The sequence below is a fragment of the Lytechinus pictus genome, chromosome 4, assembly GCF_037042905.1.
Source record: "Lytechinus pictus isolate F3 Inbred chromosome 4, Lp3.0, whole genome shotgun sequence".
Classification (NCBI taxonomy): domain Eukaryota; kingdom Metazoa; phylum Echinodermata; class Echinoidea; order Temnopleuroida; family Toxopneustidae; genus Lytechinus; species Lytechinus pictus.
In genome coordinates this window covers 22,921,243-23,065,421 of record NC_087248.1, presented here as the reverse complement: position 1 = coordinate 23,065,421, position 144,179 = coordinate 22,921,243, and the positions used below count along the sequence as shown (strand labels likewise).

Sequence of the window (144,179 nt, the reverse complement as noted above, 5' to 3'; positions counted from 1 at the left end):
GTCGCAGAGAGCTTGTGACAATAGGATACGCAGCAGAATTAGACGACAGCTAGGCTTTCGTCAGAAACTAGTAATGTAAAATGAGTTCCAAAAGAAACTGATCAAACTTTACAAAGGCACTGCAAAAATTGCACTCGAAATAACATTATTTTTACGCAGGCAAGCTTCAATAACTTCATTAGGCACATGTGAATAATTAAGAGAATGGTTCAATCGCAGAGAGGCTAAATGATGGCCCTCTCATCTACTGGTTTCAGAAACCAAAGTCAGATGGGATTACAAAATTGCCAGATTTTTACATGTCCTTCACGGGCATGTTTTAATGATTGGCTCAATCACAAAGAAGCTACAGGAAATTAACATAAAAATTCTAAATGACTGGAACAACCGAACAGCCACTCGCAGATCCTCCGGGGATATCCTGGTAAGTGGGGGATAGTCTGAACATGGTGTTTATCTGTGTGTGACTGAGTAAGATCAAGAGGTTTCTCATTTTGAACCTCCTCGGTAAGTTACACGCAGACCCACATTTTTCATGGACAGGCGACAGTCCCAACAGTAGTAGGCCTTACATGCGCTTTTCAGACAAATTATCATTCTTTCCAATGAACAACATCTCAGACTCCAAAATTTTATTTGCGCAGCGACACTTTCACTGGTTTGGGTTTACCTCAGAACATCGCCTATCACACCCTCCCCCCTCTCCTTTTATTTTCCTTGTATCCTCTTTTTCTTTGCCCCTTTCTTCCCTTTTTTCCCTTTTTTTCTTTTGTTTCTCCTTTCTCTTTTCCTTCCCCCTATTTTCCCCTCTCGCTTCTTTCTCAATTTTTCCCCACGCGACGGGAGCGCAGATTTACCGACAATATCCAAATAAAAGTAGTGGGGGTGGGTGTCGTACCCTTCCCCCTTTTAGCGACGACCCTGGTGTAGATCTTGGTCACGTACATGAAACTCTTATTCCAGTGAGAAAATCTGGCACCACAGTATTGTCATGTTGCCCCTAGAATATACCCTCGTGACACTCTAGCTGGAAGGAATATTTTTTTCTCTCTCGGCAGAGGACCTCGAATATTTTGAGAAGGAACGCATTCAATTCATGTCAACTAATAGAACTGCTTAGCCTAAAAGAAAGAGCATCTCTAAAACAGAACTCCGTAACTTTACTTAGATTTCTTGTCAGTTTTTATTTTGTCAAAGCTTCATCTGTGAACAATATACACCTCTTTAAGTTCTATTCACTAAAGAGCTGGCAGTTCAAATGTATTTTAGGATGACAATATGACAAACAAAAGATCATTTTGTTTTAATTTCACCAGAACAGTGTTAGTATTGTTGTTCCTGTTATAACCAGGGGAGCGTTTCATCAATATTTTCATCCGACAAGTTGTCAGATCTGACATCTTTCCATGATTTTGATTGGCTGATAGGCACTGTTCCTATGGTAACTGTCGGATAAAATGGGACTCGTCGGATAAAACGTCCGACAATTCCTTTCATGAAACGCCCCCCTGGTGTGTGTTTCATAGAGCTGATCGTAAGTTAAAGGAGAATGAAACTCTTGGAGCAAGTTAGCTTTTGTGAAAGCAGAAAAATCAAAGAATAAGATCAACAAAACTTTGAGTAAAATAGGACTAGCAATAAAAGAGTTATGAGCATTTGAATGTCGAGATCACTAATGCTATGGAGATCCTCCCATTGGCAATGCGACCAAGATCTGTGATGTCACACACGTACAACTCTCCCATTCGGACACTGAAAATATACCCCAAAACATATCTTTTTGCTCATTCTAATCATATGACAAACGATTCATCAATGATATAATGTTGTGAAACCTCTGTACTTGTCATCTCATAAAGAAAACACCTAACCTTGTGATAGACTCTATAAAAGTGAGAATATAAGTGAAATAAGTACTAAAGTAATGAGGGAGTTGTACGTGTGTGATATCACAGATCTTGGTCGCATTGCCGATGGGAGGATCTACATGGCACTAGTGATCTCAATATTCAAATGCTCATAACTTTCTTATTATTCATTCAATCTTCCTGAAACTTTCAACAATATGTTTCTTTGATTTTTCTCTTTGATATGGATTCAGCTAGTTTCAAGGGTTTCATTCTCCTTTAAGAGCGGCTTTAAGAACGACTGGTGATCCTTTCTTGTGGTAAATGGTATATCCATTGGCGATGGTTAAGTGCATAAGAAAGGTTCACCAGTCGTTCTTAAAGTTGCTCTTAACTTACGAACAGCTTTATGAAACGGCCCCTGGTCATAATGAAACTCTCAGTGCAGGAATACACTGAAGTGGACCATAATTATGTAATTAAAAAGATATAGATCTACCGGTATTATAATCTTGAAGCCTTTATTAAGTCGTTTGGAGTCTCTATAGTACAATGATTAATTGGTGACACGACATTTGCTCAGGCGATAATTGCACGAGCTTTATTTCGTCTAGGGTTAGGGTTACAATATAGGGTTTATGGGAGGATTAGGGTAGGATATAGTTAAATCCAAGGTTGAAGTTGGTCATCCCAATATTGGGTGGAATTCACACCGGAGCAAATGTCAAAGAGCCGATTTTTTCATTGAAATAATTATAACCAATATGAGTGCAATTTCGTAATCTTTTTAATATTGAAGGGGACTCGACAAATCAAGATCAAGATAATGAAATAAAAAATTAAAACGGCAATATGTATAATTTTAAAGAAAAATAAATACCTTTTAAATGTGCTTTTTCATTGACCCTAAAGACGTTCGGAGAAATGAGTGCATTTTGTTTATATTTTCATTCAAAATCATAATCATTTCAATATAAGGACAATACCATACTTCATTTCCAGGTTATGGAGACACATTGGTATTAAATGTATAGTTCTGCATTAAACAAGTATCCTTAATAATATGGGTATTTTAATTGACCCTAGATTTTAGTCGTTCGGAATCGTAAGTAAAGTGAGTGAAATAGTCATATCAATATAAGGGTGATATCGTATCTCTGCGTACATTTTAAGAAGACACATAGTACAGGAATTAAACCAAGAGGACTACATTAACAAAATAGATATCCATAATGAATGAAATATAATGAAATAATTAAAGCAGGTCTACATTTGAAGAAAAATGTAATAATAAAATCAATTGATAATGGTTAGTTTTTTATACATCCCATAGAGGTCAAGATTGGATTGAAGATCATATTCATTGATATAATATCGAGTGCAATCCCGTACACACTTAAAATGTTGGGCAACATACTGTCCACTGTGTTGGGTAATGTATGTTGGTAAAATACATTCGATTTGATTTATTTCTTTACCAACAATATTTAAATGTTTACAGGTTATGAAAGTAATTGCATAATAGTTACACATGTATAAAAAATACCATGGTAAATGGAACCAGAAAATAGCACAAGTGCTAATCGAGCCTGGCCCCCAAATATTATGCACATTTAAGAAGGAAAAACAAAACAAAACAAACATTTAAATTGCAATATATTCCTTGTAAAGGGTTATCATAATTTTTTAGTATATTAATTATCTACTGGAGACTTACATGTTGATGGTGTGAATTTATGAAAACAAATAAATTTTTAGAGAATTCCGAAAACTTTTTCTTGATTTCTTCAATTTTATTGCAACTGGTACTTTATTCCAGAAATTGCTACCTAGAAAATTATAATCCAGTTGAGCAAATTTATTACCCAATCATTAGTTCTTATTACCCAATTTGGGCATATTTTAACCGATAGTTGTGTGGACAGTATGCTGCCCAGGGTTGGGTAAAATTTGGCATTTTTTGCCCAACTGGTTCAAGAGTGTACTCTCTTTCTAGGTCAAAGGATATTCACGTATGAATTAACTCAAGTGGCCATTATTCAAAAAAAATGTATTTTGTAAAGACTCTTTCACTCACCTAAAAGATACTCATTCTGGGTTGTGAGTACAGTAACAAAAAAAAATCCTCACTTTGGTAGCCCATGTTTACCATCCCGCCCATTAATACTGCTAACCACATCGTAGAAACTTAGCACAAAGTCGACTGGCCTCGGTGTTCGTCAGTATGTAGAGAATCGGGCGTTATCCAGGTGCTACTAATTGCGAATTCATCAAGAATAAAAAGATACTTGGGATGGATGTCGAATGAGTATTAGATAATACGGGGAGTCCAGAGGAGATCAAGAGAAGCAGACACTATAAGAGTAAGGTATCCTTTCATTCGCCATGAAGACTGCCTTTTAACCAGGTGACCTTTCAGGACTTGGTGAGTACGCATATGCCTTGCTTGCTTGTGTCTTTGTCCCGCATCAAAGTGAGCTGTGTTTTCTGCAAGGATGAAGGTGCCTTGGACCGTCTCGAAGTTGGCAACGGCTTTGGTCTTTTGCCGCATGATGACCAGTAACCTGATGTTGAATGCTGACGTTAAGGCGAATGTGGCACAAAATTGGCAAAATCTGAAAGATCGTGTGCACCGTCAATGTCCAGTTTGGTTTCGCATTCATTTTCTTGATGCCATGCAACGTTGTATTAGAAGCTTCATGAATCTGCTGACAGGAATAGGCAAATAGACGCAACAGATCAGACTAATCGTTATGATCGAGCCTATTACGGTGAGGCGAAACCGTTTTCTGGTTACCAGTGTGTAATATCGTAATGGCCTCGTAATGAGAATGCAGACGTTTGAGCTATAATACCACAGACCGATGCCATTGTACTCAGAAACGAGAGTTGATAGACAAATGGAAAAATCATGCTTATAATCTTGCAGCATTCTTTGCTTTCTACTTAGAACCACAGAAAGTGCCACGCACTCCAGCTTGTGCAGAGAGCCATTTCCGATACGGCCATGATGTTGCATAAGACCCACAGGTGATCTTAAAGTTGTTTTTGGCGCCACAGTACCGCGAGAATGACAGTATTCAAAATCAGGCAGAGAATTATTGTAACAATGTACGCAATATTAGAAGGGTCCATGCTGAAATGCACCCTAGCAATATCAAGACGCTTGGGTAAATACTTGACTGTTAGAGGTGGTTTGGAGATCGTGGCGACAATCCCGATCAATGATGCCCTTTACCACGAGGCTCTCTTGCGGTGATGTGATCTTGCTTCATTTCGAGAAAACGCTTATAAAAAATATGTTATTCCACAAATATGGATGTAAGCTTACACGTATGAGGTGCAAATTAAACATTTAGGAGCAGTTGGAAGCATATTCTCCTGTTTTAATGAGAAATTGATGGATGAGGTTATTTACTTTTAATATTGACAGTGGCTGTAAATTGATTTTTTTCCCATGCCATTGTCGTAAGTCATGGCCCTTGGAAGCGGGGGGTGCTGTCGCCAATCGGTAATCAGAATTCATGTTTTTATTGTGCAACGTATGTTTATCAAGCCGTAAGAAATGTCACATTCCCACGAATGTCGCAAGACTATATCTTAATGCCAGATAAAAATCAGCCTTCATCGACGAAGAAATCTAAAAATCATCCACGACAAACAATCTCAATAGGTTTCCCGAAGACTTAAAAAGAGGGGAGAAATTAATTTTTATATTTTTGTTTGGCAGACTTCTCCAAATTGAATTGTAAGGTGCCTCGATATCCTTTTGACCATGCCCATGTTTATTTGTGAATTCAATCTTCCTCGATTTCATTTGAATGTTTTCTTGAACAGATGAAACCTATTTCTAAGAACGCGTGTTATTCCTATTATTTTCAGTGCGATAAGCAGTGTCATATTTTGTTCTCTTCAATCTAATGTGCAAATAGTTCCAAACGATTTCCTTATGTACGTATATCTCAGAAAAGTCTTATAATAATAATGATAATATTAATAATAATACTACTAATAATAATAATCCGATTTTATATATACAAAAAGAGTAAGAACAGGCAGAAATGAAAAAGAAGATTATCAAAAAGAGATAATTATCAGGGTCGTGTAATTATATACCACTATTATTAAATTGGTAAAACCATGTCACCTTTTGGTCGTCTTACACCCCCTCACCCACCCCTGACACAACGCGGTCTTTATCCCCCACTCTCTCTCTCCTATTAAAGTTGAATCATTTCAAGTAATGAACGCCATTAGTATTTCGACAACTCATGGTGATGATTTGTATGCTTTTTTTATTTTGCAATAGAGAGATAAAAGTGTATGCCAAATCAAACTCTCTACATTAGGTAAATGCGTGCCGTACACTCAATTGATTCTGTTGGTGAGTGACACCTGTCATTGGCCGGAATTATGTGTTTGAGTTGAGTACAATTCAAATAAGAACGTTTTTAGTGATCCATGCACAGCAAACTACTAGATGATTTTAGACATCGTGAACCTCTAGTGTTCGAAACTGGTGTCACAATTTGTTATCCATAGTTTGAACACAACATCAGGGCTCCGTAACACAAAGGTTTGCAATCAATCGCTAAATACCAATGACCAATCAAGATCATCGTTGCATGCGCACTCTGTTTAAAATATTGACTGGGAGCCAATGAGTGCGGTTCTTTCATATTTGCAATTCATCGCAAACCTTTGTGTTACGGAGCCCAGACCATAGTTTTAACTTAAACCCGAGTTCAGAATACAGGCAAATGTGCAAGTGTCACACAGGGGAGCGTTTTATGAAAAGACTTGTCGGACGTTTTATCCGACAAGTACTGTTTTATCCGACAGCTACAATAGTAACTGTGCCTCTCAGCCAATCATTATCAAGGAAAGTTGTCAGATCTGACAACTTGTCGGACGAAAATGTTGATGAAACGCTCCCCAGATGTACAGAAAAACATCTCGTCATGTCAGCATCATGTAGAAATGAATAGGGGCCCGTTGCAGAAAGAGGTGCGATCTAACGCAACTCAAAAAATCTTGCGCAACTTGATTTTCAGCCAATGAAGCACCCGTATTCGGGACTTGCCCTCAATGGCGGCGGCGGAAGTGGGGGGTCCTGTCGCCCCCTAAATTTGAGGTGGGGGCGTTCCCCCCTGATTTTTTTGTTGATAATTTTTTTTTTTCTTGTTAACAAATTTTGGTGGTCCCCCTAAAATATTGGTTAACCTTTTTTTATTTATTTGTTTTTCTTGTCAATTTTGTTTCCTTCGCCCCCCCCCCCAATTCAGGTGGACCCCCTAAAATTGTTGTGGCCCCCCTAAAATATTGGATGATAACCTTTTCTTTTTCTTTTTTGGCTTGTCAACAAAAATTTGTGGTCCCCCCTAAAATTTTGGTTGATAACCTATTTTTTTTTGCTTGTCAAATTTTTTACCTGTGTCCATCCCAAAATTTCAGGTGAACCCCCCTAAATTGTTTGGCTCCCGCCGCCAATGCTTGTCCTTGATATTTTTATTTACGTTTAAACGCAACTCATTCTGCAACAGGCCCCTGATGACTCAATCACGGATCTTCTCATGTTAACATCCTGTATAAGAGATGAAAATATAACGCAGAACGAATCCTACAACGCAGCAAATACATTGAATATTCAAGTCAAATTACAATGAAGTCTTTGTCGAGGGTCGGTGAATCGAAACAACAGTTTTGTCCGACGTTCCAGAGCTGACAAAATTTTCATGTATGTCGTTTTTCTAGAGTCACGGATGAAACTGCTATTTTGATTCACCTACCCTCAACAAAGACTTCACTGTCATGAAGGGCATTTGACAATAGATTATCTACGTTCCATAAAGCGTCTGCGTTGCGCTTGCGAACCCCCCCCCTATTGTCCGTCTCGGTTTTTAAAAATATATTAGTGTTTGGTGTCGCAAACTATTTTTGCACGCGTTTGCCAACCTCCGTTTGAAAAGCTGGCGAATCCCAATCAAATGATTTAGTTGTTGTATTAATCAATTGAGGGGACCATGAGGCAGCCAAGACGGAAGTCACAGAAACGAAAGAGCACCTCTTTCCTCTTATTTTAGTATTTTACTTACATTTAAAATAAAGACTTGATACCATGCAGCCTTGCAGGGTTTCTGCTTGATACTTCAAATGAACTGGCAAAGAGACTGTTTAAGGTGAGCTTTAAGCGTACAAAGTGAAAACATTGATTGCATTAAAAACTGAAGACTTTGGAAACTAAACACAGCTGATTGCTTCAGTGGTGGATGGGGGAGGCAAGTTGATTTGCGAATTGAATTACTAAAACAGAAAAGACATTGCCCCTCCTGATATCGATATAACCGACTTTTTTTTAATGCCCTCCTAGCATGTTTATGGTGATAAACTTTTGTTTAACATGTCAGTTTGTGCGATGTTGCATAATTCTTCCCAACAATTAACTTGTCATTTTACAAATTTTACAAATTGGGGCTATCCTGCATTGATGAAATCATATGGATTCAAGCCCCATGCGCCAAACGCTGCATGCATGCAGGAGTATCGAATAAACTTACAAAACGAACTCATTACAGGTGTAAACATGATTTCAATGTATTTATTCTTCGGGGAGAGAAATTTTGACTCTAAACAATTTCAATATGAAATGCAATACCTCAGTATTCAGTAATATGTAAAGAGCGTATAAAAATCTTCCTTTTGGGGACTTGTTGATAAGATGGTCTAGAGAACTGATCATTCGTTATTGAGAACTTCTGCCTGGGAACAATCTAAAAATGTATTTTGGAGAAATCTGAAGAAAATCACATAATTTTGGTCTTCCGCAATTCATTTGTCAGCTGTAATGAACCTCTTGAGCATAATAGATAGGATCTAAGTGAGAAGGATGCTAAGGTTATGGTCAGTCAAATAAATGAGGTAGATAGTAACGTGATTGAAGAGCACATGATCGGAGAAGGATCCCTTGGGTACTCCACATTTGTGTAACAAGAAACACAGACAGTCCAGAACCTGGATGATAACCTCCATCAGTCGCCTCTAGTGCATAATACATCTTCCAGCGAGTTAGCATGTCTTTCTAGAAAATGAAAATATCGCTGGCAAGAACACTTTCCCTTGAAACGAATTCTCCATATCATTCTCCATTTCTGCAACAACGTGTGTGTTTTAAGAACCTCCAGCTCAATCGTCTAGCCTCCGAGTTTGTTAGCAAATAAAGGATAGGCTGTACCCATGTATTGCTTGCGGAAAATTTGTCCAGAACTACAACGTAATAGTCATCAATATCCATAGCATAGTAGATAACATGAGGCGTCCATAAGACGCAAAAGGTTGCGGACATGATTATGACCGTAAGGTACCCTTTGTAACGTCTTCTAGAAATCCTTTTATCGATGACTGCTTTGAGTTTCCGATCGGGCTTATTCTGCACCTTTACGGGTGGATCTTCAAAGACATTGGAATTATTGTTAACTTCCGTGTCCTTGGGAAGGTTTAGTGTTGCCTCTACCGCTTTTGTTTTTTGACGAACAATGAGCAGTAATCTGATATTGATGATGGAGGTGAGTATCAGCGTCGCACAAGCTGGAAATATCTGATAAAATGTATGTATCGCCGATGGCCAGTTGGATTTCGCGCTGAGATCTTTGTTGAAGCAACGATCTTCGAGGAGAGTCATGAACGGACTGCCGGGGATTGGAAAATAGATGCCGCACGAAAAGAAGATGGTGAAAACAGTCAACGTCACCGCTAAGGATAATCGTTTTCTGGTGACAATATTGTAATACCGCAATGGTTTTGTGATGAGTACATAGAGATTTAAACTGATCCCACAGCGTGACGCCATTGCGATCGAGTTTGAGACTTGGTAGGCAAAAGAGAACGTCAAACTTATGACCTCGCAGGCTTCTTTACTCTCGACTGTAAACCAGAGAAGATGCCAAATACTCCAACTGATTCCAAAACTCATGTCCGATGCAGCCATTATGTTGTGAAGAACCCTCATGTGGTCTTGGAGTTCGGTTTGGTTCCGAATTACAATGAGTACCACTGTGTTCAAAATCACGCAAAGGACAATAGTAATGATGTATACAATACTTTCTGGTGCCAGTTGTCCCGTCGTGGTTGTAACGTTCCCTGTCGCTGAGCCATCCATTTCTTTCCCCTCGATGTTTAAAATTACAGAGATACAATCGGGCTTAGAAGTGATCAAGTTACCACGAGTGGGATGGGAGCGCTAATGAACCAAAGACCACAAGGGGACACTGTTTAATGAAACTGTTCCGCCTCCTCTCGCCAATTAGCGCGCTTTTAGGAAGATTGGTATGCTTTTAGCGAGCGATTGCATAAGGTTGGGGGTAAAATGTTTGGTTTGCTTCAATCGAGACGAGCGTTATAGGTTGAATGTATTTCCGAAGTGTACATGGCAACTATTCATTCGAGCCGCTAATTAAGCGAAGTATTGATAGTAGGTGGGACTAATGGATACGCCAAAGCGACTGATGAGGTATTTGGTCGCTCGTATAGGATGTTAGTTCGGGTCTGTTGATTAAATTGAGGGATGCGGGAGGGGTGCGTTTCCCCTATTATTGTCGGGGGAGGGGTAATGCTGCGAAAAGGTATCGTCTTACATTCCTAATGCTCTTGTGATTTTGTCTAACTGCGCCTCTCTTACAATTCCGACAGACTTTGATTCTAACGGCCGCAAATTCAATTTAGATTATGCCCAAGATTTTAAACAAGTAGCACCGTATTTTCGTCTACATTTACCTTAACACCAGCTGAAGAACGAATGAGAAACAAATGAAATAGGTATACACATTTATTTCTCAGAAGGGTATATGGCTTACAGAACGGTGTGAAGGGGACAGGGTCGTCATTAAATCATTTTTTTGTTCTGTCTGTGCACATTGTTCTTGTTTATTATCAGTTATTGCGGTAACCCGTACCCTTTTTATGCCGATTCGAAAATACTGTACCCGTTTTATTCCTGAAATCGATGTACTAGATTGGAAATATTCATCTGGTTTCCCCACGTCACTAGCCCGAACGAGTCTTCTGCTGGGTTTGACATTCATATTTGAAATTAAAAGTTCTTATCTGAACCTCTCTCAACTTCCTCTTCACGTCTATGTCCATTGGCGGCGGAAGCCAACAAATTTAGGGGGGACGACCAAAAAATTTTGACAAGCAAAAAAAAAATTAAAAAAATTAAAAAATAAGGTTATCAACAAAAAATTTAGGGGGGACCTGTCCCCCCCCCCCCGCTTCTACTGCCTATGTCTATGTCTCTCTGGCTCTACCTCTCTCCTCTCGACTGTCCCGACCCCCTCTCCCCTATCTCTTTCGCTTTCGTTTAATCTCAATCTCTCCTTATTTCAGCTCCACTTGCTCCACCCCCTTTACCCATTCTCCTCCTCTCTATGCACCTCTTACCTTTCTTCATCTTATCACCTACCTTTCACCCCTTTCACGCGTGTCACCTGAAACAAGTATTATGGCAATATTGTAATTGATATATGCTTGTTATTGTCAATTAATACGTCTTTCATCTCATTGGATCAATTTCCATAAACAGCCATGCCTCATGAAAGTCCTCCCAAAAGTGCAATTATAGCAATTGATCATTATTTTCACTACACATGCGAACATAACGAACATGCAATGAATGACATGGAATACAATTTTATGTTTAAAATATTCGCAATATTGTATACCTTATCAATCATTCACACAAGACAGCGACATTTACAACAAATAAAAATAATTGTAAACATTGCGACAAGTGAAGATACAGAGATAGAAAATATCACATTTGATTGATTTGGTGCTTGACAACGGTTCTTATCCATATTGAACTGCATGTTATTGATTTTAAAATTATTGGATTCTACCGTGTGAGTTAAAAAAAACTTTGATACCTCACAAATCTCCAATAAAGGTCTAAATAAATCTTAAACAAGCGCATGCATGTTTATTGAGATACGCAGCTTGTTCTTTATTCAAAACGTGCTTAAAATAATCCAGTGTCAGATCAGAATATATATTTTTTATTTCATTCATTTCATTAATTCATTTCATGATTTACAAAACACGAATAGAGTGCCCTATTTTAAGGTCTAAAATTCACATGTCTATCATGTTCATGATTACAAAAAGTGCTTAAAGAATGTACAGTTTTAGGTCGGAATTTCAATTTCGGCTCGCGTTTCGCGCTCGCATATTTTGATTATTGAAATATTTATCGTCTTCATGGCTATAACTGCAAACAGTCCATACATGTCCCGCTACGATCACACCAAAACGTATGTTAGAAATTTCTGTTCGTGCTTCGAACTCGCAGTAATTATTTAGTTACTTACGCACTTTGTTCAGGACAACCGCATTGCCAGGATTTAATTTTGGAGGGGGCGGTAAGTGCACGCGAAGCGTGCCAACACTTACAGAGCGCGCGAAGCGCGCTCCCTAGGGGGGAATGTGCAGATCTCTCGCGCCAAGCGCGAAGTTTTTGATATCTCATCAAATTTGAATCAAAAGGAGACGTCTCTTGCGTTTCTAATACCCTTATCAACTCGAATTCATTTGACTTGCTGTGATTAAAAACAAAACCTGTTTTCAAAAGAAAAGATGAGCGCCCCAAAAATGGGAAAGATTGAGGAATTCAAAATAATTCCTCTTACCGCGCGAAGCGCGAAAGCTAAGACGTTTTATAAAAAGAAATTTAAGAACAGAAGTGGTATAAAATGCCTACCTTAGTCACATCAGAGTTGATTGTAAAAACTTTAGCCACATTAGATTTATTTAACTCGCAAAACAGAGTAGATGCGGGTATATTCAGGGAGGAAATATTTATTCCCGCGAATGGCGTTGAAGCTCTGAATTTTAGAAATTTCTCTGAGACTTTAACCTGCTCTAATTTTGATATTTCTATAAATAATACGAAGAAAAATGTAGCTCAAAATGTGAAAGGAATGATGCCCGGATGATGCAGGCTTGAAGAGGGACTTTTCCTTTCCCACGCACGCGAAGCACGGAAACTTATGTGAGTTATTTTGGAAGAATTTTTTTTTTTAATTTCGCTCATAATATTAAGCGCTTCCTTTTGTATGATTAAGAAACTGCTGTATGATTAAGAAACTTCTGTGATATTACAAAAATCAAATCAATGTCGCAAAACAGGACAGGAGATGGATGTGCAGCGATATAAATTTAGAAAAAAAGTTTCATCGTACCAACGTTTGCATATAGCACGGCACGAATTCAGTGCTCTCCCCTTTGAGCAGATACTTTAATTGCCAAAAAAATGCTTGCTGAAAAGCGAAAGAAATAGCATTTGGGGACTTCGGGATCGAGTGATGGTATAAAAGTTTACCCGCTCTGAACAGAAGAACCGATAGTTTGTGTCAGTGCAATTTAAAAAAATACTTCTCATACTCTTTACACCCATGTATACTTTATAATTTCTGGCAAGAATGCGATTCCCATGGCCGGGAAGGGGAAAAACGGAGTAGAAAAAAGGTGTGGGAAACAAAGGGGAAAGGCAATTTTGATATTTTCCTGCGCGGAAGCAAAATTTTGTATGAAGAGATAGAAGAACATCTCGTTTAGGTTTTTATTCTTTTGACAAAAAAGAAAGAAAAAAAAAACAATAAAGCTACCATTCTTCCCTTTCATCCCTTCGCTTTTTCTTATTCTCCCTTTTCCCATTCTTTTTTTTTTCATTTGGGGGCTTTTTTTTGGCTACGCGCCTGGTTCAGGATCACAAACATTGCCAAGAATGTTCAATTTTCGGGACAAAATACATGAAGGTTTTATAAGATTGTTATATATTTATTGTTGTTTTCTAAGAATAAAGCTAAGAAATGACTGTTAGGACTACCCCTTCAAAGAAACGAACAAAAATCAACTTTAAGCGGCCGATCGGGCAAAATATGAGTGCAGTTGGTATTTGAATATTCAGAGTAATGTTAAATAAGAGTGGTCCGGAGAGTAATATTCATCATGTAATGTTGCTGTTTCATAAACCTGTTCGTAAGTTATACAATGTTTTACACACAACTTTACGACCGACTTCAGCATGTTCTTAGGGGCTACATATAGGGTTATATAATTTATCCAAAGTTCAAAGAACAGGAGAGCGTTTCATGAAACAAAAACTTTTTTTTCACAGTATTTGATATAAGTTATTGAAATCTGCATCTGATTGACTCAGAGCAAATTTCTATCTAGAAATAATTGACAAGATGCATCATAAACATAATAAAACACCCCATGTTGCTAGTCGCAACTTACGAAACACTTTTTCGAAACGGCTCTCTTGATTAAAAAAAGTATTATGGAATGTAAGACTGTTGTTAAACTTAGTACACATCTTCATTAGATCATGTTTGTCTTGATTAATAAAAAATATGATTTTGATAAGGATTATGATGACGAACTGCATTTGTAAAGCGCCGTTTTTATCTGTAAAAAAAAACACATTCAAATGCGCCGGCTCCCCAATATGTCACATATTATTTACACTGATCTATATTTATTCATATATGTACACACACCCAGACACACATGCACACACACACACACATATATATATATATACATATATATATATATATATATATATATATGTGTGTGTGTGTGTGTGCGTGTGTAGGTGTGTGCAAATCAAGTAACACCCATGTGACCATTAATGCATAGAGAAATACGAACAGCTTCACGAAACGATTCTCTTGATGGAAACAAAAAAAATTATGGGATTGGAATGTCAAAACTATGTTCACATCTTCATTAGATAGTTTTTGTTCATCAATATATATGTGTGTGTGAGATGGTGTGTGTGTGTGTGTTTGTGTAATGTACGTTATATAAACAATGCGGAAACAACATGTTATATAAACAGTGATTATACATGTATATATACATGTATATATATATATATATATATGTATATATATATACAATATATATATATGTATATATATTATGATTTTATATATAGTTTTTTCTCGCATTGTTGGGCCCATATCATCGTTTAAATCGAATGATGAAATGAATATTCTCAATATTTTTGGCAAACTGTTGACGGAAGATATGTGTTTTCCTTTGTCACCTCCAGTGCGGCAGCCACTAAAAACTATGTTGCACTTATGCGCCAAAAAATACGCCTCTTTTCAAGGCGCAATCTTGAACCTGCGTGAGCTAGAGGCTGTTAGTAGCTTCCTGCTACGTTTTTGCATGCATGCCGTGGAATCTTTTCTAACGACCAGCAACGCGTTATTTTTATGTTTTTTTTTTAATAAATCGCATTTTGCATTGAATGTGAAAGTGCCATGAAGAAAAATTATTTCATCATTAGTTTGGCATAACGTTAAGAATAATAAAATCATAATTTTGCTTTGCGGCAAGCCCTTTGGTCGGAGTATAAGTCAAAATCTGCTTCAAGTCGCAGCTGATGATGACGTCATTACGATTTTGATTTGAATTATCTTTTATTCCTACAGGAAGGCTCGAACTAGACTGAATTTCGATTTCAGTAGTCCTACCACTATTGTGACTCTGATCGCTAAGATTTTATTGGTTGGAAATAAATGTTCATATCAAATTTCATTGCATTTTTTTGGACTTCGGATCGCAACGAATCGCATAGTGTGCGCCGGGCCTCACACTGCCATAATGCGTAATCTTGCAGCTTCATTTTCCATTTAAGATCCTCTCGTAACAAAGCTGAGCCCAAGCTCCTTTTTTTTTTGGGGGGGGGGGGGGAGAGCCACCTTGTCAAAAAAAAAATCGACAAAAACGGTCGTCCATTAGTGTAGAATGGCTCGATAATTGTCTCCTCATGAATTTGACAAGCGAATCAAATGTTTAAAAGGATCTCAAGTCCAGACGCGGTCGACATCTTGCTATTTCTTGGTTGCTACTTTTGTAGGAGGGCGAGTACATACTTTGTAGGCCTACGGCCCTGCACAAATTGACGTTTTAAAAGCTTAATTCTTTTAATTATACCAATTTGAGGAAACCTCCTTTTAGAATGATTGTCCTTGGTGATGGCCGAGGAGGCGAAAACGAAAGCATTTCTCCCAATGTTAGCGTAATAGCCCAGTTGGTAATTAGCTCATATGAACTGGAATTTTTCTCGGTCAAATGCATTTCCAAGTGAGGCCAGGGAAGAATATACAGCGTGTTCCATAAAAATGCTAATGTCACTCAAGATGGATATAATATTTAGATTACAGCATTGTATTGTTTCTATATTTTGCAGCCGTAGACCGCAATTTATTTTCCACATCTGGATGAAATTTTATATGAAATGGTCCAATGATCACAAAGATGTGAGCAATTTTTGTCATTACATGCACATTCAGTAGACCTCGGTCTCCATCCAAGTTTTGTAGTAATGTGTGTAGTAAGGTTCAGCAAACAAGATTCTATTCAAGTGATGCAAATTATATCTATTCACGTTTGATTTGATTTTATTTGATTTCAATTCAGCATTCAAGATGAATCTGCACTATAATATCTACAAAGGTGATACATTTAAGTTTTACAAAACAATGGTCATGCTAAAGCAACAAATATTTACAAGAAGCATTATTTTAATTGAAAGAAAATATCAGTTTAAAAGAACGCAGGAGACCGCCATCGTGAGCGATTAAGCTTGGAAATGATGGCGGCCTCGTTCAGTCACGGGCTCAAATCTGCATGATGAATAGATATTCTCGCATATTTATCATTCCACATATAACAAATCAAACTAGCTGAACTTGACTACACATGGTATTTAATACAACATTTGGATTGAAAGGTTTTTCTGATGAGCTCTGGAAGAAAGGCTCATATCTCTGTGTTCAACCATATCGCTAACAATGTAAGCCAGTTGTAAAAAAAAATACAGCCTATAGTTTATGATTTTGAAATGATATACAATTTGATTTGGTAATTTTCGCATTATACTCATAAGATTGCATTTAGCATTTTTATGGGACACGCTGTATGGATAGGTGACCATGAAAGCTCCCAGTCACACATGCGATACCGACTCCAGACCGATTACAAAGTTATTACCTTTCTTTCAATGGCAAACCATCGGTCGGAAGGGAGTATGTTTCTTTGATGTGACTGTACGTAGTATTGTACTGCGCGTCCCCCCAAAAAGAATTTCCCTCTGACATAGGGCCGAATTAATTCCAAAATTTGGTATACTCATTAAATGTTGAGTAGAAAGCTCATTTCATGTTCTAACTTCTTTGAAAATTTCATTGGTCGCGCTTCAGCGGCGGCATGCATGCAAACTTGGAATGGGCTGAAAAGCACCGCTGTTACATAATAGACTGTGTATTCAAAACTACTGAAGCGAGACCAATGAATTTTTATTGAAGTGAAAACATGAGATAAGCTTCCTCTATCCTTACATTTATAACTGAGAATAATTTTGGAAGTAATTCGGCCTTGTATCAGAGGGACATTATTTTGGGACGCGCTGTATATTCACAAAACGAGATTAACTCTGGCAATATAAATTATATTCCCTATTTCGATATTTATTCCTCTTTCCTTCTTTCCATCGCAAATATCTTCAAGAAAAACTTTAATCCATTTCAATAACCTTGTTGATTTTTATACTGTGCACTGACCAGGGCCCCGTAACACAAAGGTTAGCGATCGTATGCTTGATTTTACGCTTGATTGTACATTGTATTCAATGCAATCAATCGTAGAAAAATGTTCTACGATCATTGCTAAGCTTTGTGTTACGGGCCCCCGGTGTGTGAAAATGTTTTGCTATAGGCCTATCAGTCACATTTGCTCTTCGGCGGCCATACGGCGAGTCGAAAACAGCCGCTTTATTCATTTTTATTCAAACAACCTGTATGTAGCTGGTACAAAAAATGTTAAAACGGCTGTTTTTGACTCGCCGTACGGTCGCCGTAGAGCAAATGTGACTGATGTATTAGACAGGGCCCTAGGAACGAGTTTTTTTTTCTACGGGGGTTGCTGATGTAAATTTGAAAAGCAAAAAAAAAAAATCACTACAAAATGGAGGGAGATCATTTTGGTTTCATTGTTTTTTCAATTTGCATACATCTTCCAGCAGAATACCTTGGGGTGATGCCTTTGGAGAATAATACACGCGCAGCACCCCCAATTGATTTTTTTTTTTTGGGGGGGGGGGGTGCTTCAGCACATGGTATTAGGGCACCGACACGACGATTTGTAATATTCAACATATTCAATGACTGCATGTGCTCTATCTCTTAAACATGCGCAAGGAACACATTGACGAAGCTTGATCCCCCGATAACATAAATTGGCAATATAATTTGTGATTAAGTGGGTAATTAGGAGTCAACTACCGAAACCCTATTAATTTGGTCGCTATAATGCATCAAGTGTCATTTAAAGAAAAAAAAAGAAACAAGAGAATACTTCAACCTAAATTAAAACAGAGACACTTGGTGATGATAATATCGCAGATTGTTATCAAACTGGTGAGCGAGGGTAGACACTTTGTTGACGTTTCTATCGGAAATATTATTAAATTTGATTAGGGGCGACGTCAGTTTTTTTTAAGGGCGATCAAGACGGTTTATTTTGGCAGTCTGTATGTTGGTCAGAAAGCAGTTACTCTGTAGGCCTCCTTATCGGATAGTCTAATATCACATGGACTAAAACGCATTCTTGTCTACCATGTCTGCTAGCTAAGCTCCTATAAAATTTGGTCTACAATACACTAAGTCTTGGTCTAATACCCACTTAGTCTAGCTCTTATTTATGCTGATGCCTAATCGGTTTTTTTTTCTCCGCCTATCTATCTTTTTTTTTTACTTTGTTGAACAAAAAATTGGTTTATTAACAGTCCATCTAACTACATATGTGTTAAACCAAGTGCATATTAGACGAAATAGGTAATGAAAATTAGACAAAAATATATGGGTTAAAGGACAATTAGACCAAATGGTAAGTAGACCAACTGGTTGTAGACGAACTAGGAGTAGACCAAGTGGGATAAGACGAAACGGAATGTAGACGAAGTGGGTGTAGACCAACGGATTTTTTTGACTTTTTATATCATTTCATTTCATTTATTGTTTCTGCAACTTTTCATAAATAATACAAAATGACAAAGAAAATACATAATACATAACAAAATATTTTACCATAAAATTAAGAACTTGGTTGGTTTTTTCTTTAACATAAATATTTGAAAAGGTCCCCATTTTCTTCAAGACGCCCTATTATGTGACGTCATATTATATTAACAAATACTCGCAGGCTATAGAGTAAAAAACCCTATTTTTCACAATCTTCTTTCTTCTACCTTTATTTTCCGCCTTTTTTTTTCATGTTTCACTAAAAAAAGTATTAAAAAAAACATGGGGACGGTTGCCCCCTCCCCCATCCCCCGTGATACGGCCCATGGGATTTGACATCGACAAAGGATGAGATGTGATGGAGATAGAAGCGACTGATTTACCGCTTCCTCCCCCCTCTCTCTCTCCCTCTCTTTTCTCTCTCTCCCTCAATTAATTTCAATTTCCTCTCCCTCGCCCCTCTCTCTGTCGTTCATACAAGTTGTATAGAACCATCATTCTTGGAGTACATGGACAAACCAATAGGCGAGGTTCGACGCCCCTGCATGCCTCTTTCCAATCTCAAGTGCTTGCCAATAAAATGCTCTCATTCATTTCACAATTTTATTATCATCTACGCGAAAGTGTATTCTGTGTGCACTCGAGTTCAATTAAGGCTTGGAATTGTCATGAGCATCAGAGCTTTAATAGGTAGTGGCGTAATGAGCCGAAAATTTGAGGGGATCGAAGCGACGAGCAAATAAAATTGATTATTTTTCGTAACAAAAATCTAACTTTGTGAGAGATTTTTACGAAATATTTAGAAAATATCATATTTCACCATTCTCTCTTGCCTTTTCATTCCTTATCTCCTTTTTTTTCTCGGTCGTGAAATATTTGGGGGCTCCATGTCCCCAAGCCCCCCCCCCCCCCCCCCTGTACGCCAGTGATCATGGTTCTGATGAACCATGGGCGGTGATTCCAGATATAGGGACCGGGGACGTTTCTCCCCCATCCAATCCGTACATAAGCCTATTTAAAGGACAAGTCCACCCCAACAAAATGATTTGATTAAAAAGAGAAATATCCAACAAGCATAACACTGAACATTTCATCAAAATCTGATTTAAAATGAGAAAGTTATGACATTTTAAAGTTTCGCTTAATTTCACAAAACAGTTATATGCACATCCTGTTTGCTATGCAAATGAGGAGACTGATGACGTCATCCCCTCACTATTTCTTTTGTATTTTATTAAATGAAATATGAAATATCCTAATCTTCTCCTCATGGTCAAGTGAAACAGTGATTGATTCCTCCCTGAACATGTGATATTAGCATTGCTTAATACTATATGGTTCAGTCAAGTCGGTCCATATGGTCATATCTGTAAACAATGAAATATTGTACAATTCAAACAAAAACAAAAAAAAAGAAATAGTGCGTGATGGACATCATCGACTGACTCATTTGCATGTCACTGAGTTGTGAAAAATAAGCGAAACTTTAAAATGCCATAACTTTCTTATTTTACATCCGATTTTGATGAAATTTTCAGTGTTATGCTAGTTTGAATTTTCTCTATTTATTCAAATCAACATTTTGTTGGGGTGGACTTGAACTTTAATATCGAGATTCATCTTGGTCCCAAAGTGTGACCAAACATCTAGCAATTAACATTGACTTGTCCGAGTCAGAGAGTTTAACAGGGGCCGCGGAAGCGGGGGGGGGGGGAGCTTCAGCCCCCCCCCCCCCACTTTTTTTCCAAAAACCGTGTACAAAAACGTAAAAATGACCATAATTATGATTGTGATTTTTTGCATGGTCAGCCCCCCACTTTGAAAACCGTTCCGCAGCCCCTGTTTAATACTGTTTTCAGTTAGCCCATGGACCTACTACTCTGAGTAGTGGGTCCATGGTAGGCTAGCATGTAATCTAGGCGGAGGCTGCAGTTATTGTCTTTGGGGAATATTCCATTTTCAACATTATTCACTTTTCAGTTCTTCAATGAAATTGGCGGCATCACAGGTCACCATCATCACATGTCGCTACCAAAAGCTACAGTATCCCTTCGTATTCTTATGTACTTCTTTAGGTAGTGGAAGCTCAGAATGAATATGCATTTCTTTGTTACTTCATTCTTTTTACCTCCATTCAGAGATTGATTCAATCACAGAAGTGCTATAGCCCCTAATAGTCGATTAGACATTTTTCGAACCTAGAAATGTTCTTTCCGATGAAGTTTTTTTCTTGATTCGTGTTCGCATGGGGTCCTAGAACAAATTCAGCTTGGTTGCCTAAACGGCAACTTTGGGCAACTTTGCTAATTTGCATAAATCCAAAATGGCCGCCAGATACCAACTTAAAAAACTGAACTTTTGAATCCCTTGCAGCAGGATGATGAGGAATACCTCTTTTTAGGGGTTTTGGTGTGCGTAGAATCCATTTCTAATATCAATTTTGCCACATAAGAAGATCTTCAGGCTAACTCCAAGATGGCCGCCAGACGCCATGTTGAAAAATTAGATTTGAACCCCTTGCCCCAGAATGATGAATAATACCTCTTTTTTGGCGTTTTGGGGTGTGTAGAATCCATTTCTGTTATCTATTTTGCAAAATAAGGTCATCTTCAGGTTAATTCCAATATGGCCGCCAGGTCGACGCCATTTTGAGAAATTAACTTTTGAACCCTTTGCCCCAGAATGATCATCAGTACCTCTTTTTAGGTGTTTTGGTGTGTGTAGAATCCATTAATGTTATTAATTTTAGATAATAGGATCATCTTCAGGTTTAATTCAAGATGGCCACCAGATGTCATCTTGGAAACTAGAGCTTTGAATCACTAATCCCAGAGTACTATAAAGCAACTTATAATAAGGGGTTTAGGTTGTGTTTCTGTAAGTTTTCTCTTTTTCAATAGATGGTCTGCTTCAGGGTAAATGGCCTATAACGTATAGTAAGATGGCTGACAGGCCTAAGCTAAAAAAATATATTACTGAAACCACTTTTCGGAGACTGATAGGACCTCTTTGGAAGGGTTCAAGCAGCGGTAAACACTTTCTCTTCACTTTGTGTCTCTCACAATTTGTTTAACATCTGTCATGAAATTACATATTTGTACAGCCTTTGAGCAAAAACATAACATATTTCTAATTTTAACAAGTTCGGGAAGCTAACTTGATCAGTCTTAATCCAACTCGCCCATAAGGCATTCAGGGACATCCTCTAAGCTTCCTCGCGGTCTTCACCATCCTGATCTAAACAAGGCTCAAAACCTCTTCCTAGACTTCCTCCATCTCGAAACTTTCGTCATTTCCAGTTTTGACATTGTGAACGATAGTGTATGGATTGCAGCATTCCACCTGAACTGTTATAGAAGGTCGTACATGACAAATGCTCTTTGTGGCATCCACATATCTCAGTGCTGCAGTTCTTACCCTGTGACCTACATTGACAGCGAATTACATCAATCAGTTCAGGTGGAGTAGGGACACCTTGAGCAATGACAGGAACGGGGATTTCATCTCGGATCTCCCATCCAAAGTGAGCTATATCCCCGGGCTCATCGGGGCTGGTACTGATCTACAGCTATCAAAAGGGCTCGAAGCCCATGCAGCAACAGATTATTAGATGTTGGAGGCAGGGCCATTACTTCAGGATTATCTTTCTTCTTGATGAAGAGGAAGAAGCGAGCTGACTCCATAGACACATCTGGTTGATGGCCATACATAGCAAGACAGAAGGGTTTTGCTGCTTCCATCAGAACTGTGAGAGTGGTCCCTACCTTTCCAAGTATATTAGCCAAACCTTGACAATCCCTGGCAAGTATAGTGTGTTGAGTGCACTTAGCTTGCCCTTGCCGTATGTGTGATTTCGTGTCGCATCCACTGAGGGCATGAACATCAAGCAATTGCAAACATTTGATCCCAGGTCAACACAGATTGTATTGATATCCAGTATTATACCATCTCACCGTTCCATTTGTACCTTGCACTATAGCTCCGCCTGATTAACCCAATAGTCAAGCAAGACAAAAATGTCTGTGTCATCGTTATAAGCACACGAATCACCTTCTGACCACAGCTTGCTGCAAGATATAAGAGATCAAGGTGATATCTACCTCATCATGAGTTAACACACCATCAGCAAGTGTCTCCATTGTCGTATGCTACCCTAGACCATTGACCTACTACTAGATCCATGCCTAGACTGAAGGTAGGCATACTCGACACGCTTGCCAGCCTCCGTCTGTTGTTCTTGCTCCTCGTGATATCTCTCGTAGGCAGATTACTGGTGATGGAGATTTTATGGTCTATGATAACTTCACCAGCTCTTAGCATTCTCTCATAATCCTTGACAGAAATGTGATTGTACACGTCGAAAAGTGCACTCTTCTTTCTTCCATCTGTATGGTGACTCAAATGTCATGGGGAAGGTGAGGTGAGATCTAAGGAAGTGCTACCATGGGGAAATAATGGAAGTGTCGAGATGGAGAATATCAAGGGAGATGTCTTTGAGCATTGTTTAGATCAGGATGGTAAAGACAACGAGGAAGAGGAGATCCCTGAATACCTTGAGGTTGAGTGGAAATCGAGTAAACTTCTCGAACTTGCTCAAACTTATTCGAGAGGAACACTACACACCACTGAAACATCTTATAATAAGCTGTTATATATTAGTCTGGTATGAGTGGTCATGAGCTCAAGCTTTCCAGATGACATCTGGTAGCCATTTTGTATTAGACCTGTAGATGATCCTATATTGTAAAAGTTATAACATAAATGGATTCTACACACCCCAAAACCTCTAAAAAGAGGTATTGCTCATCATTCTGGGGCAAAGGGTTCATAAGTTAATTTCTTAAAATGGCGTCGATCTGGCGGCCATCTTGGATTTGACTTTAAGATGACCTTATATGGCAAAATTAATAATAGAAATGGATTCTTCACACCACAAAACCCCTAAATAGAGGTATTACTCATCATTCTGGGGCAAGGGGTTCAAAATTTAATTGTTCAAGATTGCGTCTGGCGGCGGCCATCTTGAATTTGACCTGAAGATGTTCTTATTTGGCAAAATTGATAATAGAAATGGATTCTCCACACCACAAAACCCCTAAAAAGAGGTATTCCTCATCATTTTTGTGCAAGGGGCTCAAAAGTTAAGTTTTTAAGTTGGTATCTGGCGGCCATTTTGGATTTATGCAAATTAGCAAAATTGCCCAAAGTTGCCGTTTGGGCAACCAAGCTGAATTTGTTCTAGGACCCCATAGGAACATGAATCAAGAAAAAAACTTCATCGGAAAGAACATTTCTAGGTTGGTGTACTGAGACTATGGGACTGTCAAATCGACTATAATCCAAAGTCACAAAATGGCAAAAGAACAGTGGAAATGAGATGGAATTAAACAAGCTTCCAAGTTCATTACAAATGTCCTACGGCTACACGGGCACGTTAGGGTGATTGGCTCTGTGTGTCTCTCATACAGCCTCGCGCAGACACACACACCGTTTTCAGATTATCCACTGTACTGCTTCTTCCTTCCGGGACATCCCCGGATCTGTGTGTTGCTGTGTGATTGTTCCAGTCCTTCAAAAGTTTGTTGTTGACTGCCTGTAACTTCTTTGTGATTGAGCCAATCACTGACACGACCCTGATATCCCTTTTTTTAATCTTCGTTATCATTTCTGCCCGTTCTTACTGCTTTTCTTTTTTTCTCTCTCTTCTCATTGTTTGCTATACTTTTAGTGCGTCTTATGAGTTGCATGTACATAAGGGAATCTTTTGGAACTATTTGCACTTTAGAGTGAAGAGAATAAATTTGTCACTTAGCTTGTTCCACTGAATTTGATAATAATAATAATAATATGTTCCGTTTGTATAGCGCAGCTACTATAATTACATATACTCCACTGTGCTTGATTTTTGGTATTATTACCCCGGCTGTAGCTGAGCCGCCGTATAGGCGCTAAGGCATTCAAGGAAGAAATCCTACCATTCACCTCACCTGGGTCGAGTGCAGCACAGTGTGGGTAAATTTCTTGCTGAAGGAAAACACGCCATGGCTGGAATTCGAACCCACGTCTCTCTGATTGAAAGACGAGAGTCGTAACCACAGGAACACTAGTAACCACTAGACCACGATGCCCCCACATTTGTGTAAATAAAAACCTTCTTAGAAATAAGTTACATCGTTTCAAGAAAACATTCAAATAAAATCGAGGAAGATTGAAGTCACAAATAAACATGGGCATCGACCGCATCGTCAAACGGCTAGAGACATCTTTCAATTCAATTTGGAGAAGTCTGCCGAACGAGAATGTAAAAATCAATTTCTTCCCTCCTTTTAAGTCTTCAGGGCCCCGTCTTACAAAGAGTTATGATTGATCCAATCAATCGTTACTCTTTGGAAATCCATCAGTGTCATTATTTTTGTCTACATGCAGGAAATTTGCAAATTGTCAAGAAATCAATAAATTTATTGATATACATTCATATCTAGAATTTTTTTAACAAATATGCATACTGGATGTTGCCGTTGCTCACTTTCCATATAGTTGAGATTGATCAGATCAATTGCAACTCTTTGTAAGACGGGCCCCAGGTAACCTTTTAAGATTTTTTTCTTTTGTCGTGAAATTATTTTCAGATTCTCTTCATCGATAAAGGCGGATAGCGGGCGATGAGCGGGAATGTTTGACACTTCTAACGGCTTGATAAACATAAGTTGTACAATGTTAACTTGAATAGTGATTACTGACTGCCTGACGCCAATGGATTGAACATGATTCAATTTACGGCCTCTGTCAATATCGTATGTAAATACTATCATCCATCAGTTTCTCATTAAAATTCGATTGGAGAATAGTCATGCTACCTACTCGTAAATGTTTAATTTGTTCCCCTTGGGCGTGATCTTGCATCCATATAAAGAATAAAATGTCTCTTTTTGTAAACGTTTGCTCGAAATGAAGCAAGATCACATCACCCGTGGAGAGCCTTGTGGCATACGGCATCATCAATCGGGATTGTCACAACGATCTTTGAAACACCTCTGACGCCACGGGCAAGTCTTTATTCAAGCGTCTTGATATTGCTAGGATTTAATATGCATCTCATCATGGACTCTTCAAATATTGCGTACATTGCTACAATGATTCTCTGCTTGATTTTAAATACTGTCATCCTCGCGGTACTATGGCGCCAAAAACAGCTTCAAGATCACATGCGGGTTCTGTACATCATCATGGCCACATCCGAAATGGCTCTCTGCGCAAGCTGGAGTACGTGGCACTTTCTGTGGTTCTCAGTAGATAGCAAAGACTCCTGCAAAATTATAAGTATGGTATTTCCGTTTGTCTATCAAGTTTCATTTTTGACCGCAATGGCATCGGTCTGTGGCATTAGCTTGAACCTCTACATTCTCGTCACGAGGCCGTTACGATATTACACACTGGTAACCAGAAAACGGTTTCGCCTCACCGTAATAGGCACGATCATAACAATTAGTCTGATATGTTGCGTCTATTTACCTATTCCTGACAGCATATTCATGAATCTTCTAATACAGCGTTGCATCGCCAAGGAAATGAATGCTAAACCAAACTGGACATCGACGGTGCACACTATCTTTCAGATTTTCCCCATTTGTGTCACATTCGCCTTAACGTCAGCAATCAACATCCGGTTACTGGTCATCGTGCGGCAAAAGACCAAAGCCGTTGCCAACTTCGAGACGGTCCAAGGCGCCTTTATCCTTGCAGACAACACAACCAACTTTGATGCGGGACAAAGACACGAAAAGGCAAGGCATATGCGTACTCACCAAGCCCTGAAAGGTCACCTGGTTAAAAAGCAGTCTTCATGGCGGATGAAAGGATACCTGACTTTTATAGTTCTCTCTGCATCTTTCTGTGTCCTCTGGACTCCCCATATCATCTACTACTCCTTCGACATCCATCACACGTATCTTGCTGTTCTTGATAAATTCGCGATTAGTAGTACTTGGATAGTGCCTATTCTGTACATATCAACGAACTCCGAGGCCAGACGACTTTGTGCCAAGTTTTTACGATGCAGTTAGCAATAATGGGCGGGATATAAACATAGGCTACCAAAAGTGACTGGTTTTTATTCATTGATTGTACTCACGACTCAGAACGAGTAACTTTGAGATAGGGAGAGTCGTTATAGAATACGTTGAGGTGTAGCTCAGTGGATAAGAGTAGTCTCCGGACTTTGAACCACAAGGTCCGAGGTTTACATCCCATAGCAGCACTCGCGTCCTTTGGCAAGGCATTTATCTACGTTTGCCACTCTCCACCCAGGTGTAGTAAATGGGTACCTGGTTGGAAGGAATTCCTTAGATGCTCAAGCACCCGATCAGGGTAGCCATGCTAAAGCCGGTGTAATATTTTATGCACCACTTAGAAACATTGTATTATGCGCTATATAAATGTTGCATATTATTATTAGTATTAATAATAATACATTTTTCTTAAATGATGGCCACTTGATTTCGTTAACGTGAATCTCCTTTAACTTAAGATACTACGAGATTGCACTGTTATCGATATAATTATGTCAATGACTTGACTCCGGTCTTGACTTCTATCGGATGAATGAAAAATAACTATTATTATTAATGCGATTATATATTTTTTCTTAACATGCAAGCCTTCTGAATTAATTATTTCATTATGTTTCACTTATTATGAATATTTATTTTTAAATACAGTCCTCTTGATTTATTTCCTGTACCTCTATGTGTCTCCTTAAAGAGGAATATACGATATCACCATCACATCAATATGAATATTTTAATGGAAATATGAGCAATGACTATACCTATGATTCCGAACGAATAAATCTAGGGTCAATTAGAATACTCACATAATTAAGAATACTTTCAAATGTAGAACTCTAGATTTAATTCCTGTGTAAATGTGTCTCCATAACTTGGTAACATAGTATGATATTGTCCAGATATCGATGTGATTATTTGAACGAAAATATAAACAAAATGCACTCATTTCTCCGAACGTCTTTATGGTCAATGAAAAAGCTAATTTATAGGGTATTTATTTGTCTTTAAAAATATACAAATTGCCCTTTTGAATTTTTATTTTATTATCTTGATTTTGTTGAGTCCCCTTCAACCTTAAAATTTTTACGAATTTTCACTCATATTGGTATAATTATATCAATGAAAAAAATCATTGTACTAGAGACTTCAAACGACTTACTTTAGGGTCTTAAGATTATAAGGTATTATGTCGCTAAAGGGGGGGGGGGGGGGGGTGAGACACCCTCCCCCACTACTTTGGATATCGTCGGTAAATCTGAGCACCAGTCAGAAAAAATGAAGAAAGGGGGCGAGAGGGAAGAGAGTAGGGAAAAGGAAGAAAGAAAAAGGGGGAGGAGAGAAAAAGAGAAAATAAGAAAAAGAAAAAGAAAAAAATGAAAAAGGCGAAGAAAGGGGCAAAGAATAAGAGGATAAAAAGGGAAAACAAAAGGAAGGATTAAAAATGAGAGAAAGGTGGCGTGATAATCGAGGTTTTGATGTAAACCCGGGAAAGTGTAGTGTTGCAAATAAAGATGCGGAGGCTGAAATGTTGTTCATTGGAAAGGATGATAATTGGAAGTTGTGCAGTCGCATGTACTGTTAGACTGTCTCCTGTTGGAAAAAAAACCCGATAAAATCACGCAGGACTGTTAAAAAAATAGTGAGTGAGGGACATCATCGACTGTCTCATGTGCATGCCAGATATATTCGAACATTGGAAATCTCAATTGTGCTCCCCCCCCCCTCTCGCCATATTTGAGGAGAGATTTTCGCCCATGATGATTACAAACACTGATCAGAATATTCAAATTCCTGGTCTAAACACACAAAACGTTAAAAAAAAAAAAAAAAAAAAAAAAAAAATGAGCTCGCGCTTCGCGGTCGCGTCATTAGGCTTCATGAGACATCATATCTTGTTTGTAAGAATGAAGTTAAGATTTTGGCGGCGGATCGGGAAAATGTGAATAAAATTATGTTTCGCTCTCTCAAAGCTATTTAATTAATTTTGCCCTTTACTCGTAAAGGCACTGCCCCCCCCCCAAAAAAAAATAGAAGACAAAAATCCTTCACAGAGAACAATTGTGTCAGTCACCCCCCCCCCCCCACCATGAATACCAATCGTCACCCATGGTTAGCCTATGGAGGACAATGATGGCGACTGTGAATGATTAAAAAATTAAAAATAGGGTCCATGGATAATTAATTAGTTTGAGAGTCACAGCAGTCCAGTAATCAATACGTCTATAGCAGAATAAACATTTCTTCATTCTTCCCTTCATCTTCCCACTCATACTCATTTAAAGAATATCATTAAAAGAATTGGTAATTTCGTCCAACCCTTATTCCTTGTCCGTATTTTGTTTCATGTATGAATAGCAAGATCTTGAGAGTATATCAATAATCCTTAGCCATGCAAAGGCAAAAGGTAATAGAATATTGCCATTATGTGTGATAATGAATTGATGCCTAACTCCAATGTAATCATTTATGCAAACATTCAGAGCAAAAATAGAGGAAGTAATCTGTTTGATGGGTGTGTGTGTGTGTGTGTGTGGGGGGGGGGGTACTCGATTCCAACTGCTGTTGTCAGGGGCGGTGCCACGATATTTTCTTGGTGGGGGGAGGGGGCAAGATGACTTCACGATGACATCACATCTTGTGGAGGTATTATAACATGGCGCATGTATCTTCGTTTTATATTTTTCTTCCTTTTTTCCCACCCTACCGCCCCCTTTCACTACTCGAAAAAAAAATCATATAGGCGGTCACCCCCCCCCTCCTGGCGACTGTCATTTACACATTTTATCTATTTTGGATCAAAGACATAAAATGCACTCCGGGCAAACGTGGTCAATGTTGGCTTAACCCTAAAAGGACTGGGCTATTTGAGATGTATAGACTTTCTGATCTCGGCCGCCGTTCACGCGATCGCGCCGACATTTGGCACGCACATCCTTTACCACATAAACTTCAAGCTAGTATAAACAAAAAATTCTGAAAATGATTTTTTTTTATTCATTATGAATAAAATATGCAAATTTATTCATGAAAAACATTATTTGCACATTTAACACCCAATATCACTTCAAATTTTCTTCTTTTTTTTGCAGAGAAGTAATTTTTGTAATCTAATTTAAAGGTTTCCACAAAGAAAGATTGCGAAAGCCAATTTTTTTCTTATATGTATTTTTTTGTTTTGAGAATTTCTTATGTATTTCTTTGTTTTTTGTTCATCTTTTGTTTTTCATTGTTTTTTTTTTCAATGGAAATTATTACTGACCATTTAAAAACTAAATTAAACCCTAAATTAATTAAGCAGACCAATTAGAACGAAAAATAATCACCCTTTTATGAATTTCATCTCCCATAGACTTTGTACACAAAGTATAAAAATGAGCCATTTTCGGCATGACATTGTCTCGTAAAAAGTCACATGACGTCCGATGCTATACCCGTACGTCACGAATTTGGTCTCAAAAGTTGCACAAGACTTCACAGAAAGGCCCCAAAAGGCCCCCAGTCCTTTTAGGGTTAAGCATGAATAAATACACCTTAACCGATCTTAGCGATGGAGACAAATTTGTGTAGGCCTACATAATGAAACTTGATAGTGAAAACATAATTGATAATTTCTGTAAGTTCATCAAAGCAATAATGAATATGAGGGGAGTTCTAACATTAATTATTTTTTTCTTTCATTAAGACTATTTAAAATCAATGTATACCAAAGATATATCTCTACCATAATTATAGATATATATGTATTTTAATGTTAATTTCTTATCTGTGTTCGATAACTAGATAAACATATATGTTTCTTTATATTGTATTATGTTATACTTTCATCATGTTAAATTTCAATACGTTATTTTCTCTTTATTTATAGATGTATATCAATATTTTCCCGTCAATTAATTGGAAATCTATCGAAATTGTATTATGCGATAAAATTAACTGATGTATTACTGCTGTATAAGATATACTATTGCAATTACTTTTCTTATTTGTAAAGCAAAATGACCATGCCAAATGAATGAAGTTTATTAATAATTAATTCAAATTCATGTATTTGTCTTTTGGTGTTATCCAATAAAAGCGACTTTAGAGAATTTCTCAACACTATTATATTTCTATCCAAATTTTGACATATAATTTCCAAAGTGTAACATTTTCAAAAATCCGAAATAAAAGTTAAGTTGACAACTATACTGCGAAAAAAATAAAAGAGAAATCGACAGATTATACTAAAGAAATCATGAATGGGTAAGTTTGTTATTGAATAATGATACCTAATTCTAAACATTAAGTACTGCGTCCTGTTCCTTGAAAACGAAAACAAATAATAATCCCTCGCCAGTCTCGTTTATGATCCTTCCTTTTAAAGAATATTTAATAGAATTTCGACCAATATCTTTCTTCTTCTTCTCTCTTCTTCAAAATTCGACCCACCCCTTAATCTAATGAGCAACTCTTCACGGGTGCACCGAATGTCCCTTTTAATTATCCCCCGATAATTTCGCCTTTAAAATGTGCATCTTTTCTTATGTGATTGATGTAAAGTGCAATTATAGCTTCTAGCAAGCTTTCCCGTTTCCCTTTTCCCATAATATACCCCTTTAGTAGTAACCAAGTGCAATTTCGAATTGATTTTTCTCAAAATTGATGAAAACGTGTGACTTATTAAATTTGTTGTCAGTCTTTCATCGTCACGGTGGCACCCACGTGTTTTCTAGCTTTATCAGAAAGCGATTTTATTGAAGCCTTTACGAAGAGACAATTTGCAGGTCTATAAGGAATGCATTCAAAATAATGACAAATACTTTTGCTGCATCATGTTATGTCGTACAATACGAGCAGACGTTTTGCTTACCTTTCCTGGGCCAATCAAATATAAAAACTACAACAAAAAAACTGCGTTATTTCCTGAAATATAATTTCAAATTACTCACGTGCCGCATGTGGTCGTAGCTGTGACACATAACTATAACATCAAAAACATATATAAAATATAATATATTCCAAGAACTTTTGTAGGTTGGCTGTTTGTGAAAATTTGTAAAATGCCGATTTAATATTTGTCGAATTTTTAGGGTTTTTCAGACCTTGAAACTTTGATCAAACAATATCGCCTGATTTCAGGACACAATACGGCTCTGATATATACTTCGTCACGTATTCAAGGCGATATTTCGTGATGGCAAATGACAATAAGAAATATTCCTAATCATCTATTTTCAACACAAATCACTTTTCGGGTTTCCCATGAAACTGGTGGCACTACAGCTAGGTCGACACCAAAGCTACGGTGCACATGTGTCTTCATTTTTACTTCTTGATCAGAAATGGGTACAGCATGAAATAATTTACCGTTTTTTATGTGTGACTCCATTCTTGGAAAATTCTTGGTCTAGCTCACTCACACAAGCATGCCGCGGTCTAGCTAGGTGACATCAACTACCCTATGCAATAGTATCATTATACGCACTCACACGTATTGCGAGGTTAGTATTAGTATACTAACATCGCACCACGAACCGCGTTTGGCAGTGGATTTCTAACTAGTGGGTCGCGCGTGCTGGGATCTCACTTCTTGGGTCCACAACACACGACCTCTATGGCTTGATTTTTCTGTGCGCGGCGGCATGTTACCATGGACCTATTACGAATAGGTCCATGATCATACGAACGTTTAATTCTTTTCTATACAATGATGTGCTATGAATTGACCTAAAGTAATCAAGCAAACATCAAATCTTTTGAGCAAATTAAAAGATAACCTTACCTTAGACCTTAGCTCGTTCCATCCACGTGTGGAAATTGATCCGCAAGGGTTCGCCACTGGCGCCGATCTTGGGCGAGCTGCTTCGTTCCAAGATAACACATCACATCAAATAAAATGGAGACTTTGGTCAGAAAACAATGCATTTTTGCAAAATTTCAATTCTGACATGGCACTATATTTAGGGTAACTGCTCATTCCACGATCAGACAATCACAGCAAGGCCCCATTTCATGAAAATAAGATCGAAACTTTTTCTTGAATGTCAACTTTCATTAATAGACCAGTTCGTACGTAGTTACTTCATGGACAATTATGGTCAAATAAGTACCTTTTATTACTTTCATTACGATAGGCAGATTTCAAAGCAAGATATTACGTAAGCACGCCTTACATTGCATAAAGTAATTGAATAGACCAGGTGACTAGAATAGCACACCAATGAACACTCCGTGAAGGAATTTCTTGCATTTCTACTTTGGATGCATAATATAGCATACTGTACAATGTATACTGGGCAAACTGTGAAATACCAGTCGTTCGTGGACGCATTGTTGAACTTTGTGGATGTTAATGAAAAACACAGTTCAAAGGAATATATGAATAATTAAGAAATCAAAGTTGGTGCTTATCTCATTGAATTTTAAACCACCATTTTACTTCAGTACCAATGACCTTCCTCTGATCATGCGCAGAATGGAACTACGAACTGGATTATTGGAAGAGCCGACCTGGAAGCACCGTTTTCACTGTTGACATTCCAGCAAGACTTGTTATTACATCATTTTTTTGTGAAATGGGGTCCAGATGGATGTTAAATAAAGCTGTTCGTAAGTTAAGAGCGACTTTAAGAACAACTGGTGATCCTTCCTTTCACGCTTAAAAATCACCAACGAACATTTAATGGTGAATATCGTTTACCACAAGAAAGTCGTTCCTTAAAGACACTCTTAACCGCTCTAAGCTTACGAACAGCTTTATGAAACGGCCCCAAGATGGCGCAACATTGTAAAGAAAAGTCATGGACACGAACCTTTCCAAAAACAACATCATTTTTCATATTGTTGCAGTTCAGAAACAAGAAATATATCCTCAGAGTTGCAGACCCTTTTTGAGGGTTTTGCCGGGGGGGGCAGTCAGATATATTGCTGTATAGGCCTACATGCGTGACCAAAAAAAAAACGCGTTTAAATTAAGGGGTCTTTTTCAGTTTTGGACGCGGGCCGCGTGTGCACTCGTTAAGGGTATCAAAAACAACGATTTTAAAGAAAAGGTGGTTTTGAAATACTTGTCAATGATCAAACGTATTTAGTATTTTTTCCACAGCTTTTTTTTTTTAAAGACTAGCCAAACGTGTCCAGGGAATATTTTTTCCCGTGGTCATTTTGGCGACAATTTGTTTAGGGGCCAAAATATGTAAATAAAGCCCGCAAAAAACTTGTTTAGGGGGTTATATTTTTGCACAAAGAGAAAACTCGTTTAGGGAGTGTTTGGAAATAACTTGGTCACGCATGTGTACAGCAATACATTTGACTGGGGGTTACATGTAGATGAAGTATGCAGGTCATCTTTAAAGTGTTCCACGACATTTGCTCCAGTGACAATTGCTCCAGCGACAACTGCTCCTATGGAAAATCTGCACGTTAAGCCAAATATAAAACCTAACCTGCAAACTAAATAAACCCTAATCTTTATCCTTATATGATTCTGAACAAAAAAACTCAAGTTACAATCCTAACCAGGGTTGGGCTGAATTACTTTCTTCAATTTCAATTATGTAATTGAAGAAATGTTCAATTACAATTACTTTTCAATTAAAGTACTTTTTTTCAATTATAATTACCAATTGCTTTTGTTGATTACAATTACTTTTTAGAAAAGTAAAGAATGAAACAAATTCTTATTCTGTACATAGCACCACCTATTTCAACATAATTCTAAGTTACAGAGAAACTGACAAGATGAAGGTTTAGGTCAGGTAGGTTAAAGAGCACAGATTCTGCATGTTACTCTCATTGATGCTGAAGCAGTTGACATGAAAAAGGTCATGAAATTAAATCATAAATTAAGTAAGTTAATTGTTAAAAGACAAGTCCACCCCCAACAAAAAGTTGATTTGAATAAAAAGAGAAAAATCCAACAAGCATAACGCTGAAAATTTCATCAAAATCTGAGGTAAAATAAGAAAGTTATGACATTTTAAAGTTTCGCTGAATTTCACAAAACAGTTATATGCACATCCTGGTGGGTATGCAAATGAGGAGACTGATGACATCATCCACTCACTATTTCTTTTGTATTTTATTATATGAAATAGAAAATATTCTATTTTTTCCTCATTGTTAAGTGAAACAACGATTCATTCCTCCCTAAACATGTGAAATTAGCATTGTTTTATACTATATGATTCAGTCAAGTTGGTCCTTCTTGTCAAATTTATAAAAAATGAAATATTGTATAATACAAACAATGAAAAACAACAAAAGAAATAGTGAGTGAAGGACATCATCGACCGTCTCATTTGTATTGTGCATATCACTGTTTTGTGAAAAATAAGCAATATTTTAAAATGTCATAAATTTCTTATTTTACATTTTCTCTATTTATTCAAATCAACTTTTTTCTGGGGTGGACTTGACCTGTAAGTCATTGAATGTAATTAAAGTAATTGACAGTAATTTAAGTCAATTACATTTTTTCAATTACAGTTACAATTACTTTCCCTTTCAACATTACAGTAACAATTACTCCAAAAGGTGTAATTACTTACATAATTGATCAATTACCTTGTAATTGAGCCCAACCCGATCCTCACCCTATAACCCTATGCCCTCTGAGAGCAAATGTCGTAGGAGCATATGTCGTGTCACCCATCTAAGGGATTGATTCCCATTAACTTGAAACTCGGAATGCAACAAATAACAACGCAACCAATCTCAATTCCCATTACAATTTACAGTTGTAAGCATTTAATTGTCTTACATAGGCCTACATAAATATAAATAATAACTGATAAATCAACATTCTGTCATGTTATTCCACAAAACATAAAATCACCTGTTATTGTTAATATAACAAAAACAAACAAAATACATCAATGTACATACATAATGTATATATGTATGTAAAGTATATATGCATACAATATATGAATACATTACAGAAATAAAAATGGAAACATATATCAAGGATTATTTGTAAAAGGTTGGCAACAAAATAAGTAACATTTGAGTGCAGATTTAATTCATATCATAATACATATTTTTCCGCGATAAAAAAAACGATATTATAAAGGGCTTGAAATTACTAATACATGCAGGTACACAGCAATACTATCAATCCCTGTTATGCATTGAAAAATAATTCTCTAAAGACAGTGTTTTACATTTGAAATATAAAACTGGTACAAAATAAAAGAGTTTCATTAAGAATTTCAATTCAATCAAATAAAAACTTCCATTTTTTTCCTACTGCATGATGACAAAGTGATAATCATCAAGACATTGTACAATACTCTACAGAATATTGAAATTAAAATTTTGTTTTTATTCATAATTTCTTTGTATAATTGATACCTGGAAATAAAATAGATATATAATATGCAAACAGAATAGGCTTTTGTTTTATAATGTATTCTGGAAAATAAAAAGGCTTTTCAAATGCAGCAAGTAAAAACTATGATATAAACATATATAATGAAAAAGGGAAATTGGAGAAAAGGAAAAAAGAGAAGAAATAAGATTTTTTTTAAATGACATGTCTAGCCAATTTACCTATGATACTCCCATATGGTAGGATTTGCTTTCTAAATCTAAACGAAATGATCTATGACTTGAATTACAGTAAATTTTCATTAAATATGGAGTAGCTGGAAATTAACATCGAGAATCCAAACATGCAGTTAAAGGCACCAGAAAGCTGTTACAACGGATAAATATGGAGACTTGTAAATCTTACATTCGTATACTGGGAACAAGTAGTGAAAGCCTAAAGGATCAGATTGAATTACCCATGATGCAAATCGTGGCAAAATGATATCCTTCACTCTGAAAATGGTTGTATTTTGTCAATTTACATGAAATATGGAGTAGCTGGAAATCAAGTTCGAGATCCAAACATGCAGTTAAAGGCACCAGAAAGCTGTTACAATGGATAAATATTGAGACTTGTAAAAAAATCTTACATTCATATTCTGGGAACAAGTAATCAAGCAAAAGGAATGGATCTGATTGAATTACCCATGATGCAAATCAGTGGCAAAATGACGACATTTACTATGAAAATGGTTGTATTCGTCCATTTTGGATGGAGTCAGGCATTGTAAATGTGCATTCAATAATGTAATACTGGTAAAGTAGATGCATTCTACCAATTAACAATTAATCATTAAGAATTGAAACTATGGTAACATTGTCGTTATGGTAACCTACCATGGTAACAGGGCTCAGCAGCCGATCACAATCAAGGTTTCCATGGTAGCTAACATAATGGTAAAGTTACAATAGTTGTACGTCTGTATGAAACAGGCCCCAGGGCCCCAGTTTCATAAATACTTGTTATAATAACAAATGCATAATATCTATAACAAGTTCTCTATCAGCCAATCAGATCAAACGATTTCAGTAGCTTAAAACTGTTTCTGCAAATTTGTTATAATAACAAATTTTATGAAACTGGCCCCAAATCTCTACAAAATGTTATTTTAATACTGTAATATATTATGAAAACATGCAGTATCTGTATAAAAACTGAAGTATATTTTCATATTTTTTTCCTTCAAGATGATCTTTCTTTTTTCAAATTGTTCTTAACATGTTGTTCACATTTCATTATAAAATACAAAAAAAAAGGAAGTGGGCTTTAAATGTTTACACAAATAAAAATCTTGTGTTTTCCTACTTTTCACTCCTGCGAAAATTCAAATATTTCCGCAATTTGCGACTTTTGAATGAAAGACAGATGTAAAGCAGCAAAAGATGGAATTTCATTATTTCCTTTTTCAAAAGGAAAGCTAGAATAAAGCACACTTAAACTGGTGTTAAATAAATGTACATTCCTCTTAACTGCATGCGACTGTAGGGCAAACTTGTTTATTATTATGAAAATTATGGGCTTGGAATCTCTTGCTGGAATGGTCCCAAGGGAGGTGAAAAAGTGCATTTATTATAAGCTGGCAAGTTAGAATTTGACGACAGTGGTAAGATTAACTGTGAAAAGAGACATCTCCCCAGTGTATTAATGGATAAATAAATAAAAGGGGAATAACATATCATCATCATCATTATGCATGGACGTCTGGAAATACATGTATACAAAAAAAGAAACACATCGATATATAAATACACATATAGGCCTATATTCAGTACCCTTGAAATAAATTTCATATCTCAAAATATTGATTTAAATCAAGGATTGTAGAATGTGATATACACTATACTCCAATTTTCAGATTTGAAATAAATCCAGGGTTCGGAACACAAAACTTGGTGATTAATCGTACGCTTGATTTTCACGATAGATTGTACATTGTATTCAATGCAATCAGTCGTAAGATATTTTTCGACGATCATTGCTAATCTTTGTGTTAAAGGCCTCAGATCAGCTGAGAATAGTGACAAGCCAAACCTTGGACATATTTTTTTATTCTGACAAATAACTAAGTTTTTTTTAGTTTTGGATTTACTTTAGATCCTTGATCTGAAAGAGAATAGACCAGTCCTGAATACTTTGAAAAATCAAGCTATATGTATTGGACTATGATTTGGTCATGTGGAAAGGAAAATAATTTAAATCAAACAGGAAACATAATAACTTAAAATTATGTCCTTCCCCAATAGCAAATTAATAATAATATAAAGTCAAATAACATATAATATTTAACCATGCACATTCATCATAAAATAAAGATTCTATAGGAAAATTCACTCTGATTTTGATCCCCGGTTATATCGTATTCCACCTTTTAAGGCTAAACATAATGCATTTCACCTCATTTTCTTACACAATATACCGAGCCTCAGGGAGAAACAATGTATCAAGATAATTAGTTGGGATTAATATGGATCGTTGCGGCGCAGTGGATAAGCCTCCGGACTTTGAAACAGCCGCTCGTGGGTTCGAATCCCAGCCATGGCGTATTTCCTTCAGCAAGAAACTGATCCAAGTTGTGCTGCACTCGACCCAGGTGAGGTGAATGGATAAACAGTATAATTTATTTCTTGAATGCTTTTGAAAGCACCTATATGGCAGCTCAGCTACAGCCAGGTTAATAATGTGATACCAAGTATCAAGCGCAGTTGAGTATATAGTAATAGCGCTATATAAAGGACATACTATCATCATTATATCATTTTAAGTAATATATCTTTATAAAATCAAAAAGCACATTGTATCTCTGAGCATTAAAGACCAATTCCTCTCCAAAATCAAGCCGACATGCATAAACAGAAAAATACTGAAAACATGTAAGTGGAACTGAGAATAATAAGAATCGCATGCATCATATTGATAATAACTATATTCTGCAACTTTATCAAACTTCGATTAGACTTTTTTTAAGTTTTATTTTCTCTTATTCATGAAATTAATAAATGCTGTGGTGGATTTGGCCTTTAATGTGTTTTGGTAAGGCTTCAGGCACAATGAGCAATGCTAGTACATTATTTCCAATGACATACCATTGATCGGATTGGAATCAGTTACATAAGTGTGACTAGAGCTTGAAGTTACATACACACCGTATTAACCAATACCACAATGAGCAATGCTAGTACATTATTTCCAATGACATACCATTGATCGGATTGAAATCGGTTTCATAAGTGTGACTAGAGCTTGAAGTTACAGACACATCATATTAACCAATACCACACTGAGCAATGCTAGTACATTATTTCCAATGACATACCATCGATCGGATTGGAATCGGTTTCATAAGTGTGACTGGGGCTTTATGGATGTCTGAAGAACGCTTAGCTACCTTGCCTGACATGTCATCCGAGTATGTACATAGTACGTTGTAACATCATAAAAGTTACTGGCATACACTTTGTTCTGTCTTAGATTCTCACATGACAGATTGAAACTCAACAGCCCAAAGTCACCAAAGTGGTTTGAAAAATCATTGTTTTTGAACAACAGCTCACAAATGCAGATTTTGGGAATTAAATCATGGTCTTACATGTATGTAAAGAACAGACATCTAAGAAGTGTGCATTTTGGTCAAAGACTGCTAAAACTTGTGACTTTTGCCATGGTGTATCTCTACATGGACTATCAAGTCTTTCAATAGGTACCAAAGTAGTAGAAGAGGAATAAGAAGGAGAAGGAGAAAAAGGAAGAGGGGAAGGAGAAGAAGTAGAAGAATAAGAATAATAAGAAGAACAACAATAATAAGAAGAATAAGGGGAAGAAGGAGAAGAAGAAGAAATTAAGAAGATGAAAAAGAAGAACTGTCAGTTATGCTGCAGTCACATTTCCCCTACAGTGTCCGCCGTGTGACTCGCAAACAGCAGTTTTACAGATTTTTAAACGAACCACCTACAGGAAGCTGGTACAAAAATGATAAAAAACGGCCGTTTTTGACTCGCCGTACGGTCATCGTAGGCGAAGTGTGACTGCGCCATTAAACATTCTAATGAATTTGAATTAACTTCTCAATAGAAGCACCAGGTATATATATTCAACGACTTGAAAAGAAAGCTGCACTCAGTGGAGCATGTCACTCACAACGGTTTAAAGCTACTGAAATCCTTGCATCTGATTGGCTAAGAGCAAAACGAACTGTGAAAATCACCGACACTTTGTTTCATGAAACACTCTCAGTTCAATCACACAAAAAAACAGGTTCAATCAAGTGCATTCAATAATAAAATCTGCAAGTGTATCTATACAATGAAACCATCTTTGCGACTTTGGGCCAATCATTTCCATTTTATAAGTGTGTGTAATACCATTATCGTCAGTCTCAACATACAAACACTCTTCATAGTGTTCATGCCTTTTCACTATTGACGGGACAATAATTAAAAAAAACATAAAATTTCTCTTTCAAAGAGATTTGCACAAGAAATAAGCTAATATAAGGGATCAATGGAGGGTCATGGGTTCAAATCCTACCCAAGACATCACTTTCTTCAAGCAAGAAATTTATCCATATTGTGCTGCACTCAACCCAGGTGCGGTAATCAGGGACCTCGCAGAAATTTCTTCCTTGAAACACAGAGCACATACGTGTTTCATACGCTCTATATCTATCAAGCATCCGTCCATTGTTCGCTCATTTTGTCTATTGTCTTGAGCGGATGCAAACGGATGGAGCCACCCCGAAATTTTGCTTGTCCGCTGTATCTGTTATGAATATGTTTTGTGTCCGTCGGCCAGTGGGGCCACTCGGGCCAGGCATAATTAATTGCTAAACGAAATGGCCTATCAAAATCATTGTTGCATGAGCATTTTGCTGAATAGACTGACTAGGAACCAATCAGAACTCTTCTCTCAAAATAGTGATTAATGCTAATCTATGTGTTAAGGGGGCTGATGAAGTAGTACATCTAAGTGTAATTTTTATTTCTTTATTATTATCAAATTATGTGGGAGTCATTTCTGGAAAAGCTTTCCTTTACGAAAAGTTGTCCTGTTTCTGCTTTAATTACAATCAATTTTCCATTAATCAATTGTGAGGGTGTATTAATATTACAACAAAGTCCATTCACAATGATTCTTGTATTATGTTAAAATATTAAGTAGGGACCATTGTTATGACCATATACATGTCAGTTTCCGTGCACCACATAATATCCAAATAAAAATGACTAATTTTGAATTTATTTTCATTTTCATACAAATAAATAGGATTAGTTAAAAGAGAATCAAACTGTATAAGAATGTGTGTGAAAGTAATAAAAATAATGGTGAAAGTTTGAAAGAAATTGCGCAGGGAATAAGAATTTTGTGGAAGATTTGGACAATAAGATATCTAAATATGTAGATAAATTTAAAATTGGCAATTTGTATAATAGAGTCTGAATGTAGAGTCCCACACATGGAAGGCCCAAGTTTTTTTTTTCCTGGGTTTTTTTATTTTTATATTTTTTTTACTGAAACGTAATTAATAAATACAAAATTTTCTAAAGGGCATTTTCGTTTGTGTTAGTAATATAAAGTGTGTTGTTGTGGGTTTGTAAAATAAACAATATAAATTCTGAGTAGAATTTTACTTCAGATGAAATTTTACCCATTTTTTTTTATTTAGAGTAAACAATGAGTAAATACAATTTTTTTTTCAAAATTCATAAGAGTCATATTGTTTGACAAATTTTATTCAAACTTTCATCAATCCGCTTTGCTGATTAAGTTTCTCTTCTTTCCTCTTCATAGAAGTTGTTCTTCATGTTGGATTTCCCTTAACACACACAGGAAAAATAAAATAAATTAACATGCATTTTTAGTGAGCTATATGATACTCAATAGCAATTTAAGTGACCCTTCATATATATTTATATTTCATTCTATTCAAAATTACATCTAAACACATACTTGCACAAACACCGTCCATTCACTTTTGAGTTCTGTGAAAAACTTTCATGAAATACAAAAAAACTTTACATTCTAATAATAATAATCTATCGTATAAATGTTCATTTCATTATTAAAATCTTGTGTAGAATGGAATTCAGACCTCTCTGCCAGGACCGAGAATACGACGCAAGCCGGGATCAAAGGTTACCGATCAGAAGATTATCTTGCGAATTGGGGAGGAAGAAAGAATCCTTGGACTCGGATTTCAGTAATGTATCTCGGTCCTTGTTCGTTCCGGAGAAGTGCACGATCACGTCTGCATCAAACGGAGATCGCTTGACGTTGATGTCCAGGAGTCCGGGGTTCGATCGACTTTCAGCCAATCTGTTTGAAATAGTCAAAACACAAAAAAAAACATCGAAATCATTGTTTAAACAAATTTGTGAAACATTGATTTCTACATTCTGTCACACATATCAAATGTGTGACAGAAAACATCAAGCAAGATGAAAAGTCAATAATTATGAACTGAATATGAACTTATAAAGTGGATGGATACATTACATCATTATCTTTGCTTCACATACATATATAAGATTGGGAATTTGTTTTGAATCAATGGATACAATGGCCAACAAAATTTTAATCAGCAATGTAAAGACATTTCTGGTTTACAATCAGTATAAAAGTTTTCATTACAGTAATTCATATGAAAATAAGAAATAAAAAGTCTAGCTCATCAGGACTGTGCTATACTCACTTTGAGAAACAGTCATCCAAATCTCCATCATCGTCTTCTAGGCCCTAATTGGGGATAACAAATAGTAAAAAAAATTATTATCATGTCTATTATTTATCACACATATTTCAAATATTTGAGTTGCAGTAGTAGTGGTAGTTGTTGTTGTAGCAGCAGCAGCAGTAGTAGTAGTAGTAGTAGTAGTAGTAGTAGTAGTAGTAGTAGTAGTAGTATTAGTAATAGTAGTAGTAGTAGTAGTAGTGGTAGTAGTAGTAGTAGTGGTAGTAGTAACTACAGGGAATAATTTTCCTGGTATCGCATCAAAATTTGCTTCACATTTTTAAAAGACTGCTATGCATAAAGTCTTTTGTATAGCATAATTTTACATAGAACTGTACAGTTGAGAGCTTTTCTCTTATGACCAAAAATGTTATTCAAATTTGTAAAGCAAAATTATTCCCTGTAGTAATAGTAGTACATGTAATAATAGGAGTAGAAGTAGTAAGTAGAAGTAGTAGTAGTAGTAGTAGTAGTGGTGTCGTAGTAGTGGTGTCGTAGTAGTGGTGTCGTAGTAGTGGTGTAGTGGTGTCGTAGTAGTGGTGTAGTAGTAGTAGTAGTAGTAGTAGTAGTAGTAGTAGTAGTAGTAGTAGTAGTAGTAGTAGTAGTAGTAGTAGTAGTAGTAGTAGTAGTAGTAGTAGTAGAAGTAGTGGTAGTAGTAACTACAGGGAATAATTTTCCTGGTATCGCATCACAATTTGTTTCACATTTTTGAAAGACTGCTATGCATAAAGTCTTTTGTATAGCATAATTTTACATAGAACTGTACAGTTGAGAGCTTTCCTCTTATGACCAAAAATGCTATTCAAATTTGTAAAGCAAAATTATTCCCTGTAGTAATAGTAGTACATGTAGTAATAGTAGTGAAGTAGTAGTAGTAGAAGTAGTAGTAGTAGTAGGAGTAGTAGTAGTAGCAGCAGTAGTAGTAGTATTAGTAGTAGTAATAGTAGTAGTATTAGTAGTATTAGTAGTAGTAATAGTAGTAGTATTAGTAGTAGTAGTAGTAGTAGTAGTAGCATTAGCAGTGGTAGCAGTAGTTAGTCCGGGTTATAATTGAGCAAGGTGCCACAAGAAAAAGGAGAAATTTTCATATAGTGCTTCTAGACCAGTTTTTTACGCTGAATATGAATATATGAGGTAACCAGGCTGTATCCTGAAAATTAACCAGTGAGGGCGCTTTTTTCAAAATGGCCGCCAAATTTTCAGAACATTTGAATTTTCGTACATAGATTTTGACATAAATATTCCATTGCCACAAAATTAGTGTCATATGAAAGACAAATAAATTTTCTACAATTTGGTACTATTTATAGGGGATAAGTAGGTCATTTGGCTGAGATTTTAAGTAGAAAACTGCATTTTTTGTCATTTTTTCCCAAAAATTGAAAATTTTGCAAATACATGATTTTACATAATTCTGAGAAAAATGAATGAATTACCTTGAAATGTTCCAGAAAACTTTACTGATATACTATTATCATGTGGATGAAATTCCAACTCTGTATCATTCTTCTTAGCAAATTTATAAGGTATCAAACTTGAATACTTCAATTTCAAAAATGTCGCTTTTTGTATGCATTTCCATAGACTAATACGTATAACATGTACTGTACATGTATAATATGTATAATGTATAGTTTAATAAAATTTAAATGCAATTATCTCCGCTATTTAACCACTTGGAGAGTTAAGAGTAGGCTTTTCTCTATCAGCTACATAAAACAAAATGTTGGCACATCAAGGCCTGACCCTCTCATGGGGTGGGGGTGTCGAAGTCACCCCCCCCCCCTTGCCCTTGGCTACATCATGTTGTTGTATATTGCCTATTTGTTGGAAAAATCTCTGTTTTTTGGAGCACCCATTGAAGCAAAAACAGGCATTTCTGCTATACAGTACAGTCACTTTGATTGCTTTGAAACCACTTGGAGAGGAAAGAGTATATAGGCTTTGTTCTACCAGCTACATACAAAGTGGCACATCGAAGCCTACCACTCTCGGGGGGGGGGGGGGGGTGGTTTGCTTAATATTGCCAATTTATTTGAAAATTCACAATTTTGGACCCAACATTGAGGCCAAAAATCGTTTGTGCTTTGTTGTACACCCCATTTTATTGATTTGAAACCACTTAGAGAGGAAAGAGTAGAGTTTGTTCTACCAGCTACATATAAATAAGCACTGGCACATTGAACCCTAGCCCTCTCATGGGCTGTCTAAGTCACCCCCCCCCCCTCTATATCATGTATATTGCCGATTTATTGGATATTTCTCAATTTTGGATCACCCATTCAGGCAAAAGCGCGTTCCTACTATATAGTACAGCCAATTTTATTTTCTTGCAATGAATTGGAGAGGAAAGATTAGGCTTTGCTCTATCAGCTACATATCAAGAAGTGTTGGCAAATCAAAGCCTATCCCCTTCAGAATGTTCAGGGGGCTGTAGAATTTACCCCACCAATTTTCGGTAATTGACTATCTATTGGACAGTCACAATTTGCATCACCCATTGAGGCAAAGGGCGTTTCTACTACATAGTACAGCACATTTCTTTTCTAGCAATGACTTGGAGAGGAAAGAGTAGGCTTTGCTCTATAAGCTACATATAAAGAAGTGTTGGCAAATCAAAGCGTATCTCCTTCAAGCGGCTGTAGAAGTTACCCCACTAATTTTCGGTTTTTGGCTATTTGTTGAAAAGTCACCATTTTGGAGCCCCCATTGAAGCAAAAAGGCGTCTCTGATATATAGTTCTGCCACTTTAATTGCCTTGAAACCACTTAGAGAGGAAAGAATAGGCTTTGCTCTATCAGCTACATAATTTTGTGCTGGCAAATAAAAGCCTACCCCCTTCTGGGGGCTGTCGAAATCACCCCCTCACCCCTTTGCGTTATTACCTATTTATTGGAAATTCACCTTTTTTGAGCCCCCATTGAGGTAAAAAGACATCTCTGATATAAAGTTCTGCCACTTTTACTGCCTTGAAACCAATTAAGGAGGAAAGAATATGCTTTGCTCTACAAAGAAGTGCTGGCACATTGAAGCTTACCTATCTTGGCGGCTGTCAAATCACCCCACCCCTCTTGCATTATTGCCTAATTATTTGAAAATTCACAATTTTTGAGCCCCCATTGAGGCGATATGCACTTCTGCTGTATAAAACACCCAATTTCATTTTCTTGAAACCACTTGGAGAGGAAAGAGTAGGTTCCCATCTTTCAGCTATATATAACGAATTGCTGCCATATCGAAACCTGACCCACTTCAGGGGACTATATAGATGTTACCCCACCTTTTTTACGATTTTTTCCAATTCATTGGAAAACTCGCCATTTTGGAGCCCCATTGAGGCAAAAAAGTGTTTCTGGTATATAGTAGAGCCACTTCTTTATATGTAGCTGTTAGAGGAAAGCCTACTCTTTCCTCTCCAAGTAGTTTCAAGGCGGTAATAGTGGTAGAACTATATATCAGAACCGCCTTTTTGCCTTAATGGGGGCTCCAAAATGGTGAATTTTCCAATAAATAAGCAATAATGAAAAAGGGGTGGGGTGATTTCAACAGCCCTCTGATGGGGATAGGCTTTTATTTGCGAGCATGTCTTTATATGTAGCTGTTAAAGCAAAGCCTAGTTTTTCTCTCCAAGAGTTTTCAAGGGTGAAAAAAGGCAGAAACATAATCAGAAATGACTATCTGCCCCAATGGGGGCTCCAAAGTGGTTATTTTTTCAATAAATAGGCAATAATGCAAAAGGAATGGGTGATTTCGACAGCCTCCTGCTGTTTGCCTGCACTTCTTTATATGTGGCTGATAAAGCAAAAGCTATTCTTTCCTCCCTAAGTGGTTTCAAGGATTTAAAAGTGGCAGAACTATATATCAGAAACGCCTTTTTTCCTCAATGGAGGCTCCAAAATGGTGAATTTCAAGGGGGGGGTAATTTCGACAGTCCCCTAAAGGGAGTAGGCTTTTATTTGCCAGCACATCTTTTTATGTAGCTGATAAAGCAAAACCTATTCTTTACTCCCTAAGTGGTTTCAAGGCAGTAATAGTGGCAGAACTATATCAGAAATGCCTTTTTGCCTAAATGGGGGCTCCAAAATGGTGAATTTTTCAATAAATATGCTATAATGCAAAAGGGATGGGGTGATTTCAACAGCATCCCGGAAGGGGTAGGCTTTTCTTTGCCAGCACTTGTTTATATGCAGCTGATAGAGCAAAGCCTACTCTTTCCTCTCCAAGTCATTGCAAGAAAATGAAATTGGCTATATAGTAGAAACGCACTTTTGCCTCAATGGGTGATTCAAAATGGTGTAATTTCCAATAAATAGGCAATATACATGATATAGAGGGGGAGGGGTTGACTTAGACAGCCCCTGAGAGGGATATTTTTCGATGTGCCAGCGCTTCTTAATAATTTGTAGCTGATAGAGCAAAGCCTACGCTTTTCTCTCAAAGTAATTGCAAGAAAATAAAATTGGCTGTATGATATAGAAACGCCCTTATGCCTCAATGGGTGATCCAAAATGGTGAAATTTCCAATAAATAGGCAACATACATGATATAGAGGAGGGGGTGACTTAGACAGCCCCTGAGAGGGCTAGGGTTCGATGTGCTAGCGCTTATTTATGTAGCTGGTAGAACAAACTCTACTCTCTCAAATTAATAAAATACTATTTAAGCACAAACGCTTTTTTGCCTCAATGTTGGGTCCAAAATGGTGAATTTCCAAATTCATTGGCAATAAGCAAAAGGGGGAGGGGTGACTTCCCCAGCGCCCTCCCCCCCCCCCCCCCCCGAGAGGGGTTGGCTTCGATGTACGTGCCACTTCTTTTGATATAGCTGGTAGAACAAACATGACAAAGCTTACTCTTTTCCTCTCCAAGTGGTTTCAAAGTAATTAAAGTGGCTGTACTGTATAGCAGAAATGCCTTTTGCCTCAATGGGTGCTCCAAAAAACAGAGATTTTTCCAACAAATAGGCAATATACAACAACATGATGTAGCCAAGGGCAAGGGGGGGGGGGTGACTTCGACACCCCCACCCCATGAGAGGGTCAGGCCTTGATGTGCCAACATTTTGTTTTATGTAGCTGATAGAGAAAAGCCTACTCTTAACTCTCCAAGTGGTTAAATAGCGGAGATAATTGCATTTAAATTTTATTAAACTATACATTATACATATTATACATGTACAGTACATGTTATACGTATTAGTCTATGGAAATGCATACAAAAAGCGACATTTTTGAAATTGAAGTATTCAAGTTTGATACCTTATAAATTTGCTAAGAAGAACGATACAGAGTTGGAATTTCATCCACATGATAATAGTATATCAATAAAGTTTTCTGGAACATTTCAAGGTAATTCATTCATTTTTCTCAGAATTATGTAAAATCATGTATTTGCAAAATTTTCAATTTTTGGGAAAAAATGACAAAAAATGCAGTTTTCTACTTAAAATCTCAGCCAAATGACCTACTTATCCCCTATAAATAGTACCAAATTGTAGAAAATTTATTTGTCTTTCATATGACACTAATTTTGTGGCAATGGAATATTTATGTCAAAATCTATGTACGAAAATTCAAATGTTCTGAAAATTTGGCGGCCATTTTGAAAAAAGCGCCCTCACGGGTTAATTTTCAGGATACAGCCTGGTTACCTCATATATTCATATTCAGCGTAAAAAACTGGTCTAGAAGCACTATATGAAAATTTCTCCTTTTTCTTGTGGCACCTTGCTCAATTATAACCCGGACTAAGTAGTATTAGTAGTAGTAGTAGTAGCAGTAGCAGCAGCAGCAGCAGCAGCAGTAGTAGTAGTAGTAGTAGTAGTAGTAGTAGTAGCAGCAGCAGCAGCAGTATTAGCAGTAGCAACAGCATCAGTAGTAGTAGAAGTAGTGGATACTTACTAAATTTGATAATGAGTTTGTGACTTGGTGCATTTGTTTGTTGCTATCATCAAGGTGAACATGGCCGTTGAAAACTAAAGGTGGCGGCCGATGCTTTTCAAAGTTGAGCGTCGTGGGTGGGGCGGAGGATGAGATGACAGGCGTATCACATTGAACAGATAATACTACCAAGAGAACAAGAAAAACAGTCAGAAATGAAAAAAAAACCCTGTTATTTAGACATTTCTTTAAATTTAGGTAAAATTGATTGAAAAATAAAACCTGAGACTTTAGGATTTATTGTAACTTAATCACAAATATATAAATTGACAAAGACATATCATTGTAAAGATTAGTCTCCTCATTCACCCGATGTACAAGTGAATAAAGACAATTTAAAGAAAGTATTTCGGAAAATTCAGTCCTTCAACTATCAAATAAATTTCACGATAATATTAAAGAATGTTCTTCTCTTTATCTATATAAAGCTATTTTAAAGTGTTACCTTTTCCAAAGTTAAATTACTTCTTTTTTAATATTGATGCATTATATGTAGTTCTGAATTTCAACAAAAATTTCACGTGCCTCAAAAGCCCTCTATAATTTGATAACATCAATCAAAGAAAAGAACCGAGGAATAGTGAAATTCTGTTTACCCCCACCCCCCTCCCCCCAAAAAAAGGTTGCAGTACCATTATTTCATTGAACAGATGTGTATCACAGATTTTTTTACTGGTATCAATTTGAGCCAGCAGGCACAGATCTTTATTAAAACTTTGATCAACAAGTGGGTCTTCCTTCACACAAGACCAGCACATATAAATCTTATGGGTCCTCAGTACGCAAGTCAGACCACTTAACTCGAGTGAAGGGTTTTCACATCAGACTAAAACTACATGTACATGCATGGCTGATCATCAACAAAATAGTGAGTGTTGAGTATTAAAGTCTGACAGCAAGACTAAAACATCTTTATTTAATCGAATTATAAAATTTCAAGCTTTGAATACCAGTAATATGGGTGACGCATATTAAAAAGAAGGGGAAAAATAGCACAATGGTACTGTATGTGTGAACCAGGCAAAAAATAATATTTAATTTTCGGGGGCTACATCCCACAACTGGCGGCCTAAATCTGCAAGTGAACGGGGGCTAAATCACCCCCCAGCCCCCAAGTAAAATTTCCCTGATGTGAACTAATAATATTCATGTTCAATTACAAATCAAATGGCAGAGACAAACAATTAGGGTCGCCATATAAACTTAAAGCCCGTCTTTAGATGTGGTAAGTCCCCAAAATGTGGCTATCACAATCCAATTACAGAATGTGTACATATGCCCTAGAACATTGGAGGATATGAAATGAAAATGGGTTTTACATGATAAATTGTGTGATTTTTACATTAAAATTTATTTTGACCGGCGTCCGATCGAAATTAATATATGCATGAATTTCTATTTGAAATGAAACCTATTCCAAGCATGGATTGGGTTGAAAATGTCTGTAGCTAATGCTCAAAAAAGCCCTTTTAAAGGAAAATAAAATTATTGCCTAGAGAGGGCGCTAGACATATTTGATTTGAATCATTAAATGTCCACAGAAAATTGGCGCTTGAAAAGAGATCGAACAGCTACTACAAGTTTTTAAGATTGGAATGCCACATGCAGATAATACTAAAGTATAATTCACATCACTGACCCTTAAGACCAAAGTTTAAAGACACGCTTTTAATATCATACAATTATTTGATATTTTTCAATAAAACTTTTGCCCAAACTCTCAGAGATCAGCCCCTCCCAATTTATCCTGCAACCATTTAAACCACTTTCATTTCTGGGTGAACTTCCCCTTTAAGACTGAGTGAGAGTAAAATGTTGAAGACAGGAAGTTGCGGCAGACAAGAGTCATAAGACTATTTCAAAATGGGATGTAATTAATTAATGAACCCAATTCAACCTATGAGTGATCAAGGGAAAAGGAGCTTAAAAGATGGGATGAGTAACGCCGAGGAATTGACATTTCTGACTGGAAAATATCAATCACGATATTACGAGATATAAACTGATTCTCCAGGTAAAACATGTATGCAGCAGTGCCAACGTATTACTTTTTGGTTTGAGGGACTAAAAAGGACAGGAAATGCCATCTGGGATAGAGAGACTACTGTACCATCTTAAAGATGAAGATGATGGTGATAATGGTGAGGATGGTGGTGATGATGACGATGATGGTGTAATGGTGATGATGGTGATGATGATGGAGATGGTGATGATGATGATGGTGATGATGATGACGATGGTAATGATGGTGATGATGATGACGATAATGGTGATGATGATGATGATGGTAATGATGGCGATGATGAAGATGATGGTGATGATGATGATGGTAATGATGGTGATGATGATGGTAATGATGGTGATGATGATAGTGATGATGATGGTGATGATGATGGTGATGATGATGGTGATGATGATGACGATGGTAATGATGGTGATGATGATGATGGTAATGATGGTGATGATGATAGTGATGATGATGGTGATGATGATGGTGATGATGATGGTGATGATGATGACGATAATGGTGATGATGATGATGATGATGGTAATGATGTTGATGATGATGATGATGATGATGATGGTGATGATGATGATGATGATGGTGATGATGATGGTGATGATGATAGTGATGATGATGGTGATGTTACATGTATTTATGACAATGGTGGTAATGACGATAATGATGGTGATGTTTTTATGACAAGAATGATAATGACGGTGATGATGATAATGATGGTAATGATGATATTGATGGCAATAACAGTGTTGGTGTTGGTGATGATGAAAACGGTCTTAATCATGCTGATGACAATGTAAATGATGATAAAACAAATTTTTCAGTTCATGTCCCGTCCTCTTTATCACCAATACAACCCACACAAAAATTGCAAATCTTGATATTGACAACAGCCAACACTTAGAATGAAAATGCAGTCCGGTGTACATTTAGATTGCTTGATTATTGAAACATACATGTATAATATTTGTCTACTTATTATAATATCAAACAGTTCAAATACCCAAATATTGCATTCTTACAGGAAGTTGATGTATTGGTAAAGATTCAGGCATCTCAATGTAAATCTTGTGCAAAGTATTCAGCTTCTTCCATGTGCTGCACTATTGTTAATGCCATTAGCCTTCATTGGAATTCCTCTCACACTTGTGCATTATTTGTTTTATAAACTTACTTTTGGTGGAAAGTGGAGGGGGATGTAACGAGGGTGATGTGATGTCGGGAGACCAATGGATTGGCGATCTTGATTCCGTAGAATTGCATCCTGGGATGGACTGAGGGGCCGACTTCCGAACCGGTGAACCTACAATGATACAAAAATATTTGGTATATTAACACCTCATCTTCAGTGTATAGTAACACTTAATCTTCAGTGTATAGCAACACTTCATCTTCAGTCTATAGTAACACTTCATCTTCAGTGTATAGTAAAACTTAATCTTCAGTGTATAGCAACACTTCATCTTCAGTCTATAGTAACACCTCATCTTCAGTGTATAGTAACACCTCATCTTCAGTGTATAGTAACACCTCATCTTCAGTGTATAGTAACACTTAATCTTCAGTGTATAGCAACACTTCATCTTCAGTCTATAGTAACACTTCATCTTCAGTGTATAGTAAAACTTAATCTTCAGTGTATAGCAACACTTCATCTTCAGTCTATAGTAACACCTCATCTTCAGTGTATAGTAACACCTCATCTTCAGTGTATAGTAACACCTCATATTCAGTGTATAGTAACACTTCATCTTCAGTGTATAGTAACACCTCATATTCAGTGTAGAGTAACACTTCATCTTCAGTGTATAGTAACACTTCATCTTCAGTGTATAGTAACACCTCATCTTCAGTGTATAGTAACTCCTCATCTTCAGTGTATAGTAACACCTCATCTTCAGTGTATAGTGACACCTCATCTTCAGTGTATAGTAAATCCTCATCTTCAGTGTATAGTAACACCTCATCTTCAGTGTATAGTAACACTTCATCTTCAGTGTATAGTAACACCTCATCTTCAGTGTATAGTAACACTTCATATTCAGTGTATAGTAAGTAACACTTCATCTTCAGTGTACATGATATTCAAGATCACCAGGGCCATGACATAGCCATCGATGGCCCATTGAAAATAGGGAGAGTAAATAACCCTCATATATTTCTTTCAATATACTATACAAAACATAAAAATGACATTTGTGCAAAAAAATAAAAAATAAAGGTGACTATTCCTGATTTGGGACCAAAGAAATCTGTTTGACTTTAATAATAATATAAGAAGTTTGAATTAGAATATAGGTTTTTGCACAATTTGGTTTAAAAAGTGCTTCAGCTTGGGTGAATTTTATTCAAATTATAGAAGGCTGCAAGTTTACCTGTATTTGCTCATTAGCATCGATGTAAGACATTAAAGGTAATTCATATGGTAATACAAAACAAACAGTTTCAAAAGAAAGGTGTCCCAAGTTGGCTCACTCTCACTAGCCTTGGAATATTTGTTTTGTGCTCTATTTAAATTTTTTCAATTTTTTTCCTCTCCAATGTGATGTATGTTCTAGAAAAGGGCCATATTGAAATATTAAAAATATATTGAAATTGAAGGCCTGGTTGTAGGGACAAGTCGGGATGAGAAAAAAATTATCACCTCATTTCAGTTTTTTTTTTATTTGGCTGATAATGTATGTCTAAATCCTTGGATGAAATGAAGGATTGTGATGTAGACAAATGACTTTCTGTAAAACTTATTACTTTCTGAAAATCAGTCTAAAAATTACCATGGTTTGTACTAGTATCTGATGATTCTGCATAGTCATCTGATATGCTTTCGTCCTTCCCTTCTGAGTCGGTGCTAGTCTTTTCAGCTCTGCTCTTCTTCCATACATCATAAGCGATATTGAATGCTTGTGCTACCGTCAGAGCTAAGGCCTCCGCCTGATTTAATATTCAAAATTAAAAATAAAAATACATTTGTCGTAAGGGTTGCTATTCATAAGGGTCAATGTTCATAAATGTCGCTAATCATAATCGACGATGAGGGTCACAAGTCATAATAAAAAGGGTCGCTAATCATAATAAGATAGAGTCGCTAGTTACAATAAAAGAGGGTCACCAGTCAGAAAAGTAGAAGAGGGTTGCTAGTCATTTTATTCAATTCAATTTTATTCTTAATAATCATTAAAAAACCATTGAATTTTACATTCATACATGAGGGCAACAAAAGTTAACACCTGAAAATAAGAAGCCTCCAAACAATACAGTGATTAAAACATGTACATATCTGATGAAGAAGAAAAAAGAAAGAAATTTACACACTCACACATACAAACACCCACCTAGATAAATCATCATTGTCATCATCACACAAGTAAGCACATCCAAACATCCAGTGTCCCAGTTATAATTATTAACAAATTATTAACAAAATATATGAGTTTGAATTTAAATAAGGCATTTAAGTATTTATATAATGATCTTTTTAAATTTGCATTTAAACGAAGAAACGGTTGAAACAGGAGAAATAGCTGCTACATGTAGTCAGAATGAGAAAAAAGGGTCACCAGTCATAATAAAAGATGATATCAAATAATTTAAAAAATAAGAGGGTTATAGTCATAATAATTATCGCTAGTCATAATATTCCTGAGGAAGTGGTTGCCAGTCATATACCATACACTGGCCTGTATAAAAAGGACTACCGGTACTTAAACTAAAGGGCTGTTTAGTATGAATTCATAAACAGGATACATGTACATACACCACCAGGGTTCCCACAGAAATTTGAAAACAAAATTCCATGACTAAATTGCTGCTTTCCATGACTTCCCGTGACGTCCCAGTAGTTGGGCTGTCACAAAGCTGGAAAAATGGAAATCATGAACACCAATTATAATAGCAGAGTATGAGAGTTGCGAGAAACGACAAACTGGAAAGCTGCCATAGCCAAGAGGTAAATGCACTTCCATGGCTTTTCACAATTTTTCCAAATTCCCCAACTTTTCCCTGACTTTCCATGACCACAAATTTTTCCAAGATTTTCCATGACTGTAGGAACCCTGATACACTGTATCAAACTAAACAGGTAAATCCGAGCGCAATGCACAAACTGATTTTTTTTTTCGATTAAGGACTCGGGGTCATAACTTGACATTTTAACCACATTTTTTATAATCAAATTTGGTTAATTACATGCCAACAATCTAAACAGAAATTGAGAGATCTCACATTGAACAAGGATGTGATCGAATGACACAGGGAATTGATAGCATCTGAAATGAATGTTGGTAAACCGCTGATTTTTAGCAATGTCATACTAGTTAACAAACATAATATTTAATGATTAACGTACATGTATGATCCCTGTACTTATCAATACATGTATAAACAGTACACAGTAAAATATTAAAGATTTTATTGGAAATGTACATCCGCCTAAATTCGTAAAGCAGCCAAAGTTTTTGCTTTCATTTTCTTTCCTTTTTGTTGTACTCTACTTTGGCTCCTTTTTAGCACTGCTTCTGGTGCTTTGCCCTGCTTTATAACAAAACTATTTAACTACATAGATCAGCCTCAGGAGTGGTGTTTCATGCTCAAAAAACTTTAATTCATTTCTAATAAATTCACAATTAAATTTAAAGGAAACCAAACCCAAGAAGAGAAGCAATCTTATTTGAAAGAGTAAAATAAAAGGATACAATTTAAAACAAGTTTCATCAAAATCGGTTATAGAGTTATGGAAGTTTGAAAAGTTTTGTTGTACTTTCTTCCGGGATCCTCAAATTGGCAAACATGCTTCAAATTGGCTGATTTTGTGGACAACCCTGAACCCTCCATTTGTTTTGTACACAAATTTTCCCCTTTATTTGACATATTTCACATCATCTCCTCCTGACCTTGACATATGCGATATGTGGTGTGAATTATATTTTCCCATGACATGTATTACCGTATGTTCAGAATGAGGCAATATGCAATTTTAAAAATAAAAGGGGAAAATCTGAAAAGTTGGGTACAAAACAAATGGAGAGTTGTCCACAATATCAGCCATCTTGAAGCATGTTTGCCAATTTGAGGATCCCCATAGAAAGTACAACAAGACTTTTTAAACGTCCATAACTTGCTTATTTTACAACCTATTTTGATGAAACTTGTTTTAAATTGTGCCTCTTATTTTACTCTTTCCAATAAGATTGCTTCTCATCTTGGATTTTGGTTCCTTTAATGATGCAGTCTGATGAAAAATTCATTGCTACATGTAGTTCATACGATGGGTCCTCCATTTCAGGAGAATCGATCAAAGAGTATGAGAGTTATGAATTTGTGATGCCATTTGCAAGCAGCCATCCCATATAGCATGAAATAGACTTCATAATGGCTGAAAATATATTTTAAATGAATCATTCTCGACATTCTGAGAAAAACTGTACATGATCTTATGACACAAAACGCCAAACTTTGAAATCTAAAACTATGTTGTCAAACTTTGGATTTTCGCCAAATCCTCACCAAAATGATTCTTTCCTTTTTCTGAAATTCTCAATGGGAAATGAGATTATCTTTTGATCCATTCCTTAAATTCTTGGACGTAATTCAAACTTTATTCTTTGTGAGGCACCCACACTGATGACTTCATTCTTAGATGGTATTCAAAATGCTCCTTACTTATTATTCTATTTTCTTTAGTAGAAAGGGTCTAGACATGGTTTAAATTTGTTCTTGCTCTATGTTGTAGGACAGGAATTAAATCTGGCCTTCATGTCTTCTTGCTAAAAACACTCAGTCTGGTCTTAGAGCATTATAATCCATGTACAGTATCTGTAACTTTATAGACTTCATTTGTTCCTCTACATGTGCATATGGCAATTTCTTTTTATTATTATTTCTGGGGGCTACTTTTCCCAACCAAAGGGCTAAATCTGCAACATTGGATAAGCTTAATATTATAGTGAATGGGAATTTTCCAGGGCTCTTTTAAGCATTTTCGGGATTTCGCCCCGGAGCCCCCACATATATTCCCCCCCATATACTATGCAATGATGGAAAAACTATGAACAATGGTGTTCTTCAAAATATACTGTAAAGACAGAACAGGTATTAAAATTACGAGGTTTGTATTTATAAATTGCTACAAGTATCTGGTTTTCCTCTATACATGTAGAATACAGTGATGTATTAAGGGTATCACACCGGTATCACAGAAGCGGAAAAAAAAAAAACACCACATCATGACACAAGTCCTGAATGACACTTTGTCATAGGCCCATACATGCATACTGAAATCTAGTTTGATTAAGACCATAGTCTAACTCTGTGTTAAAATGATGGGAAGCAAAAAATGGCAAAATTTTGTTTACATTATTTGTTTATTTTTACCGAGCCATTTCCCATTTCTTTGATAGTGAAAACGACTATCTCATTTATCCTTCCCAGACAGTTAAGAATGATTTAAGAGTCAAATGAACCGATTCATTGACCTCTACCGTTAGGGATTTATGTCACAATTGGCTATCCATAGTTAAACTGAATAGTTTACTAGATAGACAGCGCATAATAAATGATTGTTTATTATCATCAAACCACAACTTTAAACCAGAGTTTAAAGTTAAAACCAACTTCAGAATACGGGCCTTCGTGTTTAGGTACGATACAATTATCACCTTTCGCAGTCCCTTAAGCGGTTCAGGGTGTGTTTTGTTTAGTAAGGAGAGGAATTAGTTTTGTCAACTTGAACCATGATTCATGATTGCATGACCTTGAGTCAGGCAGGATAAGAAGGTCAGGTATCAGTCAGAACAGAGAAGGTAAAGACTTCAATACTACCGCGCAGTGGCGTACCTAGGATTTTCCACAGGGGGGGGGGGGCAAAATCGGCCGCCAAAAAAATTGACAAGCAAAAAAAAAAAAAAAAAAAAAAAAAGGTCTTCAAGCTCGTCAGGGGGGCATAAAAGGTCTTTCAAGCTCGTCAGGGGGGGGCAGTGATATGTATTTTGTATGGGTTGTGGCTCGTCAGGGGGGGCAGAGTGCCCCCCTGCCCCCCCCCCCCCCCCGTAGGTACGCTAGTGCTACCGCGGTTTCCTCTATGACAGAGAGCAAGCAAATAGCGATTTTAAGTTGCAAACAAATACATGTATGCATATGTGAACCTCCAGTCTCAAAACCCACTATAAGTTGCCCTAGGATATATTTGTGATTTCTATCGAGTTTGAAAAAGCAGATTCGAAGCTTTGAAACGGTACATGTAACTTGTCAAAATTGATCAACGATAAATCATGTACTTGACTGAATGCATAAGAAATTCAGAGGGAGCATACTACAGTATATGGAGAAAGCAAGGTTTGAAATTGAAGTTTGGAGCTCACTCAAGCATGAGATGAGATGTGCACACTGTACAATCTCTATGAAACTTCCATACAGTCTGAATAAATGGTGTCAGAGAAACTGTTGCAGGGAAAACAATTAATTTATAAATTGCAGAGTTTGGATGATTTTTAAATGGCAAGCGGAGCTCGAGCATATGGCGCTAGGGGGCCACTGAGTTGTTTTGCTCAGCAAAAATTTTGGGGGCGACTTCCAGATTTATATGTCGCCCCCGAAAGCATGATTTTGGGTGATTTCGAGGGCGACTTTAGGCATTTCCGGGGCGAATTCGCCTGCTGCTCCCGTGAATTTTTTTTCCCTGAACTCTTGTACATTCTTTTCGATTCAACTTTAAAACTTCAAACTTTGACAGTATGAAATGAAGAAGAATCGATCATCCTTTCAATGAGCTAATTATCTAAATTTTACTTTTTAAAGACCACATTACTACCATTTTGTTATTTACAGCGAACCTTGCCTTGTGACTTATTGTTGGTTTGGGGGTGGAGGTTCCTATATATGCATCGCATAGCATCAGTAATTGTAATCTGATACATTTTGAATTAAATGTTTTTTTTTTGGTTGAATGTTTTATTCATTTTAAAAGGTTTATAATCATCGAATGAAGATAACAAAAGAAAAATAAGCAGCAACACTAAATACTAAAACAACAACAATAATAATTATTATTATTATAAAAACATATAAAGAAACAGAAAACATGAATACTGCAGCATAGGAATAAAATGTTTGTTGATGTGATACCTACCACTTTTCGTTTCTGACATAAATAAGCATGACATTCTAAGACTTCTGTTCTGAAGTGACACGAGATGAATCCAAAGATCTTGTCATTGTTCTTGTCTGCTGTACAGTATGATATCCTAAAAGATGAAACAGAAAATAAAATAATTCTTTCATTACCATTTCAAGTTACTCATTTTCCGCACTTGGGAAGGATTTCTTTGTTATCTTGCCTGCTTTACAATATCCCAAACGGATAGATAATGCTGGTATAATCATAATAGTTTACAACAATCATAAAATGAATGTTTATATACAGAAAATATTTATAACTTTAATATTAGGTGTTTAGAAGTATAGAACGTAAAACTTTGGGGGCATAAAAATTGAGAGATAACAGAGAGACTTTGTACTGAAGAAAAGAATTATGTGTCTAGTATGGATAACATGTACAATGTACTTCTAATATTCCTAACTTCAATTTGGTAGAAGAATATAGTTTTGTCAATATCACTGATCTTCTCAACTGCAAGGTGCAGTGAATGTTTTGTTTTGTTACAATTCAATGTCTAATTTACAGCACCACAATTAATGTACATTACTTTGAGAATCTCTCTTTTTGTCCGAGTTATTGCATTATCATCCAGTCTCCTCCAGTAAAAACCCCTGTAAATTACTTTTAAAAATTCAAGAGATATAATGTCTTTTAATAAAAAAAACCTACCTATGAATAACTATTTCCTCTAATTCTTCATTTGTTTCTAAGTCTGTAGGTTTTAATGATGTTGGAGTCACTGTCAGTGCCACTTTCCGCACCTTACCAGATCCATACTTTGCCTGAAAAATACAATGATATGTGCTGGTAAAATATGAAATTATAAAACATGTACACTGTATACAGACATATAAATGTATTACTTTTCATTGATGGAAGGAAAGACATGTTTTCTTTTTTTCAATTTAGAACTCTAAAATTTGACTTTTTTTTTTACTTTCTGATACCCTGCACATGTACATTTAACTGTCTAATATCAATACGGCAGGAGATTAAATTACCGTTCTGGTTTTACATGTTCATGGAGTATATCATCAGACCCGTCATTTGATTTTATGAGAAAGATGTTTTTCAGATATCACAGAACACTAAATTTTACAGAATGGGAATTAAGGGAATTTACATACGAGTAGTCTAGTACCTATATGTATGGGGCAGCTCCTGGCATGTGGTACCAAGAAATTCATAATTTTGTTATTCAGCAACAGATTTCTGCTAAAATTAGATTTCCTTTGTTTTTTTCTTAAGTAGAGTTTTTGGTTCAGAATAATGTAAAGAAAATGGTTTATTTAGTTTTGGAGGTTAGTTTAAATTACGTTTGGCTTAATGTGTAGATTTTCCATTGGAGCAATTGTGGCGAGGAAACGTCAAGGAACCGTATTGAGTGCTATCATTGAAAATATATTTTTTTTATACTAACCCGATGGACGATCTTTTTAATTGCTTCCGCGGTATGCGTTTCATCGTTGGGTAGATTGACTATCTCAACTCCAAGGTATTTAACAAAGAATGTAACACCCTCAACGACTGGCTCATGAGACTTCTCCCAGTCATCCTGAAACTCTGTCAAACAAAAAAAAGGTTTAATAATACTAAATAGGTTCATTATTGCAGACTGAAATAATCGCTAGAGGGTATTCATTTGTCTCGCAATCTACTATGGTCAACAAGGAAATTTGTGATCACTCTCGCAAAAAGTGTTCACTAGCTTTCTAGGAAATTCGTGATTTGCGAGGGTGATCACGAATTTCCTAGAAGGCTAGTGAACACTTTTTGCGAGAGTGATCACGAATTTCCTTGTTGACCATAGTAGATTGCGAGACAAATGAATACCCTCTAGCGATTAAAAAAGGTTTATTTGGAAAAAATTCACCATTTCACCAAACAAAGACAAGATGTGCCATCCAAGGGTAACTTGCATGGAATCCTTGATTCTGATTGGCAGTTGATCAGCGTTACCATGGTAGTTACCATTGGATGGCAAAGTTACCATAATAGTAACTTTTATGCAACGGGCCACTGTGGCCATTATTTATTTCATTACCGGTAACTTTTTTTTTTCAAATATCTCGAACATCTTACCAATTTCTGTTAAACCTAATCCATCATTAAATGTTTTTGATAGATGTAAAATTCAACTAGTCAGTAAATATTCTAACAATTATTTCATCAAGTTCCTTTTTTTTATCGTCAATATTTGTATTTGTTTTGTTGTCATAATTATTTTTTCCATTTCTATGCTCAATGTCAATCTGGACAGTCTGGTATATTTAATTACATTACAGTCATGATTTCATATTTTTCAGTTTCCAGTTTTGTTAAGGTGTTAGTACTCCTCATTTATTCATACAGTACTTTGGCCTACTCTCCCCCCCATAAAATATTTATTCATTGATATTGTTTTCTTTTTTATCAATGTTCCATTTAATGTAGGTTAACTTTGAATGTACATGTATGTTACAATGTTCTGTTTTTTATCATTTTGAATGGAATAGGCCTAATTATTCTATCAATCTAAAATTGACAACATTTTTCCTTTTTTGATCTAAAATTAACAAAAATTTTCCTTTTTTGATCTAAAATTTACAACATTTTTCCTTACAAGTTCATGTTTAGACAAATAAAGAAAACAAGATATCGATCAAAATGTATCATTTAGCATGACATCAAAATTGCAATCACCAATACTGAACCTAAACAACAAGCTTGATATTGAACAATTAAATGTTTTACATATCAAAATAAACATTAAAATTTAAATTATTCAAAATCAATGGTCTTTGACATACATGTATTAGTGTTTCATAAAGGAAGGAGTACCAGTAACCATTCTTTGACTACCTGTTTACCTGTTTCACCAGAGAACAATAGATTTGGTCCACTGAATCTATTGTTCTCTGGTGAAACAGGTAAACAGGTAGTCAAAGAATGTTAACTGGTACTGTATTGTTGCCTGTGGGATGAGGATTTCAAGAAGAATTTGAGGAATAAAAATGCAGGCATAAATATTACATGTACATGTATGTCAGTCAATAGAAAATAATACAGGTTTAATTTATTTATATTATAACAAAATAAAATGGCTATCTTTATCCCTGTTGCTGAGAAGAATCCCATGGTCCATAGTGAGAAAGACAATGGGAGTTAGTTATTTGTTCTTAATTTTATTGCATTTCATTCTATTTAGACTATCAAAATAAAGGAAGAACATGCATTCTTCACATGCAATCTTGACGTTCATATGCCATACTAATCAATATAATGATTGTGGGCATTAACGGAAAGACAAGACATTCTTAGGCAAAATGTAAAATTCATACATGATGAAATATGGAAGAGTTTGGCAATTAACGTTAAAAAGATTACAGATAATTCAGCCAAGGAGTTCACTTTAACACTTTAGTCAACTCGACATTCTTAGTTAGATCTAGATCAAGACTTAGTCTTAAGTTACATGTAACTGTAAGTTCTATCCAACATTAACAAAAATAGATTCTAGACAATAAAACAAGCTAGAATTCAATCTAGATCTCTAACTTTTTTACTTCTCGACTCTACAATACATGCAGATCAAAAGCCAGGCAAAGGAAAGCAAAGCAAAACTTAAAGGCAACAAGTTAGAAATAGTGCCTAAATCATTTTCAGAGGAAACATACCCTACAAAAACATGTAGGATGGGGGATCGGGTGTCCGGACACTTTATATTTTTGAAGCCTTCTTTTTTGTCATTGGATTACACTACAAATACGAAATCAATAGTTGTAATCATCTTCTATTTTGTTCCCTATAATATTTCCTGACATTTTGTACTAGGCCTAAAAATTGATAAAACTTTCCTTGTAAATTTTTCCAAATGACTTTCTAAAATTGATCGTCCGGACACACAACCTGTCCGGACACACAACAACTGGGTATAACGTAGATCTAAGGCTATTATGAAAATAAAAATGCATAGATCCACCTTCATTGGCATAAAAGTGATACAACTCTTGTACATTCACAGCATTATTAAACGTGTTTAGACTCGAGTCGAGAGCCGGGAAGGGGCGGGGAGTGGTCACTTGTTTCACTGCACTGTTGTTAAGTGTCTTGTCAAAATCCTTCCGGGCCGGCTTGGATTTGAAACTACTTTAGTCACAGTTAATTTCATGAACATGAAGAAGAAAAAGCTAGATCTAGACTGGTCTGGTTACATTTCGATTTAGTTACACTTCTGATATACTTCATGGTCAATTTTCAATCATCAATTTGCAACAATATTGCTTGCGAGTCTCATCTTTCTAGACGACTTGAGTCAGCTCAGACTCAGAGAAATCCTGCTCCATTCACTACAATTGTACAAAAGTGGCATGTCTGATGCACTGATCGTTTTCTGCCGGGTCGGCTGTTTGAGTTTGTTTATCGTAAAATCTATCACATGAACATGCTACATTTTGAAAATGACATGACTTACTTCTGTGTTTTCCTTTCCTGAATCGATTCTTGATCATTTTCTTATTCCTCCTTTGCAGTTATTAACTTCAGAAATGAAAATAGTATACCGCTTCGGTCTTTTTTCCCTGATGGCCAGTTCGTTCGTGTGTGTATAGCTACATGTATTTTGTACACGTTTATTATGTTTACATACCGTATCGTACCGGCACGGTTTGGTATACGCGGCGGCGCGCCTCGCCGTTACACACACAAAAAACTTGCAATACAATACAGTACACGCAAAACGAAAGTGCATGTGATTCGATCGTGTGTGTAAGAACGTAGTATTCTATGACGTCGAATAAGTCATTGATGGGGTTGCCCAAATATGGTACAAAGAAATAGAACCGTGTGCAAAAGCAGTCGCGCCATCGGGTGAATCTAGTCTCTGTTTCAGCTAAGATTTCAATTTCATTCAATTATAATTTAGATCAAAATATCCTTAATAAGAAAAAAGTGTTCCATGTCCCATCGCAGATAAACGCCGACTAACACAAGAGTACAATGAATATAATTAATTTGAAAATACTTGAAGTTGCGAATAATAAAACATCGACTATCTCAGGAAGACAAATAATGAATGGATGGAGATTATTAAAAAGAGGTCATATGTTAAAACTAGGGCGAAACCATTGATAATCATCGCTGGAGCCACAACAAGTCGAAAAACAAAACAAAACAAATCCTCGTTTTGGGCACTTCCATTGATGTAAAACTGTCAAAATGTTCGGATATTCAAGTAAAGTTAGTGAAAAATATGACGTACCCCTATCAAGTTTCGGGGAGCTGAGAGGGGAGAGGGGGGGGGTGCATGTATGCACGTAGCCTCCAATTCCACTGGTCTTAAAGGAGAATGAAACATTTGGAACAAAATAGCTTGTGTGAAAACAGAAAAATCAAAGAAACAGATCTACAAAAATTTGAGAAAAATCGGACAAATAATGAGAAAGTTATGAGCATTTGAATATTGCGATCACTAATGGTATGGAGATCCTCAAAATTGGCAATGCGACAAAGATGTGTGATGTCACCTGTGAACAACTCTCCCCATTACTTTAGTATATATTTCACTTAAATTGCCTCTTTTATCACATCTATCAGTAGATCATGTGTTCTTTCTATAGGAGGGCATGTAATACAGATTTTTAAAGAATACGTCATGGATAAGAGTTTGCATCACCATAAGAAAAAACAAAAAGAGACATTTTGAGGGTATTTCATAGTCCATCAAAGAGAAAGTTGTTCACATGTGACATCACACATCCTTGTCGCATTGCCAATGGGAGGATCTCCATGGCATTAGTGATTGCAATATTCAAATGCTCCTAACTTTCTAATTTTTTGTCCGATTTTTCTCAAACTTTTAATTGCCTAAAAGTAATCTTGGCAGAACATATTTGAACCACTGATCTCTCCCCTATTAGTGGAGTTAGTGGAGAGATCAGTGATTTGGGCATGCAGGTAAAGTAAAATAAGTAGACAAACAAAACACAGAAAATTTCCTCAAAATCGGGCAATGAATACCAATTAAAGTTAATAGTATCAGGGGCCGCGGAATGGTTTTCAAAGTGGGGGCTGAGCCAAAAGTAGGGGAGGGGGGCTGACCATGCAAAAAATCACAATCATATGGTCATTTTTACGTTTTTTTTGTACACGGTTTTGGAAAAAAGTGGGGGGGGGGGGGAGCCCCCCCAGCCCCCTCCCCCGCTTCCGCGGCCCCTGAGTATGAAAGTTATATTTCTTCATGAATGTGCAATGAGCGGTGATTTCAGATGGAATTACATTTATTCAATTTTTTCCGCCAAGAGTAAACAAAAAATGGATTAAAAAATTATTAAACATGTATAAGATAATTATTTTGCTTGAAGGGAGACATCGTACACACAATGTATGAAAATATGAAAGAATTGTTTCATGTAATAAATAAGAAAAATGCGAAGTGGGGAAATGACCATCAGCCAACTTTAGCCTTGTGAATATTCATGAGGGCATCGGTTTTCACAAAAATATTAATAAACTTCCAAATCCAATAAGTTTCTTATAAGCCTATATTAGATGTTGATAAAATGTCAGCAATTTGCGCTGTGTGTTTTACTCTATTTATTAATACAGTGCGTATAAAAAAAAATGGGACAGATTTGAAAAGTCTATAAAATTTTTGTTTCAAATTATGATCTCTATATTTTGGTGTCAATAGGTGCTCTGAAGTCTTATCCTTCAAATGCCATTAAAATAATTTAGTTTCTTTCATTCTTGAGCGAACACGGAATGTTTTTGTCCGGGGTTAAGAAGGAGGCTTGCGCCAAAATGGCATAAAATGATAAATATGATGGTCGGACTTCTTGCTAATCAGCAGACTTCCTCTTAACCTTTTCATTATCGTTGCCATAATTTCCGAATTATGCGGTCAAAATTCAATTCCAAATCTACTTATTTGCTTGAATATTTCTGTTGCTGTTCCTTTTTAATATGTTCTCTTTTAGCTTTGAATATTCCTTCTTTAGGCAAGAACAATTTTTGTTTAAACCGAAGTATGGGAGAGCGTGTTTTCTTTTTTCAAATCCTTTCATTGTGTGCTACAAAGGTTTTGGTGCCTTTGAACAGTTGCATACTGATGGGTGGGGGCTCGGGGTGCTCCCCCCCCCCCCAAATAAAAAAAAATCATGACCAAGAAAAAAAAGTGGAAAGGAAAATAACAGAAAACATAGAAAGTGAAACATGATATGATTTTCAGAATATTATGTCAAAATCACAACATTTGATATTTTAATAAAAAAGTTGAAATTTTTGCTTGCTCGCTTCACAACTTTTTAATACATTTTACCCGAGCTGCCATATCTTGCTCCTTCAAAATTGACTCAATACACCATTGCCATTGAAAGACATGAATCCTTTCCTGTTTGTCCTGTCAAGCACATAATTAAACTTGGTGAAGGATTCAATAACCCCTTGAAAATAGGATTCCTGTCTTTTATAGGTACCATAACATAATTTGTTTCACATAATAAAAGGATTTGAATAATTACAAATTCTCCCAATTAATAATGAAAATTTTCTTACTTGGGTTGACAAAAAGTCTTCTTTTCTTACTTATGAAGGAAAAAGAAGTTTAAATGAAAAGCAAACTAATTCAGGTAAATAAATAAATTTGTAAATGAAAATTGACAGCATAATTCGAAAATTATGGCAAAGATAATGAAAAGATTAAGAGGAAGTCTGCTGATTATTAGCCAAAAGTCTAATCATCAAATTTCTCATTTCTGCCATTTTGGCGCAAGCCTCTTTTTGAACCCCCGACAAAAACGTCCCGTGTTCGCTCAAGCATGAACAAAATTTATTTTTGAAAATGGCATTTCAAAAATAAGATCTCAGAGCATCTATTAACATAAAAATATAGATATATTTTTAAACAATTTTTTTATAGACTTTTCAAAACTGTCCCGTTTTTTTTATACGCACTGTATATGATTTCTGCCGGGAATACTCCTTCAATAATTTTGCATTTTCATTGCATATCCTCGCACCTCTTTTCTTCCCTAGTAACTGTTCCTCCTACTTAATTAGGAGCCTATTTATGACTAACAGATTTGTCCTAGCTCTGAATGATATATAATTGAGCATATATACATTAAGTCATTTTCCTTCTAGTTTACAAATCTTCTGCACGATATGTTTGCTAATTAAGAAAGTAGAAAATAAAAAAAAGGAAGGTATGAAGGAAGGAAGAAAGAGAGATATAAAATAAAGAAATTAAAGAAACAGAGAGAACAAGGAAAGTATGAGATGACAGATAAAAAGAAAGTAAGAAAGAAAGAAGGAAAGAAAGAAAAAAGAAAGAAAGGAGAAAGAAAGAAAAAAAAAAGGAAGAGAGTAAGAAAAAATATTACTAAATATATATACTTTACTTTATAGTGTAATCTAACTTTATTATTTAATTTTATTTGTAAGGACCTGTTGAAATATTGTGTGACTTTACTTTTTACTCATTAACAAAACAAACAGGATGGCATAAGAGTTATCCTTTGGCAAAACAGTTTATTTCACCACATCAAAATATATGATGTCACAGGCAACTATGAAAACAATCAAAAATATACAAAGAGATCACTAAAGTTGTACAGAAATGAAAATAGCTAATAATATGACAATTGAGATGAAAAAACATTATACTAGTAAAAAAAAACTCATTTAAATTCAACAATAAAATCAAAAGAAACAAGAATACGACAAAAAATATTTCTTTAACAAAAAATGTGCTTAATAATAATCATGATTATCAACAAAACTACACATCAAATACACTGTAAAAAATGTTGTGTAAATTTTAAGCATGTTGCTTAAGCCCATCACCTTAACAACTATTGTTTAATTTTTTTAAACAAGTTGTTAAGAGTTTAAACAACTTATTCTTAGAGTGACAGGCTTAAACAATGTGCTATATTTTTACTGTATATAAAGATTTTGCATACAAATACAGATCATAATTACAATTCTCTCCTTATTGGAACACTACTATTAACTATTTCAAAAAGGTGAATGAATAAATTATTTATCATTAATAATTTTCAGTTAATAGCAACGTTTGAAATAAGGAGAGAAAAGTTCAAATCGTTCTTTGTATGAACATTAATACTTATTTAAATCTAACTGCCAAAAACACGGTTCTTATTCAGGAAACAAACCATGTTTAGTCTCGGTATAAATTATTGTGCACACTTTATACTGTAACACTTTCAGGAAACAAAAGAGGGCAATGTGAATGAACAGATATTAACGTTACACACATAATAATGCATATTGGTGGGCACGTTCAGTCTAAAAAACATGTGACTAGACATCTCAAATGCAATAAGTCGCCCAGGAAGGTTCTCTGTAAATGGCCAAAGTAGTAATAATTTTTTTTTTTTGAATAAATAAAAAAATCTAATCTCATCTAAAAAAGTAATTCCTCTTCTTCATACTGTCAAAGTTTGAAGATGTTAATTTGAATAAAAGACAAGATACAAAATTTTTTTTACACCATTTTTTGTTGACTACTTGGAAGTTTCACTGAGATTGCACAATGGCGCCTCTCATGCTTTGGTGAACCCCAAACTTCAAACCCTCTTTTCTCCCTATTTTTTTGAGCTTTCACTGAATTTATTCTGCATTCAATCAAGTACTTGAGTGGGTAATTGTTCATCAACTCTGACAAGTTATATATCATTGTAAAGCTACAGAATTAAGATCTCAAAATTACCTTTGGGCGACTTATTGTTGGTTTGGGGTGGCAGGTCACATATGAAACACTAAGGTCCGAAGTCACAAAGGTGGTTTTTAAATCCATTGGTTGAACTCGTGATTTATGTAGATTTCCTGTATACATTACGCCTATTTACCGCGTATACTGAAAAGTGTCCAATACTGATGCGCGCTCTTGTCACATTGCTCAAAATTGATGCCTTTTGCCATGGTTACGTATGCTAATTCATTCATGAGTCCACTGCTTTTCACTCTTTAAAAAGTGGACTCATGAATAAAATGGCGTACTTAACCATGGCAACAGACATCAATTAGGCGCAATGTGAAAAAGTCGCCCATCAGTATTTGACACTTTTAAGTATACGCGGTAAATTAAGCGTTATTTATACAGGAATTCTGCATAAACCATGGGTTCAACCGATCGTTGTAGAAACCACCTTTGTAAATTAAGGCCTAAATGCTTCAAGACGTCTCAAGTGTTTACCATACTCAATCAATTCCACCCTGGCAAGTATGGAAGCGCTCTTTAAATACCTTTCAGGAGAATACTTTCAAGATTTTTTAAAGGCCAAGTCCATCCAAACAAAAAGTTGATTAGAAAAAAAGAGAGTGAAAAGACCTAAAAATACCGCAAGAAATTTGTTCAAATTCAGACCATTCCTTTTATGGTATATTGGGTTTTGTACTGTTGTATTGCGCTACATGGATGACCTTTGACAATTTGTGTAGCCATCGGCATCGGTACAAAGGATTAACCTATGTTCATGGGAGCCGGGGGACATCTATTGTTACATCCCTCCCCCCCAATACAAAAGATCATCCTCTGCTCCGACGCCCGTGTGTAACAATTAAGGAAATTAAGTACTACAAATACAAATTGAGAAGACATAAAGGGCATTCCTCAGAAAAAATGAGCACCAAGTATATCTATAATTTTTACAATATACAAATACAAAAGAATACACAGACCAGGGGTCTTACAAAGAGTTGCGATTGATTCGATCGACCCCAACTATACGGAAATCCATCATTGTCATACTTTTTAAAAACCAATAATTTGCCTGAAGTGCAATGACATAAACAAACATTTGAAGCACACTGAATTCTCAAGACAATGGTGAATGTATGAGAATACATTATATCTAGAAAATATTTTGAACAAAAAAACATGCACTTTAGATGTGGCCATTGCTGGCTTTTGAAATTTGTGATTGATTGGATTAATCACAACTCTTTGTATGAAGGGGCCCTGAACTCCAGCTCATAAAAGATATATAAGATGATACCCCTCTTGAAAAAAGTTATGATTACATATTTTTCCAAATGTAAATGGAAAGGAATATGTTGATAGTTACCTGTATCTCAAATAAATGTACATGTAACTATATGATTCAATGTTTAACTTTTATAGAATTAGATCATGAAAGATCAACTAATATTATACATTTCTAATCCTACGTCTTTAAACTCTATTTATGAAACCCTATATCAAAATTACCATTAACATGTAACTTTGAAAGTTTCAAAGTCATCTTTTAAATACATTTTCACTGTACACAATATGCAACATTCCAGCTTTATTTCATTAAATATTTGCATCATTATATATTCACTTCAAGAATTCAGTTCTTTTGGTTGTTTAAAATGACAGAAGTTCATTACTTCAATGGTTGAAGAGTACTGGAAGTCTGGAAATATCTTTTAATTTACATGGTCAGAAAAATAACTGATATAGTTTTGAAATGCAACATACCTATTGTTTTAGTATTATTTACACATAAATATGATAAGCAGGAATAGCCAAAAAGACAGTCGATGAGAAAAAAATATTCAGAATTATGAGTTGATTGTGTAAATTTTGCCACTTTCAAAAGGAAAAGGATTGTCTTGTACAACACAATGCATCATAGTACCTTAATGCTATGTCACGGACAGCTTGGATATGGCACAAATCAAAGGATTTCACCAAAAGATATGATATAATTTGAATACCGTGGAAATTTCAAACAAACATAAACTGAACCTAATGATACTAGTATTCAAAATAGCTACGGTAGTAAATAGAATAAATAATCGTAAACCCAACAATTTGCAATTCAATTGTCTACTGTAAAGCTGATAAACCTAAATTCCAGCAACATGTTGCTATGGACCTGGTTGCACTTATTCACATCAAATATGTAATATCATACTAGCTAGCATTGTTTGATTCACTTTAATACTCTAAATGACCACAATATATATCCACAATATATATTCAGGGGCCATGCCTGGTTATTTTGATAAAGGGGGGGGGGGGGATGGGAGACAGGTGACACAACGTCTGCTCTGGCGACAATTGCTTCAGACTTTATTTCGTCTAAGATATAGGGATAGGGTTACCGTTAAGGTTGAAATAGGGTTTTATGTTCGGTTTAGGATACGGTATTATAGTGTTAAATCCAGGGTTGAAGTTGGTCATTCCATTAACGTGTGGAATTTGCAGCGGAGAAATTGTCGCCAGAGCAAATGTCATGGAACCGGGAGACAATCCTAAAGGTACGGTCACATTTTTTCTCAATTATAGAGCAACATGGCCAAGACGTCCCCTATGGTGCCACCGGCCCACCCCTGCATATATTGTGAGAAACTACTTCTGTTCTGAGGCCTCTTTCATAAAGCTGTTCGTAAATTAAGAGTGACTTTAAGAACGACTGGTAATCCTTTTCTTGTGGTAAATGATATTCACCATTACATCACAATTGGTGATTATTTAGCGTGTAAGAAAGGATCACCAGTCCTTAAAGTAACTCTTAACTTACGAACAGCTATATGAAACACCCACCTGGTGAGAAAAATAATGCTGGCATTGGCGGGATTATTGGTTTGATTGGTGAGTTGGTAATGTCATTAAATTTGAAATAGAACGCTTCACACCCCCGCAATGGCACTACAAACGCCATTTTGCTTAGCACTACACAATGGCGACATCAGACATGGACACGATATCTTTGATTGTTACAAAGTTAATTTCGGCTAGGAGTTTTTATACATTTGCCACTCTCCAACCAGGGGGGTGTTTCACAAAGATTTAAGTATGACTTAGAGTCAGTAGCGTACCGTGAGCCGGAGGAGACAAAGCATTGAGGGGGCACTGCATTGTTCACAGACAATGCAGTGCCCCCCCAATGCTTTGTCTCCTCCGGCTCACGGTACGCTACTGCTTAGAGTCCTACTTAAAGGAAGACGCGTACATGTATGAAACGCGTAATCTTATTGATCAATACTTATTTGTGCATGTCCGATTGGCATGATCTGACCAATGCGGTCATGCTTTTTGTACAGCACAACTAGGCATTTAAGTGCGACTCCTATTCATACTTAAATCTTTGTAAAAAAATAAACCTGGTGTAGTGAAGGGGTACCTGGTAGGAAGGAATTCCTAGATTCCTCAGGCGTCTGGTCAGGGTAGCCAAGCTAAAGTTAGGGTAAGGGTAACAATATCAAGTGCTTAGAAACATTTGTAGTAATCACTATATAAATGTTGCATATTATTATTGTCATTATCATAAATACAAGCTTACAAACAGCTTGAAAAATAATTTTAATTATGGAGAGAAAAATCAATCAAGAATCCTGACTTTCAGTAATCTCCAAGGACATCTTTCAGAGTTGTGAATTTGTACTGATGATCATCAACTTGCTAGCTAGTTAAATAAGAAAAACCAACAATTATATCTACATTTATAGGGGTGACAATTATCCAATCAAAAGAATGTCATCTTTTCAAACATTCCAGAAAAGCATTAGTTTAAAATCTATTTTCACAAGAAAAACCTAAAATTTGTGTTTTACCAAATTCTTTCTGCAAATGCTAGTGGAAAAATTGAATTGACATGTGATTTACACATACGTTAGCTAGAATGAAGACTGAAATAATTGGGTCAACCATAGGTTCTTTTTTTTTCAACAGCTTGAAAATATAACAGGATGGTTGATTTGGGTTTATTTCTATTTATAAAATGGTATTTTTTTTCAAAAGACTTGGTTAAAATGGCAATTTGTTCCATTTCCGTCAATTTTCTATTTTACTTTTCTTGAGAAATTGTCGCCCCTACTTGTCACGTACATTTATAAAGAAAATCAGTATACGGAGAACTTGTATAACAAGATGATAGTCCCCATACTAGCTCATAAATGACAAGCCAAAACTGTACATCGAGATGAACCAGTTGACTTGAATGGAAAATAAAAAATTCAGACAAGCATAACACTATAGGGGCTTTCACACCTGAACATTTTTGCCAGCATATACCAACATATTATCCATTCCATAAAAATGTTCATTTGAATCAATAGAGAGAAATCAAACAAGCATAATGCGGACATTTTCATCAAAATCGGATGTAAAACAAGAAAGTTATGACATGTTAAAAATTATCTTACTTTTGCACAAAACAGTTAATTGCACAAAACAGTTAAATGCACAACTCAGTGACCTGTAAATGAGAGAGTCCATGATGTCCATCACTCACTATTTCTTTTGTTTTTATTGTTTGAATTATACAATATTTCAAATTTTTCCAGATTTTACAATAAGGACCGACTTGACTTCACCATAAAATGTTTAAACATTGAATGGCAATACCACATGGTCAGGGAAGAATTAAACTGTGTTTCACATGACAATGATGAGAAAATTAGAATATTTCAGACTTGTTTTAAGCATAACACTAGAGGGGCTTTCATAGGATTTTTCTTTTTATTCAAATCAACTTTTCGTTAGGGTGGACTTGTCCTTTAAAGAATTGCCTTTTGTTAACAACATAAATAATTTGAATTCTTGATATATATTATGTTTGATAATTTGTGCTTGATATTAAAGAAATGGGATAAGAAGACAAAAACGGCTGGCAACTCATACAGTACATATGTACATCGGCACACTCTGACTAAGTTGTCCATTTGTGACAGCCCCCCCCCCCCCTGGGAAGCAGGGGTGGTTTGGTTGATTCAGCCCCTCCCCCCTCCCCTCCCCAAAGATTTGTTTGGGGGTACTGCGGATGTTACACATAGGCCATACACCATAGGTAGCACCCCCTGGAATTCAGGGTGGTATGCTAAAAAGGAGAAATATAACCAAAATCACCTTCATTTTGTTGTGAAAACCTTTTTTTTTTTTGGCATGTCAAATTTTTCTTCCAAGCCAGCACCCCCTATTAAAACAAGTGGAGCGCCTCTAGCAGTCTCGCCTGCATTGCGCGATTCAATATAGCAGCAGTGCTGACTTTGGAAGCGACTATAGAATAATAATTCACAAAAAACACCATTCATATAATAAAATACTCTGTTCATCGACCCTAAATGACATTTGACCTTAATCATGTGACCTAAGACTTGTGCAAGATGATCAGTGATACTTCATTACCCCTATGTCAACATTTCAAGAACTATATCCATAAGCTTTTAAAGTTATGATGGCAATTCAATGAATACCCCCAATCTGGCCAAAGTTCATTAACCTTAAATGACCTTTGACCTTGATCATGTGACCAGAAACTCATGCAGGAATTTCACTGATACTTCAATACCCTTATGTCTAAGTTTCATGAACTAGGTCCAAATACTTATGATGACATTCCCCAAAAAAATTAACCGTATGTTAAGATATCAATGTTTATTCCCCCGAAATGGTCTAAGTTCATTGACCCAAAATGACCTTTGACCTTGGTCATGTGACCTGAAACTCATGCAGGATGTTCAGTAATACCTGATTACTGTTACAAACTACATCTGATTTTAATGAAATTCTCTTTATGAATAATGCTATGCTTGTTTGATTTGACATGATTCATTAAAATCAAGTTGTTTTGGCTGACTTGTCATTCAAGATTATTAACCCATTGGAGACCTGGAGACCAGATAATAATGCAATAATACACATATTTCATATACACCCACTCTCCAACAGGTTAAGGACCTCCGTATACTGACACTTTTCATGGTTATTAGAGATCATTAGAACACATCAAAGAAGGGAAACTCTGCATTATGCGGCTGAAGAAGATCAGTGAGAAAGCAAACTGCACCAGCCCAGCCCTCGAACAAACTTAACGGAGCGTCCGGACACCTCGCCCCCTTCACAAACTCCTCCGTCTGCATGAACTCGGAGAACTGCAGGGCTCTGTGGATGAACTTGCAATCCCCGGTCAGGCGGTAGGTGAGTAGGAAGACGTAGCCGTTGCCGGTGATGCCGTGGCAGATACCGGGGCCTTTCCTGAGGAGCCCTTTCTGCCACGTCAGGTCGGCACATTTTCTGCTCGCGATGAGGTGCATGGGGTCCTTCCAGAGCAGGAAAGCCTTGGCAAACAGGTAGATAACACCTGAAACAAACAACAATATTGCTATCTTATACCATGGGCACCGGAAGCTGGGAGGCTGGGGGAATAGCCCCCCAACCCCCCCCCCCCCCGTCCCCATAAAAAAAATGGTGGAGAGGAAAAATAAATTTTCACCCCTCCCATAAAAAAGGGGGCGGAGAAAAATAGAAGAGGGAATAAGAAAGAAACAGTATCTCTTTTCTAACTACTATTACGACAGGTCGGCACATTTTCTGCTCGCGATGAGGTGCATGGGGTCCTTCCAGAGCAGGAAAGCCTTGGCAAACAGGTAGATAACACCTGAAACAAACAACAATATTGCTATCTTATACCATGGGCACCGGAAGCTGGGAGGCTGGGGGAGTAGCCCCCCCCCCCCCCCCCCCCCCCGTCCCCATAAAAAAAATGGTGGAGAGGAAAAATAAATTTTCACCCCTCCCATAAAAAAGGGGGCGGAGAAAAATAGAAGAGGGAATAAGAAAGAAACAGTATCTCTTTTCTAACTACTATTACGACAATGCCTCGTAATATACCTTACTCATTACAAATATTTATGACATCTCGGGCAATAACTCTAGGTTATAATAAATTGACCACCTAAGATAATAATAATAAGAGTCAGTTCTTGTACAGCGCAGAACACATTATGAATAACGTATCTATGCGCTTCCAAAGGACTTGGATATTATTACCCCCGCTGTAGCTCAAGCAGCTTTCACGCGCTCGGCATTTCAAGGAATAATTCCTGCTAGGTACCCACTAACCTCACCTGGGTTGAGTGCAGCACAATGTGGATATAATTTCTTGCTGAAGGAAACTACGCCATGGCTGGGATTTGAACCAACGACCCTCTGTTTCAAAGTCCGGAGACTAATCCACTGGGCCACAACGCTCTAAGATGTCTGATACAGGTAGTAAATAACAACAGATATTTACCTGGTGCACCATGACACCAATGGACGAGTTGATGCTCGGGAGGACGTTGCTGGATACACTCGGCTACAGTAGGCGGGATGTTGTAATCCGGTGATCTACACGAGATTAGATAATCCACTGTGTTCTTGACGTCGGCCTCGATAGACGGGTCGGACTTGACAAAGGTTGGATAGTTGAGCAGCATCTGGACGATTCCAGAAAGGCCGTGTGCAGCACCTAATTCAAATCAACGTGTCATCATGGATCAGTACACAAATAATACACATCAATGAGCGCAAGAGTAAGAATTATTCATTAAGAACAATTCTAAAATGCCCAAGGCATAGCCAAGGGGTCCTAGAAAACCGTTTATATTGTAACATGTATTCTTTTGTACCATCTGATCATTGATTTGTACTCATAATGTGTCTGGTTTTTTGAATAAATTGAACTTGAACTTGAAGGGCATTTTAAAGATAACAACTACATGAATATGTGCAGTGTAATTGTGCTGTACTGGGAAAAGGGGTACTACTTTGTATCTAAACAATTTTTCTAATGATTGGCACAGTTTTTCACTCTCATACAGGGAGGATTTGGAGATTTTTTCAGATACCTGTATAAAATGTACAGAAGTGAAGAGGCTACCCTGGGTAAAATATGACCTCCTCCTTTTTTTCCTCCTCCTTCTTCCCCTCCCCCTTCTCCTCTTCCTCCTTCTTTCTTTTCTTCTTCTTCTTCTCCTTCTTTCTATTTTTCTCTTCTTCTCCTCCCTCCCCCACCTCTTCTTCTCCTCTTCCCTCTCCTCCTCCTTCTTCTTTATCTCCTTCTTTCTCTTCAACTTCTTCTTCCCCCTTCCTCCTCCTCCTTCATCTTCTTCCTTCTCCTTCTTCTTTTTCTTCTTCTCCTTCTTCTTCTTCTTCTTCTTCTTCTTCTTCTTCTTCTCCTCCTTCTCCTTCTCCTCCTCCTCCTCCTCCTCCTCCTCCTCCTCCTCCTCCTCCTCCTCCTCCTCCTCCTCCTCCTCCTCCTCCTCCTCCTCCTCCTCCTCCTCCTCCTCCTCCTCCTCCTCCTCCTCCTCCTCCTCCTCCTCCTCCTCCTCCTTCTCCTCCTCTTCTTCTTCTAGCATGCACAATTGTACTATACCACCATTTTACAAACCTACCTAAATATTCTGTCTGGTAATATGCATACATTAGCGGTGATTGTGATTTATGCCTTTGTGAATAGCTCCGCCCAGAATCTACTATGGCTCGACAGATCATGAAAGTCACTTCATCACTCAGAACCTAAGGACACAAGAAAGTAAGATTAATTACAAGCAGTTCTTTATCTCTCAACAGACAAGTGAAAGCCACCTCATCACTCAAAACCTAAACAAGAAAACAAGACTAATCACAGACAGTCCATTTCATTAAAACCCCAAAAGTACTGGTAACACAATAAAATAAGATTAATCACAAGCAGTAAGAGTTCACTTCACGCCAAAGTCACCGTTATGCTAACCTAACGATATAAGAAAATGAGATTGATCATAAGCAGTCCATCTCACTTAAAAACTCAAAAGAAAAAAAAAAAAATAAGATTCATCACAACTGATCCAATGTGACTTGACACTGACAGATTTTGAAAGTGACCTCCTACCAGGGCCCGTCTTACAAAGAGTTACGATTGATCCGATCAATCGTAATTATGGAAATCCATCAGTGTCATAATTTTTTTCTACGAAAAACTTGCGCAATGTCCTCTGTTTGCAAAGAGAAGTGCAGTGAATTTTCAAGAAAACAATGAATGCATAAATATACATCATAGCTAGAAAATATTTTGAACAAACATGCATAATAGATGACGCTGCTGGCCGCCCATAGTTAAGATTGATCGGAACTCTTTGTAAGACAGGGCCCTGGTGCCCATTCACCTCACCTGAAAAGACATGTATGTATCATTCATTTGATTAGATGGTGGGTTGGTTTTTTTTTGGGGGGGGTTACGGGTTACGATGTATTTGAAAGATTTTTGGATGTTATGTTGTGTTACAACACAAGGTGGTTGCATACTGCGAGTGCTTTAAATCACATCCCAGGCTCTGAATATAATAATACTTGCTTATATAGCAGGGGCCGCGGAACCGGGGGGGGGGGGGGGGGGGGGGCTGGGGGGGCTTCAGCCCCCCCCCACTTTTTTCCAAAACCGTGTACAAAAATGCAAAAATGACCATACGATTGTGATTTTCTGCATGATTTTCAGCCCCCCCACTTTTGGCTCAGCCCCCCCACTTGGAAAACCGTTCCGCGGCCCCTGTATAGCACTTAACACTTGCTTTAACAAAAGTTTTTAAGTGCTCTAAAGAAATGCAGCATAATTATCCTGGATTTAGCACAGCAGATGTTAAGCGCTCTGCATTTCAAGGAATAAATTCCTACCAGGTACCCAATCACCTTTATACCTGGATCGAGTGTAGCATAGTGTGGATGAATTTCTTGTTGAAGGAAAACACGCCATGGCTTGGAATCAAACCCACGTCCCTCAGACTGAAAGATGAGAGTCATAACACCACTAAACCACCCCCATTGAACACAGGCTCGAGAGTTTTATGAAGTCTGGGCAATTCCATAGAATATGTACGTCCGACCCCATGTTTGTGGAACCTTCATGAAATTTCCTGTCTCTGATTTCAGGTTCTTTTGACAGTCTGTAATGCTCTCAAATGATCATGACTTGGTCAGTTTATGTAGTGAAGTAAAACTTGAGAAAAATGGGGGTCGGATGTACAAAAAGGTTGATTATTTTAAGGAATTGCCCGTCTGTTGCTACTTATGATTCAGCAAAGAAATCCCCTTTTACTGAACCTGTAGATGAGGGTGGACTGGATTTGTCCTTTAAAATGAATTCAGTATACTGACCTGTTGACCGAGTTTCTTGGTGAGCATTTCCGCTCCACATAAATACCCCGCTCTTCCTACCAGTACTTCATCTGATCCACAGCCAAGATAATCTCCGGGCTGACAACATATCCCTGCTAGACCTGCATATCTGCAAAACAATATCAATATGACATTTAGCTCAACTTTAATGATACACACGACTTTCAATGTACCAGTGTTGTAGTTAAGCCCAAACCCTCAAGGTCGAGGCCAAGGCTTCTGTACCCAAGGCCAAGGCTTGGAAACCTAAGGTCAAGGCTTGAAAACCTCAAAGCCAAGGCATTTCAATTTTACGATATACAATTAAAATAGGGTAATAATAAACAGAAGGCAAATACAAAATATGGATAAAAGGCGAATGATTGAATGAACCCAGAGTGATATTCATTTTGAATTCACAGAAATTTATTTTCAAAATGCTGCGAGTAAAACGAGTGAGCCAATTTTGACCTTTTTAATGCAAAAGTCCAATTTTGTGATAGATTTTGAAAACAAAATGTTTCACCCTTTCCCCTTTTGTTTTCTATATATTTCTTTCCTTTTCTTGATCAGGAAACTTTTTCGGGGGGGGGGGTGTAGTCCTTAAGACTGTAGTTTTAAGTCCATGTCAGCTTTAATTTTTACAAATTTTCCCAAGGATGAAATCCATAATACAAGAGCTAAAAATTTTATTAGTGCCTGAAAATTTGCTATTTTAAGGAATTTTGTCACTTTTCATGGTCCTTTCCCTTTTATACGTGTACCCTCTTTTATTAAAATTTCAGTTCTCACTTCTCTTTGAACATTTTATGATCATGTCATCATCATGGGATTTTTTCAGTCTCCATCCATCTGTTTCTAACAGTTTCTGAAAGGAATGGTTATATTCAATAACAATAAAAAGAAAATTGCGAGAAATCCGAGAATAATAAAACCGATGGCCATGCATATATGTATATACATGTACAATAATCATCAATACCATTATCATGTCATCTTCGACTCTCTTTATCATCATACATAGGCCTATCATAATTATTATAATGTTCTACCATAGATTATTGGTTGTATGATAATGTATGATAATACAGCCCCCCCCCCCCCGGAAAAGGGGATTATTCCCCCAGGATCAACACCTATGGTTATGCATGTGATCATGAAATTACAAAGAAAACTGTTTGCAAGCATGTATACATCATAAAGTCTCTCTTTCTTCAAATATTTCACTGTTCTTCCTTGAAACCATAGTAAATAAAGTTCACTGTCAAACCATTTTCACAAAAACAAGCAAACATTGTTTTGTCTTGTCAATCTGAGACAATACACTCAAAACAAAATATACAAAATAAGAAGAGATGTAGGCCTATTCTCTATCAACCTATAATTATTAACTGATTTTTACATAATATATTCTGCCCAATTAGCCATCTGTTGCACCCCATCTCTCTTTCACTATTGTGTGTGTATCTCTTTCATTCTCTCTCTCTTTCTTTTTCCACTGATTTGATATCATGTATTAAAGAGGGAGCATTGGGGCCATGCCTGCCCCCCCCCCAAAAAAAAATCAAAACACCAAGATAAAATTGAGAAAAGAAAGAAAAGGAAAGGAGTGAATTGTCTCAATCTATTACTTACAATCCAATTAACTTTTTTGTACATATCATGCACATTGCTCAATATCCCGGGGGGGGCCACTTACATTGACGAGTGGATACCATGCGCGGCCAAAAAAACACGTAAAAAGGATGTCTTTTTCAAGATAGGGCACGTTACGTACGTAACGTGATAAGGGTGTCAAAAACACAAAAATATTGAAAAAAGGGTATCCATTTCGCTCGGAAAAATATACGTGTTTAGGGTCAAATATGCGGGGATGATAAAACAAAATCAAAATGTTTTATAAAGGATGTCCTTTTTGCCCAACATTACGTGTTTAGAGTCCGATTTGCGCGAGGTGTGGTCGTACTAAACCAAAATAATGGTGTCAAAGGTACAACCGACGACCAACGGACCCGTGACATAACAATGAAATATCGCTGTACTTGTTTCCCGACTCGTTTAGGGGTTCATTTCTGGGAATACTTGCCAAGAGTATCGTTTTGTTTTCAATACTTGTTAAAGGGTGCATTTTCAGAATATGGAAAATACATCACTGTACTCGTTTAGGGGTTCATTTCTGGGAATACTTGCCAATTTTTTTGGTTTTGTTTTCAATACTTAAAGGGTGCATTTTCAGAATATGGAAAATACATTGCTGTACTTGTTTAGGGGCTCAATTCTGGGAATACTTGCCAATAGAATTTGTTTCCAGTACTTGTTAAGGGTAGGGTTTCACAGTTCACACGCCAATACTTGTTAAGGCGTGCATTTTCAGAATATGGAAAATACGTGTTTAGGGTGTTTTTCAAGACCCCGTGGTCGCGCATGGTATCCACTCGTCAATGGAAGTGGCCCCCCCCCCCCCCCCCCGGGCTCAATATCCATTGATCGGTCGCACTGTGCTCGATTGTCTTTTAGTATACCAATGTTCAATTTGGCAGCAGCACGCTTTGCGTTAGATTTGGAAATCCTCATTCCCAGACAAGGATGTAATGTGTAAGCTTTTCATACGTTTCAAATTCATCTTGATTTATTAATGTTTAGCTCTGTCAATTTTCATGTTAAATCATCTTTGTCTCAAAAGTGGGCTTTTAGTGGATGAAAATGTTTTTTCCTGCCCCCCCCCCCCTTCCCTATAGTTGAAAGCTGGATCTGCCATTGATGAACGAGGTCACGTCTTACAATTCAAGTTTACATGTTGTATACTGTATGAGCTGTTATTTTCGCAGATTGCCCATCGGCCGCGAATTTAACAACACACGAAAATATTGACACTTTTATTAGTCAACTGGTGCCAATATCCCCAACAGCACAGCTATTAAAGCTCTTGAAGACATCCTCTATAATAAAAGAAGAGATATGCACCTCTATATGTACAAAAAATAAGTTTTAGAAAGTACAGTTAGTGATTCAAAAAGTTAGCTAGAATTTGATTTTTTTTATTTCTCAAACAAAATCAGAGCCTAAACTATTTTCTCACATAATTCTATCGATATTTATTCACTCACTGTAATAATATGTATTTTCCATAAAATAATTTGATTTCATTGTCATCTGATTCACTATATACACACGTATTAGCAGCTATTTGCATACTCATTAATATTCATAAGTCACATGACCGGAGCTTTTGGAGGTGTAAGATTGTGTTCACAAAATTGAACATTTTTGCACTGAAACCATCTTTTTAAAAAGTGAATCTAACAAAACACCACTTCATAAGATTACTCTTACAGATCAAACTGTGACATGATGAATTTTCAGATCTAAAAGTACAAAAAAGTGAAATTTAAGCTACTTTTTCCACATTTTGTAAATGGTTTTACAGGGACATATTTATGTACAAAAGACACATCAGCAGAGGAACTATGAGGAGCATAGTATTGCACATAATTTGCAGTAGTTTTGCTTCTTTGAAATGCTGTGGAAGTATTTCGTACATTTTCCAATTTAACAACCGCGGGGACCCCCGATTTTTCTGTACACGAAAATAACAGCTTGTACAGTATCATGATTTCTACAAATGAAGAAACTAAAGCATGCAGATCTTCATATAATTGAGAATGTCAATTGACTTTTATAGCATTAAAGGGAGAGATAGGCAGGATCAATGCTCTCTAAAGTCTAAACTACATGTAATAAACCTTCATTTTGTCAGTTTTTCTCAAACTTAGAAATATATGTTGAAATGGGTGACACTACATACAAAACTTAAATTGATATCAATTATGACTTTATAGACAGTAATCGAAATTGTAATTCTAATTGACAAAAGTAATTGGTAATTGTAATTGCAAAAAAATGTAATTCAATTGAAAAGTAATTGTAATTGAACATTTCTTCGATTACGGAATTGTAATTGTAATTGAACATTTCTTCGATTACGGAATTGTAATTGAAGAAATTAATTGAGCCCAACCCTGCATCTCTATGCAATAAACATGTACACACAAAATGGGCGCAGCCAGTAGGCCTAATCAACGCATCGCTCAGACACCAGAACGTGACCTCGAGAGTACATGTAGATCGAGGGAAGGAGCACAGAGTCAGAGAAAATTATTGTCACTTTTTGGTCAGAGATAATCTTTACAAATATATGTTAACATAAAGAGAAGCTGCTCCGTTATCCTTATGGGACATCAGCCAATTTTATAAACAAGTTACAGCGATTTATTTTGTTACACTACCAGTCACAATCCTTTGAATCACTATTATCTGTTAAAAAACCCCAGAGAACAACAGATTCAGTGGACCGAATCCATTGTTCTCTGGTTTTAACAGGTAATAGCGAGTCAAAGAATTGTGACTGGTAATGGTATTGTAAGTCATGTCATAATAAACCTAATTAGGGCAATTTATGCACCCCCAAGAAGTAGTGTTTACGGCCTGGCCTATCTCTAAACACAGACTTTGCACAGTTCGGTCAAGGCAGTACGTGTATCAATAAAGTGCCAAATACATGTACATGTACTGTAGGCTATATAATACGGAACTGGCCAATCGATATACCGAGGGCGCATGCGCGAATTTGACTGAGTCTACATGTAGGCCTATTTAAATTGCTTGAAAATTTGTTTTCTTTGCATACATATGCGCCATCCCATACATGATCGGCCAATTTTTGTTTTCAATTTTGAAAGTGAGTGAACGAACGTGGCCCTTTTCCCCCTTTTTGAGGGTCTGGCTACTCCTCGATGTCAGGATTCTGCTGTCGGTACTTAGACCTTCAGCCATTAGAATTGAGGTGGGTGCATGATTTCTTTTTTTTTCTTTAATTATGGGCGTTTTTGGTACCCCAACCTCGAAGGTGCCTATGTTAGTATTTGTTACCTTTGGCAGCCTATAATATAATTATAAGGCTATGGTTACCTTCTGGGTTAACATTTAAGAAGTCAAGAAACAAGAAAAGAAGAAATACCATTTCTTTTCTAGGACCCTTCCAATTCTGGCAGCATATCAAGAGGTGTTAGGAAAACACAGGTCACAGCTCAGGATTTTTTATATGTAGATCTACTACTAGTTTTGTGATTTTTTCAGTTTTTTTTGCTTGGTTAATGACCCTTACCAGGGGCTGCGGAACGGTTTTCAAAGTGGGGGGGCTGACCAATGCAAAAAATCACAATCATATGGTCATTTTTACGTTTTTGTAAATGGTTTTGGAAAAAAGTGGGGGGCTGCCCCCCCCCCCTGCTTACTCCTTGTAAGTTAATCTGTTCACATATAAAAATTGTGAGAATTGTTATAGCTTGTAAACCAAAGTGTGTAGCTTTAGGTGAAATTAAGCCCCCCCCCCCCCTCTCAATCATTCATACTTACTTCCCGATATATTCTTGCACCTTTTCTTCTTTTCCCAGCGCTCTGTACAAGAGAGATGCCACTGCATAAACTCCTGCTGATCCGAGAAGAAATGCTGATCGAGTTTCTGGCGATCGTTTTTTCTCTTCATAGTCCAATGCTTGAGCTATATACTGCTCAGCGAGTTCTAAATATTCACTCTCTTTCTCTGGGATCTGTTTTGATTGAGCCACGTACAGCAGCGCATAGGCGATTCCAGCGATCCCAACATACACGCCACCCTCGCAGGCCTGTTGGTTCGGCACCACGTTCTGCCGAAGAGCTTCGATTACCGCTACGATTCGAGCACGGATCTGGTCGACTGGAATTTGGACCTCCTGATCGTAGCCACAGTCCGGCATTTTGTTCTCAAAATACCTCATCCTTGCCATGCCACTGGCCGCCATGTTGGAGTTGACTGTGTACTTCAGGCCGCAAATATAATTGCCATTTAAAAGGCGCAAATTCGTGGCTCACTTTGTTCGCGTTTGTTTACATTGCACCGGGCTGTGAATAGATATGGCACGCCTTTTGTTACTGTATCGTTTTAGACTTCCCACAGGAGTTATAATATGTTTTTTGTTAGAGCTGGGGTAAAGATGCTGCTCTAAATGAATATAACTGGCCTAATTGTTACAATTATGGCTAGATCATCTTTAATTTTCAAATAAATGCATGGGGAACGGAAATTTAAAAAAAATTGGGAGGCCTGTAGACGTAGTGGCACCATTTTTATTCAAAACAAAATTTTTGAGAAAAGACAGGGTCTGATAGAGATGTATTTTGATTATAATAGGCTCTCTGAGCTGAGAAAAGATTCTAATAACATGGACCTATTAACTATATAGACCTATCCTTTCATAAAAATCCAAAATAAAAACATATCATGTCCAAAAGGCTACGTACTGGATGCTGGGGCTATATGATAAAAGGGGTGATGGGGGCATGTGTGAAGAGTGTATCAGAGAACCATGTTTCGGTTACCAATAAATTAACATTTGAACATGCATGCCTGTCGAAATTCGGCCGGGAATTATGTAGATAGTAACAAAAGAGTTCGTTTTTCCAATTTCTGTAATCATACCACAAATACCAAGGCCCGCAGATCAAGAGGAGGGGAAAAGGGGGGGGGGCTGAAGCCCCCCCCCCCCTTCTCTCACTTTTTCCCAAAACCGTGTACAAAAAACGTAAAAATTACCATGATATGATTGTGATTTTTTGCATGGTCAGCCGCCCCCCCCCCCTCTTCCACTTTATTGAACCGTTCCGCGGCCCCTGAATACCTGTTTGAGTATCAGGTATACATATTTGCAGATGATACACAAATCTTTGATACCAGTATTTCTATCCAAATCAACTAAGTGGTCCAAAAGATGGAAATGTTGGAAATTTAAATGTAAGGTGGTTCATATATATGGGAAAGAACTTCAAGAAGAACCACACAATGAATGGAGTCGGACAGGCCAAAGACCTTCGGAGTAATTATTGATAAGGAAATAGATTTCCACCAGAATGTGGCAAATCCAGATTCAAGCAAATGAAATTGAAGGAATGATAAAGAGAACATTTCGGAAAATATCAAAGGATATGCTTCCCATTTTGTCCACCATACTTGTACGACCTCATCTTGAATATGATAACATTGAACTGTGGCATTCATAAATTGGACTAAGATAAAGTAGAAAAGGTGCAACCAGGGGTGCAACACGAAGAGCAACAAAAAGCTTCACTGAGTTCTACGATCGAGAGCTAAATTATGAAGAACGTTTGAAAGCACTCAATCTACAAAAGAGGTGATATGACTGCAGTCTTCAAAATTCTGACGGGTCGACTTGAAATTCTGCCGGAAATATTTTTTTACACAGTAAAAAAAAGATTATACAACGCTGTTTACTATATGAACCTTACAGTAATTGTTTAAACAGTTTAAACAACTGTTTAAATTTTAAGCAACAAAGTTTAATTTTCAATATCTTATTTTCAATAAATTAAACATGATTGTTTAAACGGTTAAACAAATACTGTATATAAGGTTCATATAGTAAACAGCGTTGCATAAAATCTTAAACAGCGTTTTTACTGTGTACAGTGCAGAGTAACCAGAGGACACAATCAAAACTCTTCATGAAAAAGATCAAGACTGGATGTTAGGAGTAATGTTTTACTCCATGAGTTGTAAGAGATTGGAGCAATCTACCTCGAGAAATTGTAGAGGCAAAGTGATTTTTAAATGTTTAAAAAATCGGATTGACGAATTTGATGGAATGGGTTATTTAAATACCACTAATTCAAGATGCACAGTCAAGTTTAAATTAGCCATAGAAGGATACATTCTAAAAATCAAGGATTTAAAATAAATCCAGATCGGCTGTGGATAGTGACCAGCCGAATGTTGGATTTATTTTGAATCTTTAGGATTAACTTACTAATCTCAAAGGATTTAAATTCAAATATTTTAGATTTATATTTCAGTGTACAAGGTTTGAAACTAAATCTAATATTCGGCTGGTCACTATTCACAGCCGATCTGGATTTATTTAAAATCCTTAATTGATTTTAGAGTATAGTAGCAATCAACATCGATATCAAACGTTAAAGGAGAAATCTACACTGTAAAAAAAAATTAGTAGAAATTACTTAATAAAATTGTGGCAAAAAATTGCCTTAATTTTTTCAAGTATTTATGACTTTGGCAGTTTTAAGTAAAATTTACTTATTTTCTTTGCTTCCATTTTACTCAAGAAAATTAAGTTACAATAACTTAATTCAATTAAGTAAAACAATCACTAAAATATTTGAAAATATCAAATGGGGGAGTGGATGGACTTTCGTGATTCGAAAGTCCGCTCCCCCATCGTCCCACTTTTGGTGGCATCATTTTCATTTTATACATGTTTTATCCAAATATTAAACTTTGTGAATTGTCACTTACCTGTACATGTATAGGTACTGACATTGATATTTATACGCGATCGTTTCATTCTTACAAATAAAACAGTGAGAATAATTTTCTGCTAAATGACTATTTAATGTTGCCTTTTCTTTGATTCAACAAAAGAATACAATAGTTAGCACACCCTTATCCAAAACAATTTCAAACACAAATAGAAATGACAGTTATTAAAAAAAAAACATTTACTTGCTCTAATGAATATTCATGCATTATTTAAATATGGCGTTAATTGAAAATATAAGTACATTCAACATTATTTTATAAGTAATAATCATCTTTGCCTAATTGAGTTAGATTTACTCAATCAAAGCAAGCTATCAATACGCGAATTTTCTTAAATGTATATTGAACCCAAATAAATCAAGTAAATCAAGTAAATTAAAAGACAAGTTGAAACTACTTAAAAACAACGAAAAATAATTACAAATTGTAAATTCTACTTAAATACATTAAGTGTTAACTACTGATTCAATGTTTTTTTTTTACAGTGTAGGGCCCTGGGCACGATTTTGTAGTAGGGTCGCTGATGTAAATTTGACAAGCAAAAATAAAAGAGGGAGGGGTTCACAACAAATTGAAGGCCATTTTGATCCCGAGAAGTTTGACAAGAAAAAAAGAAGATAAAAGAAAAAAGGTTCCACTACAAAATATAAGTAATTTTGGTTACATTTGTCAATTTTTTAACACCTACCAGAACTCCAAGGGGTGCTGCCTAGCGCCTGTAATATACGCAGCACCCCCAAGGAAAATCGCGGTCCGGGTGCAGAAATCAGCACCCCCGCTTCCCAGGGCCATGGAGAAATCCTATTCATCCGTACTATCCTAATGTGATGTGATTGTATTTCTCTTTCAGATCGGAATAAGGAATTGAAGCAGCCTCTGTGATAATTTTTATTTCTTTGCAAACGCAGCCATGAAAATGAAACATATCCGCATTACAAGGTTTTAAAGTAGGCCTATAACAAACAGGTGCGTCGTCACCGTCCCATTGGTTACCGCGCTCTGATTGGATAAAAGTTTTTACTCCTCGTCGGTGCCATTGTGACGTCACAATCTAAAAGTTCGTTAAGTGTGACATCACAATGGCACCTGCGCGGAATAAAACTTTTATCCAATCAGGGCGCGGTATAACCAACTGAATGGTGAAGGCGCACCTGTACCTGCATAATAATGGTGAAAGTAGGTCACACCGGACCGGACCATGCATGATGCAATTTGTTTTTATGGCATTTTATGCAATCATATTGTTGTCCTGTTAACTGTTTTGTGGAAAATAAACGAAAATTTAAAATGTCATAACTTTCTTATTTTTCATCCAATTTTGATGAAATTTTCAATATTATGCTTGTTTGATTTTTCTCTATTATTTCAAATCAACATTTTTCTGGGGTGGACTTGACCTTTAACATACTTTACATGGAAAAATCGTATAATCGTGATGATAATGCAATTATAAAATCTGGAAAACAATTGAAAAAAAAGTAGGCCCTATTCATAATTTATGAATGAGTGCGGAGGCAATTACAAATGCAATTATTGGTGCTGCCACCTTCACAAAAACTGGAAACTGAATATATGATATTGTGGAGTATAATCATGATGTCATGAATACTGAATACCAGATTGAGCATAAAAGGGGGAAATACACATTTTAACACAATGACACAAAGATAATTACTCCAAAAAACGAAAGGCGAAAGAGAAAAGAAAATTTGGTCAAACATTATTAGAATATTTACTGAGAAGTTGGGTTTTGATCTCCTTTTAAAAACATTTAATGATAGATTTAACATAAAGTGGTATTTTGTTCCAGATAATATTGGTCCTTTGTAAAACATACAATTCTTTGCTAAAGAGGTGATATTTTGGGTAGGTGGAAGTTTGAAGATCCCCTAGATCGTCTAAAAATATAATACAGAAATTACACACAAAAAGGAATGCTTTCGAAAGAACAGCTTGTTTATGCAATAAATAACTCGACATCGAGATATAAATTTTATTCAGTGTTGCAAATTGATAAGTTTCAATAATACGACTCGGGTCAAACTCTTTATTTATGCCTATACACCATTGAAATTTTAAACAATCATACCCCTTTTGGGAAAGTGTATGAAAAATGAAAAAAAAAAAAAAAATCACGTACATAACCGGGACAAGACCCCCCACAAAAAAGAAAGAAAAAAAAAAAAATAGATAAATAGATAAATAAATGAATAAATGAATAAATGAATAAATGAATAAATGAATAAATGAATAAATGAATAAATAAAAATAAACAAAATAAATAAATAAATCAAATACAAACAAAACAGGAAGCCCGAATCATGGAAAGCGAAGATCGAAGAGAAGGTGGGAGGGGGAGAACTGAAGAGGAAAAAAAGAGGAGTGGGAGAGGGGCCGAGGGGGGGGGGGGGGTGGGCTGGAGAGAGGAGGAGGAGCCTGCTGATTGGTAGAAACGTACGTTGGAGATTCGAGGTTAGGGCTGTATGGATAAGATTTCTCTACTGAAACTACTGAAACTACTTTTTTAATGTTATTATTACGCACTATTTAAAGAGAGAGAACTCAGAGATCCGTATTTTGCACCGAAAATAATTTGACAGATTGCATTTTTTTGTCTAGTTATTTGTTTGATTGTTTCGTGTTTTGTTCCACTGAAGCCCGAGAAGATTGGTCTTTTTTGTCTTGCGTTGTGTTAACGAGAATATTTGGTGTTTGTTTGGACTTTGGAGGAAGCCGGGGAGGAAGGGGCGGGGGGTCTGAGTGAAAAAAAATTCAAACAAATTTGTAGTTCGTAATTAAAAAGAAATCAATAGAATAGAGTTTTGTGATGCATTTTCAATTCATTTTTTTTTATTTGGGGGGGGGGGGTCTCAAAGGAAGGTAAAATGTTGCAAATATTTTTGGCTTTTTAAGTTGTATTTTAGATCAAACTGATCCGTAACATTATTGTAAATCATTGACATTGATTGTCGATTGATCGCCAGCGCACCAGCGCCCTTCAAATGGGGAATTCCCTTTTGTGAATTATCTCGGTGCGGCGAAACAGATGTCGTATCGGGATGAAACCTTTTATTTCTCCAGAATAAAGTAGCATTTAACAAAAATGGCGCGCCTGGAATCCCAGATGAGCTTCAAGGAGGAAGTTGATTTCAACGATTTAGAATTTGAGAGGGTAAGACCTTTGCATTAATTGTTTTTTTTGTGTGTTGGGTGGGGACACCAGACAGACTGCATTGCAGTGGAGTGCATTGTAAAGTTTACATGTAGTCCGGTACGTTTTTATTTGTGCTGTGTTGTGTATTTGTGCGGTGTACATGTATGGTAGTGGATCGTATTACCGAACACTTCATGAATTTGATCATATCAAACACATTATTCCAATAAAATTCACCAAACTTTCACCATAAATACACAAATACCTACAAGATATAAATATGCAGAAATTTTGCCGAAATTGTTTTTCATTTTTACGACATCAGCTTCCAATCGGACCTCTCTCCGGCTCCGCAAGTGAAATATTTTGGTCACTTGAAAAAGGTATCGTATTACCGAACGTGTGTTTTCTATGGGAAAAGTTGGGAAAACAACAAAGTCACTGATGAGCTATTTTGACCATATATTATTGTTTTGAGGATATAAAGACTTCGAAATTGTGTTTTTGATCATTTTCCATCATTTTTCTATTCAAGTTCCCTTTTGAAGGATGTTGTAAAGGTTTGAGCGTATTTGATTATTTTCTGACGCATATGATGCGCGCGTTCGGTAATACAAGGCCGGTCGGTAATACAATCACTCACTATATGATGCAGAAGCAGGGAATAGATATTGCCTATTAGGCTATTACTCAAAGTTTTTTAATGCTGAGCTCCCAGCTATTAAAGTTAAATAATGGTCCTGGATGGGTTCAAGAAATGTTGGGGGTAACAGTTTGTATTGTTATATAAGACAAGTCCACCCCAACAGATTATTTTGATAAAATTAAAAGAGAAAATTCAAACATACAACTTAAATAATGAACAAGTGCAAGCATAAGACATAACACTGAGAATTTCATCAAAATTGGATGTAAAATAAGAAAGTTATGACATTTTAAAGTTTCGCTTAAAGGGATCGTTTAACTTTGTGAGCAGCTGATTTAAAAAATTCTCAAACTGAGTTGAAACGTGCGTATGAGTGCCATTATTTGTCCTCAAAAACCCTGAAACAGACCACAATATAGGATGAAAAACTCTAATTTAGATACAAGTAGCAATTTATTAGCCTGATTTTGAGAACCGTCTAGTAGACGGGTTCAGCTTATGACCAGTTTTCTCCAATTCAAAAAGTCCGTTGGCTATTTTGACTGCCTTCTGTTGTGTGTATCTCCTATACACACACTATTAGCTGCACTGTACATTCAGTGTATACCTTGTACACACTGTATGTAGGTCATGCTGTGTTCATCTAGAATTAATGTGTTGTGCACAGATTCCCTGTATACACATAGTCATTGAAACCAACTCCCAATTATTTCAAACTTTGGTTTACATCTCCAAGGTTTTAAAATTGATCCTGTAAATATAATACTTTGAAACTTTTGGGTTAGTATTTTTACACTATAAGCCTCATGTCTAGCCCATTTTCAGGAACCAAAAGGATAATTTTTCAAATCGGAACAAAGTGAAATGATCACTTTAATTTCACAAAACAGTTTATTATAGGCACATCCTGGACGGTATGCAAATGAGGAGACTGATGTCATCATCCACTCGCTATTTCTTTTGTATTTTATTATAATGAAATATGGTATATTTTTCTAGACCCCTATTCTAATTTTCTCCCCATTGTCCTGTGAAAGAAAGTTTTATTCATCCTTGAACATGTGAATTTACCATTGTTTTAAGGTTTTATGGGTCAGTGAAGTTGGTACTTATTGTCGAACCTGTAAAAAATGAAATATGGAATAATTCAGACAATAAAAAATACAAAAGAAATAGTGAGTGGGAACATCATTGTCTTTCTCATTTCCATATCACTGTCTCTAAATGAAATTTGTTAGGTCGAGCATTCATTATATATAATTGGACTTTGTTTTGTACATGTAGGTCGTAGGCAAAGGAGCGTTTGGAGTAGTAAGTAAAGCAAAATGGCGATCTATGAATGTGGCTGTCAAGATGATCGAATCAGAAGAGGAGATCAAAGCCTTCAGAGTCGAGGTAAGTCGTATATCTTTTTACTTTTTGAAGGCCCCCAAAACAGTTCCATGACCAAGATATAAACTAGGGAAAAAAGGACAGGAAATAGGTGAAATATATTGTCAAAGTCTAACAAAATTAGCTACTCGTATTAAAAATGCTGTAATTTTTTTTGTTCCTCACTTGCAACTTATTAAACAAATTTTCTGCCACCTTAAAATATTTGGCTCAATATGCCACTGTTTTTTATGATGGTGGTGGTGATGATGATGATAATGGTGATGATGATGGTGATGATGATGGTAATGATGATGATGAAAATGGTAATTGACTAATGGTTATGATGATGATGATGATGCTGATGATGGTGATAAGGATGATGATGATGGTTGTGATGGTGGTGATGATAACGGTGATGTTGATGATGATGATAATGCTGCTGCTGATGCAAAAAAAAAAGTTGAGAACATACGATTTTAGGATGAAGAAGACAATATTTATAATGTTGATGCCGAATAATGGCAATAATGATGATGCACATCTCACTGAAAAAAAATCTAAATTTCAGGTCAGGCAGCTTTCCCGAGTGGACCATCCAAACATCGTCAAGCTCTACGGGGCGTGCACCACCCGCCCCGTCTGCCTGGTGATGGAGTATGCCGAGGGCGGGTCGCTGTACAATGTCCTTCACAGCAGCCAGCCGCAGCCCATCTACAAGGCTGCCCACGCCATGAGCTGGGCCTTGCAGTGTGCCAAGGGGGTCGACTACCTTCACTGTATGACGCCAAAGAAGTTAATACACAGGGATTTAAAACCAGCAAAGTAAGTAAAGTGTCAATAATAATAATAATGATAATAATTTACCCAGGGTAGCCACTCTCAGTTGTAAGCTGTTCTTCCAGCTGGCCCTGCATAATTATTGTTATTATTACCCTTCTCCATTCTCATACGTCGAGCGCCTGACAAGAAGGCATAAGGTCCCATTTTTAAAGTCTTTGGCAAGACTAAATGTAGGCCAGGGATCGAACTCACGACCTCCTGTTCATGAGGTGGGCGCTCTACCACCGAGCCACCATGTCCCTTGAGTTGTTCAACCAGTCGTCAACTAGACACTTTGGCCCATATTCTAAACTCTGGTTTAATTTACACCATGGTCTGATGATAGTCTGATAAATAATGATTATTTTTCAGATTCAGTTTTTTTCAGGGCTTATCACAGAAACAGGTAACAGTTTAGACCTTACAGCTAATATGTTTTAAATTCAAATCAACGTTAATCATTACCATTAATTCTTTATATCCTCTCTATCTAGTTTGCTGTTGATGTCTGGCGGGACGGTGCTGAAGATCTGTGATTTTGGAACAGCATGCGATTTCCATACCTACATGACGAATAACAAAGGCAGCGCAGCATGGATGGCACCTGAAGTTTTTGAAGGTCAGGTCAAAGTTCAAAGGGCAAATATTTCTCTTTGTTTATAGTTATAGGCAAAACTGAAGCATGTTTTCAGCATGGTTTCAACAGCATCTCATATTCATTTCAAATGAGATAAATGAAATCAAATTGAAATGAAGTTGAAATCATGCTGACAACAGTTTTGACCTTGTAAAAAATATTATGTACCATATTTTTTGTACTGTAGTTCATGGAGAAGGCCAGTGTTGGAGTTTGTCTGCTGGAGCAAGTATTATGGTCAATATTTGCAGTGAATTGCTGATTGGTCTACACCTGGGGCCCGTTTCATAAAACTTGTTGTGATAACAAATTTGCAATAACAGTTAAAAGCTACTGAAATCCTTATATCCGATAGGCTGATGGTAAAACTTGTCTGATTGCTGTTTAGCCCATTCATCATTTGGTCCGATTCACGTCAAGCTATATCTGTCTGTTTCATCTAATATCAACTTGGTCTCACACCATTCAGTCAATATGGTCAGATGGGCTGTTAATTTCTGTCAGATTTCTACTTGGAAATAAATATAGAATATTAAGTATTTAGACTAAGTGGAAATTTAGACCAAATGGCAATTAGACCAAACTGATAGTGGAACAAATGAGTTTAGCCCATGTGGTATTAGACTATCTGAGAATTGGACCAGCTGCTTGTGGACCATGGGGGGTGTTTCACAAAGATTATGCTGCAGTCACATTTCCCCTACGGTGTCCATACAGATTTCTATACGAACCACATACGGGAAGCTGGTACAAGAATGATAAAATTGACTGTTTTTTACTCGTTGTACGGCTATCTGAGGCGAAATGTGACTGTGCCAATAGATGTGATTTCAGCGGTATAAACGGCACCATGGCATTGGTCATATCATGCGAAGGGGACGCACGCTCCTGCAGATTAATGAATCAAATTCCATGTTACTTACTGTGCGCAACAGAATTTAAGCATGACTCTAACTCACACTCAATTCTTTGTGAACCCCCCCCCCCCCCCTCATGAATATTAACAATTTTTGAAATATACCTAATTCCTTCCATTTACTGACTCCAACACCATAATGACATGTATTATCCTGGTCCCCATAACACATTAGGATTGAGCACGGGCGTAAATCTGTGACGTCATGCTATTCAAGTGGAAGGGATGGAACACTGGGTGTGACGCAAAGATTTACGCCAGTTGGATTGAGAATTATAAATAAAAGAAATATTAAACTGAGCTATTAATCTCAAAACACAGGGATGAATGGGGATTAATAAGGACTAGCAGTGAAATCGTAGGAAAATTGTACTGCTTACGTTGGGTTGTAATCACTTGGAATCGAAGAAGAACACAGTGATCGATGCAGGTTGATCAGTACACTGTAGTCAACCAGGAAGCAATTTGCCGTTATAAGCTACTGAAATTCTCACAGGTGATCGGCTGGAAACAAATTATTCAGCGAAAATCAAGATGAAACGCTCTCCACATCAGGAATAATGTGAAGGAGTTACGCCATAATAAGGGCACAACTTGTGCACAAGGATTGTGAAATGTACAAAAATTTTACTAAGATATACATGATCCTGATAGTATATTTCGATTTTTTTTTTTTTGCAGGAAGCGCTTACAGTGAGAAGTGTGATATCTTCAGCTGGGGCGTGATCTTATGGGAGGTTATATCGAGACGTAAACCATTCGATGATATAGGAGGGCCGGCGTTCCGTATAATGTGGGCCGTACATAATGGTAAGTACGGAAGCTTTACGTCGACCACATATCTTGCCATTTACATAAACCGTTTTACCTAAACCATTTAATGATCCAGGAGGGCCATCATTCTGTATCATGTAGGCCGTATTAAAGTACGGAAGTCTTACATTGACCATATATCTCACCGTTTTACATACAACTTTTTATTAGTCGACTTGGCAAGACAACGTAACTCGCCGTGATGACACAAATCCTGAGTCGTGTCATTTGGAAGGTGGTGTTGAAGTTTGGCCCCCAGAGAGAATAATCATATGTGATTGATGCACGTCTGTTAAAAACAATAAACATAATTGTGAAATATGATCAGGGTGTAGAAGTTTTATGCATGGTAATTTTGCAAAATATTTTAGAGAATTTACCTTGATTATTATTATTTCTCTGTCCAAACTTTGGTCAAGATCTTCAAATATACAAATTTGAATGAATGTCCAATATCTGATGCAAATGAGTCAACTTGCGTTTACTGTAATATCCTCAATATAAGTAAATATAATGATATTTTATCAATGTTTCCTTTTCCCTTTTCAGGTCGTAGACCACCGTTAATACGAAATATACCAAAACCTTTAGAAAAATTAATGACTAGGTGAGTATATGATTTCAATTAGTACGATTTTTGTCTCGCTGCATAGCAAAAGAAAGGCATACATGTAGGTGCCACTTCCCCGATGGTGGCTGCAGCAGTGGCACAACCAATGGTGTCATCAAAATTTTATTATTATTATTTATTCGGAATTTCAAAATACATGAATTATAGTACAATACAAATTACATATTAATAGGATATATATGTGACATAATACAAAGGACCTGGAATAGAGATGAAGGGGCTGCCTGGGTTTGGAAAAGGTTAACTAAATTACCATGACCCACAGGTCTTCCTTCCCACACCCCTTTACCTCCATCCAGGTCAGTATAAGAATATAAAAAGAAACATATGAATTAAAGTATACAACTGAAACTGGCAACAATTAATTTGGGGAAACAAATGTAACATGGATCCATCAGCCAGCAATTTTAACCTAAGGTTAATTTTGTCTCACCTGCATAACAGAAGGGAGACATAGGCGCCGTTTTTTTTTTCCGACGGCGGGGGCTGCATCGTCGACACCAAATCTTAACCAAGATAAACTTTTGGAAATCAATGTCACCATAACTTAGAAAGTAGGCCTATTAGATTGTATTTCTTTAATTTTGGACTTAAGAGTAATCAAGTATCACTGATCATTTGTCATGAGTTTGAGGTCACATACTTAATCAGTGTCACAGGTCAATTGAGTATTGAAATTAACTTTGAGCATGTTCCAGTTAAGTGGGCCAAGCTCAAAGGTTATTTCTGGTGGGTGTATGATAAAGCTGTTTGTAAGTTACGAGCAACTTTAAGACGACTGGTGAACCTTTCTCACATACTAAATAATCAATGAACATTTAATGGTAAATATCATTTACCACAAGAAAGGATCTCCAGTCGTTGTGAAAGTCACTCTTAATTTATGAACAGCTTAATGAAATGGCCCCCTGCTGGGTGTTTCATACAGTTGTTTGTAAGTTAAGAGCGACTTTAAGAACGACTGGTGATCCTTTCTTGTGGTAAACAGTATATTCATTGGGGATGATTTAGCGCGGAAGAAAGGTTCACCAGTCGTTCTTAAAGTCACTCTTAACTTACGAACAGCTTAATGAAACGGCCCCCTAGTCATATAAATATAAATGGACATGTTAATGGACATCGCCACAACTCACTCATAAATGTGTATTATTTGTGTACTATTGCATGCCAAGTACTTACCTAACCAAGTGAGGTACCATATCATTGTTAGTTCTAGGATAGGTTCTCATCTTGTATAAGAAACTATTGCAGGTCACATGATGCCAATCTGACCAATCACAGTGCATTATCATAGACTATTTGTTGGTTAGTGAAGTAGGTTTCAAGGGACACCATGTATCTCTCTTGGGCAAATGTTGGTCCTAAAAAGGACCACCCAAACTCGACGTTTCGACAAGTGTGTTCTTGTCGTCTTCAGGAGAATGAGCAAAGTTTGAAAAACGGGCCTTATATATTGTATTTGTTGGTTATTTCAGGTGTTGGTCTTCCGAAGCTAAAATGAGGCCTTCAATGCATGAGGTAGTAAGCATCATGTCAAACCTTGTGGTGGTAAGTTCTTCTTTATGCCTTTCAGGTGCTGTGAAGATTAACTTAATATATGTGACACCTAGATAGATCCTTGCCATTTGATTGGTTGTTTGACGTCCATCATTCAGCCCATCTTACAATGACGTCATCAACCATGCAATTTTGGATCCATTCATTGTGCAATTTTGGATCCATACGATTTTGTCCATTGCATGCACGCCAAGACCATGGGTAGTACCCGTAAGAACACACTCATGTTTACAGTGCGCGTTTTTGTCTCACCTGCATAGCAGAGTGAGACTATAGGCGCCGCTTTTCCGACGGCGACGGCGGCGGCGGCGGCGGCGGCGACGGCGGCGTCAACACCAAATCTTAACCTGAGGTTAAGTTTTTGAAATGACAGCATAACTTAGAAAGTATATGGACCTAGTTCATGAAACTTGGCCATAAGGTTAATCAAGTATTACTGAACATCCTGCCTGAGTTTCATGTCACATGACCAAGGTCAAAGGTCATTTAGGGTCAATGAACTTAGACCATGTTGGGGGAATCAACATCAAAATCTTAACCTAAGGTTAAGTTTTTGAAATGTCATCATAACTTAGAAAATATATGGACCTAGTTCATGAAACTTATACATAAGGTTAATCAAGTATCACTGAACATCCTGCATGAGTTTCACGTCACATGACCAAGGTCAAAGGTCATTTAGGGTCAATGAACTTTGGCCGAATTGGGGGTATCTGTTGAATTACCATCATAACTTTGAAAGTTTATGGATCTGATTCATGAAACTTGGACATAATAGTAATCAAGTATTACTGAACATCCTGTGCAAGTTTCAGGTCACATGATCAAGGTCAAAGGTCATTTAGGGTCAATGAACTTTGGCCAAATTGGGGTATTTGTTGAATTACAGCCATAAATTTGAATGTGTGTTGGTCTAGTTCATAAAACTTGGACATAATAGTAATCAAGTATCACTGAACATCCTGTGCGAGTTTCAGGTCACATGATCAAGGTCAAAGGTCATGTAAGGTCAAAGAACTTTGGCCACGTTGGGGGTATTTGTTGAATTGCCATCATATCTCTATAAGTGTATTGGTCTAGTTCATAAAACGTGGAAATAAGAGTAACCAAGTATCACTGAACATCTTGTGCGAGTTATAGTAGTTTTCAAAATCAGCACTGCTGCTATATTGAATCGCGTGATGCAGGTGAGACGGCCAGAGGCATTCCACTTGTTGTATCTATGCGACAATTTACACTGAATGCACTTTTGCATTCAAAGTTATAAATGCCAAATGACAAGGATCTATTTTTTAGGTGTCATATAAAGCAAATAATTAATGTTCATTTCATTCAATGCAGTGGACAGAAATACTTCATGAGGTGGAAGATGAGATGATCACTCATTTCATCTTTCACCGATTTGCACCATAAGCATTCATTCTTTGTATATCATGGAAAGCACATTAAAACCCATTTCTTATGTAGTTTGAAGTTTTAAAAGATCATATCATTGCACACACTTTAATTGAATTTATTGTAAGTGCTTTGTGCCTAATGGGATAATAATGATATGGAGTGTACGTCTTTCAGCAAGATATTGATCCACAATGTGCTGAACTCAACCCAGGTGAGGTAAATGGGTAGCGGCAGGAAGTAATTCCTCTAAAAGCCATGAGCACCAGAATCGCTAGACTAGCTTAACCAGGGAATGCATTTTGTGCTAATGAGTGACATTTGGTTTTCAAAAGAAATCATTTTTATTATATCCCTTACATTTAGTTTGTAGCATTGGAATTCTACTATGCACATGAAAAGTATTGATTTCACCACAAATCTGAGCGGAAGAAATATGAATATAGAATGTTAGATACGTGTAAATTTTTTATTTTCTTTTTCTTCAGTTTTTTAAAGGAGCAGATCAACCATTGGTGTATCCACAGGTGACAGAAGAAGGTAAGAATCATGTATCAAGAATTTGGTAAAAATATAGAATTCCAGGGAAAACAGCAATATTTCATGCAAAACAATGAATTTCGAAAACTACAGTGAAAATAATGAGAATCAAAGCAAAATAAGTCGTGTGAAATTCAGGAAGAATATGGAATTCCACAATTTGAAATGCAAAAAATGCAATGAAAATCATGAGAATCAAATAAAGATAAATCCTATAATTCTAGAAGAACATGGATTTCCAGGGAAAACATGAATTTTTCTTGCAAAAAAATTTGAAATAAAACGAGTGCATTGAAAATAATGAGAATGAAAGCAAAATCCAATAAAAATATAAGTAAATACAGAAGACATATAAATATTCAATGTGTAGCAAATTAACATGTCTTTAGTGTTTATTTATATACTTTATAATTCTTGTGTATGAACTGACAATGGTGGGCAAATTTCTATGTTTTGAATATGGAACAATAAAATCTAAAAATGAATGTAAAAAAAGAGTGTTGCTAGATTTATTATTGAACTTTTTTTTACTAAACGCAGAGAGAAACGCTGGTGATGGAATGGCAGATCGACTGGCGGAGCAGACCGCCGATATGAGTCTCGCAAGTAATCGCTCCATGGACTCGAGAGGGAGCACTATAAGCGACACGGTCATACATTCAACGAGTAGCCATAGTAACGGCCCACAAGACCCACAGAAGGTAAGAGAGATCTTTATTTATCGCCTTGGCATTTTGTATGCAGCCAGAAAAATGAATATAAATTAAGTGTGCATAAGTCATACTTCCACAAGTACAATAATTATTTGATTCAAAGCAAGTTTTCAGGGCAGATATTTAAAACATTTTTTACATCTGATGTTAAAGTAAAACCTTCCTAATATTAAATGCACAATCTCATTGATTATACATAGTATAGTATGCATCCCCTTAGCATGATCTAGTCTGCAGGCACAGACCCTGACTGAAACTTTGATCTACAAGTGGGTACTCACAGAAAACTAGCACATCAACAACAAATTTAAAGAAGAGAGCATTTCTATGCACGAGTCACAGCCAGGGACTTTGAGCTGCATATCCACGGGTTTGCACGATCTGGGGCCCGTTTCATAAAGAGTTACAACTGTTGTAATCTTGCCATAATGGCAGCTACCATGGCAACAGCAGCCAATCAAAATTAAGGTTACCATGGTATTGGCCATAATGGCAGAGTTACAACAGTTGTAACTCTTTATGAAAAGGGCCCCTGATTATTGTTTTGATCCATCTTCTATATATATCCCATGCAACTGGCCCCATGAGCGTGACTTTCAGTGGCAGATAAATCTTTGTGAAACACCCCCTGTTGTATCTTTGTTGGTCTGTTTTGTTAGATTGACCCTCATGCTCCATTCAGTGACCTTCCTCCCGTCCATCCGAGCTCTAAGGATCAGAAGAAACGCCATTCCATGGACCTCCTAGACCTGAGAGTTGATGAAGACAACACTGCAAGTAAGTCCAGATTAGTATACCGGTATCTCTTTATTTCTTGGTGACAGTCTGACAAAAATCCCTTAAATGAAGCTAAAAATCACAATTAACAGCGCAAAAAAAATGCGAGGTGAGCCCAAAATCTTCCAAGTACGCAATAGTGTTATTGAGGCGAGTCTAGAGTCCTATTATATTTTATATACCTTCATTACTTGGTGATAAGAAATGCGTGAATCACATTTTCAGGCTTTATGGTTTTGTAGTCCCATATACTTATTTTTGTGTAGGTAGTCAAGATCCGGTGCTATTTGATTCTCAATCTTGGCCATCATTCATTTCAGATGAAGCCTAAAATTCTTTTAAAAAACAGTTTAAACAGATTGCAAGCTGTGTCTTTTATAAATAAGCAAGAATGTTTTCAAAGTGAGTCTAAAAATTCTTTAAAAAAAGTTTAAAGAAGATTGCAAGTTGTGTCCAAATCTTTTATAGATATGCAATAATGTTTTGCAAGTGAGTCTAGATTTTTGTATTTAATATAATTTGGTGATAGGCTAAAACAATCATTTCAAGTGAAATTTAAAATCCTAAAAAAGGGGAAAAAATATTAGATGTGTCCACATATCCTATGTGTGCAAGAGTGTATTAAATTCAAGTGAGTCTGGATTCCTGTATTTTATATGCCTTCATATCTTGGTGATATAGGCTGTTCCACTCTTTAAAATGAAGCTAAAACACTGCGAAAATATGTTACAAACTTTGTCTGAAATCTCTTTTGAGTGTGCAATAAAGGTGGGAAAGAAGGTTCAACTAATACCTAGATGGTAGGAAGACTATTAATAATAAAAGAGTGAAAGGTCCTTTGCTGATGACCAATATATCCTGTCAAATTAATTTGTTCATAAATTGATTGATAATTGGCCTTCACTGAACTCAAGATTCAAGATATATTTATCTTTTTATTGAATTGAAAAATTAGTAAAAACTTGTTCTTGGGAAGAATAGGAAACATGTAATAATGTCAATGATAAATTATCAAGAGGATGTATAACTACGAATGATAAAAAAAACCCTGACTTTTAGAAATGTTCTGAAATCTTCAGAATATTATATGGAAAATCTTTTGGTATTTGTTATGTACTGTTCTATTTTTTTTTTACTAAGATTTGATCCAATATCATTCACATCTTTGTTATTCCAGATAACCCATACTCACTCCATTGCATGGAACTAATATAATAAAAAATAATTTTTGAAATTCAACATGATTAAAAAAAATATATAAAGTAGGAGAACATTTAGGATTACATGTACTGCAAAAGTTCTTCTGTTCATGCTGAAATACAATGAAGTTACTTCATCTTTTCAAGTGAAGTAAAATGATTGACTCTTTATCATTATTTTCCTGATTAAAACGATAGCATAGGGATGAAAATTTGCCTGTAGGAGTACGTCAAAATAGATTTTGTAATAGTTGATATTCCCAGATTAAAGACATTCTTGTTTTGGTATGTTAGCATAAAGATGAAAGTTTGCTTATATGCAAGGGTATGCAGATTAATTTTCATGTTGGTGAATATTCCCGGATCTGAAAAGGTTTATTAGAAGTATTTTTCTTGTTTTTGATAAAATCACAATTTTTGTCCCACATTGTTGAAGTTTGTCACTTGAAAAGAATTAACTTGTTATCTTTCTTCCACGACGCGTCCAAGGACTTATTCTTCTTCGAAGGTTCCCAAGAATTATGAAGTGTAAGAGTGGAGTTATGGATTTGTTAGTATTATGAGGAAATTAAAGATAAATATAATAATTAAGCTAAAACAAGACATGGTCCATAATATTACCCCTAGATTATGTTTTTCTTGTTAAATTGGAGATTTGAAAAATTAGGAAAAGAATGCAGAGAAGGAAAGGGGCAAAGGAAAAAAAATAATCTGTAGGAGGAAAGAAAATAAATGACAGACTAAAGACTAGAAAAGTGGTCATCTTCAAAGTATTACGATATTTATCAAGATTTATTTCCAATATCCATGATAGCGTAGTATTTATTGCATATTTAGTGTTTATCGATTGAATAATAGTACTTAAAGAATAAGCTTTGTTAAAGGCTACAACTGCAATACAGTGTGCATGGTACATGTATGTTCCCCAAACCTATACATAAACACATACACACACACACAGTATGTGTTATGCAGATATGTATTGTTGAAAAATTAAACACATTTTGTGGATGGTAATAACTTGATATATCATTGATGTGCTGGCTTACCCACGTTACAATGGGTGATTTCAAGTCAGGTGTTGGCCTTGGTGTTGGTGTTGAAATCTTGATTGCTTCCCCCTTGCTCCAAAACTTACTCAGAGTTTGTAAAACTGATCCATATCACATATTGACATCTCAACAATTAGTGAGCGACTTTTCGGGACCATCTTCATTTTATGTTTGGTGTAATAATCGTGTAAAAATTGACCTCACACCAACACCAAAAGGTCAACACTGAACCTGAAATCACCCATTGTGCTTGACTTGACAAAAAAAGGTCAACCTTTGTCTTTGTTTGATGCATGGTTACCATCATCAGGTTTTACGATTATCCTAGACATGGCAGTATTTCCCTTTTTTGTGGTTGTTAAGTTAATTAGAATATATTCCTCAGAAAGTATTCACTTATCCATAACTTTTGGTTAAATTGCTTGCTTTTGATGTTCTTGATAAGATTGAAAGGGATGATAACAGTTTTAGTCAGATTTTGCTGAAAATTATAAGTTGCTTCTCTTGTCATTGATGAGGTCACGAAAATAACAATAATTATTTTTATGATTCTTCTGTTATCCCTTTTTAAAATGTTTTATTATTGTTACTTATTATTATCATTATTATTATTATCATTTTTATGAATATCATTATTATTGTAATTATTGTAATTGATATCGTTATCGGAGTGAATTTAATTTTCCTGCAAGTTTGACTGCATTTTATAAGTATGTCAATTTTGATAAATTTTGCATGATAGATGATTGGCAAAAAAATGATCCTGTAATTTGTGTAAAAGATGGCATGATAATATGCCGTTAGATTGAGGTGCTGTTCGAAATCAGTTACCAAGATTTTCTTTTTATGAGTGAGTAGTTATGTGCACAATGGCATACTGTGTAGAATGGCTAATGTTCATTTGCTGTGCTGCATGCTAAGACAATGTATTTTTGTTTCTTTTGTTTTCTTCCCTTCATGTTTGTTTGTTTGTTTGTTTGTCGTGTTTGTGGTTGTGCATAAACTCTTACAGAGTCCTCTGTTCAGACCCATCGTCGTAGTAACTCCCATGGGCGAATCCTTGACCAGGACATCCCCAAATACTTTTCTCCCCTCCCAACCAAGCCCCCCGTCTCGACCCCGCCGCCACCTGTCACCCCCAAACCCCTGTTCAAATCCCCACCTCCCCCCGTCTTGTCCCCCACTCCCACCCCACCCCAAACCACCATACCTACCCCACCCCATACCACCACACCCACCCCACCCCATACCACCACGCCCATGCACCCCCAGCAAACTTACCCCAACGTGCCCCCCATGCCGCCCCCTCACCACTCCATCTCCGTCCCCAGTGACCTGTCCGAGCTGGACCACCCCCGACAGAGACCCAAATCCTACCACAGCTCCCCTTACAACGCCCCGACGTCCACCGCCCAACCCCACCGCCATAGCTCCATCGAGCTGCGGCAGGACATTACGCCCCTCCCCCAATATCCTTCTCATCCACCCACTACAGTGTTGGAGAGTCGCATGGGGACCAGGGAGTCCACTGGTTCCAGCGTCGGGGGTACGTCAGGACAGGGGCGCTTCGACCGGAGTCAGTCACTAGAACAGAGAGTATCATCAAGCCGAATGAAAAGTACGCTGATCCTAAACCCAATTAATTTTGTGTTAAAGTTATGATTATATGGTACATCGACCTCTGCATTGACAACATGGTGTTTTCCCTCAACCAATCAAGTACATAATTCTCTTATTCCCATTGACCTTGAATAAGGATCTCTCGGTTTCCATAGACAAGGGGTTAACTTGTTGACTAACTGAATTCTATAATTCCCATCTATAGGCTTTACGCAATGTTTACCTGTTTCCAGTAGGCAAGGGGTTAACGTGTTGGCTACTGAATTCTGTAACACTCATAGAATTTGTACTATTTTTACTTGGTTCTGGTAGGCAATGGGTTAACCTGTTGGCTACTGAATTCTGTAATTCCCATAGACAATATACAGGGGCCACTGGTCACAGTATGCAATGGGTTAAAGGGTCTCGATCTTCAGCTTTCATGGGGGAAGGATTATCATTGGCTATTAAACACCAGACTTGGTGAAAAGCATCTGGAATGCCCTAAAGTATAATGTACCAAATGCGGAGGGCACGACCAGTTTATGTGGTAGGTGCACACCGCCTATCAAACCAAACCTGTACTGTCCGCAGAGAGACGTTGGCGCTAAAAGAGCACTTATAGTAGGCTCAATCACTTCTTTCGGATTGTGATGTCAAACGTTGATCCAAGATGTAAATAATGCGCTGCTGTGACATCAAGGCATCGCTGCGACATTACAGGTTGTAACAGGGCCTTCGCGGGTGAATTGTTACCGCTAACAACGTTTCTGTGCAGTCGGTACCGCGGGCTTTGTCTTTCAAAGAGTTACAACTGATCCGATCACCCTCAACTATATGGAAATCTATTATTGTCATAATTTTTTTGACAGAAAATTTGCACCCTGTCCTGTGTAAACAAAGATAAGCAGTCTGAATTTTCAAGAAAACGATAGATGTAGGAATATACATTATATCTATGAAATATTTTGAACAATCATGCATAATAGATGTTGACGTTGATGGTTTTCCATAGTTGTGATTGAATGGATCATTTGCAACTTTTTGTAAGACGGGGCCCTGTCTTACAAAGTGTTACGATTGATCCAATCAATCACAACTATGGACGGCCAGCAACATCAACATCTATTATGCATGTTTGTTCAAAATATTTTCTAACTATGATGTATATTCATGCATTCATTGTTTTCTTGAAAATTCACTGTGCTTCTCTTTGTTTACAAAGGACATTGTGCAAATTTCCTGTAGAAAAAATTATGACACTGATGGATTTCCATAGAGTAACAATTGATTGGATCAACCGTAACTCTTTGTAAGACAAGGCCCATGTTAAGCTGATAAGGGGCCCGTTGCAGAAAGAGTTGCGTTTAAACGCAAGTAAAAAAAATCAATCGCAAGTCCCAAATGCGCGCTGTTGATTGGTTGAAAATAAAGTTGCTCATGACTATAAGATTTGCGATCGATTGCAACTCTTTCTGCAACGGGCCCCTGGTATCGATACTATACTTTGATTCCTAATCAGTTTGATCTCAATAGTGTAGAATCCCCCATGAAAGTCGATGCTTGAAAAGCTCCAAATGAGGATGTGGTTTCCAAAGGGCATTTATACTGTCTTTCTTTCAGGGGCCCGTCTTACAAAGAGTTACGATTGATCCAATCAATCGTAACTCTATGGAAATCCATCAGTGTCATAATTTTTTCTACAGGAAATTTACAAAATGACCTTTGTAAACAAAGAACACACCAAATTGTCAAGAAATCAATGAATTTATGGATATACATTCAGATCTAGAAAATATTTTGAACAAACATGCATAATAGATGTTGATGTTGCTGGCCGTCCATTGTTGCGATTGATCAGATCAATCACAACTCATTGTAAGACGGGCCCCAGGTCCAACAAAGTGATTACACAGTAGATTCTGCAAAAGTCGGCTTTCCATATTCAAACTGTTTCCCAAGTTGGAGAATTTCTTTGGACACAAATATGCAAATCAATAAATCCTATGACTCGTATTCTGATTCCGGGTTTTTAATCTAAACTCTGGTCTTAAGTTGTGGTTTAACTAGGGAAAACTAATTGTAAAACACATCTTGAACAGTAGAGGTTCAATTTATCAGCTCATCTATCATTCTGATCATTTATACTGGGAATAACGATTTATTTTTCTTCACCATTATAGCATAATGAAAGAGCACTGTAAATATTAGTAACATGCATGTACAATATAAACACATTTTTGGCTTCCCATAATTTAAGCAAAGAGTGAGACCATGGTCTGAATTGAACCCGATTTCAGAATATGGGCCTCTATTGATTTTACCCAAGTCAAATAGATTTCTGTGATTCCAAGAGTTGTGACTCAAGCAGATTCTACTGTACATTGAAATAAGGTTGTCATTTTTTTTATACTGTACTAGATAGTAAACATGCTGCAATTTGGCATTCAAATTAGTTCAATGCTTGTTTTCCATTTTCACTAATCTGCATAGTGCTATATACACTCTATAAACACATTCAAGTTTATGTTGGATAAGGCAACCAAGTTGATTAAAGGACAAGTCCACTTCAACAAAAAGTTGATTTGAATAAAAAGAGAAAAATCCCACAAGCATTACACTAAAAATTTAATCAAAATCGGATGTAAAATAAGAAAGTTATTGACATTTTTAAGTTTTGCGTAATTTCACAAAATAGTTATATGCACATCCCGGTGCATGACATCACTCACTCTCTATTTCTTTTGTATGTTATTATGTGAAATATGAAATATTTTATTTTTCTTATTGTCCTGTGAAACAAAGTTGTATTTCTCCCTGAACATGTGGAATAACCATTTTTTAAACATTTTATGTTTCAGTCAAATTGGTCATTACTGTCAAATCTGTAAAAATTGAAATATTGTATTATTCAAACAATAAAAAACAAAAGAAATAGTGAGTGAGGGACATCATTGATTCTCTCTTTTGCATGTGGCTAAATTGTGCATATAACTATTTTGTGGAAAATAAGCGAAACTTTTAAAATGTCATAACTTTCTTATTTTACATCCGATTCTGATGAAATTTTCTGTATTATGCTTGTCTGATTTTTCTCTATTGATTTAAATCAACATTTTTCTGAGGTGGACTTGTCCTCTAATGGAGCTGGCAAGTGGCTGTAGCCTGTAGTCTATGAATATTTCTATATTGCTATGGTTAGAATGGCAGCTACTAATTTTGAGTAACCCATATCCACTTCATGTATGCCTGTGATTATTTTTGTTAACGCATTAATTAATTAATTATTCACTTTCACTTTCAAAAATTATGTTTTTTTTAAGATATTTTTTGTGAAGATATTAAAATAATCATATTGATTATTTTACAAGTCAACCTTCGGCAAATATAACCTTTTTTTGTTTACTCGCCAAAGTGGGTAATATGTGCAGATCTCTGTATTTACATATTAAATAGGTTTAAATAGTATACATGTATTTTCCATCAGAGACTGTTAAAACAAGTTATAAATTTGACTTCGTCCATGTAAATAATGTCTTTTTAAATATTTTTGTGTGTGCTTAGGTGATGACTCAGATGTCTCAATGGCTTATAGTACTCTAGAACCTCATCTTCAGGTAATTATGATGATAATAAAAATTATGATTATTAACATAGTAATAATAGTTTATAAAACATGTAATACTTGCATTTCCAAGCTCTTTACATGTCAATGGGATTGACAATAAGAATTTATTAATCGATCCTCCAGTATCAACAAAAACATATGGTGAACGTTCATTTGCCCATGCATCCCCTGTTTTACAGGACTTTCAAATTTCCTGAAAACAATTGATACAGTAGACAAATTCAAAATAGCTCTTAAAACTTACTTATTCAATATGTATGTCAATTCAACAACGTAAGCTTAGTAGTGCATCTGTTTATTTTCTTTATATTTTGAAGTGCATGGAAAAATAGCTATATTAAGTGATATGCACGACATAAAGACTGTTATTATTATTATTTTTAATGGATCCATCACTGTTTCACACACATAGTGCACCATCTCCACTCCCTGGGAAGTGTAGAGGAGAGTCACCACCTTTGCACGTTAAGAACCCACTGCACTATTCGAATAAGAGTAGGGGGAAACCCCGGTGTAGTGGTCCACCTGCATTCCCCCAACCAGTTATCTCGGGAGGAGAGACCTGGGGGTCACAGTTCTGTGTGCGCGCCCTTCTAGGCGACCCAGATTGGCTGGCTCCTCCAAAGATACGCCTTTGAATGTCTTTGAAAGATATATGGTGCCATACAAATGCTGTGCATCATCATCTTTCTTATATATTTTTAATTTGTTTTCGATTTGAATGCAGCCTCTTCCTCCAAACCCCAACTCCAGGGATTCACAGGAAATATTTGATGAACACATGAGGGTAAGAATCGTATCCTGTTACACCAAACATTACAATCAATTATAAATTTTATGGAGGTACTTTGGAGTTCTTTATCCTTAATGCTAGCCATCACATATGGAATATGATATGAAAATAAAATTAAAGTGTACTGAATATTGGGACCCGTTTTCAGTGCATAATGTCAATAAGATTTATCACTATAACTTTTCAGTAAATGTTCTCTTCAATGAAGATAATAGAGGGGCAAATTGTAAGAGCTTATTTCACAATCAAGGTCCAGCAGCCATAAGAGAGTAGTTTTTCGGCTTTGCTATTTCTTTGGGGACCGCATTCAATTTGATATTTCTGTAGTACAGGAATGTTTTGTTGACAGTTTGTTACGTGTATTTTAGTATTATTTTATTCTAATTTTCTTTGTTGCATCAATCTAGATGGCCCAGGAATTCCTTCGGGTTCAAACCGAGTTGGCTCTGCTTCATACAAGAAAGTAAGTCACAAATTCATTGTATATCTGCATTCACCAACAGTTTTGTGAAACGCAACCCTGGGGCCCATATCGCAAAGAAGTTACAATATATTCTAATCGAACTCAAATTGCGGAAGATCTAAATTTGTGTAATCAAGAGATAAGACTTTAAGATCAGTTGCAGTACTATCGCAACTCTTTGTAAGACGTACCCCTGGTATTGCCCCTCTGGAACCCACAGGTGAGGAGGGGTTGGGGCATCGAAGATAGAGAGTAAATATACAAAGTAAAAATAGAAACTCCACAATTATTAAATTATTGAAATAAACCATTGAAATTTTATCTACATGTAGCTTTAGGATATCTATGGTCTACTCCTAACATTACATAAGGCATGTTTCCACGTACTGGGGGGTGTTTCATCAACATTTGTGTCCGACAAGTTGTCAGATCTGACAACTTTCCTTGATTTTGATTTTCGGTGAAGAACTGTTGCCATGGTAACTGTTGGATAAAACAGGACTTACATCACTCCTTTATCTCCCCACCCTCCTTTTCTGTCTTCTCTCTCTTTATACTTCTACTATACTATACTACTTCTACTCTCTCTGTTGCACCCCATTTCCTTCCCCTGTACTCCCTTCTCTGTCTCTTTCCCTCTTTACTCCTTTCTCTTTCTCTTTCCCTCTCCCCCTTTCCCCATCTCTCGTTCCATTCTTCATCTTCTTCCTCTCTCTTCCTCTTCCCCATACTCCCTTGCAACCTATCTCCTTCTTTCTGCTTTGAAAAAAAAAAACAATTCCACCCTTCTCTATCCACCTTCTCTTCCTTATCTTCTCACTGTCTTCTCCCTTCTTCGCCATTTCCCTCTTCCCCCTCTTTCCCCTTCTCTCCCCCTCTTTCCCCTTCTCTCCCCCCCTCTCTCTCTCTCTCTTGCTCCCCCTCTCTCTCTGTCACACAGGAGGGAGCTAGCCGAAGCCCTTGACCAGGACTGGAAGGACAAGCAGGCCAGTTTCAAGTTAATAGAGGAATACAACACTCTTCAAGGAGAAAAGGTAACACCAGGGGCCTGTTTCATAAAACTTGTTACAATAACAACTTTGTAGTAACAGTTAAAAGCTACTGAAATCTTTTGATTTGATTGGCCGATTGTAAGCTTGTTATAAACATTGTTCATTTGTAATAATGACTAGTTGTTATAAACATGTTTTACATCAGCCTTACTGAAATCATGAAATCTAGGCTGAAAAATGATCACACAGAAAATCACCAACAGAGTTGAGCACATGTGGGACATTGTATTATTATTATTGCTTTTGAAAAAGATGACCCCTTGCTCCTGGGGAGGCCAGTCAAATATATTGCTGTACACATGCGTGACCAAAAAACATGTTTCAAGGGGTGTTTTTTCAGTTTTGGATGCAGGCAGTGCGTGCACTCATAAAGGGTTGGGTCAAATGTATTTAGGGTATGTTTTTTTTCCAAAGCTTTTTTTAAGACTAGCCAAACGTGTTTAGGGTCCCTTTAAGATATGTTTTTTCTCCAAGCTTTTTACCCAAGACAATTTGTTTAGGGGCCAAAATGTGTAAATGAAGCCCACAAAAAACTTGTTTAGGGGGTGTTTGGATATAATTTGGTCATGCATGTGTACAGCAATACATTTGACTGAAAATTTCATCAAAATTCGGATGTAAGATAAGAAAGTTATGACATTTTAAAGTTTCACTTAATTTCACAAAACAGATATATGCACATCCTGGTCGGTATGCAAATGAGGAGACTGATGATGTCATCCACTCACTATTTCTTTTGTATTTTATTATATGAAATATTCTAATTTTCTCCTCATTGTCAAGTGAAACAATGATAATTCCTCCCTGAACATATGGAATTAGCATTGTTTAATACTATATGGTTCATTCAAGCTGGTCCATATTGTCAAATTTGTAAAAAATGAATATTGTATAATTCAAACAATAAAAAATCAAAAGAAATAGTGAGTGAGGGACATCATCAACTGTCTCATTCGCCTGTCACTGAGTTGTGCATATCACCGTTTTTTGAAAAATAAGCGAAACTTTAAAATGTCATAACTTTCTTATTTTACATCCGATTTTGATGAAATTTTCAGTGTTATGCTAGTTTAATTTTTCTCTATTTATTCAAATCAACATTTTCCTGTGGTGGACTTGACCTTTAAATCGTTACCAAAACTGGCATTTAAGTTTGAATTTGTCAATTTTTTTTCCCTTGTGATACAGGAGAGCCTTATTGAGCTTCACAAACGTCGACGGTCACAGTTGGACATGTTCAGACTTCAGATGCAGAGGCAACACAGTGGTAGAAGAATCTGAATGCACCAGGCTTCTCTAAATCACCTGAAAACTGGATATGGTGGGCGTGTTCATACTGTAGATGCAGAGGCTGCAATGTACATGTATACTGATGGAACGTGAATGCAGCAGGCTTCTTTTGTTCCCCTGAGAGTGGATGTTTTGGGCATGTTCACACTACAGAGGCAGATGGAGTAACGTATATTGATAGCAGAATGTGAACACACCAAGCTTCTCGAAATCCCCTGAGAACTGGAAATGATGGGCATGTTCAAACAGTGCAGTTTGGGAGGAATAGTCAATAAATGCTCACTTTATCTGCATCATTGTATTGTTATACATCATTTCATTTGTGACATACCGGTAGACAAATTATGCTCTGTTCAGGAAGATGACAAGAATTGGCAGTGTAGATTACTGCATATTGAGAAACCTGCGTTCATATACTCCTCAGCCAGTAAATGGTAATATTATGGTATTGATGCAACTCAAAAATACATCATAAAATTTTATATATATATATATATACATACCTTTATTCATGGGCTGCAGTCCCGGGGGGAGGAAGGTGGGGGGATGGGGAAAATTTCCCCCTAGGAATTTACATTTTGTACAGTTGCCCATTAGAGAGGGTCGTCTCATGCCCCCCCCCCCCCCTCAAGTCCATATGTTGGGTTCCACTCTACACTCTTTATGATTAGTATGATTAGATATATATCATATAACTATACTAATACATACCTGACTTTATGATGGAAAAAGTGTAATGATTGTATGATGTAACATAATATCATTATCATGCTAAGCAGGGCCAGCTGGGAGAACAGTTTGTGGCACTGAAGTAACTACCTGGGGTAAAGTTATCCTTATTTATTATTAGGTGTTAATGACTGTTCCAAAGGTCATGCTGTAGATACACCATTCGTAAGGCCTATAGGGGCTTTAAACCTTGCCAATTTTTATTTTTATTACCAATATTCTGTAGAATATATGTGACCATTCACCTCAAAACCCAATAAACATAGAGTAAAAATGAATGTTAAAATATTGATGTAACTTAGGCAAGCAGAACCTAAACTTTGACATAATGTATAACTCTAATTGATAAGATATATATTCCATATTGACTAATCATATACATGTATACATAATTATATATGTATTCTTTGAAGCACAAACAATTTAGATAAGGTAATTATATGGGCTCTGATTTTATTTCAAAGCACCTTATTTATTGAAGGATTTGAGGTGAATGGGCACATCTACACTTTACCATGTTGGTAGAGTAATATGCTTTACCTGTTTTCATGAAATGAAGTAGACATGATAATCAGTTCTTGATATATATAGAATTAATATATGCTCTAAACTCATTGATCCGTATTCTAAATTCAAACACTGGTCTCTTGTTGTGGTTGTTGACTCAAGTCAATAGTTTTCTTCATCATTAAAGCAGGAGGAAAAAGCACAGTAAACATAAAATACATACAATGTAATCAAATCAAGATATATACAGCTTACCTTAACTTTAGCATAGAGTTAGACCGTGTGTGGATGATTTAAACTGGACTTTAGAATTCAGGCCACTTTCAAATCGCTGCAGACGGATTGTATACTTTATACATAGTCATGTATTTATCTGTTTACCGTGAATTAAGCTTTATTTCGAAGATCATGTCATGAAAAGAAGAAAGTTTGCTAACTTTTTTCAAACTTCATATTAATAATTCACTTCCAAGAAATAGGATGGTTGAATGAGACACTGTTATGTTTGTATTATAATATGTATATATTGAAAGTTTAAATTTGAATTGTTATTTTTGCAATGCAGTAATTTGTATTTTTTCAATTGCACGGCATTGTTTAAGTTTACACTTATATTTTGGGTACATTACCCAAGTACTTGGTCAAAAGAAGAAATAAGTTGACCTGGGGGGTGTTTAACAAGGATTTAAGAATGACTTAGAGTCCCACTTAAATGCCTAGTTGCGTGCAGTATAAAAGGCATGACCACATTGGTCACATCATGCCAAGAGGATGCGCACTACTGCGTATTGATTAATAAGATTGTGTGTTGCATATCATCTACATGTCGGCATTTAATTGCGACTCTGAGTTATACTTAAATCTTTGTGAAATACCACCTGATTTTGTAAGTACTGGGTCCAATACACATTGTAGTGTAGAATGATACCAAAAAACCTAAAGTTTTGTTCTGTTTAATTTCACTAGGCTGTTTATCTGCTTGGCAGCCTTCAATCCTGTACTATTGCATTTGAAACATAGTTTTATTGTTTTTATCTAGTTTTCTCTTTATAATATTTGTGTGTGTATGATCTTTTACATTTGATCATTGGCTGCCTAGCAATTGCATGTCGGAAATGAAGTACAGCAATAGAATCTTGCATCCCTCTCATGCATTTTTTTGAAATCTTTTCTGAAGAAAGTTTCTAAATCAAAATGTTCCAAATTTGAATCAATTTTCATAGCATATATATATATATAAATTTAGTATACAACTCGTACAGATGTCAATTAAGCTTGGTTATATATCTATTAAAGACATACTTGTCGCTATTAAAAGTGCCTTACTGGTTTTCAAGCGAATATTCCTATCTGAATAGAAATGTGTTTGGTCGTATCTAGGACATAAATACTCACACTCTTCTATTAATAGTATGGTCTTTGTAACTAAAAATAAACTGTTTTGACATCCACTCATTGCCCAAGACATATGCAATTTGTAGAATTAATGTTATTTTGGTTTTGATTTCAAATAGGAGTAAATTCATTTTCTAAGGATTCAAAACAAGGGCAAATTGCATGAAAAATAACATTAATAGCAACTTTGGTATCAATTGTTATTACCATGGATATCTTGGTCAGCAGCCAATCAAAATGAAGGTGAAGTTTTATGTAATGGATCCAGACATGTGCAAAGTGCAGAGGATTTTATACTAAATTCATTTTCAATGTTTTTTTTTGGGGGGTGGGAGTGGGGAACATCTATTGTTGCGTCCCCATAAAAACAAAAGATAGTCCTCTGCGCTGATGCCCATGGATCCACACTGTGTCACAGGAGATAAACACAATCAATCTCGATTTTTTAATTCTTAGAGGGGGGTTAAATGTATGAGATATATTAAAACATTGAATCTTAAATTGCATATTGTAAACCAGGGCCCTGTTTCATGAAGACTTATAATCAATTATGCTAACTTTGTGTAATTCCACTGAAATCTCGATTCTGATTGGCTCCTGAGCCCTGTTACCATGGTAGTCCCCATACTGGCAAAGTTACCATAGTTGTAAGTCCCTTTATGAAACAGGCCTCTGGACTGTCCTTATTGAGATAAATGCGACACTCTTTCAATTTAAATGTCGATAAGGCCCATACAGCTTACTTGTGGGATTTTGAATGTGGAAATAATTGTTGATTTCAATGACTCTAAAGTAAATATTCTAAATCATGCACAATGTATGGAAAACTTGCATGTGTAAATAGTTCTTTGTACAGCAAGACATACATAAATTGTCATAATAAAGTATAGAAGTATAAACAAAGAAGAGTTAACATGGTGCCTTTGTTATGATTTTAATAGAAATTCCATTTACAGAGTACTTAGAAATGTTTGTTGCAATGAACAAGGGTGTTTGTTAACAGAGTATTTGAGGTGGGGGCAGAGGCGGCGGAACATCAGGCTCGGACAAAGAAAGTGGAGGGGCACCTTTTGTCTGCCAAACAATAGGTGCCCCTCCACTTTCATTTTATGAGCCTGACGTTCTGCCTCTTCTGGGTGGGGGGTTCAATAAGTGACATCTCTTTTTTTATAATTTAAATTACAAGGGTAGTAGAGTTACACAACCCAGGCCTGTTTTTGATACTTTTTTTCTGTACTATTTTCAATGCCCCCTGCAAAAACCCACCGCCCCCCACAATGAAGGATGAAATGATTTGTTAAATATTGGTCTGTGAAATGTGATCCTTAGTGGATTTTTTTTTCGGGGGGGGGGGGGGATAGGAAGCTGGATGGGTTTGTGCTTTTGTGTTTTTGTTGGTGTTAAAATTCAGTGGAAACAATGTTAACTCATCATTGGGCATCATCGTTTAACTTGATTTCTTCTTTCAAATATTGAAGATATCAGGACTAAGTTATGATGGTAAACCAAGGGTAAATTTCCCAGTCGTAAATATTTTTCTTTCTTCTCTTTCGGGGAAAACATGAACTTGACGTGTTCGTGATCAATTTGAAAAAGAAAAAAAAAAAATGAGTTTACCTCCTTTGTCGTATGCCGAATTTTTATTAGAGATTTCTTTAAATTAGCTACTTGGGTATTATCTATTATACACACAGAAACACACACCCACAAGTTTTTGCCATTATTTTGAATACCAATATAAAATTGATATGTAGCAAATTTTGGTGATGAAAGCTTGATATGAAAAAAATACAATTCAGTTCTTGAATATAACAATGAGGCTGTTAACCTGTTGAGTTACCCTCATTCTCGTACTAGTATTTACCTACTAGGCCCAATTCTGATTAAGGGAAATATATCACTCGATACTTTAGCGCAATACCGGGGGGCCACTTACATTGACGAGTGGATACCATGCGCGACCAAAAAAACACGTAAAAAGGATGTCTTTTTCAAGATAGGGCACGTTACGTACGTAACGTGATAAGGGTGTCAAAAACACAAAAATATTGAAAAAAGGGTATCTATTTCGCTCGGAAAATATACGTGTTTAGGGTCAAATATGCGGGGATGATAAAACAAAATCAAAATGTTTCATAAAGGATGTCCTTTTTGCCCCAACACTACGTGTTTAGAGTCCGATTTGCGCGAGGTGTGGAAGGTCGGGCCTTACTAAACCAAAATAATGGTGTGTAACGTAAAACCAACGATCGGACGGACCCGTGACATAACAATAAAATATCGCTGTACTTGTTTAGGGGTTCATTTCAGGAAATACTGGCCAAGAGTATCGTTTTGTTTCCAATACTTGTTAAGGGGTGCATTTTCAGAATATTGAAAATACATCGCTGTACTTGTTTAGGGGCTCAATTCTGGGAATACTTGCCAATACTTGTTAAGGGTAGGGTTTCACACGCCAATACTTGTTAAGGGGTGCATTTTAAGAATATGGAAAATACGTGTTTAGGGTGCTTTTCAAGACCCCTTGGTCGCGCATGGTATCCACCCGTCAATGGAAGTGGCCCGTCCGGGGCGCAATATTCTCTTGTTATAAGAAAGACTCCCGAGTCAGTATTTGGCGAGGTAGTCATCAATCTTTTTCGTCACCCTTTTATTCTCCTCCGCCTGTTTGATCTTACCAAAATATACCTTATCAGTTTCTCTTTCCATCACCTTCCGGCCTTCCAGTTTCTTAAAATCATCATCAGTCTTTGTATGTAAATGAAGCGATCCATCGTCCATTGTGAATGATGGTAAACGGTATGCCTCTCTGCTCGTAGAACGACCACCGCCATGCTCTCTTCGATCAGGCTTTCTCCATCCTCGTGATCGTTTTTTCGTTGATGACCCGGTTACCTTGCGATCAGGGCCAGCTGCGTTTTGCTCGGGCCCAGAATTAGGTCGTTTCCCGCCATTCTTTGCTGCCTCGGCTTGCTCCTCTCGCATTTTTCGTTGCTGTCTCCTCTTCATGAGCTTCATCGTGGATTCGACTGCAGCTTCGGGGTTCCTCGAATTGTTTCCGTGCTCAAGGGAGTCTTGGACTTTCCTCTGAAGACGCCTGTAGACCGCCAACGCCCTTGTGGAGTCGAAAAGCCGCTCGGGAGAAAGGATGACGTCTGCCATTCGATGTCCCGACGAATCCATCGGGTTTGGTCGCTGTTGAGTGGTTTCTTCTTTCTCTTTCTCCATGGGGTCATCTTTGAAACGCACCCTTCTTTTAGAAGACACCCCGGGCGACCGACTCGAAGTGTTTCCAACTGGCGGAATCAGAGTCTGCGCGCGCGAAATCCCGGACGGCAACCCCAACAAGTCACCTTCACTTACGCTTCTGCGCATGCCCGGTTGACTTTCCGGCGATGCCGAGTTCCTCCTAATATTTGACGAAATCGGAGCGCCAATCCTGTTTCCTCCTCCGCGCAGATGAAATGGGATTGGGTCTGTGAGTCTCGCGTTTCGCTGATGCTCCAGTTCAACTTCGATCTTCCTTCTCTCGCGATAGATCTGACTCAGGGCAACCTTCTGCTGCCGAGTAAGAATGTCAATCTGGGAAGTGTATTTCTTCTCCAGGGCGATGTTCAAGAAGCGAAATTTCTCGGCCTCGGTTGACTTTTGCAGGCGAGCAGCCATGATGTTACCAAGGCAACCGCTTTTTGTTGGATTGTTATTCCTGAACCAACACAAAGTCTTGCTTGCTATGTAACAGTTCGGTGATTCCTATTTATCTTTTCCCTCGGATATGTTTTCATTTCCCATGATCACAAATATTACTGCATCACCGACACGAGTGTCGCTTATGGCCAGCTGGATGGGTCAAAATGAAATAGAACATTCCATGGAATTTACAACTATTTAATAGTTATAGATATAGATAGACTTCATTTCCAAATTAATTCAGACATCTAAAGCATATTCAAGGAAAAAAAATTGACCAGCTTTGCGAAATAATTTTAATAATCTATCAGCATGTGCACTGAATTTTATAAAATGTAAGTTCCATAATCAATTTATAGGCTTATTTATTTTATACTTGGTTTATGGTATGAGAAAGAAAAACGTTGTAAATGATAATTCCTTATTGAGAAAAATGTAATCTTGAAAAAGATATTCAAACACACATATATACACACACACCGTATATATATATATATATATATATATATATATATATATACAGTCTGAGAGGTATTGATAACATATTAAGATATTCATCTAGTCAGACTTTCTGAAATTCCCTGTGAATCAGACGGTAACGTCCTAGAGGTAAAGATCGACGGATTGATTGATTGGCGGATTCACACAATGATTCCTTTATATTTTCCAAATCACTTCGAGTTATGGTTATTTCAGTCTGAATATGACCATTAATTCATAGAACCTGTTTGATTTTATAGGCCTAAGTCCCCCCCCCCCCCCCCCCCAACGTGTTTTTTTTCGATAATAACTAGTTTTTCTATTCGTTATTTAGACTTTTCATAACAGTATTTCAATCTTATAAAAAAAATGTAACATGTCGTCAACTATAAAGTCTTTTGATCTAAGCGTTCTGTGCATAACATTTTTCTAACATTTCTCAATCAGCGATAGCGTGGACAATTTGTCGAGTTAGTTTGCAAAAAAAAGGATCAAAATATTAACAATTTATGATTGAAGAAATGTGACACTTCTATTCGCTACCAAGACTTACGAACTCTATTATTTTAACGCTTTTATGAAGAAAATCAGTCAGTTTTCTATACTATATTCCTGCTGCGTCTATTCGCTACGAAGACTTACGAATTCGATTATTTTAACGCTTTTATGAAGAAAATCAGTCAGTTTTCTGTACTATATTCCTGCTGCGGCTATATGATTTGATAATTCTTTACATAACCTTTTCAAATCCACGAGATAGGATGGAAAATTAATGAGTCAGATTGAAAAGAAAATGATCTAGATATTGACAGCCAAATTAATTTCAAATTACCTACCTGATGTGAGTTTTGATGGTTGAAATCCAGTTCACGAGACAGTTCGACCATTCATTATATTCCGGTATTACCAGCCTCCTATCCATTAGCTGTACGAGATTATGATTTTCATGTCAAATACAAATGTAATTTTAACAATGCTTTGTATGTCCAAGCCGAATCGCAGGCGTTGTTTCTAGGGTTACATAGATGAAATATACCAAGTATGCCGATTTTAAGGCTGTGTTTACATCGTCATTGTGCTCTAATCCAGTTCAGTCGATTGTTGAATATTGTTATGTCAATATTACTTTAAATGTCTCGAGGGGGGGGGGGGGTAGTGAATCACTGTACACCCCCACACTCACCCACATCCACACACACACACCCCCACACACAAACACTTCCCACACACCCACTCTAACACACCCCACACTCACCCACCCACCCACCCACACACACACCCTCACCCACAAACACACACACCCTATTGTAATCTGGCAATTGGTGACTTACAGTTAATCGCCAAAGCGAGGACGTGTGTTTAAGGTCTTAGAGTGGGCCTTAGCAAAAAAAAAATGATTTTAATCGACTTATCAAGCTGGGCTAATTTCGGACATACGTGCGCATATTCGCTAACCGGGGACGGTTCCTATCTGCTCCACACACACACACACACAACTTGAGTTTAATTGGCCCACCGGGAACCTTTAACTGTATGAAACAGTTAGAAATGAAATGAGGAATTGATTATCATGATTATCTGGACCAAGACATCCCTAGTTGTATGACGTCCTCGGTTGATGGGTAAAATGTCCCCAGAAGTAGGTAGGCCCTATACGTCATTCAAACTTACACGCGGGCGCATAAATCTTTTTTTTTCAATTTTTCATTTTGCAAATGTGAAGCAAGAACAGACTAAATATACGATTGATTGATTGATTGATTGATTGATTGATTGATCGATCGATCGATTGATTGATCGATCGATCGATTGATTCATTGATTGATTGGTTGGTTGGTTGATCCATTGACAAATGTTGCAAGTTGTACATTAAAGGGTGCGAATGTGTATTTTCGAGTGCAAACAGGAAAAAAAATGGATTGTACAGCAAACGGTGCCGCCACACTGCAAAAAAAAAAACGTTTGTGTTAAACTAGTGAACATAGAGGACCGCACCAATTATTTTACTCCAGTGTAATTTTTTTTTATGTCGGTTCAACATCTATGGGTGTTATCACAACACCGGGTTGGTACTTCTACACTCTTTGGTGTTATGTTCAATCTCTAGGGTCTAATCTTTAACACCTCAGGGTGTGGTCCTCTAAGGACGCCAACTGGTGTTACTTTTAAAACTAAAGTTTGTACAGTGCAGTGTTTTTCCCCTTGTGTGTATAACTTTGTTTATGATAAATATTTCGCACTCCACAAACAACCCTACATCTTTATATCTTCCACATTGCAAATGGATGAACCACCAGGGTGCTGTTTCATAAAGATGTTCGTAACTTAAGAGCGACTTTAAGAACGACTGGTGATCCTTTTTTACGCGGCCATCGCCAATTTATTATACCATTTACCAAAAGAAAGGATCACCAGTCGTTCTTAAAATTGCTCTTATCTTACGAACAGCTTTATGAAACACCCACCAGAAAAAGCTGATCACTAATTCCGCAAGCATTATACACTCTAAAAACACTGAGTAAAATTTTACCCAATATTGGGTAAAAAGGCAACATGCATTTTTGCTGGGTATTTTTTGTTTTTACTCCATATTGGGCAAAATGCGTTACCCAACCAACATGCATGTTCTCATTTTACCCAATATTGGGTAAACGTGTTTTTAGAGTGTATATAAATTTTTATATCAACATCTTCCTATTCTTCAAACCAAGATCACCGCCTCTGGATTGGCATCCATGTGCCAGAGTGACACATAAGTGGTTTAATAAATCTATAGTTTGGTGATGATACAAGCTCCTTGCTCCATTAGATTGGCAAACCTCATTTGATTGGCCGTCAGTATGCTCACGAAATCGGGCGCGCTTGGACACTAGGAGTGAAAGGGATATATCACTGTTTATTGGGAGTTTTCCCCAGCGAAAGAAAGAGAGAGGGAGACGAAAAGGTTTAGTAGAAAATGGTAAGTATGATCTGTTAATATCTTCGTTTATTTATCAATCAATTAACTATATTGCAATTTTAAAAGGCCTATTTCATTTTTTTGTGTTAAAAAAGTTGTATGAATAACAAGGTGTTTGTATTTAAAAAGAAGATTATCGAATAAAAATCATTTATACATCTAGAGAAAAAATGGTCAACTATTAAAAAGACGATGTAATTGTACATGTTATATTGATAATATTTAATCGCCTTTTTCTTTCCCGCTGTTTATTCTCGTTTTGTAATGCTAGAGTTACGCTAATAAGCGCTCGGCGCTCGAATTTTCAATCATTTATAATGTGCGTTTATGTTAATGTGTACAATATATATATATATATATATATATAATATATATATTTATTTATATATTTAACCTTTTTTTACTCCCTCTTTTTCATTTATGGAGAATTTTCTGGACAATGTGAGACATCGTCTGATTTCCGGGTTTATATTTGTTGGATGTGCAGTTATATGTGAGTATTATGACAGGTCCCTCTAAGGGACGCACCATTAGATACCCGGGGGGGGGGGGCTGAAAGTTTGGGTTGATGCAAATATTTGTTTTCCTTTTTTCTTTGAGTAAAGTTTTTTTTCCTTCTTCCATTAAGAAAAGGTTTTTTTGGCCCCTTTGAGATGATATGACAGTGGACCATTATTTTTTTTACTCTGATGATGAGTCAAGTTTTTTGTTTTTTGCTCATATAGCAAGTAATTTTTTTGGAAAAACCTTCTAGCCCCCCCCCCCCCCCTGGATATCTAATGGTGCGTTCCTAATCATCATTCGATCTCAGAGTATAACCATGGGAAGCGGGGGTGCTGGGGAACTAAAATGAGCTTCATTTTGGAGTGAAACCTTTTTTTCTTTGCTTGTCAAATTTACGCTAGCACCCTGTAAATAAATCGTCCCTAGGGCCCTGTCTCAGAGTACCCTTAATATTGTGTCCTGATTTCCCCTATACCCCTGAATAATGCATGAAATAATCATTTTTTTACGATTGGTAGAAAAGTATAGGCCTACACCTTTCCACCTGGATTTGGCAAGTTTGTTTACCTTTATCACTGTATGCGAGTATTTAAAGCAGAACTGGGCGCCGTTTCATAAAGCTGTTCGTAAGTTAACAGCGACTTTAAGAACGACTGGTGATCCTCTCTTGTGGTAAATGATATTCACCACTAATGTTCATTGGCGATTTTTTTGCGCGTAAGAAAGCTTCACCAGTCGCTCTTAAATACGCTTTATGAAACACCCATCAGCTTTGTTACAATCGCATAAATATGTATGTAAATTGCCTAGAGTAAATATCAGTCATATCCAGGTCCTTTTATTTAACCATACTTTTCAATTATAATTTTACAGATCTACGTAATAACGCACAAATAAAATGTAATCATTCGTATAGAAGAAATATAGCATTGTCAAGTTATTGTATCATGCACCGTTTCTCCGAAAAAAAACCAGAATATGAATTATGAGTAAATGCGAACCTGCAGCCTTTAATCTGGTCAGATTCTTAACCCATGATTCAACATTCTGGGTATGGTAGTCTTGGAATATAGGCTCACTTGAATAATAACATTTTAACTTACTACTCTGTACATTCATACCGCAGTGATTATGTTACCAAGTAGCAAAGCATATACCCTTTCAAGACGTTTTAGGTTCCCCGCCTAATTTAATGCTTATTTACTCTCTGGATTTATAATAGCTATTTCAAAAGGTATATTTCAAGACTAACTATTTACAACACAGAGTCAACGAGAGACAATGCACATTAATTTTCAGTCCTCTTTTAAGATATGATTGTGTTGGTTCCAATTAGTGGCATAATGAGCGGAAAGATTAGAGGGGGCTCGATTTGGCGTATCGGGTAAAATCTCTTAAAATGTTTCGCGTGAAAGCGAAGAGCACAAATTTTGACATTTTTATTCATACAAAAATCCAAGTTTGTGATAGATTTTGACATAATTTTCAGAAAATAATCTCTTATTTCACCCTTATCCGTTATCTTTCCTTTCCTATTCTCTTTTTTCTTCCTGTTCGTGATTTTTTTTTTTTTTTTGGGGGGGGGGGCAAGAACCCACAGCCCCCCATCTGTACGCCAGTGTTTTCAATGCCACGTTATTCTAATCATGGTCAATTGATTTACAGGTTGCCAATGTAGCTGTGTTCAAACCAGCCATTTATGGGAAGCTCCGACTTGTGAGAATGCTGTTCAAAATATCGATGACGCTGTCTTCCGACTTGTCCCGAAGAGACAATTTTTGTCATCGGCAAACATCGGCTGCACTCGGCACTCGATCGTCGTGTGTCGAATTCCCGGTAAGCTTTCAATATCATGCGGGTGGAAACGAAAGTTACTGAAATAAGTGAAGAAAAACAATGATGCTCTTTTTTATTATTTGTTTTTTGTTGAATGCATGGTTAAAGTAAGGAAAGGCGGAAGGTACCCAGGAATGAAGGAAAGAATGGAAGAATGAAATGAAGGAAGGAAGGAATGGAAGTATGACTGAATGAATGAAGGACTGCATGGAAGAATGAATGGATGACAGTGAGAAGGATTAAAAAAAGCATGATCGAATGAAGGAAAATAAATGGGAAAAATGAATGAAAGAAATAATTAATGAATGAATGAGTTAACTACCATGACGAAGATAAACACGTATTGCCAAGTCGGTTTGTTATGTACATTTGGTTTGTACACAGTAAAAAAAATACAACGCTGTTTACTATATGAACCTTACAGTAATTGTTTAAACAGTTTAAACGGTTACACTTCGTAATTACGAAGGTTCGTAATTCCGAAACACGTAAATTGCCTATACCTCGATGTTCCTTAATCCGAAAACGTAAAAGGGTTCTTTAATCCGAACATTTGTGGCGTTATTCCGAAGATTCGATAATCCGAAAACGAAATAAGGTTCGATGTTCCGAAGGTTCGTTAATCCGAAAACGAAATAAGGTTCATTGTTCCGAAGGTTCGTTAGTCCGAAAACGAAATAAGATTCGTTAATCATTTCGTTTTCGGACTTACGAACCTTCGGAATTACGAACCTCATTTCGTTTTCGGATTAACGAACCTTCGGAATTACGAACCTTTGGAAATACGAACCTTCGGAATATCCGAACCTTCGGAATAACGAAGCTTCGGAATTACGAATGTATGCGGTTTAAACAAGTGTTTAATTCTTAAGCAACAAAGTTTAATTTTCAATAAAGTAAACATGATTGTTTAAACGGTTAAACAAATACTGTAAGGTTCATAATAGTAAACAGCGTTGTGTAAAATCTTAAACAGCGTTTTTACGGTGTAAAAGAATGTAAAAAATAGAAAGTTCTGCTATTAAGGGGTAGAGCCTTATGAACACACTATACATTAACCATGATATATCATTAACAACACGCGATAATTCTAAACATGCATAACTTACAGAAAATGAATTATTTCATCCAACGGTTAGGTACTTTGAATAACTAAGTTATTAGAAAAATCAATATCCTTGCGATATTCTCGGTTGTTGTTTCCTCTAACATATCAATTACACATCAATATGTCATAAACTCGTGAATGCTCAGATATTAAAGTATTATTTATATTCCCTTTTCAGATTTCCTTAAAATGGCCCTTTTAATATAACCACACTATCCTGATGCTCATAATTTTTTTATATTGCACTGTCGTATAATTTTGAAATGTTATCATCTAACTTGTCACTCCCTGGCTTATCACCCCCCTCAGATTGTCTGCCAGACCCTTGTTTCCATGGAAACTGCATGGAGACGCTGGAAGGCTTTTCATGCCGCTGTCAAAATGATTGGACCGGGGACCTATGTGATATTGGTAATTAAAATCCATCTTCCCTCCATTGTGTTCAGAAATAAGAATTGCGTTCTTACGAAAATGACACGAACTTGTTTCCACGCAAGCACTTCATCTATGATATTACCTTCTTCGATCTTATACTTTTTTTTTCTCTCTCTCTCTCTTTCACTCTTTCTTTCATTTTATCTTTTTCCCCACCATCTGCCCCCAGTATTCAATTATTGCAGATCAGTGATAGGCTTACGATCTATAGTAGATAGAAAGTAATTATCATGGGCTGTCCATAATACTCATTAAAGTTTTGAAGTGAGTGATATCTATACCGTGAGCTCATATTTTTAATTCTATGCTATGTCCAAAACCACATGAATATTTAAAAAGCGTTTTTCGTATATAATGTTTATATCTTGCTATAATTTTGTTTAGATTTGCGTCACACGATGTTGCTAGACAATATCATATTCCATGCAGTATACCATTTAGTAATTTCTGGATCCGCAAGGAATCTCGTCTGAGACTCCAAACGAGATTTCAAATTAAAATAGTGGTATCCATTTCTAGAGAGACAGAATGTGATGCGACAAAGGTAAATAGTGGTATCCATTTCTAGAGAGACAGAATGTGATGCGACAAAGGTATGATATTCAAAGCAGGTTTGAAAAATAATACATCTAATTTTTCATTTCCTTTCTTGGCATGAGCATAATTTTTTTTGATGAAAGTCTTAAATTCCAGGTGCAATAGCGATCGAATTTTGAGCAGTGTCTAAATTTGTTTAAAAAAGCGCCAATAAAGTAATAGCTCCAATCCTCATGGGTATTATTAATTTTAAACAAACCTAGAGCATCTCCAGAAGTTACCAATCCCTCATTATTTTATTGTCGTTGAAAGTTTGGACCCATTCTACTGGACTTGGGGGCAATAACTATTTCCAAGAATGCAATGAGCCATTAAAATTGGTGACTAATTATTTTCATGACTCAGAAGTGCCTACACCAATAACAGAGGTTACAAACCTGACGACCACACCGGAAGTAGGCCTATCTACTTTGACCCCACGCGATCGGGAAGAAACCTCAAGTCAGTTCACAATGACAATTGATAGAGTAGTAGAAGGGAGTGGTGCATCCAAAGCGAGCCTGGTCACAACTGCAGCAGAAGCCACTGTTTATCGAGGAGAAGTTGGTGCCTCTGTGAGTCCTCAAGAGGACCTTCCAACAACCGCTGCAGTAACGAACGATGCCATTGACCCGTCCACAACCAAGTCCGTTGACGGAGCTGACCCAGGTGAGACTACAACCTCGGAAGCAGTGACCTCACAGGAAACGTCTTCACCTCCATCATCACCACGTTCTACCAGTGATGTTATCACCACGACCGCATCCCAGAAGTCCGAGAATTGTTCGCTGGATTCAGGTAAGACATGTAAGACACAAACCACCACAATTGAGTAGGGATCCCCGGTCATTGCGGCTCGAGAGACCCCCCCCCCCCCCCCCCCGCGGCTGACAGCAAAACTAATCCGAAATAGTAATAACTCTATCTTGAGGTTTGTTTTCTTAATTCATACAACTATATTTAGCTAATTTCATATGTCTCCATCCATTTTTTTCCAAAAAAGATGTGAAAATTATGAACCCATAACTTCGCTTTCATGTTTTACCCTAATCACGATGATACATGCGTCTATCCCAATTACATACAATGATGTACGGATCATAGGTTCAAGTTAGATCAAGATGGTTGTGGTGGTGGTGATGATAATGGTGGTGGTGGTGATGATAATGTTGATGATTATGATGATGATAATATTGATGATAGTAATGATGACGACGACAATGATGATGAAGTCATGTTAACCTATAAAGAGCATCTCCAAAAGTTACAAATCCCTCATTATTTTATTATCGTTGAAAGTCTGGAGCCATTCTACTGGACTTTGAGGCAATAATTATTTCCAAGAATGCAATGAGCCATTAAAATTGATGACTAATTATTTTCATTATGCAGAAGTGCCTACGCCAATAACAAAGGTTACAAACCTGTCGACCAAACCGGAAGTAAGCCTATCTACTTTGACCCCACGCGGTCGGGAAGAAAACTCAAGTCAGTTCACAATGACAATTGATAGAGTAGAAGCAGGGAGTGGTGCATCCGAAGCGAGCCTGGTCACAACTGCAGCAGAAGCCACTGTTTATCGAGGAGAAGTTGGTGCCTCTGCGAGTCCTCAAGAGTCCTCATCCCTTGCAACAACCGCTGCAGTAACGAACGATGCCATTGTCCCGTCCACAACCGAGTCCGTTGACGGAGCTGACCCAGGTGAGACTACAACCTCGGAAGCAGTGACCTCACAGGAAACGTCTGCACCTCCATCATCACCACCTTCTACCAGTGATGTTATCACCACGACCGCATCCCAGAAGTCCGAGAATTGTTCGCTGGATTCAGGTAAGACGTGTAAGACACAAACCACCACAATTGAGTAGGGATCCCCGGTCATTGCGGGTCGAGAGACCCCCCCCCCCCCCCGCGGCTGACAGCAAAACTAATCTGAAATAGTAATAACTCTTTCTTGAGGTTTGTGTTCTTAATTCATACAACTATATTTAGCTAATTTCATATGTCTCCATCCATTTTTTTCCAAAAAAGATGTGGAAATTATGAACCCATAACTTCGCTTTCATGTTTTACCATAATCACGATGATACATGCGTCTATCCCAATTACATACAATGATGTACGGATCATAGGTTCAAGTTAGATCAAGATGGTAGTGGTAGTGGTGATGATAATGGTGGTGGTGGTGATGATAATGTTGATGATTATGATGATGATAATATTGATGATAGTAACGATGACGACGGCAATGATGATGAAGTCATGTTAACCTATAAAGAGCATCTCCAAAAGTCACAAATCCCTCATTATTTTATTGTCGTTGAAAGTCTGGAGCCATTCTTATGGACTTGGGGGCAATAATTATTTCCAAGAATGCAATGAGCCATTAAAATTGGTGACTAATTATTTTTATGACAAAGAAGTTCATACACCAATAACAGAGGTTACAAACCTGTCGACCACACCGGAAGTAAGCCTATCTACTTTGACACCACGCGATCGGGAAGAAAACTCAAGTCAGTTCACAATGACAATTGATAGAGTAGAAGAAGGGAGTGGTGCATCCGAAGCGAGCCTGGTCACAACTGCAGCAGAAGCCACTGTTTATCGAGGAGAAGTTGGTGCCTCTGCGAGTCCTCAAGAGTCCTCATCCCTTGCAACAACCGCTGCAGTAACGAACGATGCCATTGTCCCGTCCACAACCGAGTCCGTTGACGGAGCTGACCCAGGTGAGACTACAACCTCGGAAGCAGTGACCTCACAGGAAACGTCTGCACCTCCATCATCACCACCTTCTACCAGTGATGTTATCACCACGACCGCATCCCAGAAGTCCGAGAATTGTTCGCTGGATTCAGGTAAGACGTGTAAGACACAAACCACCACAATTGAGTAGGGATCCCCGGTCATTGCGGGTCGAGAGACCCCCCCCCCCCCCGCGGCTGACAGCAAAACTAATCTGAAATAGTAATAACTCTATCTTGAGGTTTGTGTTCTTAATTCATACAACTATATTTAGCTAATTTCATATGTCTCCATCCATTTTTTTCCAAAAAAGATGTGGAAATTATGAACCCATAACTTCGCTTTCATGTTTTACCCTAATCACGATGATACATGCGTCTATCCCAATTACATACAATGATGTACGGATCATAGGTTCAAGTTAGATCAAGATGGTAGTGGTAGTGGTGATGATAATGGTGGTGGTGGTGATGATAATGTTGATGATTATGATGATGATAATATTGATGATAGTAACGATGACGACGGCAATGATGATGAAGTCATGTTAACCTATAAAGAGCATCTCCAAAAGTCACAAATCCCTCATTATTTTATTGTCGTTGAAAGTCTGGAGCCATTCTTATGGACTTGGGGGCAATAATTATTTCCAAGAATGCAATGAGCCATTAAAATTGGTGACTAATTATTTTTATGACACAGAAGTTCATACACCAATAACAGAGGTTACAAACCTGTCGACCACACCGGAAGTAAGCCTATCTACTTTGACACCACGCGATCGGGAAGAAAACTCAAGTCAGTTCACAATGACAACTGATAGAGTAGAAGAAGGGAGTGGTGCATCCGAAGCGAGCCTGGTCACAACTGCAGCAGAAGCCACTGTTTATCGAGGAGAAGTTGGTGCCTCTGTGAGTCCTCAAGAGGACCTTGCAACAACCGCTGCAGTAACGAACGATGGCATTGACCCGTCCACAACCGAGTCCGTTGACGGAGCTGACCCAGGTGAGACTACAACCTCGGAAGCAGTGGCCTCACAGGAAACGTCTTCACCTCCATCATCTCCACCTTCTACCAGTGATGTTATCACCACGACCGCATCCCAGAAGTCCGAGAGTTGTTCGCTGGATTCAGGTAAGACATGTAAGACACCCACACAATTGAGTAGGGATCCCCGATCATTGCTGGTCGAGAGACCCCCCCCCCCCCCCCCGGCTGACAGCAAAACTAATCCGAAATAGTAATTACTCTATCTTGAGGTTTGTGTTATCTTAATTCATACAACTTATTTAGCTAATTTCATTTGTCTCCATTAATTTTTTTTCCAAAAAAAGATGTGGAAATTATGAACCCATAACTTCCCCTTCATGTTTTACCCTTATACATGCGTCTATCCCAAGTTCAAGCGGATCAAGATGGTAGTGGTGGTGGTGGTGATGATAATGGTGGTGGTGGTGATGATGATGATATTGATGATAGTAATGATGACGATGACGACGACGACAATGACGATGAAGTCATGTTAAACAAAATCGGGAGGGTGTTTATAAAGCTGTTCGTAAGACACGAATGACTTTACGCACGACTGGTGGTCCTTTCTTGTGCTATGTTATATTCCTATGTAATTGATTTATGGCCTAAGAACACGTTCCAGTCGTGCGTAAAGTCGTGTGTAACTTTACGAACAGCTTTATGAAACACCCATCAGGATCAGTTCAACGACTCTCCTTTGAGGATATTTTTTCTCGATCAGTGCACCTCCATGATCATTTGCTTCATTAAGGGGTGACACGACATTTGCTCCGGCGATAATTGCTCCGGGATTAAGTTCGTATAAGACATAAGGTTAGGGTTGAAATAGGGTTTTATGGTAGGTTTTGAGATAGGTTTAGGGTAGGGCATACTGTTAAACCCAGGGTTGAAGTTGGTCATTCCATTACTGAGTGGAATTTAGAGCGGAGCAATTGTCGCCGGAGCAAATGTCATGGAACCCATTTAGGACCCTATACCTATATGAAGATATTATATGTATGAAATGATGACTTTTCAACAGTCGTTTTAACGTGATTAAAACACTAAAGTTGTTGTGGTATTGGTGGTTGTTTTTGTTTATTTCTGTTTGATCAAGTTTCATCTTGCCCCACGGGATGGATCACAGAAAGTGGTGAGATCAATAAATGCTACAAACTGATCGAGACGAAAGCAATCAGCTGGGCAGCCTCGAGTCTGGCTTGCTGCGAGCTCTCCTCCTCACTGCTCGTCATCGATTCCTCCGACGAAGTCGAATTCATCGAAGAAAACTTTGGCTCCGAGGGTAATGTCGATACGTGGTTGGGATGCCTCGAGAGCGACAATGGTCTGTGGTCGTGTACGAATTCGGCTTCCACATGGGTTCGTGACGGGGATCAGTCTGGCTATTGGCGTAAGTTTGAACTCGCCGTACAGGCAATTAGAAATTTCACGTCGGTTCTCGGAGATAATCAGTCGTGGTATTCAAGGGGTTCCATGACATTTCCTCCGGCGACAACTGCTCGCGTGGAAAATCTGCACATTAATCAAAACATAAAACCAAACCTCCAAAGCTAAATAAAACCCTCAACCTTATCTTTACAGTATTCTGAAATATGAATTAAAAACTATTATTACAATTCTAACTCCAACTCTATGCCATCGGAGATATTAAGACCGGAGAGCAATTGTCGCCAGAGTTTGTCATTGTCTAGCAAATTTCAAGTGGGTTATCATTTTGTGAAACATAAGCTAGAGTGCGCCCCCTATTGTCTAACTACACGGTCAGGGGCAAACATGGTTTGTTTTCAGGTTATGGAAAAAAAGGGTAAATGAGAGGAAAAGGAGAAAGAAGACGGATGGGTTATGAAAAAGTGTGTGGTGAAAAGATTACTACTTTGCTTAATTCCAGTATTCATGTGTACGTTTGTGTAGTGTATATGTGTGCCGCGGTGCTTAAGAAATCAATAAATGAAATGAAATGAAAAAAATAATCTATAGATAAATAGTTTTAAAAAGAATATTTATCCTGATTTTATTTTTTTACAGGTAGATCTATAGATAAAGAGTTTTAAAAAGAATATATATCCTGATTTTATTTTGTTTCAGGTTCCTGTCAAATCACACCAAATAAATTCCTGACACAGTTTTCTATTTGGGATAGCCATGGTGTATAGTGGTTCTGACTCTCGCCTTGTAATCAGAGGGTCGTGTGTTCGAATCCCACCGCCGCGGCCCAGCGTCCTTTGTCAAGGCGTCAATCCACACTCTGCCACTCTCCACCCAGTGGGAAGTGAAAGTCATTGTAGCTCCTTGGCGACTGGTTCGAATACTCCACAGGGAGTGGATGATGTACATACGTTGTGTGCGGGAATGACTGATGACCCGGGTGATAATAAATCTGTAAGCGCTTATACGTGCACATTATATACCAGCCTAACTATACTAATTATTATTATTTCTCCTGATAGACTGGGGAGAAGGTTGGCCAGAGGAAGACACCACCGGTCGCCGCTGTGTTTTTATCGAACTCTCTGATGACCATGACTCGGACTGGAAAGATACAGACTGCAACGCGTCCTACCGAGCGATATGTCAGAAGGTCCTCTCACCAGCTCTAACATCCAAGGATAGGAAAGGATAAAAAGAATATAATGATGGCAAAGATGAAGATGACTGAGCTTAGAATCTTCTTTGGATAATCAGTTAAAGTAATCTAAAAAATTCAAGTATATTCGGTGTCTGGAGTTAGATATTTCAGGCCTGATATCAAATCTAAAATCATTATATTCACACAAGTGTAAAAATTAAGCATATGCGTTGAATAGAATTGTGAATAGAACTGAATCGAATCATATGTTTCTTGAAGTATATTTTATCTTACCTATTACAATTTTGTTTTTCTACATTATATTATACTTGAGAAATACATTTGGGCAAATTATATTGTTCCCTTTTGTAATCCCTATACTTAAGAACATTTTACTTTTCGTTCTGGGCACAGTGGACTAGCATCGAAATGATGTAAATTCGTTAAAGTGTTTTATCTGTTAAAATTATTCAAAAATCACAATAATCGATCCGAATATGGTTCAGAAAATAACCAAAGTCATAGATTATCATGCATTTGTCGTATTCTTTTTTTTTTTTTTTTTTTACACATACTGTATCTTTACCAGGATAACCGAGAACATGAATCATCTTTGTTCTTTTGAAACAAGATATTTTACCTGCTGATAAAAATAAGCACAAAACCAGACTCGATTCTACTTTTATTCCACAATAAAATTCTATTTCAAATAGCAACATGAAATTATATACGTGTCTTATTTTTGTAAAAATTAGGTACTTTCTATTTTGTTACTTTGGTTACATTTTGTCTTTCGTCTTCTTATTGTCATAACATAATTGCATTTTTTTATTGAAATCGTTGAAAAAGCAGATCATCAATCTAAATTTGTAACAATCAAATTAAGTTGGATGAAAAGTTAAAAGAAGATGTCTTAATATTAGTCTTTGGTTCATAACTCTGAAGGGATATCCGTATCAAACAAATTATTCGAATGTATTTCTTTACTTTAGCATATAAGAATTTGGTATTAAAAAAAAAAAAAATACAGAATTAGGTTTACTTGGCAAGGTGGCTTCAGCAAGATTGTTATAAATTGTCTCATATTTATACGCGTCTTAATATACCACAAACTCGAATACACATGGATCAGTGTCTTCTGTACAGTAAAGCATTCAATAGAGAGTTTTCGCATTTACGGGGAAACTCTCTACAACCCATCGACTCCTTTGAAAATGCAATTAAAATCACAATGGAGAGGCTTTTGTCGAAAGTTGGTGTACTGGGACAGCAGATCATCCGAAGATATGCACCGGACGAACAATTGCAAATATGTCGTCGTCCAGAGTCTAGAGATTCCGATGCGGCCCCGGTCCACCAACTTTCGACAAAAGCCAATCAGCTCTCCATTGTGATTTGATTTGCATTTTCAAAGGAATTGGTGCGTTGTAGAGAGTGTTCTCTGTAGTAAATGCGAAAAGTCCGGAATAATGTAACTAGATAGCGAAAAGACTTACAAGAATTGGGCGTTCATGCACCGCGATACACGGCAGATTCAAGGACACAGTAAAAGTGCATTGAGATTGCCCGTCAGATGACAATAAGCGGCTAGGAGGTCTTTGTCGAAAATTGGTGAACCAGAAAAGTAGTTTTGTGTTAAGTTTTGGAGTTGACCAATTTCACCAATTTCGACAAAGACTTCTTGGTAGTTCATTGTCATGGAAGGCATTTGAAAATACCTTTTCTATGTTCTCGAATCAATCGTGATTCGTTAAGCAAAGACTCCCTACACTCTAAAAAAAGGTTTACCCAATATTGGGTAAAATGGGAACATGCATGTTGGTTGGGTAAAATGAAACCCAATATTTTGTAAATTTTACGCAATATTGCGCTGAAAGAGCCCAATGTAGGGTAAAAAAAATACCCAGCAAACATGCATGTTCCCTTTCTAAACCAATATTGGCTACAATTTTTACTCAGTGTTTTTAGAGTGTAGGCCTAATGTGTCAGAATAAACGTCGATTTATTGCTCTTCCCTTGAAATACTGTTGAACGGACATTATTAATTAGAATAATAAGAAATAGATGCGTTACAAGTTCACTTGTCATGGTTACCATGGTTACTGGAGTCCATTCTATATGGTTTCAACTACCCTTTAGTTCTTTTTGTAAGTCAGGACTATTCCTGTCACATCCTCGGTAGCAAATCCAAAGTAATCGTCGAATTCCTGGTAGGAAAATTCTTGCAAGACTCCGGTGTCCACGTGATGTTTCAGCGTGCTTTTGACCCGGTAGCTGTCTGTCTCGTTCAGGGACGCCTTCCGGGTAGATATCACCATGAATCCACCTTCAAAAAATAGTTGAAAATTTATGAGAAATATGTGAATTGTTTTGTGATATTTCTTTTATTTTCTTTAACTAGATTTGTTAAAGTCACGTCCAATGTATTGATAGAAAATAGTAAGGTGTGGAGCGTTGTGACCCAGTGGTTTAGTCTCTGGACTTTGAAACAGAGGGTCGTGAGTTCAAATCCCAGCCATGGCGTAGTTTCCTTTAGCAAGAAATTAATCCACATTGTGCTGCACTCAACCCAGGTGAGATGAATGGGTACCTGGCAGGAATTTATTCCTTGAAATGCCGAGCGCGTAAAAGCCGCTTGAGCTACAGCCAGGGTAATAATATCCAAGTCCTTTGGAAGCGCATAGAGACGTTATTCATAATGCGTTATGCGCTATACAAGAACTGACTATTATTATAGAAAAAAGTAAATATTATATTTAAAATTGACAATCTTTACATTCTTCAAAAGGGTACATGCAATGGGTTGATGAATATTTTCCAACCAAAATAAGTGGTAAAATAAACCAAAATTCTGGTACGTTTCAATAAGTGGTAGTATATAAGGAATATGAATGATTCCAATTTCACTGGAAATCAAAATAATGATAGTTACCTGATCTTAAAAGCCGTATCAGTTCAGGGATATCGTTGTGATCACAATCCAATTTTACTGGAAATCAAAATAATGATAGTTACCTGATCTTAAAAGCCGTATCAGTTCAGGGATATCGTTGTGATCACAATGGCCTGGTTGAAATGTTCCACTGCTAGCTAGTGCGTCAAAATAGCCTGTAAGAAGATTCAAAATATTTTGGTGTTACTTTATATACTCACTGGATGTATTGAATTCACAAAATCAAACCCTCGTCATGCTCTACAATCTATAATAATAAATAATGATAATAATAATTATAATATTTGTAGGGCGCTTAATACAGATGTTTCTATAAGCGCTCAGTTAATGCTCTAATTTAGGCTCTTATGAAATCGGTTGCATAATAATGATGTTTGGGGTCAAAGAAACGGACTACTTATAGGGTTGAGACAGGCACACACAGAGTAGAATGAAACAAAATAAACATGGGTTTTTTTCATAACAAGACCCCTTGAATTATGAGTGATTTAGAAATACTGCCCTCTTTTCACTCCCGCCTTTAACTCCACAAAGAATAATAAATGAATACACAACCATCAACATTAAAAGAAGTTGGTAGATTATTTTTGTACCATTTCAGTTTAAAAAGCCTATATTATGTGTATATAAAAGATTAATTAGTCCAAAATTTGAAGAGCCATTTTGTTTGTGATGTAATGTTGTCGTTACGGATGAGTGAAATATGTTTTGTTTTCTCTAGAATTTTGAAGGAATAGTACAAGCATTATATTCCAAACATTTTGTCACAAAACAGTGATTTTTTTGCAATTGTATATGCTATTTGAGACTGATTGTGAATATCACTCTTGCTATTAAACAAAGCTCTTGTTATTGCTAAAAAAGTAAAAATAAATAAAGCAATCAATCAATAGATAAATCAATGAATGAATAAATAAATCAAATACGTAATAAATAAACAAATAAATAAATAAGTAATAAATAAATAAATGATAATAAAACCCTACCATCGTCAAAACTCAGAGGGGACTCTGGTCTTGCCACGCCCTGAATGACGGTCGCATAGCAACCCTTTGACCTCGCTACGTCACACGACCTTTCCGATGGGTCCAGGCCGTAGAGGTTGCTATAACCTTCTTTGTGAAGCTGAAATATTAATAAACCAAGAAATGAAAATGATTTGATGGGTCAACTGACGAATGAATGAATGGAAGAAAAAAATCATTAAGACATGATGTAGAATGGATGAATAAATGAATGAATAAATGAATGAATAAAAAAATGAATCAATGACTGACTGACTGAATGAATGAATGAATAAATAAATAGATTATTGAATCAATCAATTAATGAATGAATTAATTAATCAATGAATTAATAAATAAGTGAAGCATTAACGATACATTTCATGAAAACAAATATTAAATTTCTGTAGAAATTATATCGGACGTGTATCTTTTTTTCAAGCTGGTGATACTATACATCTAGATGATATACGGTACTTTATATTTACATTTCAACACCTCAGTTACAATATGAATATATACATTTGACGCACTTCAGCCCTATTTACAGAGAATGAAATTCTAATTCATCTTTTAAGTCAGGACAATCAAAATATCGACTTAGCAAAACAGATTTCATTGAGAAGTTGTCGAATTATTTGACAACAATGACAAATCTTTACTCACCAATTCACCAAGCATTCCAGTACCGCACCCGACATCTAGAATTAAAGATTCCTTGCTCGTCACTACTTCGCATAATCTTCGACAAGCTCCGGCTGGCGCCGAATAACCGACGAACTTTGAATGCTGCAGTGAGTGAAAGTGAAGGGTCTCTGGCTTATATTCTTAAATTATTTTGAAAATTTATGCATTTTTATTTGAAAAGGCGGTGATTTACATTTTCCACACTCACGTGATGTAAATGGGTACCCGAAGCCGTTTCATGAAGCAGGTATGTGTTTCATAAAGCTGTTCGTATGTTAAGAGCGACTTTGCGAACGACTGGTGAACCTTTCTTATGTATACGCGCTAATTAAGTAATCACCAATGAACATTAAATGTGAATATCATGGAGCGTCGTGGCCCAGTGGATTAGTCTCCGGACTTTGAAACAGAGGGTCGTGGGTTCAAATTCCCAGCCATGGCGCAATATCCTTCAGCAAGGAATCCATCCACAGTGTGTGCTGCACTCGACCCAGGTGAGGTAAATGGGTATACCAGCAGAAAGTAATTCCTGTGTGCACCTGAATAGGTAGACTAGCTTAGCCGGGTAATGATAATAGCAGGGCCCGCTGGGAGAACAGTTTTCGGAACTGAAGTGGCTATATCCTGGGTAAATATACCGTTATTATTACTGTTATTATTGACTACCCTGGGTAAAATACCGTTATTATCATTTACCACAGGAATGGACCACCTGTCGTTCTTAGAGTTTTTCTTAACTTACGAGTAGCTTTATGAAAGCGCCTTAGCTACAAGGGCAAGGAGACCGAAATGTGCCATGATTGTTTTTCTCACTTGAGTATTACAGAATTATACACCCAGTTCTGGGATAGTGTTTTTGAAAGATATTCTCAGGAATGGAAATTTCTCACCTACAATGGAGATTCATTCCCTTCTTAAATCGCAGAAGAGTAAGCAAAGATTGATATTCGACTACACATTATTACGTCAGGCTATCCCTAAAATCTGGATAAATGATAATACATTACCTTGTACCAACCGCAATAATAAACCTTCATGAGAGTTTCCCAAAATAGATGTAGGAGCAAAAAATCAAATTAAAAATATTCATGATATTTCAAGTAAACAATTCTATAGACTATTATCCTTAGATTCATCGAGCACTAACAGATGCTATTTGTATTGGGAAGAGATAATTGGGTCACCATTAGATTGGACAAAAACTTTTAAAAGAAACTTGTGTCACTGTCATGACTGTAAGGAAAATAAACTGAAAGAATTCAATTTTAAGGTTATATATAATTTATTGCCAGTAAGAAAGATTTTGTTTAAATGGAATGCTATAACAGATGGGAGATGCCCGCATTGTTACGTGGACGAAGATAATGTACATGCTTTCGTTGAGTGTAAACTAAACAAGAGAATATTTTCTTATTTGACAACAGTAGCTAAGTTTGAATACAATGTCGACCTTCAAATAACAGAATTGCATTTACTTAAAGCCCACAAAGAAACCGGACTAGATTCATTTCTTACAATTGCTTTTTGGTGCATTTATAAATGTATACTTATAAGAAACAAAACAGGAGAAAATTGTCGAGAATTCAATTTGGAATATTTGTTTGAAAAAGAAATATGTAAACATGTGATGTGATTTTGAATATTCAATTATGTATATAATAAATGCCCATGGCGGGTTAAAAAAAAAAATACACCCAGTTAGACCTGCTCTTTTATGCCAATTTTACTACTTTTTCCCTTTTATCCTCTTTCGTTTCTCTGTTTTTACTACCTGCAGAATCTAAGGGGGTGATCACCCTCCTGCCCCCCCCCCTCCCGTGGCGACGCCCTTACGTCTTGAATACCTCGTCGTAAGTTGCCGCCAATTCGTTGTACCTCTCGACGACCTTCTGAGGGTCTCCGCTAACCGGTCGGGCTTTCGTGAGTTCTCGGTAGTGCATCGCGAGCTCTTCGGAATTCTTCGCCATCTCTCGTGTGTTTAGCTTCAGGAAAGAATGTAAGGAGAAGGGGGTGGGGGAATCCGTTCAAGAAATTTGTCTTGTGCCCCCCTTTTTTTACATCTCAGGGCACATGAAAAACATTTTAAAAGGAGGTAAGTACTGTTTTCATTTGATGTTTGGTTGCTCGATCTCCTAATATTCGTATAATAAAAAAAAACAAAGCAGGCTTAAAGTTAAAATTTCTACGTCATCCCTCCCCCCCCCCCAAATAGATAAAAGAAAGAATGAAAATAAGAAGATAATGGGCTGTACATCATGTACAGAACTTCAAAGTTGGAAATCGGAACTCGAGGAAAGGAAATGAGAGGGCTGGGAGAGAGAGAGAGAGGGGGATTAGAAGGGAGGTATAGAAGGGAGGTATATAGAACAAGACAGATCGAGTGAAGGAGAGGGCGGAGCCAAAAGGGGGAGGCAAGGGGAGTATGAGAGAGAGAGAAAGGAGTTGAGAGGAAGGAAGGGCTGGGAAGAGAGTAAAATAAATGTGTTATACTCAGAAAACAATGTAGCTTACCTTCCCTTGCATTTACCTGATCTAATCAGTAATTACTCTCTATTATACAACCCAGAAAGCTAATAGAAAGGTCATCAGATCCTTGATTGATGTAAAATCGGTTGAAACTGAGCTTGAGGTATCTGGTCATACAGATCTCTTCAATGAAATAATCTAACTACTTGTGTTACGTCCATGTAGAAAATCCTTTTGCATGGTGTACCCCTTCGATTGATGTAATGGTGTTGAAAATATTCACTCGTTAATTCACATCACCGAAGAAACATTTTGTCTCGCTTTGAGTACAAGCCAGTGGCGTAGCTAGGATTTTTTTCACGGGGGGGCACTGGGGGGTCCTTGCTTTTTCAGGGGGGGCACCGGCCATTTTTCCGGTGTGTGTGTGTGTATGTGTCACAAGGGCGGATCCGACTTTCGCCATTAGGGGATGGGGCCCGAAATTATCTTCACCTATATCAGTAACTTCTTAGTTTTATTCTTATAGAACAACATAAACATGAAATAATCTCATAAGCCTTATAAAAAGTGCGAGCGCGAAGCGCGAGCGATTTTTTTTTTTTTTTAACTTTCATGTATTTTTTCCTGAAAATTTAATTTTCTGGGCAATGTTATGTGTGATCCTGAACAAGATTCGTATGTAACTAGATGGTTACTGCGAACGCCAAGCGTGAACAGAAATTTTTATCAACTGTTCTAGCATTATCGAAAAGGACTGCTTAAGGACTGCTTACAGTTACCCACGAAGACGGTATATATTTCAATAATGCGAGCGCGAAGCGCGAGCAAATTTTTTGACATTCCGACCTAAAAAATTGTCTTTCTAAGCACTTTTTGTATTAATAAATGGAGTAGATATGTAACTAAATAATTGATGCGAGCGCGAAGCGCGAGAGGAAGAAATTTTAAAATTGAGATTTTAGACCTAAAAGCGGGACACTCTATTCATATTTTGTAAATCATAAATAGAATATAGTCAATTGGGTATAATTTATAATGCGATTGTGAAGCGTGAGTAGACGATTATTGATATTCTGATGTGAAACTGGATAATTTAAGTACATTTTAAATAAAGAACATGCAGGCTATCGCGCATGTTTTAGATTTAGACCTAGAATCTGGGCATTCTGAATACATTTGTTTAATGGAACATTATGGAATACAATATGAACTTGGCAAATCAAACAATGTGACCGCGCAGCGTGAGCTTAAAATGCTGATATGTAGACCATAAAACGGACCGATTTCACAGAGCACTTAAATTTGTAAATGAAAAAAAAATAATGAAAGCTCGATGTCCGAGCTAAAATATGTTTTGCATATTGACTTCAAAACTTGCTCCATATCAGCCTATTGAGCAAGATATGAATCTCATCGAACAGGCAATTCTGGCGCGAAGCGCCAGCAAAAATTTTATATAGTAACATGAAAAGATTTGTTTTTTAATTGCAAGTCTTCCCCTCACATTATTTCATTCACTCGTCTTCCTCCTCTTATTTTCCTCTTCTTTTTTTTCTTCTGTCTTTCTTCTTCTTTTCTTTTTTCTTTTCTTCTTTCTCCCTTTTTTTTTTTTTTTTTTGCTCTGCCAATTTTTTCTGGGGGGGCACCTGGGGGGGCACACCAAATCTCAGGGGGGGCACGTGCCCCCCCAGGCCCCCCCGTAGCTACGCCACTGGTACAAGCTCACATTCAACAATGCACAAACGGATACGGAATTCCATAATCACATACTCTAGTGTGTAGTAAGTGTTGGTATTCAGCTCTGTACCGAGATGTTCATATAGATTGGGTCGGCAAGGAATAGTAATGAACTTGTATTTATACAGCCGTACCTTTGCACGGCACGTTTCAGGCTACGTACTGCCAAATCTGATGTCACCAATAGTGACGTCACCATTCAGCTCTACTCCGGGGCGCGTCTACTCGGCTACATTTAAAGGTCAAGTCCACATCAGAAACATATTGATTTGAATAAATAGAGAAAAACCAAACTAGCATAATGCTGAAAATTTCATCAAAATCGGATGTAAAATAAGAAAGTTATGACATTTTAAAGTTTCGCTTATTTTTCACGAAACAGTAACTGTTATGCACAACTTATACCATGGTCACATTTGTTCTACGGCGGCCGTACGGCGAGTCGAAAACAGCCGTTTTAACATTTTTTGTCAAACTACATATAGGTGGTTTGAATCAAAATTAATTAAACGGCTGTATTCGACTCGCCGTACGGCCGCCGTAGAACAAATGTGACCATGGTATTAGTGACATGCAAAAGAGACATTCGGTGATGTCCCTCACTCACTATTATTTTTGTTATTTTATTGTTTGAATTATACAATATTTCATTTTTTTACAGATTTGACAACAAGGGTCAACTAATTGACCGGGCTAGATAAGATTTAAATAACACAAATTCAACATGTTCAGGGAGGAACATGTTGGGTTAGGGTTAGGGTTGGAGAGAAAATTAGATTATTTCAAATAATAAAATACAAAAGAAATAGTGAGTGGATGACGTCATCAGTCTCCTCATTTGCATACCGACCAGAATGCCTGCATTGAACTATTTTGTGAAATTAAGCGATTCTTTAAAATGTCATAACTTTCATATTTTACATCCGATTTTGATGAAATTTTCAGTGTTATATGCTTGTTAGATTTTTCTCTTTCTCAAATCAAATTTTTGTGGGGATGGACTTGTCCTTTAACTGGAATGCACCTCCGGAGTAGAATTTGAATTCGTGATTGTGTTTAGTGTTCGCGAGTCTAATCATGTTCTGTTTGGTTTCACACGTGCTAAAAATTCGTCATTAGCCTTAATTTTCACTGGAATCATGATTCAAATCACGATTTTTTTTTACCGTGTGAAAGGGTGGATTGAGTATTTGGATTTGACAGTTTTTTTTCTTCAAAGTATGCTTACTCATGCGTGACCCTCTGATCCATCTTATTTTACCAGCGAAGCGATGTGTTTCCATTTTATAGGTTTGGGTATTAAACGTCCCCTCTATCATGTGTAAAAGTTTTGTCATAAACATAATGTAGGCATATCCAGTCTATCGCCCCCTACCTACTCCCCCTCTCCCCATGCCATGTTTCTGTTTCTCTCTCTTTCTCTCTTACCCCTTTCTCTCCATCGCATCCACCCTCTCTCTCTCTCTCTCTCTTGTCTCCTACCATAAACAATTTCAAAACCAAATTATCATCTCACTTCGGTGACCTGTTTACCTTGTCATAAAGTCAATACTGTATTTTTTTCTTCTTTTTTTTCTTTCCCCTTTTCCTTTTTTTCTTCCCATTTCCCCATTGTTCTTTGAACAAACTTTAAATTACTAACTGACTTTAAGCTTATTCCACTAAATAGTTCCACAAAGCGCATTCTCCTTTTCGGTCTTTTATTTCTTACTGGTCATATGAATCAAATTAGTGCATATACATGTTTTTATATGTTTATTCCGATGTTGTCTCAATGCAATCTGTACTTTTATCCTGAATTCCTTTCAATATTTTTACGCTCTTACTGTTGCCCTCTTAAAATTGTATGCGTGAACCAGAATCAGTTCACAATGATTACATATTCATTTTTATTCAATTATATTCATATTATTAATTTTATTATCCCTTGCTCCTTGTGAAAACCTTTTTCAATAACGTGATAGTAGCCTAATTCATTCAATTCTTTCATTTTAAAAATATTTAGTGTAAATTCTTGCCAAACTATTTAATTTTATGATCTTTCTTATTAGTAACAACATATATCATGTAATTTTTGTTATTTTGTTTGATTTACCGTATATGTTATGCTTCTTTCATATGTGTTTACTTTTTACTTTGTATTGTATATGGACCCCATGAAAGAACAGTATAGTCATGTCGACTAAACTGAAAATGGGCTATCCATCCGTTTTGCTTTTTTGTGTTTTTATACGAAAAATAAATACTATACTATAC

General features: G+C 36.8%; 6 protein-coding genes across 10 annotated transcripts; 2 read left to right on the top strand and 4 right to left on the bottom strand.

The window, feature by feature from the left end:
- Positions 1–38,185: 38,185 nt before the first annotated feature.
- Positions 38,186–63,950, bottom strand: LOC129258801 (low density lipoprotein receptor adapter protein 1-B-like). The gene is made up of 9 exons (XM_054897037.2): positions 63,643–63,950; positions 60,610–60,752; positions 59,859–59,971; positions 59,160–59,274; positions 53,812–53,968; positions 52,212–52,340; positions 48,979–49,142; positions 43,041–43,084; positions 38,186–42,664 (listed from the first exon to the last, which is right to left on the bottom strand). Exons 1-9 carry the CDS (start codon positions 63,677–63,679, stop codon positions 42,478–42,480), a joined length of 1,089 nt encoding a protein of 362 aa, XP_054753012.2. The 5' UTR covers positions 63,680–63,950; the 3' UTR covers positions 38,186–42,477.
- A 9,759-nt stretch (positions 63,951–73,709) lies between these two features.
- LOC129258802 (lanC-like protein 3) lies at positions 73,710–85,046 on the bottom strand. 3 transcript variants are annotated; one of them, XR_010293415.1, is made up of 6 exons: positions 84,493–85,046; positions 79,078–79,207; positions 77,340–77,463; positions 76,199–76,414; positions 74,405–75,265; positions 73,710–73,902 (listed from the first exon to the last, which is right to left on the bottom strand). XR_010293415.1 is itself a non-coding variant. In XM_054897038.2 (5 exons), the coding sequence occupies exons 1-5, from the start codon at positions 84,915–84,917 to the stop codon at positions 74,901–74,903; spliced, it is 1,260 nt and encodes a 419-aa protein (XP_054753013.1). In that variant the 5' UTR covers positions 84,918–85,046; the 3' UTR covers positions 73,710–74,900. The 3 variants fall into 3 exon arrangements, 1 of the variants encoding a protein (XP_054753013.1); XR_010293414.1 differs by having other exon boundaries at positions 74,242–75,265; positions 84,493–85,038; XM_054897038.2 differs by having other exon boundaries at positions 73,710–75,265.
- A 5,425-nt stretch (positions 85,047–90,471) lies between these two features.
- Positions 90,472–112,974, top strand: LOC129259323 (mitogen-activated protein kinase kinase kinase 7-like). 2 transcript variants are annotated; one of them, XM_064098668.1, is made up of 16 exons: positions 90,472–90,638; positions 92,551–92,661; positions 93,209–93,462; positions 93,954–94,078; positions 95,694–95,822; positions 96,375–96,432; positions 97,932–98,004; positions 99,897–99,948; positions 100,489–100,649; positions 101,321–101,438; positions 104,702–105,307; positions 108,853–108,905; positions 109,644–109,703; positions 110,117–110,172; positions 111,113–111,206; positions 112,413–112,974. In XM_064098668.1, the coding sequence occupies exons 1-16, from the start codon at positions 90,570–90,572 to the stop codon at positions 112,503–112,505; spliced, it is 2,112 nt and encodes a 703-aa protein (XP_063954738.1). In that variant the 5' UTR covers positions 90,472–90,569; the 3' UTR covers positions 112,506–112,974. The 2 variants fall into 2 exon arrangements, with proteins under 2 accessions (XP_063954738.1, XP_063954739.1); XM_064098669.1 differs by lacking the exon at positions 104,702–105,307 and having other exon boundaries at positions 112,413–112,608.
- Positions 112,975–117,752: 4,778 nt separating this feature from the next.
- Positions 117,753–118,811, bottom strand: LOC129258293 (uncharacterized). Its single transcript, XM_054896583.2, has one exon. It carries the CDS (start codon positions 118,809–118,811, stop codon positions 117,753–117,755), a length of 1,059 nt encoding a protein of 352 aa, XP_054752558.2.
- Positions 118,812–122,137: 3,326 nt separating this feature from the next.
- On the top strand, positions 122,138–134,194 carry LOC129259324 (mucin-2-like). Of its 2 annotated transcripts, XM_064098988.1 has the most exons (10): positions 122,138–122,274; positions 122,701–122,767; positions 124,444–124,614; positions 126,032–126,133; positions 127,100–127,531; positions 128,126–128,563; positions 129,157–129,591; positions 130,181–130,612; positions 131,607–131,900; positions 132,958–134,194. In XM_064098988.1, exons 1-10 carry the CDS (start codon positions 122,272–122,274, stop codon positions 133,128–133,130), a joined length of 2,547 nt encoding a protein of 848 aa, XP_063955058.1. In that variant the 5' UTR covers positions 122,138–122,271; the 3' UTR covers positions 133,131–134,194. The 2 variants fall into 2 exon arrangements, with proteins under 2 accessions (XP_063955058.1, XP_063955059.1); XM_064098989.1 differs by lacking the exon at positions 130,181–130,612 and having other exon boundaries at positions 122,222–122,274.
- LOC129258294 (methyltransferase-like protein 27) lies at positions 133,313–140,516 on the bottom strand. The gene is made up of 6 exons (XM_064098991.1): positions 140,248–140,516; positions 139,565–139,702; positions 137,700–137,822; positions 137,016–137,154; positions 136,092–136,184; positions 133,313–135,402 (listed from the first exon to the last, which is right to left on the bottom strand). Exons 2-6 carry the CDS (start codon positions 139,685–139,687, stop codon positions 135,212–135,214), a joined length of 669 nt encoding a protein of 222 aa, XP_063955061.1. The 5' UTR covers positions 139,688–139,702; positions 140,248–140,516; the 3' UTR covers positions 133,313–135,211.
- Positions 140,517–144,179: the final 3,663 nt, after the last annotated feature.

Excerpts from the sequence above, each read along its gene's own strand:
- LOC129258801 (XM_054897037.2), bottom strand. The coding sequence starts at position 63,679 with ATGATCAAGAATCGATTCAGGAAAGGAAAACACAGAA. Across the intron at positions 59,275-59,858 it reads GAGGAAATAGTTATTCATAG|GATATCATACTGTACAGCAG; the intron begins GTAGGTTTTTTT and ends TTCATCTTTTAG. Across the intron at positions 52,341-53,811 it reads AGATACTAGTACAAACCATG|GTTCACCGGTTCGGAAGTCG; the intron begins GTAATTTTTAGA and ends GTATCATTGTAG.
- LOC129258802 (XM_054897038.2), bottom strand. The coding sequence starts at position 84,917 with ATGGCGGCCAGTGGCATGGCAAGGATGAGGTATTTTGAGAACAAAATG. Across the intron at positions 77,464-79,077 it reads CCAAGAAACTCGGTCAACAG|GTTCTGAGTGATGAAGTGAC; the intron begins GTCAGTATACTG and ends TTGTGTCCTTAG. Across the intron at positions 75,266-76,198 it reads TTGGTGTCATGGTGCACCAG|GTGTTATCTACCTGTTTGCC; the intron begins GTAAATATCTGT and ends TGTTTGTTTCAG.
- LOC129259323 (XM_064098668.1), top strand. The coding sequence starts at position 90,570 with ATGGCGCGCCTGGAATCCCAGATGAGCTTCAAGGAGGAAGTTGATTTC. Across the intron at positions 108,906-109,643 it reads CTCTAGAACCTCATCTTCAG|CCTCTTCCTCCAAACCCCAA; the intron begins GTAATTATGATG and ends ATTTGAATGCAG. Across the intron at positions 110,173-111,112 it reads GCTCTGCTTCATACAAGAAA|GAGGGAGCTAGCCGAAGCCC; the intron begins GTAAGTCACAAA and ends TCTGTCACACAG.
- LOC129258293 (XM_054896583.2), bottom strand. The coding sequence starts at position 118,811 with ATGGCTGCTCGCCTGCAAAAGTCAACCGAGGCCGAGAAATTTCGCTTC.
- LOC129259324 (XM_064098988.1), top strand. Across the intron at positions 122,768-124,443 it reads TGTTGGATGTGCAGTTATAT|GTTGCCAATGTAGCTGTGTT; the intron begins GTGAGTATTATG and ends ATTGATTTACAG. Across the intron at positions 128,564-129,156 it reads GAATTGTTCGCTGGATTCAG|TTCATACACCAATAACAGAG; the intron begins GTAAGACGTGTA and ends ATGACAAAGAAG.
- LOC129258294 (XM_064098991.1), bottom strand. The coding sequence starts at position 139,687 with ATGGCGAAGAATTCCGAAGAGCTCGCGATGCACTACCGAGAACTCACG. Across the intron at positions 136,185-137,015 it reads CCCTCTGAGTTTTGACGATG|GCTATTTTGACGCACTAGCT; the intron begins GTAGGGTTTTAT and ends ATCTTCTTACAG. Across the intron at positions 135,403-136,091 it reads GATACGGCTTTTAAGATCAG|GTGGATTCATGGTGATATCT; the intron begins GTAACTATCATT and ends TATTTTTTGAAG.